Source organism: Gossypium arboreum, chromosome 8, assembly GCF_025698485.1.
Source record: "Gossypium arboreum isolate Shixiya-1 chromosome 8, ASM2569848v2, whole genome shotgun sequence".
In the NCBI taxonomy this organism is placed as follows: domain Eukaryota; kingdom Viridiplantae; phylum Streptophyta; class Magnoliopsida; order Malvales; family Malvaceae; genus Gossypium; species Gossypium arboreum.
The window spans coordinates 50,711,690-50,855,868 of record NC_069077.1 but is presented as its reverse complement, the minus strand read 5'-3'; the positions used below and the strand labels follow the sequence as shown (position 1 = coordinate 50,855,868).

Here is a 144,179-nt window from a genome sequence, read left to right as displayed (position 1 = left end):
TCAAACCTCAAAGTCGACTTATCTCGGCCTTGGCCCAAGATGAAAATCGAATGAAACCCATAGGCCCATAGCGATCTGAACAAATATATCATGAATGCGTAAATCCCAACCCGAGCCATCCATAACACCCCTGCATCAGCCTTACACTATGTGGGAGACTACTCGACCCACCCAACTGCTACACACCAAGAAATTGCAAATGAGGTCGCGGATATTGTGACGAAGTCACCAGATCTGAATATTGTAGCTAGGCCACCAGAACAGATATATATATATATGTGGCGAAGGTTACCAGGATTGCAAATGAGGTGCCGAACTCTTCCTCCATCAATATAAACCCATGTCCCATCAATAAAAATAATATGTCATGGCATACGTATACAGAAACAGAACATCATGCTTTTCAGAAAAAAATAACCCTAGGGGTAAAATCATAATTTGCATGCATAAGGGTATTTCCGTATTTATTACCTATTGCTAAGGTTTCATGCTCATTCTAACATTTACCAAGTAATTAGAAGTACTTACCTCGTCTTTTTACCAAAGTGGGCCCGTTGGTCGATTGGCCCGTTTTGGGCCCATTAAGCCCAAAATTGCACACTCTGTACTCTAATCATCCAAATGCACCATATTCACTAATAACTATCTCACGAGCGCTCGCATGCTCGCGAGTTCACAAAATACCAACATTTCGGTATTTTGGCTTTTACCGATTTGGTCTAAGGGAGGGTGTCATTTACACACCTGGTTGATGACGATTGATGACGATATCTCCCATGCGATAATCCTACAATCGATCACTAACACATTAGACTTAAAAATTAATGATAACTAACATAAATCCACGTCAACTAACCCAATCATCACACAAGTTAGTCATTTACGCACGAGAGGCAAAATAGTCATTTTACCCTCCAGGGGTAAATCGGTAGTCCTACCCTACAAGGGTATTTTAGTAATTCTACAACTTATCCACTTGGGCCTACGGACTCGTTGGGATCACATGGCCAATTTTAGCCCGTCGCGGCCCGAAATAGCCGTCTTACTACTAGAGTAATGAGTAATACACACCTGTTAGGAGACTGCAATTAATTCGCGCTTCAACCCCTCTTAGCTGACGCCCAACCAAAACAAGCATGTCACAAAGCGAAAGGGATCAGCCAAGAAGGGTATGCCTACTCTCCTCATGGTTTGCTCTATTTAAAGCCAACTCTCCATCTACTCTTATGTTAGCTTCCCGATGTGGGATCCCTCCATCACCAGAGTTTAAAACCAACACCAACTCTTGCCGTCCCAACATAGCAAAATAATCAACCTTTACGTGCCAAGGGATTCAAACCAAAGTCCTCTCACATGCTAACTCACGCCGCCACCACTAGGCCATCAATTCATTTGTGTCACAAATCCAACACATTAAACTTTAAAGCGCACCTACTTGCTTCCAGATTTATTGAAACGAAAAACCAAAACATATTGCAAGATCCAAGACTTGAACCTTGGACCCCTTGCTTCTTCTATGGTGTCACTTCCTTGTCCCCTAAGTGGCGCCACCTTGCCACTACACCACACTCCTTTTTATGTCATCTTTTACCCCTTTACTCTTAAAAGCCCAAACGCCAATTGCATCACATATTCATAAAATTAAAATTTCGAAGACTACCACGGATCTAACTTAAGTTTGGGCCTTCCAAAGGCCCATTAACCTACTAAAATATATATTTTAACCAACCAGAACACACAAATTTTAAAAATCACAAAAACATAAAAAACTCGAAAATTGAGGCATTACAGATCCTGGGTTGACCCATTCTTATATCTACATGAAATTGGTGTCTAGTATGAACTTGTCTAGAAAACTCACTAAATTTGTAATTAGAGTGTCGAACCATCTAGGCACGTCTATTCTCGTAGATAAAGTTTATAAAAATTGTCCCTTGATGATTCAAGGCTATTGTTTTTCAGCCAACCTTATGCTCTTGCCTTTTGATGAGTTCGATGTGATTCTTGGCATGGATTGGTTGATCGTCCATAACGTAGTTGTAAATTGTGGTAGCCAGTATATTGAATTGACATGTCCTGATGGTGAGACTCTCTGGGTTGACTCAAGTGAGTTGGATTCATCACTGGTTATGATTTCCTTGATGACGGCCTAAAGGTATTTGAGGAAAGGGTATGAAGCTTACTTAGCCATTGTTTTGAATACCAAAGAATCTGAACTGAGAATGGACTCGGTACCGGTAGAACGAGAATATCCGGATGTGTTCCCTGAAGAGTTACCTAGGTTACCTCTTGTTAGAGAGGTAGAGTTTGGTATTGAGTTAGCACCCGGAATAGCGCCTATTTCGATTGCCCTGTATAGAATAGCACCGACTGAATTGAAAGAGCTAAAAGTACAGTTGCAAGAGTTAACTGACAAGGACTTTGCAAGGCCTAGTTTTTCGCCTGGGGGCACTCCTATTTTGTTTGTGAAAAAGAAGGATGGATCGATGAGGTTATGCATAGATTACAGAAAACTCAATAAAGTGACCATTGCGAACAAGTACCCATTACCAAGGATTGATGACTTTTTCGATTAGTTGAAAGGGGCCACTGTGTTTTCCAAGATAGACTTGAGATCCGGCTACTACTAGTTGTGAGTTAAAGAGTCGGATGTGCCCAAGACTACTTTTAGGTCAAGTTATGGTCACTATGAATTCTTAGTCATGTCGTTTGGTCCCAGCTGTATTCATGGATTTAATGAATAGGTTATTTCGGCCGTACTTGGACAAGTTCATTGTAGTGTTTATTGACGATATCCTGATTTATTCCAAGGATGAGTCAGAGCATGCGGAGCATTTAAGGACTGTATTACAGACTCTTTGGGATAAGTAACTTTACGCTAAGTTCAGAAAGAGTGAGTTTTGGCTCCGTGAGGTAAGGTTTTTGGGTCACATTGTTTCAGGTGATGGTATCTGAGTTGATCTAAACAAGATCTCTGCAATCATCGATTGGAAACCACCGAAGAACGTAACCAAGGTTAGAAGCTTTTTGGGTTTAGCCGGTTAGTATCGACGCTTCGTAAAAGGGTTTTCCATGATTGCAACTCCGTTGACGAGAATGCTAAAAAAGGATGTTAAGTTCGAATGGTCAGAGGAATGTCAGCAGAGTTTTGAAAAATTAAAGATGTTGTTGACCGAGGCTCCAGTTTTGGTATTACTTGAGTTAGGAAAAGAGTTCGTAGTCTATAATGATGGGTCCTTAAATGGACTGGGTTGTGTGCTTATGCAAAAGGGAAAAATGATCGCCTATACTTCGAGGCAACTAAAACCGCACGAGAAGAATTACCCAACACACGACTTAGAGCTTGCCACAATCGTCTTGGCCTTGAAGATTTGGAGATGCTATTTATATGGTAAGACATGCCGTATCTTTACCGGCCGCAAGAGTTTAAAGTATTTGATAACTCAGAAAGAATTGAACCTGAGGCAAAGGAGATTGTTAGAGCTAATTAAATATTATGAACTGATCATCGATTACCACCCGGGGAAGGCGAATGTGGTCGCCAATGCACTGAGTCGGAAGTCCTTGTTCGCTTTGAGAGCTTTGAATATGCAGCTGCCATTGCTTCGAAGAGTGGCCAATCTCACTCCACACGGCTTGGGCACACGCTCGTGTGCTAGTCTATGTACCTCACAGTGCTTGGCACACGCTCAGGTCTCCTGCCCGTTGGGCTCCAATCTTAACTCCATGAGTTATACGACCTGGACATACGCCTATGGGTCTCACCTGTGTGACTCAAATCTTAACTCATTGAGTTATAAGGCCTGGACACACGCTCGTGTATTTCACCTTTGTGACCCCTGCACCTCACTTCTCACACGCGGTCGAACACACGCCAATGTGACGTGGCTATATGACCCCAAATTCAAACTTAGGGAGTTACGTGGTTCACCACACAGGCTCTCGTATGACCGTGTGACCCACATGGCCATGCACACACGCTCGTGTGGTAGTCTGTATGTCATCGACAACCCCATTTCTGACAAAAAATGTAACACCCCGTACCCGAGACCGCTGCCGGAGTCGGACACGAGGGGTTAACGGCTTAAACCATTCATTTTCACAGTCCATTTTAAAAATTTTCCAGGCAGTTGGCTAACTGCGTCACTGTCACTTTAAAAATCATATCTTGAGTTCCAAAACTCTAAAATAAGTTTTGTAATTTTTCCCTGAAACTAGACTCATATAAGAATCTACAATTTTTTTTTTAGAATTTTTCGTCGGGCCAATTAGTACAGTTTATTAGTTAAAGTCTCTCCTATTACAGGGTACGACTACACTGATCATCATGCATTACGACCTGGATATCTCCCTGTACAGGAATTCAATACTGATACCGTTTGTTTCTATAGAAACTATACTCAAAGAGGAATCTATACATATATGGCATGACTCCTAATTATCTCTGGTTAATTTATAATGAATTTCCAAAGTAGAAACAGGGAATCCAGAAACAGTTCTGGCCCTGTTTCACGAAAACCTAAATATCTCTTAACATACAACTCATATGACCGTTTCGTTTCTTCCATATAAAAGTAGATTCATCAAGGTTCATTTAAATAATTTATTCACTATTTAATTCCATTCCTACTATTTTTAGTGATTTTTCACATCCACATCGCTGCTGCTGTTAGCATCTGCCTTTAAGGTAGACTTTACCTATTTCATAGTTTCCATGATTTAATTAGCCCTTTTTGCATACATGGCACAAAGTATAATCATGATTAACCATTCCAATGGCTAATCGTTTCCAAACATTTCCATACCTCTTAGTGATCAACATACAAAACGATTATAGTACTATGCTAAAAATGTATATAAGCCATTTTTGCATGGCTATCCAAATTTACACAAAATCTATGGGTACATGACCAACAACAAAAAGGGTAGTCCTATACATGCCATTTCAAAGTTCAACCAAAATTGTACCAAAAGGGGGCTTTGATAGTGTGGGAGACTTCGACTTCCAAATATCCCGAGTCCGATAGCTGACGAGCCAAAATCTATAAAACAAAGAAACAAAGAAACGGGGTAAGCAATTTATGCTTAGGAAGTTTTGAGCAAGGGATTCCAGCACAACAAAAGCATAGCATTCATATAGCTAAATGGATAATTTCATATGCACAAATTCTCAATATCATACTTACTTCACATTACCAACCCTTATGTTCATACACAAAAGATCAACTTAGCCAAAGGCCGGTAGCTCATTTATCAACTGAGCGAATACTTATTTGTAAGGGCTCGACTAATTCAAAGCACATCTGAAACATACCTCATTGTCGGATTTCACAAGCGTATTAACTGAAATTTTTACAGCAAGTTCATTCATTCCCGAATCACGTACCTTGAGAGTTTAACCAGATATAGCTACTCGTTCAAATACCTTCGGACATAGCCGGTTATAGTAGCTTCGCACAAATGCCTTCGGACTTATCCGGTTTAGTAACTCGCACAAATGCCTTGAATCTTAGTCCGGATTTAGTAACTCGCACAAATGCCTTCGGATCTTAGTCCGGATTTAGTAACTCGCACAAATGCCTTCGGATCTTAGTCCGAATATAGTCACTTAGCACAAAGCCTTTGGGACTTAGCCCGGACATCATTCGAAGAACCATGCACACATATATCAATAAATCATGACACATCCATATTTCATTTTAATTACCAAAGCTCAACACAAGACACTTATCATATTTACAATTTCGGCTCAATAGCCACATACAAAGAGCATGATTTTGATTTACTTAAGACATAATCTAATCGAATCATAATTTAAGTTCCATTACTCAAAACTTACCTCGGATGTTGTCGAGCGGCTTCAACGGACTATTCGATCACTTTTTCCTTTCCCTTATCCAACTGTGGTCCCCTAAGCTCTTGAGCTAATTCAAACAAATTTAACTTATCAAAGTCTCATTTTGCTAGCTTATGGCCGAATATGACAAGGAGTTTGATAGGTCATATGGCCACCTTTTAGCTCAAATACACAATGATCATACGCATTTTTAATCACATCAACAATTTAATACAATTCATTCAAACATCAAAAGAGAAGCTCAAGGTACTTAGCCCATATATATACATTAGACATTAGAGTCACATATGTACGAAATCACGAATCGAATTCAACATACTAGCTAATATTTTCCCTTAGCCAAATTTTCTAAGTCAAGCTAAAGCCATCAATAGGCTACCAATGGCCGAACATACACATCTATGCTAAGGCCGATTGCAACACTTAATACATTCTACAAGTATGGTCACTTGTGTTGACTAAACACCATTTGTTTCAAGTTCAAAACTTGGCTAATACACATATATACACTATTAAAGCATCCTCTCCCTTTACACTAATTCAACACATGCATTACCCATAATATACCAAATTACATTCGGCCTTAGCACACAACTTGCTAGCTGATTCTTCTCTATTTAGCAACCAATGCACATACGAGCTCATTTGTTAGACTCTACTTCATCTAACAACAACCTTATTTCTCTTCTATATCCTACCATGGCCGAATGCATCACAACACCTTACCATTTCAATTTTTTTGTCATGGTTGAACAAGGAACTTAATGTCTCACTCAAGGATGCTAAAAAGGAGATTCAAGAGTTATCAATCCACCATCACATGCATCATTAACAAGCTTCACATTTAGCATGCAATGATATCAACACAAAATACACCTTGGCCGAATACCATCCCCATGACATAGCAAAGATTTGAACCATGGGCTAATAAGAACATCAAGCTAGCAACTAAAAACATGCATGAATCTCATGGCACAACATCAAACATACCTTAATCTTGATACAAGTATGGCCAAACCTCCTCCTAATCCTCTTCTAAACAAAACATGGAGCAAGAATTCCTTCCTTCTTCTTTAGAATTTTCGGCCAAAAGAAAATGAAAAGGATGAACAAATTTTTTTTTCTCTTTTCTTCAACCCACGGCAATGGGGGGGGAGAATCACACACCTTCTTTCCTTTTTTTCATTTCTTTATTACCCATACTCCTTATTTTATTTATTCCAACATAAACCACTTACACAACATGTTTTATGACATGTTTTGCCCATCCCCCTTTGTCATGGCCGGCCACTAGGCTTTAATCTAGGGAAATTTGACATGCAAGCCCATCATTTTCACAAGATGCATTTATAGGCCACTTTACATTTGGCTAGCACATTTCTAAATTTTCTCACATAAGTCTTATTTGATAAAATTCACTTACAATTAACAAAATTCAAACATGAATTTTTCACACATGCATATGTACATATAATGAGCATCAACTATGACGGCTAATTATTTTTGTGACTCGGTTTAGTGGTCCCGAGACCACTTTTCGACTAGGGTCAATTTAGGGCTGTCACAACTCTCCCCCACTTAAGAAATTTTCGTCCCCGAAAATCTTACCGGTAAATAGGTTTGGGTATCGCTCTTTCATAGAGTTCTCGGGTTCCCAAGTAGCTTCTTCTATCCCGTGTTTGAGCCATAACACTTTCACTAGCGGAACCCTTTTGTTTCGCAACTCTTTCACTTCACGTGCTAGGATACGAATCGGTTCTTCTTCATAACTCATATTGGCTTGAATTTCAACTGCTGATGGACTAATTACGTGCGACGGATCAGATCTATAACGTTGAAGCATCGAAACATGAAAGACGTTGTGAATCTTTTCAAGTTCAGGGGGCAAAATCAAACGATACGCAACTGGACCGACTCGTTCGGATATCTCATATGGCCCGATGAATCTCGGACTCAGTTTGCCCTTACGGCCAAATCGAAGTATCTTTCTCCAAGGTGAAACTTTAAGCAACACTTTATCTCCCACCTGATATTCAATGTCTTTTCGTTTCAAATCCGCGGTACGATTTCTGACGATCTGCGGCTGCCTTTAAACTTTCACGAATTACCTTTACTTTCTGTTCAGCATCTTTAATCAAGTCCACTCCGAAAATTTTACTTTCACTGAGTTCGGTCCAAAACAATGGCTTACGGCATTTTCGACCGTACAAAGCCTCGTAAGGTGCCATCTTAATACTTGACTGAAAACTATTGTTGTAAGCGAATTCAATCAAAGGTAAATACCGTTCCCATGAACCACTAAACTCGAGGATGCAACATCTCAACATATCCTCAAGTATCTGAATTATCCGCTCGGATTGACCATCTGTTTGTGGATGAAAAGCAGTACTAAAATACAGTTTGGTACCCAAAGCTTCTTGCAATTTCTTCCAAAATCGCGAGGTGAATCTCGGATCTCTATCCGACACAATAGAAATCGGTACCCCGTGTAATCTCACAATCTGAGAAACATACAATTCAGCTAGTTAATCCAATGAAAAATCCAGACGTCACGGGATAAAGTGAGCCGACTTAGTCACCTATCGACAACGACCCAAATCGCATCTTTCTTACTTGCCGACATTGGCAACCCAGATACAAAATCCATCGTGACTCGTTCCCATTTCCATTTAGGTATCATGATCGGCTGAAGCAAACCCGTAGGCACTTAATGTTCTGCCTTCACTTGCTGACATACTAAGCACTTCGAAACAAAATCGGAAATGTTTCGTTTCATACCATACCACGAAAACTGGCGTCTCAGATCGTTGTACATTTTCGTACTCCCCGGGTGTGTGACAGTCCTAAAACGACCCTAGACGGAATGTGGTTTCGGGACCACAAAACCGAGGCATAAAAATAATTTAAAATTTATTTTGATGCCTATAATATGTGTTAATTCATGTGTGACATTTTTGATGTTTCGATTTAGAGTTATAAATGTAAATTTCACTAGAAAGGACCTAGTAGTAAACTTTGAAAGTATGATGGGGAAATGTGTGATGACTAGTTGATAATGCATGCAAAAATAAGGGATTTGCATGTCAAATTCCCCCCCTAACATGAAGTGGCCGGCCATGACAAGGGAGTATGGGCTAAACATGTCATGAAACATGTTTTGTTGGTGCATTAGGGAGAAATAATAAACAAAGGTGTATGGGTAAGAAAAGAATGAAAAAAAAAATTTGTGTGAAGGCTTCTCTCCTCCCTATTGCCGTGAGTGAAAGGAAAACAAAGAAAAAAAAAATTTTCATCCTTGTTCATCCCTTTTGGCCGAAAATACTAAGAAAAAAAGGAAGGAGTTTTGCTTCATACTTGGTTTAGAAGAGAACTAGAAGGAGATTTGGCTATACTTGCATCAAGATTAAGGTATGTTTGAGGTTGTGTCATGAGATTCATGCATGTTTTAGTTGCTAACTTGATGTTCATGTTAGCCATGGTTCAAATCCTTGTTATGCCATGGAAATGGTATTTGGCCAAGGTTGTTATTGTGTTAAAGCCATTGCATGCTAAATGTGAAGCTTGCTAATGATGCATGTAGTGATGGATTGACTACTCTTGAAATTTCTTTGTAGCAATCTTGAGTAAAACATTGAATTCTTTGTTTAACCATGACCGAAGTTGAAAGGGTATGGTTGTGAGGTATTCGCCATGGTGCATTCAAGAGCATGATTTATGCTTGTTACTTGATTGGTAAAATTTGTGTTTTGGATGGTTATGAACACCTTGAGATTGACCTTGCACCTATATGTGTACATATGTTTGCACATGATGTATTGGTATGACATATATACTATCTCAAAGTATGTATTTTCTTGTGATTATGTTTTGGTTATGAAGTAAATGATAGATGTGTATTGAGCTACAATATGTAAAGCATTAGCTAGTAAAATGTGTGCCATTCATGTGTGGTATTAAACATGTAATTGGCCTCAACATCAACATGCATAATCGGCCCATGAATGAGTACCTAAGGGGTTGTGTTGTTCGGCCACGAGTAAGCATGTTGAAGGCTTTGTGTGTTGAGTTGATTCATGAATTCCGTACTTATGTAACTTTAATGTCTAGTGAACATATGTGGGCTAAGTGCCTTGAGTTCCTCTTTCGATACTCAAATGATTGAATCAATTTATTTGTTAAATCAAGCTCAAGGAGTTAAAGAAGGAGAATCAAGCAAGGGAAAGACGAAGGTCATCGAGTAGTCGACTTGGAAATTCCTTGCCCAACACAAGGTAAGTCATTAAGCATATATTTGATATTGCTTAAATGATTGTAAAATCTATGCAATCGTGTTTAATGAGATGAAAAGATGATATCGTTGAATGTAAAAGAGATAGTGAAATGTGTAGAAAGTTGGCTTTCGGCACTAAGTGTGCGAGAAGTAAATGTGTACGATGACGAGATTGGCACTGAGTGTGCGAGCTTGAAATGTATGGCACTAAGTGTGCGAGTTTGGACTATATGGCACTATGTGTGCAGGCTTAAATCACATGGCACTAAGTGTGCGTGATCGAGTATTAAGCACTATGTGTGCAAACTCTATATATATATTTTCGATTGAATATTTATACGAAAGGGTGACTTTATTGAGTTGAGTACGGACAGCGGAAAAAGTAAGTACCTTGAGTTCATGGCTAATAGATGCTATGTTCATGCTCGGGGTTGAGTTGGTAAGTTTTAAATCTATGTGATGATTTCAATTGCATTCCCGTAAATAAAGTATCGTGGAATAGATGAAAGTTCATTTGATTGCATGATTATTGCGGAAATGAGATGATGTATGGAAATGCCTCTATTATTCTATTGAACAGTATATGAAATGTTATTGGGTGAATTGGTATGAGAAGGAACCGAAAGGTCCGAGGAACTATGGTATATTTTCGATATGGATGGAGTACCTAGCCTCGTACATTATTTCATGTTATGATAATTTTATTGATGGATGATTGTCGAATGCTTAGGACTTACTGAGTTATAAACTCACTCTGTGTTTTCTTGTCACCCATTTTAGGTCTCTTGGATTCGCCTCGTTTGCGTGCTTCGAACCGTCGTTGAAGTCATCACACCGGCTGGAACTCTTTTGGTATTGTCTTCGTAGTTGAACTAGGAGAACATTTGGCATGTATAGGCTATTTTGTTTTGTCGAATTGTGGGTTGTAAACTTTAAGCCATGCGAAAATGGCCTATGTGGTCGGTTGAGTGTGATTCTAAAACCTATAGTCACGAGCCTTAGAAACCTTAATTTTGATAAGGTGGCCATATTTTGTACCATGTATGATGAAATAGTTGGCCATGGAAGAATTATGAAATAGTCATTGTTTGCTTTAGTAATGAGATCTGCCAGCAGCAGTGAGGTGAGATGGAAAAATCACTAAAAATAGCAGAAGTAGAATTAAATAGTGAATAAATTATGAAATCGAACCTTGATGAATCTATTTTCATAAGGACAAAACGAAACGACCATATGAGCTGTATTTTAAGAAATGTTCTCGTTTTCGCGAAACATGGCCAGAACGGTTTCTGGATCCCCTGCTCCAAATTTGAAAATTCACTATAAATTAACCACAGATAATTAGAAGTCATTCTCTATATGTACAGATTCCCTTGTGATTCTAGTTTCTCTTTAAACAAACGGCATAAGTTTTGGAGCCCTGTACAGGAAGATATCTAAGTCGTAGTGCACAAAGGTCAGTGTAGTCGAACCCTAAAATAGGGGAGAATTTAACTATTAAACTGTACTAATTGGCTTGACCAAAAATTCTAGAAAAAAAGATGTAGATGGTATTATAAGTCTAGTTTCATGAAAAATTTACGGAACTGATTTTCGAGTTCTGGAACTCGAGATAGGATTTTTAAGGTGACAGTGACGCAGTTAGCTAGCTTTGCTGGGATGAAATTAAATATTTCCAAGAGAGAAATAAGGGAAGTAAGCCCGGTAACACCACGTGGTCAAATCCGGTGACGGTCACGGGTTTGGGGTGTACATTTTATTGGTATCAGAGCTATGGTTTAGTCGATTCTAGGACTACCATAGCGCGTGTGAGTCTAGCTATACATGCCAAATTGTTAGTGCTTAAAAAATGTGATGACTTCTGACGGTTGAAATTTTTGTTTTGATTAGCGAATGGAACCCGGGATAGAGAGACCCTTGGCGGATGACGTTGAAAGTGTAGCGGCTACTTCCGCGCAAGGGACACCGCCTGTTGAGCCTCAGTCATCCGCGAATAATCAAGCTGAAAGGGTGAAACAAGCCTTCTTCACCATGATGAATGAGTGGGTCGCACAATATGCCCGAACCAATCCGGCTGTCCAGCAATTCCCGAATTTAAATACTCCACCCCAAGAGCCCGTAATGCCTTCAGTTACTGATCCTGTGAGGCTGAGTAAACCACCTGTAGACCTGATCAGGAAGCGCGGGGCTGAGGAGTTCAAGGCCATAGTTACTGATGATGCCGAAAAGGCCGAGTGTTGGCTCGATAACACCATTCGAGTGTTAGATGAACTGTCTTGCACACTCGATGAATGTCTTAAGTGTGCTATATCCTTGTTGCGAGACTCAGCTTACTATTGGTGGAGGACTTTAATTTCCATAGTCCCAAACGAACGAGTTACTTGGGATTTCTTTCAATCAGAATTTCGAAAGAAATACATTAGTCAACGGTTCATCGATCAGAAGCATAAGGAATTCTTGGAACTCAAGCAAGGCCGTATGACCGTATCTGAATACGAACATGAGTTCGTAAGACTTAGTCGGTATGCTCGGGAGTGTGTGGCTGATGAGGTTGCTATGTGCAAAAGATTTGAAGAAGGATTGAACGAAGATTTAAAGCTGCTAGTGGGTATTTTGGAGATAAAAGAGTTCGTAACACTAGTTGAACGAGCCTGCAAGGCGGAAGAACTTGGAAAGGAGAAGAAGAAGGCTGAATTTGAAGCAAGAGATTATCGTAAAAGATCGTGAGTAAAGCTCCATTCTCGGTAAAGAAGTTCGGGGAGGACACTAATAAGTCGAGGCGATCGGGAATTTCCATCGAGCCCGACCATTGATGGACTCGAGCTACTTGATAGCTAGTGTGGGCAATAATCGTCAAGAGAGACCTGAATGCCCCCAATGTGGAAGACGACACCTAGGTGAATGTTGGGGTAAGTCCATTAATCGGCCTGTTATGGATGCGGTTCAAGGACCACTTCATTAGAGATTGCACGAGCTAGATGAGAAGAATAAGATGCAAGGTGCAAGACCTAGTGGAACGAAGGCTAGAGGTAGGCCCCGAGAATTTACGGAGGTAGGGGTGGTAGTCGAGAGGAGCCTCGACACGGCTGTTCGATCCGAGACCCGTGCTCTGCTAGAGCATATGCCATCCACATGCACGAGAGGAGGCATCCTCCCCGACGTTATCATTTGGTACTTTTACTCTCTTTGATACTAGTGTGATTGCATTGATTGACCCGGCTCTACTCATTCATATGTATGTGAAACCTTAGCATCCAAGAAGACTCTACTGTTGAGTCTCTCGAGTTCGTAATCGAGTGTCAAACCCTTTGGGTCAATACGTACTCGTTGATAAAGTGTGCAAGAGATGCCCCTAATAATTCGAGAATCTGTTTTCCTACCGATCGATGCTTCTACCATTTGATGAATTCGATGTTATTCTTGGTATGGATTGGTGACCGTACATGATGCAAGGTGGATTGCAAAGGAAAACCATTGATTTGAGGAGTACAAATAACGAGGTAGTCCGAATCGAGTCTACTGATTTAAAAGGAGTGCCAGTGATAGTATCTTCTATGACCGCTCGGAGGTATGTGAAAAAGGGGTGTGAAACATACCTTGCGTATGTGTTTGAAAGTAAAGAGACGGAAAGGAAACTCGAATCGATACAGTGGTTTGTGAGTATTCGGATGTTTTTCCCGAGGAGTTCTTGGGATTGCCACCGGTTCGAGAAGTGGAATTGACATCGAAGTTGTACCGGTACTACGCCGATCTCAATAGCCCGTGTCGTATGGCATTAACGAATTAAAGGAATTGAAGGTTCAATTGCAAGAATTGACGGATAGAGGTTTCGCTCGACCGAGTTTTTCTCCATGGGCGCACCAAGATTGTTTGTGAAGAAGAAGGATGGAACTATGAGATTGTGCATCGACTATCGTCGCTTGAATAAATTGACGATAAAGAACAAATATCCGTTGCCACGAATTGACGATTTGTTTGATCAATTAAATGGAGCCTCGGTGTTTTCAAAGATATATTTGAGGTCGGGTACTATCGGTTGAGGTCCGAGAATCGGACATAACCAAGACGCTTTTAGAACGAGGTACGGTCACTACTTAATTCTTAGTGATGCCGTTTGGGCTCACTAATGCCCTATGGTATTTATGGATTTAATGAATAGAATTTTCAGGCCATACTTGGATCGGTTCGTAGTTGTATTTATCGATGACATTTTGGTCTATTCGAGAGATGAAACCGAACATCTTTGAACACCGAGGCTAGTGTTGCAAATCTTACGAGATAAGCGTTATACGCAAAGTTCAGTAAATGTGAATTTTTGTTGAGAGAGGTTAGCTTTTTGGGGCACATAGTGTCCGCATCGGGTGTCAGAGTGGACCCGAACAAAATTTCAGCCATAGTTGATTGGAAACCTCCAAGGAATATTACCGTTAGGAGCTTTTGGGGCTTGCGGATACTATCGACGATTTGTGAAAGGTTTTTCGATGATAGCTGCGCCAATGAGGAAACTACTCCAAAAAGATGTTAAGTTCGAGTGGTCGGAACGCTGTCAAGAAAGTTTCGATCGACTAAAAACCTATTTAACCGAGGCCCCGGTACTAGTACAGCCGGAGTCCGATAAAGAGTTTGTCATATACAGTGACGCATCCTTGCTTGGGTTAGGTTGTGTGTTGATGCAAGAAGGTCGAGTTGTGGCTTACGCGTCGAGACAACTAAAGCCACATGAGAGAAACTATCTGACCCATGACCTTGAACTAGCAGCCATAGTGTTCGCCTTGAAAATATGGCGGCATTGCTTTTTTGGAGAAAGGTGTCATATTTATTCGGACCACAAGAGTCTCAAATATTTGATGACTCAAAGAGATTTAAACCTACGACAAAGACGTTGGCTTGAGTTGTTGAAAGACTATGAACTCATCATTGAGTATCACCCGGGAAAGGCCAACGTGGTGGCCGATGCTCTAAGTCGCAAGGCACTGTTTGCCTTGAGAGCGATGGATGCTCACCTATCCGTTTCACCCGATGAGGTGCTAGTAGTTGAACTAGAGGCCAAACCGTTATTGATTCATCAAGTACTTGAATCTCAGAAGGTCGACGCCGAATTGGTCGCTAAGCGAGCCGAATGTGTTTCGAATGAGGAATCAGAGTTTCAGATTGACGACCACGATTGCTTGACGTTCAAGGGTCGACTATGTATTCCAAGGAATTCAGAACTTGTTTCGATGATTTTGAACGAGGCTCACAGTAGTCGAATGTCAATCCACCCGGGTAGTACTAAAATGTACAATGACCTGAAATGCCAATTTTGGTTGCCCGGTATGAACTGAGACATTTCTGAATTTGTTTCAAGGTGTCTGATATGTCAACAAGTGAAAGAGGAACATCAAGTGCCATCGGGATTACTTCAGCCGATCACGATACCCGAGTGGAAATGGGATCGAGTCACCATGGACTTTGTATCCGACCGCCATTGTCGTGAAGTAAGAAGGATGCGATTTGGGTTGTTGTTGATAGATTGACTAAGTCGGCTCATTTTATCCCTGTCCGCACAGATTTTTCGCTCGATAAATTGGCAGAATTATACATCTCCCAAATTGTTCGATTGCATAGGGTGCCTATTTCTATCGTGTCGGATAGAGACCCAAGATTTACGTCGTGATTTTGGAAGAAATTGCAAGAGGCTTTGGGTACCAAGCTGCATTTTAGCACTACTTTTCATCCCCAAACCGATGGTCAATCCGAACAGATAATTCAAATACTCGAGGATATGTTGAGATGTTGCATCCTTGAGTTTAGTGGTTCATGGGAACGGTATTTACCTTTGATTGAATTCGCTTACAACAATAGTTTTCAATTAAGTATTAAGATGGCGCCTTACGAGGCTTTATACGGTCGTAAATGCCGTACCCCATTATTCTGGACTGAACTTAGTGAAAGTAAAATCTTCGGGGTTGATTTGATTAAGGATGCCGAGCAGAAAGTTCGAGTAATTCATGAAAGTTTGAAAGCTGCTTCGGATCGCCAAAAGTCGTATGCGGATTTGAGAAGAAAAGACATTGAATATCAGGTTGGAGACAAGGTATTTCTCAAAGTCTCACCCTGGAAGAAGGTGCTTAGATTTGGCCGTAAGGGCAAATTGAGTCCAAGGTTCATCGGTCCGTATGAAGTATCCGAACGAGTTGGGCCAGTAGCGTACCGATTAATTTTACCCCCTGAGCTTGAAAAGATTCACAACGTTTTCTATGTCTCGATGCTTCGACGATATAGGTCTGACCCGACACACGTAATTACTCCATCTGAGGTCGAGGTTCAGCCTAATTTGAGTTATGAAGAAGAGCCGGTTCGCATTCTGATGCGCTAAGTAAAAGAGTTGCGCAATAAGAAAATCCCATTAGTGAAGGTGTTGTGGCATAAACACTGAATTGAAGACGCCACTTGGGAACTTGAGGACTCTATGAAAGAGCGATACCCGAGCCTATTTACCGGTAAGATTTTCGGGACGAAAATTTCTTAAGTGGGGGAGAGTTGTGACAGCCCTAAAATGACCCTAGACGGAAAGTGGTTTCGGGACCACAAAACTGAGGCATAAAAATAATTTAAAATTTATTTTGATGCCAATAATATGTGTTAATTCATGTGTGACATTTTTGATGTTTCGATTTAGAGTTATAAATGTGAATTTCACTAGAAAGGACCTAGTAGTAAACTTTGAAAGTATGATGGGGAAATGTGTGATGACTAGTTGATAATGCATGCAAAAATAAGGGATTTGCATGTCAAATTCCCCTAACATGAAGTGGCCGCCATGACAAGGAGTATGGGCTAAACATGTCATGAAACATGTTTTGTTGGTGCATTAGGGAGAAATAATAAACAAAGGTGTATGGGTAAGAAAAGAATGAAAAAAAAAATTTGTGTGAAGGCTTCTCTCCTCCCTATTGCCGTGAGTGAAAGGAAAACAAAGAAAAAAAAAATTTTCATCCTTGTTCATCCCTTTTGGCCGAAAATACTAAGAAAAAAAGGAAGGAGTTTTGCTTCATACTTGGTTTAGAAGAGAACTAGAAGGAGATTTGGCTATACTTGCATCAAGATTAAGGTATGTTTGAGGTTGTGTCATGAGATTCATGCATGTTTTAGTTGCTAACTTGATGTTCATGTTAGCCATGGTTCAAATCCTTGTTATGCCATGGAAATGGTATTTGGCCAAGGTTGTTATTGTGTTAAAGCCATTGCATGCTAAATGTGAAGCTTGCTAATGATGCATGTAGTGATGGATTGACTACTCTTGAAATTTCTTTGTAGCAATCTTGAGTAAAACATTGAATTCTTTGTTTAACCATGACCGAAGTTGAAAGGGTATGGTTGTGAGGTATTCGGCCATGGTGCATTCATGAGTATGATTTATGCTTGATACTTGATTGGTAAAAATTTGTGTTTTGGATGGTTATGAACACCTTGAGATTCGGCCTTGCACCTATATGTGTACATATGTTTGCACATGATGTATTGGTATGACATATATACTATCTCAAAGTATGTATTTTCTTGTGATTATGTTTTGCTTATGAAGTAAATGATAGATGTGTATTGAGCTACAATATGTAAAGCATTAGCTAGTAAAATGTGTGCCATTCATTTGTGGTATTAAACATGTAATTGGCCTCAACATCAACATGCATAATCGGCCCATGAATGAGTTCCTAAGGGGTTGTGTTGTTCGGCCACGAGTAAGCATGTTGAAGGCTTTGTGTGTTGAGTTGATTCATGAATTCCGTACTTATGTGACTTTAATGTCTAGTGAACATATGTGGGCTAAGTGCCTTGAGTTCCTCTTTTCGATACTCAAATGATTGAATCAATTTATTTGTTAAATCAAGCTCAAGGAGTTAAAGAAGGAGAATCAAGCAAGGGAAAGACGAAGGTCATCGAGTAGCTGACTTGGAAATTCCTTGCCCAACACAAGGTAAGTCATTAAGCATATATTTGATATTGCTTAAATGATTGTAAAATCTATGCAATTGTGTTTAATGAGATGAAAAGATGATATCGTTGAATGTAAAAGAGATAGTGAAATGTGTAGAAAGTTGGCTTTCGGCACTAAGTGTGCTAGAAGTAAATGTGTACGATGACGAGATTGGCACTGAGTGTGCGAGCTTGAAATGTATGGCACTAAGTGTGCGAGTTTGGACTATATGGCACTATGTGTGCGGGCTTAAATCACATGGCACTAAGTGTGCGTGATCGAGTATTAAGCACTATGTGTGCGAACTCTATATATATATTTCGATTGAATATTTATACGGAAGGGTGACTTTATTGAGTTGAGTACGGACAGCGAGAAAAGTAAGTACCTTGAGTTCATGGCTAATAGATGCTATGTTCATGCTCGGGGTTGAGTTGGTAAGTTTTAAATCTATGTGATGATTTCAATTGCATTCCGTAAATAAAGTATCGTGGAATAGATGAAAGTTCATTTGATTGCATGATTATTGCGGAAATGAGATGATGTATGGAAATGCCTCTATTATTCTATTGAACAAAGATATGAAATGTTATTGGGTGAATTGGTATGAGAAGGAACCGAAAGGTCCGAGGAACTATGGTATATTTTCGATATGGATGGAGTACCTAGCCTCGTACATTATTTCATGTTATGATAATTTTATTGATGGATGATTGTCGAATGCTTAGGACTTACTGAGTTATAAACTCACTCTGTGTTTTCTTGTCACCCATTTTAGGTCTCTTGGATTCGCCTCGTTTGCGTGCTCGGAACCGTCGTTGAAGTCATCACACCGGCTGGAACTCTTTTGGTATTGTCTTCGTAGTTGAACTAGGAGAACATTTGGCATGTATAGGCTATTTTGTTTTGTCGAATTGTGGGTTGTAAACTTTAAGCCATGCGAAAATGGCCTATGTGGTTGGTTGAGTGTGATTCTAAAACCTATAGTCACGAGCCTTAGAAACCTTAATTTTGATAAGGTGGCCATATTTTGTACTATGTATGATGAAATAGTTGGCCATGGAAGAATTATGAAATAGTCATTGTTTGCTTTAGTAACAGATGCTGCCAGCAGCAGTGAGGTGAGATAGAAAAATCACTAAAAATAGCAGAAGTAGAATTAAATAGTGAATAAATTATGAAATCGAACCTTGATGAATCTATTTTCATAAGGATGAAACTAAATGACCATATGAGCTGTAATTTTAAGAAATGTTCAGGTTTTCGCGAAACAGGGCCAGAACAGTTTCTGGATCCCCTGCTCCGAATTTGAAAATTCACTCTAAATTAACCAGAGAGAATTAGAAGTCATGCTCTATATGTACAGATTCCCTTGTTAGTCTAGTTTCTCTAGAAATAAACGGTATAAGTGTTGGAGCCCTGTACAGGAAGATATCTAAGTCGTAGTGCACAAAGGTCAGTGTAGTCGAACCCTGAAATAGGGGAGATTTTAACTAATAAACTGTACTAATTTGCTCGACCAAAAATTCTAGAAAAAAATGTGTAGATGGGATTATGAGTCTAGTTTCAGGGAAAATTTACGGAACTGATTTTCAAGTTCTGGAACTCGAGATAGGATTTTTAAGGTGACAGTGATGCAGTTAGCTAGCCTGCCTGGGACAGAAATTAAATATTTCCAAGAGAGAAATAAGGGAAGTAAGGCCGGTAACACCACGTGGTCAAATCCGGTGACGGTCACGGGTTTGGGGTGTTACAGGGTGAATTGACATTCGGCTACAATGAGCTTCATTCAGAATCATCGAAATGAGTTCTGAATTTCTTAGAACACACAACCGATTTCTATACCTCAAACAATCGTCATCATCAATTTGAAACTCCGATTCCACATTCGAAACACATTCAGCCCTTTTTGCAACCAACTCATCGTCGACTTTCTGAGCTTCACGAATTTGATGAATCAATAATGGTTTGGCCTTTAATTCGGCTACTAACACATTGTCGGGTAGAATAGACTAGTGTACATTCATCGCTCGTAAAGCAAACGGTGATTTCCGGCTTAAGGCATCCGCAACCACATTAGCCTTCCCCGGGTGATAATCAATGACACGCTCATAATCTTTTAACTACTCGAGCCAACGTCTTTGTCGCAGATTCAAGTCTCTTTGAGTCATCAAATATTTGAGACTTTTGTGATCCGAAAATACATGGCACTTCTCACCAAATAAGTAATGTCGCCATATACGATGGCAGCTAATTCGAGATCATAGGTCGGATAATTTTTCTCATGTGGCTTTAATTGTCTCGACGAATAGGCCACAACTTGACCTTCTTACATCAATACGCAACCTAACCCAAGTAGGGAGGCGTCACTATAGATGACAAACTCTTTGCCCGATTCGGGCTGCACTAAAATTGAGCTTAGTCAAATAAGTTTTCGTTGATCAAAACTTTTCGACATTTTCCGTCTATTCGAACTTAACATCTTTTGAAGTAGCCGTCATGGGTGTGGCTATCATCGAGAAACCTTTTACTAATCGCTCGGTAGTAACCGCAAGTCCCAAAAAGCTCGAACCTCAAGAATATTTCTGGAGGCTTCCAGTTAAGTATGGCTGAAATTTTGCTCGGTCGACTCGAATACCCGATCGCAGATACCACATGACCTAAGAAGCTAACCTCTCTTAACCGTAACTCACACTTGTGAACTTAGCATATAACCGCTTATCCCGTAAAATTTGCAACACTAATCTCAGGTGTTCAGCATGTTTGGTCTCATCTCTTGAATAGACCAAGATGTCATCAATGAATACAACTACGAACCGGTCCAAATACTGTCTGAAGATCCGATTCATCAATTCCATAAATACCGCAGGGGCATTAGTGAGCCCAAACGGCATCACTAAGAACTCGTAGTGACCGTACCTCGTTCTGAAAGCAATTTTGGGTACATCCGAATCTCGAATTCGCAACTGGTAATACCCCGATCTCAAATCTATCTTTGAAAACACTGAGGCTCCCTTTAGTTGATCAAACAAATCATCAATACGTGGTAACGGATATTTATTCTTTATCGTCACTTTATTCAGCTGACGATAGTCAATGCACAACCTCATGGTTCCGTCCTTCTTTTCACAAACAATCTTGGTGCACCCCAAGGTGAGAAACTTGGTCGAGCGAAACCTCTATCCGTCAATTCTTGCAACTGAGCTTTCAACTCTTTTAACTCGGTTGGTGCCATACGATACGGAGCTATCGAAATCGGCGTAGTCCCAGGTACAAGCTCAATACCAAACTCTATCTCCCGAACAGGTGGCAAACCCAGTAATTCTTCGGGAAAAACATTCGGGTATTCACAAACCACCGGCACAGATTCGGGTTTTATTTCTAACTCCTTATCATCAAGTACATACGTAAGGTATGCTTCGCACCCCTTTCTTACATATTTACGGGCCAACATTGATGATATTACACCGCAACCCTTTAAGTCCGTAGACTCAACTCGGATCATCTCGTTATTTGCGCACCTCAAATCAATAGTCTTGCTTTTGCAATTCACAACCGCATCATGCACGATCAACCAATCCAAACCAAGAATAACATCAAATTCATCAAACGGCAAAAGCATCAAGTCCGCTGGAAAATAGGAACCTCAAATTACTAGGGGATATTTCTTACACACTTTGTCGACAAGCACGTAACGACCCAAGGGATTTGACACCCGAATTACGAACTCAGTAGACTCAATAGGTAAAGTCTTATTGGATGCTAAGGTTTCGCATATATAAGAATGAGTAGAACCAGGGTCAATCAAAGCAATCACATTAGTATCAAAGAGAGTGAAAGTACCGGTAATAACATCTGGCGAGGAAGCATCCTCGCGTGCGCGTATAGCATAAGCCCTAGCAGGAGCGCGAGCCTCGGATCTGGTCGTAGCATCTCTAGATCCTCTCTGACCACCACTAGCATTGCCCGTATTTCTAGATGGTCTACCTCGAGCAGTGGTAGCACCCGGTTTCCCACTCTGATTTACATTCTGTTCAGGCAACCTCGGGCAATCTTTAATGAAGTGGTCAACTGATCCGCACTTGTAACAGGAGCGGTCATGGAATCTACAACTTCCAGAATGCCATTTGCCACAATATTGGCACTCCATTCTATCTCGACGATCATTTCCAACACTAGCGATCGAAGTGATTCGTGTGCTCACAGGGGGTCGATCGCGATCTCGTCTAGAAAAGCCCAAAGTGTCCCTAAACCGGCCCAAGCCATCTCTAAATTTCTTCGATGATTGTGGGAAGGGCTTCCCCGAAGACCTTTTACGAAACTCCCTTGCTCCCACCTCAGCTTTTCTTTTCTCCATACTGAGCTCCTCGGCCTTGCAAGCTCGCTCAACAAGTACTACAAATTCTCGGATTTCCAAGATGCCAACATACAGCTTTATATCATCATTTAGTCCATCTTCGAAACGTTTACACATTACGGCTTCTGAGGAAATACATTCTCGTGCATCTGGCTAAGCCTCACAAATTTTCGTTCATAGTCGATGAATCGACATGGAACCTTGTTTGAGTTCAAGAAATTCCTTCCGTTTTTGGTCAATGAATCTCTGACTGATATACTTCTTTCAAAACTCGGTTTGGAAGAACTCCCAAGTTACTTGCTCTCTAGGCACAACAGAAGTCAACGTATTCCACCAATAGTAGGCAGAATCACGTAGCAAGGAGATAGTACACTTTAGGCACTCATCGGGTGTGCAAGATAGTTCGTCGAGTACCCGAATAGTGTTGTCCAACCAAACTTCAGCTTGCTCGGCATCATCACTATCCGTAGCCTTAAATTAAGTAGCCCCGTGTTTTCGGATTCTATCAACTGGGGGCTTATTTGACCTTATTTGGTCAGTCACCGGAGGCATTGTAGGTGCGGGGGTTGTGTTTGTTGGGAATGGAGGTTGTGGAACAGCCGTATTAGTTCGAATGTATTGGTTGAACCAATCATTCATCACGCTATAGAAAGCTTGTCTAGCTTCATCATTTGGATTACTAGCATTAGGTTGAGAGTCCGCCGGCTGTCCCTTGTGCTTGGAGCGCACGCTACACTCTCAAGATCATCACTACCGCTTCGGTCGGGATCAGGATCCATTACTATAAATAAACACATTTGCAAATGTCAGAAATCACCACACTATCAAATAATCACAGAAAATGGCATGTATAGCTAGACCCAAACGCATTACGGTAGTCCTAGAATCGACTAAACCACAGCTCTGATACCAATCTAATTGTAACACCCCGTACCCGAGACCGCTGCCGGAGTCGGACACGAGGGGTTAACGGCTTAAACCATTCATTTTCACAGTCCATTTTAAAAATTTTCCAGGCAGTTGGCTAACAGTGTCACTGTCACATTAAAAATCATATCTTGAGTTCCAAAACTAGAAAATCAGTTTCGTAATTTTTTCCTGAAACTAGACTCATATATGAATCTAAAAATTTTTTTCTAGAATTTTTGGTCAGGCCAATTAGTACAGTTTATTAGTTAAAGTCTCTCCTGTTACATGGTGCGACTACACTGACCATCATGCATTACGACCTGGATATATCCCTGTACAGGGCTTCAATGCTGATGCCATTTGTTTCTATAGAAACTAGACTCAAATAGGAATCTATACATATATGGCATGACTCCTAATTATCTCTGGTTAATTTATAATGAATTTCCAAATTCGGAACAGGGAATCCAGAAACCGTTCTGGCCCTATTTCACGAAAACCTAAATATCTCTTAACATACAACTCATATGACAGTTTCGTTTCTTCCATATGAAAGTAGATTCATCAAGGTTCATTTAAATAATTTATTCACTATTTAATTCCATTCCTACTATTTTTAGTGATTTTTCACATCCACATTGCTGCTGCTGTCAGCATCTGCCTTTAAGGTAGACTTTACCTATTTCATAGTTTCCATGATTCAATTAGCCCTTTTTGCATACATAGCACAAAGTATAATCATGATTAACCATTCCAATGGCTAATCGTTTCCAAACATTTCCATACCTCTTAGTGATCAACATACAAAACGATTATAGTACTATGCTAAAACGATATAAGCCATTTTCGCATGGCTATCCAAATTTACAGAATCCATGGGTACATGACCAACAACAAAAAGGGTAGTCCTATACATGCCATTTCAAAGTTCAACCAAAATTGTACCAAAAGGGGCTTTGATAGTGTGGGAGACTTGACTTCCAAATATCCCAAGTCCGATGGTGACGAGCCAAAATCTATAAAACAGAGAAACAAAGAAACGGAGTAAGCAATTTATGCTTAGGAAGTTTTGAGCAAGGATTCAACACAACAAAAGCATAGCATTCATATAGCTAAACGGATAATTTCATATGCACAAATTCTCAATATCATACTTACTTCACATTACCAACCCTTATGTTCATACACAAAGATCAACTTAGCCAAAGGCGGTAACTCATTTATCAACTGAGCGAATACTTATTTGTAAGGGCTCGACTAATTCAAAGCACATACTGAAACATACCTCATTGTCGGGATTTCACAAGCGTATTAACTGAAATTTTTACAGCAAGTTCATTCATTCCCGAATCACGTACCTTCGAGTTTCACGGATATAGCTACTCGTTCAAATACCTTCGGGACATAGCCGGTTATAGTAGCTCGCACAAATGCCTTGGGACTTATCCGGATTTAGTAACTCGCACAAATGTCTTGGATCTTAGTCCGGATTTAGTAACTCGCACAAATGCCTTGGATCTTAGTCCGGATATAGTCACTTAGCACAAAGCCTTGGGACTTAGCCGGACATCATTCAAGAACCATGCACACATATATCAATAAATCATGACACATCCATATTTCATTTTCATTACCAAAGCTCAACACAAGACACTTATCATATTTACAATTTCGGCTCAATAGCCACATACAAAGAGCATGATTTTGATTTACTTAAGACACAATCTAATCGAATCATAATTTAAGTTCCATTACTCAAAACTTACCTCGGATGTTGTCGAACGGCTTCAACGACTATTCGATCACTTTTTCCTTTCCCTTATCCAACTGTGGTCCCCTAAGCTCTTGAGCTAATTCAAACAAATTTAACTTATCAAAGTCTCATTTTGCTAGCTTATGGCGAATATGACAAGGAGTTTGATAGGTCATATGGCCACCTTTTAGCTCAAATACACAATGATCATACGCATTTTAATCACATCAACAATTTAATACAATTCATTCGAACATCAAAAGAGAAGCTCAAGGTACTTAGCCCATATATATACATTAGACATTAGAGTCACATATATACGAAATCACGAATCGAATTCAACATACTAGCTAATATTTTCCCTTAGCGAATTTTCTAAGTCAAGCTAAAGCCATCAATAGGCTACCAATGGCCGAACATACACATCTATGCTAAGGCCGATTGCAACACTTAATACATTCTACAAGTATGGTCACTTGTGTTGACTAAACACCATTTGTTTCAAGTTCAAAACTTGGCTAATACACATATATACACTATTAAAGCATCCTCTCCCTTTACACTAATTCAACACATGCATTACCCATAATATACCAAATTACATTCGGCCTTAGTACACAACTTGCTACCTGATTCTTCTCCATTTAGCAACCAATGCACATACGAGCTCATTTATTAGACTCTACTTCATCTAACAACAACCTTATTTCTCTTCTATATCCTACCATGGCGAATGCATCACAACACCTTACCATTTCAATTTTTTGTCATGGTTGAACAAGGAACTTAATGTCTCACTCAAGGATGCTAAAAGGAGATTCAAGAGTTATCAATCCACCATCACATGCATCATTAACAAGCTTCACATTTAGCATGCAATGATATCAACACAAAATCCACCTTGGCGAATACCATCCCCATGACATAGCAAAGATTTGAACCATGGGCTAATAAGAACATCAAGCTAGCAACTAAAAACATGCATGAATCTCATGGCACAACATCAAACATACCTTAATCTTGATACAAGTATGGCCGAACCTCCTCCTAATCCTCTTCTAAACCAAACATGGAGCAAGAATTCCTTCCTTCTTCCTTAGAATTTTCGGCCAAAAGAAAATGAAAAGGATGAACAAATTTTTTTTTCTCTTTTCTTCAACCCACGGCAAAGGGGGGGGGAGAATCACACACCTTCTTTCCTTTTTTTTCATTTCTTTATTACCCATACTCCTTATTTTATTTATTCCAACATAAACCACTTACACAACATGTTTTATGACATGTTTTGCCCATCCCCCTTTGTCATGGCCGACCACTAGGCTTTAATCTTGTGACAGCCCAAAATTGACCCTAGTCGGAAGGTGGTCTCGGGACCACAAAACCGAGGCATAAAAATAATTAAAAATTTATTTTGATGCCTATAATATGTGTGTGCTCATGTATGACATTTTATGATGATTGATTTAGTGTTATAAGGGTGAATTCCATAAGAAAGGACTTAGTAATGAACTTTGAAAGTATGATAGGGAAATGTGTGATGACTAATTAAAGCATGCATGCAAAATAATGGACTTGCATGTCAAATTCCCCCTTTTATAGGTGGTGGCCGGCCATGACAAGGGAGGATGGGCTAAACATGTCATGGAACATGTTTTGTTGGTGCATTAGGGTGAAATAATAAACAAAGGTGTATGGGTGATAAAAAAATGAAAAAAAATGTGTGTGAGTGTGGTAATCCCCCCCTATTGCCGTGAGTTGTAGAGAAGGAAAGAAAAAAATTTTGTTCATCCTTTCTTTGAGCCAAAACTAAGGAAGAAGGAGGATTTTTGCTTCATGCTTGGTTTGGAAGAGATCTAGAAGGAGATTTGGCTAAGTTTGCATCAAGATTAAGGTATGTATGAGGTTGTGTTAGGAGTTTCATGCATGTTTTGGTTGCTAACTTGATGTGCATGTTAGCCATGGCTCAAATCTTTGTTAAGCCATGGAAATGGTATTTGGCCAAAGTTGTTATGGTGAAAAAGCCATTGCATGCTAAGTGTGAAGCTTGATGATGATGCATGCAATGATGGATTGTCTACTCTTGAGTAAGATTTTGAGCTTTCTTTTGTTTTATCATGATTGAAGTTGAAAAGGAGCATGATTGTCATATTCGCCATGATGCATTCATGAGCATGGTTCATGCTTCTTGCATGTTAGTTAAAATTTGTGTTTTGGATGGCTATGGACACCTTGAAATTCGCCATGCTCATATATGTATATATATGTTTGCACATGATGTTTTGGTTATGAAGGAAGTGATGAATAAGTTTGTTTAAAGAAGAAGATGTTGAAGAATAATTGTGAAATTGTAAGCACATTCGCCTAGCACACATATGAGTGCTTGATGCTATATTGTAAGTTTTGAGCTACAATATGCAAAGCATTAACTAGTAAAATGCATGCTGTTTTGTGTGGTATTAAGTGCATAATTGGCCTCAATATGGACAAGTATATTCGACCTTGGGTAGCCTATTGAAGGCCTTAGCTTTTCCTTGATGCTCGAATAAATTGTATTGAATTGCTTGATGTAGTATAAAATGTGCATGACCATTGTGTATTCAAGCTAAAGGGTGGCCATATGACCATTTAAATTCCTTGTCATATTCGCCATAAGCTAGCACAATGAGGTTTTGATAAATTGAATTTGTTTGAATTAGCTCAAGAGCTAAGAGGGCCACAATTGGACAAGGGAAGGAAAAAGTGATCGAATAGCCGTAAAAGTCGTTCGACAACATCCGAGGTAAGTCCTCAAGAAGTGACCTTACTTGAATTATGTGGAATGAAATATGGATGTATTGATTATTGATTTATGTGTGTATGAGTATTGAATGATACCGGGCTAAGTCCCAAGGCGATTATGTTAGTGATTATAATTGTGTTTGAGCCTTAGTAACGAAAATAAATATGTATGTCCAATGATTATTGATGTATGTGTGCATGAGAAATTGATTGATATCCGGGCTAAGCCCGAAGACAATTATGCTGGAAATTATAACCGGTTAAGACCGAAGGCAATTGTGCTAGTGGCTACATCCGGGCTAAGACCGAAGGCATTCGTGCGAGTCATTCTATCCGGGCTAAGACCGAAGGCATTTGTGCAAATCGTGATATCCGGGTTAAGTCCGTAGGCCTTGGTGCGGGTTACCATAACCGGGCTATGTCCCGGCGATTGATCGAGTAGCGACATCCGGTTAAACTCGAAGGTATGTGATTTGAAAATTATAAGCTTGCTGGAAAATTTCAGCTAATGCACTTGTGAAATTTCCCAATGACAAGGTAAGTGCGGTGTGTGCTTTGCGGGCTAGGAGTAAGAGCGTGTGAATATCCGCTCCTATGATGGAACGAGTTATCGGCCTTAATGAAGCCGTTATTTGTGTATGAACATAAGAGTTGGGATGGTGAAGTAAGTATGATTATGTGAATGTGCATTAATGAAATGATGCATTTAACTATGTGAATGTGTTGCTGTAATTAGAGTTGATTATATTCCTTGAGACTTACTAAGCATAAAAATGCTTACTCCGCTGCTTTGGCTCTCAGTTTTCTAGATTTCGCTCGATAGCAATCCACACTATCAAGCCCCCATTTTGGTATAAATTCTTGGTTGAACTTGAAATGGCATGTATAGGACTACCCCTTGTTGGTTTAAATATGTTATGATGTATATGTGTACGGCCATGCGAAAATGGCTCGTAATAGTGAAGTATCAACTTAAACTATTTGCGGTTTGTATATATATATATGGTGTCATGATGTGACTATGAATTGGAAATGGGAATGTTGGTCACATGATCAGCCATTGGCATGGTTAAACTGATCATATGTGGACCTATGTAAGGCAAGACTAGTTGGTTCATGGAGACTACAAAATAGGTAAGACCTACCTTAAAAACAGATGCTGCCAGCTGCAGTAACGTGAATGTGAAAAATCACCAAAATTTGTAGGAATGGTATTAAATAGTGAATCAGCTATGTAAATGAACATTTATGAGTCTATTTTCATATGGAAGAAACGAAATAGTCATAGGAGTTACATGTTAAGAGATATTAAAGCTATTGTGAGACAGGGCCAGAACGGTTTCTGGGTTCCCTGTCGCAACTTTAAAAATTTACTATAAATTATCCAGAAATAATTAGGAGACATACCTTATATGTACAGATTCCATTTTGAGTCTAGTTTCATTAGAAACAAACGGCACCAGCATTAAAGCCCTGTACAGAGAGATATTCAAGTTATACCGCGCGAAGGTCAGAGCAGTCGATCCCTGTAACATGGGTGACTTTAACTAATAAACTGTACCAATTGGCCCGACCAAAAATTCTAGAAATAAATCCATGGATGGATATATGAGTCTAAATTCATGGAAAATTTACGAAACCAGTTTCCGAGTTTTGAAACTCGAGATATGATTTTTAAGGCGACAGTGACGCAGTTTTTCCAGCCTGACTGGAAATGTCCAATGAATGGGCAAAACAAGTGAACTTGGCTTGCTAACCCCTCGTGTCCGACACCGGCGATGGTCTCGGGTTCGGGGTGTTACAAATCTAGGAAAATTTGACATGCAAGCCCATCATTTTCACAACATGCATTTATAGGCCACTTTACATTTGCCTAGCACATTTCTAAATTTTCTCACATAAGTCCTATTTGTTAAAATTCACTTACAATTAACAAAATTCAAACATGAATTTTTCACACATGCATATGTACATATAATGAGCATCAACTATGACGGCTAATTATTTTTGTGACTCGGTTTAGTGGTCCCGAGACCACTTTCCGACTAGGGTCAATTTAGGGCTGTCACAAAAAAATGTCGAAAAAGAAGAAGGTTTTGATACCCACCTATTACCTGATGCTATAGAAGCACCCAATTGCAAAATCTAAGCCTAAAACAAGCCCCAAACACTCAAATCGATAACACATTCACAAATCACGCAATATCGAAAATTAGGTTCCATAGAAACCTTCGACTTACCACACAAAATGACATAAGTCTACTTACTGCAGATTCCCGATACACGCTCCGTTCCTAAGTAAAACGAGAGGCGTTAGACGTCCCTTGAATCTCCCCTTACACATCGAAACACAACACCATCAAGATTATCAACTTCAAGTTTAAGGAAAAACTCTCAATTAGCAACAAAGCAATATATTGAAAACAATTGACTCAACTTACCTTAAGCACACCGGAACAAACAATTTCACTACTCAACACAACAATCGTACAAAGCGAACAGATTAAAAAGAAAAGTTTTAGGAAGAACGCTAAATAGAAGAAACAATTTTGAGAGAACAAAAAATAAGGAAATAAAATAAAATAAGTAAAAAACAAAAACAAAAACCTTTAAGTAACAGTAAAGGGAAGAAGCATTTAAAATTTCAATTTTTAACAGAAAAGAGCAAAAATTAATCCTTATTGCGTACGTAGAGACTCGAACACGGAACCAGGGAATAGATAAATACTTAACCAGGGAATCAGCAGGCTATTTCTTAATATAAAAATGCACTAAATTCAATTGAAACAAGGAATCATAAGTTAAAGGTTTAAGTAAAGAACTTAACAAAATTCTAAAATTTATGCGACTCAAACCTTAGATCTCAAGTAAGCAAACAAAACACATAGTTATCGAAGCAGACACATAATCATTGACACAACTTAGCAATTAAAACTCAAATTTTAGGGGCATTACATGAAATGTGCTTGGAGTCAGAATCGTAAGCTGGTATCAATACGCTATCACGAGTATTAATACTCGGGCTAATTTTATCGATACTTTTTTCAATTGTATAGATATTTTATTGTGTTTTGATTTTAGACGAGAAACAGTAAGCAATTTTGGTATCAATTTTCCAAGCGGTATCGATACCACTTGAGAGAAATATCGATACCACACATTTGGTATCGATACCTACGTAGTTAGTTTTGAGATCTTGCTAAATGGACTTTATGCATGTTTTATCTTTTTTATAGGACAATTTGATGTATGTTTAGCATGTAATGATAATTAAAGAGTATAACTGATTTAAAACATACACAAATTGTAACACCCCAAACCCGGCCTGGATGTTATGACCGGATCTGATGCGCCACATTGATGCGTTCAAAACACTTAGTTTGGAAAATTTAGTTTGGTGTTGTAAAAGACACTTTTAAAAGTAGGTCAAAGTGAACGGAAGCTGTGCATCAGGTAGGAAACCAGGAAGAAGAGGAGGTGAGTCCGTCGGACTGCTTAAGTACCAAGCTCCCTTCGGATCCAATCCTAGACATGCACACCGCCATTGCCACACTCTAACATCTCGTATAATTTTGAGAAAACCGTGTGATTTTGACCATCTTAAGAAAATGATTAAGGTTGCAAAACGTTTGCTTAAAAATATTTATTTTTCTTGGGAAAACATTTACTTTGCGGAAACTTTGCGCGTCATCGTGATCCTTTTTAAAAACAAGTAGATTTTATAAAACGAACCCTAGTGCTAACCAGTTTAATAATCCCTAAAATAAAAGTAATTAAAAATAGCGGCCTTATTACAACTTTAAGCATAATAAAAATAAAATAATCCAATTAAAGGCTAAACTTCTTTAAAATCGGCAATTAATCTTCATGGCCACTCTGAATCCCTTGACTCCAAGTCCACCAACTAGGGCTCACCGCAAGGATGGAAGAGGAAGGGGTGAGTTTGGGAAAACTCGGTGTATCTGAAACCCATCCAAAGCCCAATTCAGCTCGAGCCCATTGGGCGAGCCCTATTCAGATAACAAGATTACAGAGGTGAAGCCCTTTTGAATCTGATAGCAAGGCCTTAGCCCTTTTTACATAACAATGTGGCCCATAGGCCCGTTCGATAACATGAGTAACATCGGTAATAATGAATGTAAGCCCATCCGGGAGACTACTCAACCCACCAACCGCTACACCGCCTGTACCAACCCTACACACCATGTGGGAATATCTCAACCCACCCAAATTTCACACACCACAGTTGCGACAAACGCAACTCAAATTCAGTCGATTGAGGCAAAGCCTCCAAGACGTGGTTGAACCACTTTCAGTACTTCCTCCATTAATACCCCAACCCCATGCAACAGATATTAATAAAAGTATATCATGTAAAATACAACATTGATCAATCATGCAGTTCAGCCAATTTAAACCCTAGGGGTATATCGGTAATTTTACTCTTTAGGGGTAATTTCGGTAATTTTGCTCTTTAGGGGTAATTTCGTGATCTACGCTACTACACAAGCTAATTCAGTAATTTTTATCAGTTTTATGCAATTTGATTCCACCATCTACCTAACAGGCTAATTTGCCCATCTCTTACCCATATTGGTCCGTAAGCCCATTGGGCCCAATTTTGGCCCATCGAGCCCCTTTTTCCGAAATACGCTAAAACGTCACGCGAACGTGCTTACCACCTTGCGGTGCCAGATCTAACAATTACTCTATGACTTGAGAGCATTCGCATACCCACACGACCATTTCGGCTTTTGCCGAATTGAACTAAGAAAGGGTGTTCGGTACACACCTGATTCGTGACAACCGCTACTGAGACATCTTCCGATGTCCTACAATTGATTAGCACAGTTCTTATTTACAAACTGTAATCACTAAACCCAAAACCTACTTATCCATGACCGAACCATGTCCTTGAAAGCCTTTGAAACCTTACCTTTTTGCCAAAATCGATAGCTAGCTCTGAATCTGATTGCTCCAATGAACCACGCCTTTAATTCAACGCTTAAGAAGACTCTAGTCACTGAAAGAAAACATCAGTTAAAGACCCTTAGAGCCATATGTCCAAATCGACAGCCTCCCTAGATTTTAGGGACTTCGACTTTTTCGAAGTTGTAAAATAAGACTAGATCTGAAGTGATGAGCACTTACCACTTGTTCCTCTTTGATTTCTACGCAGATCTGATGCAGATTTATCCTCTAAACGATGGTAGAACTCGAATCTAGAATATCTGAAGTTTCGGCTATAAGTCCCTAAATCTATGGTATTTCGGCTTTTTAGGTGATGAAGAAGATGATGGTTTGAGGCTATAACCTTGGAGTAACGTTGCCGACGATATTAAGGGTTTAGAGAAGATGAATGTTGATCACAAGGAACAAAAATCTTGAAGGGTTTGGCTTTGGAGAAATCGGCACAAGTAGTGAGTTTTCGAGATTTCGCCTTTTAATGGTGATTGGTGATGAAGGTTTAATGGAAGATGGGATCGACAAAGAAGGTGAATAAGATGGTCGAAGGTTTGACTAGAAGGAGAAGCATAAAGGAAGAGAAAACATGGAGGAAAAGAGAAGAAGAAAGTTCGTCACAATGAGAAATAGACTTGTGTTTTCGGCTTTTGTGAGAATTGAAAAAGATGAAAGAAAGCTTTCGGTGGCTAACCCGATTCTCCAAGATAGAAAAGAAAATAACCTAACCCTAATATTAAATTAGAGCAATCGGCCCATCTCTAAGGCCCTTGTCGAAATTTACTTGTGTGATCACATGCCTAGTACATGCCTAAAAATTAAAAGAAAAACAATATGCCTACCTTACAACTTGAACCTGGACCTCCAATTCCTTCCCAGCGCCACTTTTTTAGGAACTTAGTGGCGTCACCTTGCCACTTCACCAAGGCCTTATTTGTGTCATAACTTACGCAGTTCTTCTTAAAAGCCCACTTAACCAAATCTCCTATTCATTTAAAAATCCCACCTTGATATTTTACCGTGTTTAGCTTAGTCTTGGGCCTTCTAAAGGTCTACTAACACATTTAAACATAATTCCAATATTTAGAACATGAAAATTTCAAGATTCACTAAAAATCACAAAACCCAAAAAATCCGAAAATCAAGGCATTACAACTAATATATATATTTTTTTCCTTTCCGATAATAATAATAATTTTATAAATATATCTAATAATAAAATTTCAAATATCAATAATACAAGAAATAATAATAATTTTCATAAAATTTTCAAACATACATACAGAATATTTTTCTAATAATAATAATACTAATTAAAATTTCATAAAAATTTAAAATATCCGTAATAATAAATACAATAAAAATTTTCTAGTGGTAATTTAATAAAATAAAATTTTTTTCGAAACGATAATATTCAAAACTTCCTAATTATTTAGGCTTTCTTCTATTCGAATCCCAGACTCAAAACCCAACTCTTCTAGGCCCCAAATTCAGGATGTTACACAAATACTAAAATGGAAGTCGTTTCGTTTAGAATGAGCTTTTACTTGTTGCGTATAACATGAGACTGTGGTGTGGCATCCTGATATTTGGGCTTGGAGACCAGGCCGAATATAGGGTGTTACAATTATTGAATATAATTACAATATATTAATTTATCGATTTATATACTAAAATAAATAATTAAAATAATAATTAAAACATTTATAACATATTTAACATATAATATAGTTTTATCTTATGTAATTAATACAAAGTAACATTATTCAAAATAATAACTAATTAATATAATGAACTCTAATTTTAATTAAGTGATAATTAATATGCTTAGATTTCAAGTAAAAACTCTATTTTACATCAATAAAATTAGCACAAATTTTATTTGCATAATTTTTTAACTAATAATGGTATAATAATTATAATTATAATTAGGGATAAATCTTAAAACTATACATTAACTTTAGTCTAATATGCAATTCTATACATGTATTTTGATTTTGTGCAATTTTATACATGAAAATTTGATTTGATCCAATTCTCATAAATTATCAACAAAATTATTGATATAGTATCATTTTATGTTTATATTATATACACATATAATTATATTTATTTAATATAAAAATAAATTGATGTATTTATTTGTTTAAATGTGCATGATTGAATCAAAATTAAAGTTTCATATATACATTTGAACCACAATCAAAGTTTCATTTGTATAATTGTACCAAATTAATGTTTATGTATCAAATTGTACATTGAATCAAAGTTCATGTATGATTTTGGGATTTATTCCTTATAATTATAAGTATCACAACTTTTTCTTATTTCTTATTCTTAGTGTTCTATTCAAGTAATAAATCCATTTTAAAATTAGTACAACTTTTTTAACTAATAGATGTAATTTAAATTCTAATTATTTTTAAATGTGTAATTATTACAACTTCTATTAAATGATAATTATTTTAAAGGTATAACAATCACAACTTCTATTTTATTTCACCTTTTAAACCAATAATTCTAAATTAAATATTAATTTTTTAAAATTTAAATTTAGTAATATAATGAAAAATAAAATGTATTCTCGTTAGCTCAAAAGTTTTCCAAACTTTTGCTTTTATATATACTATCTTATGATGTTACATGTAATGCATGTAAAATTAAGCTTTTAATTAATTTTTGAATAACATATTTTTAATTATTGCTACCTATCATTAATAATGATAATTCTACTAGATTTTTAAATAATATATAAATTTAGAATTATATAAGAAAGAAAACTAAAATATTAATTTGAAAAATAAAATAAAAAGTAGGTAAAATAACATGTAGCAATTATAATAATAGTTCATGATAAATAGGAAATATAATTAAACTAAATTAATAAACATATTTAATAATAGTGATTAAAAAATGTTGAAATTTGATTTTCTTTTCAAGACAAACCCACAAAACATTTTCCACCTACACCAAATAAATAACAAATAAATAAAAGAAGAAATGGTTTTAAAAGCGCTTGCTTCACATAGTATAAACTTATAGAATTTTTTAAAAAATAATATCATAATATCATGATATCATATTAACTCATCATCAATTAATATAATCTTCTATCACTCTCCGATACCATTTTTGTTCGAATATGATTCGATATTACCTCTTCGAATAACCATTACTTTAATTCTTTATTTTTATAATTCTAACTTATTAATAGTAAAAATCTCTATTTTTACCAGTAATTTTCTTAGATGATACTTGATTGAATATGTTTATTTACCGTATGCTATTTATAAGGCTAAACTTAAATTTTAATTGATATATAACTCTAATATCAATTAAATAATAACTAAGATGCTTATAGTTCTATTCAAGTAATAATTTTATTTTTCATCAATAAACACAAAATTTTTAACAAATAATTATAAATTAAATTATAATTATTTTCAAATTTTATTTAATAATATAATGAAAAATAAAAGATATTCTCGTCGATTTAAAAAATTTTCAAACTCGTGTTTTATATATATTATAAATTATAAATAATAATATTTATTATTAAATAACTTATTAGCAAGTTGAATTGGCTTTCATAATAAATATAATAATATAAGGGTGAATATTTGATAAACTAGTAGTGTATTTTTCTATTCTCCAAACATAATTAAAAAATTGACATTTGTATTTTTTTAAAATATTTCTTTATTATTTCACTAAAATTATCTACCTTATCATACTTATGAGATCTAAAAATTCTCTACCAAATAATTTCCAAGTATCCACTGAGTATATCTTTATTTTATAAGAGAACAGTTTAATAACTCACCTCCAATCCTTTTTCATCCTTTCTCCACATTTATTTTCATCTAGCTGGAATACCTTATTGTTAATTGCCTGCATTTTCATCCATTTATTATCACATGCTTCCAACTTAGAATTTTATGCCAATTTATTATGAGGCGATAGATATATACTTATATCCCTTTTTAGAAAAATAGAACCCTATATATCCTATCATTATTATGACTAATATTACCAAGAATATATATATAATATCTAGTTAATTAAACTGCTCCTCTCTTCAAATAGTGATATAGTCAATAGTCAAATGGACCCAAAGTTATTAGTTATTACAGCACTTTGTGTTAAAAATAAATGAGTATCATTGAATGATAAGGAATCGTGGTTTGATTATTACAAATCCATACATAACAATAGGCACTACATAAGAATTACTTGTATACGTTAAAATGATTCATCATCTTTTATTACAGTTGAAAATAAAAATGAGAAATATAAATTTTAAGATTGAAGTGATTGAAAGAAGTCTCATTATATAGAAATTTTTAAAATTTTAAATTTAATTTAAACATTCAAATATTACGTTTTATTCAACAATTATTTAGATTCGAATAAAATTAATTTCATATCATAAAACAAATTATAACAGGAAAGGATCCCAACCATAACATTTTTGGGGTTTACCGACAGAACTTACTCCACACCGAAAGGAATTAATTTGTTTTTTACACAACAGTTTGAGTTTTGTTTGTCAAATTTTCAAATAAAGCACAATATTAGCAATCCTTGCGTTAAATTTGTAAACTACATGCAACTTACCTAAAACTAAACATAGGGTTTTATGTAGAAATAAATTTATTTGTTAATAAAGTGACTTAACATTTAATTAAAAATAAATCCATGCAACATGAAGCTATGGAAGCACGTTAAGGGGGATGGTTGTAGAGGAAATCAAATAGGGTTAGGTGAGGGTAGGGCCATATCATAAGGCAAAATGTAACATCGAGAATGGAATGAAGGGTACCATCTACATACATGGTTTATAATAATCTTTTGATAGATAAGTACGTCTACAAATAAAGAGGGTGTAAGGTTGAGTTGAGAAAGCTAATCCATCGTTTCATCACCATCATCAACATATGGAATCATTTCTTTAATCTAATGTGATTATAAGTTTAAAAAGCCACTACTTTGTCCTTTTCTATGATTTGCTTTTCGGCTTTGTGTACGTTGTATTATATTTTTTTTATTAAAATCTTAACACATTTACATTAACCATATATTCTTAATCATATCTAAATATTTCTTATTACAAGAATACTCTTGTCAAACAAACTCAAAGGGGATTTTGATGCTGGGGACCTACCTGCTTGACTTTGCTCTATATGACAATTTTTTCTTAATTTAGTCCATAAACTTGTATTTCTTAAAAGTGTGATGACATACATTATAATATTATGCCACATTATCACCTAAAAACTAATATATATATATATATATATATATATATATATATAATTTACCTTAATAGAATTCAAATTCAAAGACCAAATTGAAAAAAAGTTATCAAATTCCAAGAATAATGTGAACCAAAACAAAGATTATGTATCAAAGTTCACATGGTTGCCAAGTTCAACAGCCAAAACTTACATTAACCCAATAAGTTAAAATATACTCCAACTCCCTATACTCTTTTTACATTTGAAATTTAATCCCTACTTTTATTTCAAATAATTTAATCTCTACACTTCTCAGATATACAAGTGTAAGTTCAATTGTTACTACAATTAAAATTCTTCTATTCAATTCAATTATTTTTCAAAATGTAATAAAAGAATTTTAATGGTGCTAAGAATTTAACTTGAATTTTGATTTTGAATAAGTAGAGAAGGTAATTTCCAAATATATGAAGAATACAAGGGCTTCAAGCATATTTTAACCTTTAAAATAATATCAAGTTACCAAGAAGCAATATCCATTGGGCCATTAGCCCATTCCTCGGCAATCGTACTGAGGCCATGGGAAAAGACAAATTTTAGCTGAAGAAGATGCAAAGGTGAATCAGGAATTCCAAGTTTGAGATGAAGAAAAAGAATACTAGTAAATCTTTGTATGGAATTCCAAGCTTGAGAAACCATTTCAGGAAAGCTTAGGATCAAGAGAAACACTTTATAGGGTGAAAATAGATCCATATTATAACAACGGGTCCATACCATGAATGGTGTTACATTATCCTCTTCATTCTAGAACAAAGTGGCACAAATATTTTTTACTGCTTTAACCTATTTCAGTTCCCAAGCTCCTTCAATTTTCCATGTAATAATGGTTGAAAACTTCAGGAGAATTCACAGTTAATAAGCTAAAACTACAGAGAGGAAGCCCTCCTAAGAAACAACTATCAAATAGTAATTTCCATGCATTTAGAAAAAAAGACTACAGGAATAAGAGCTAAAATCATAGACCTAAATACCTAATACACTAGTCAACTATAATATATCTATCGGTCTATACTTATATACAGAGCACAAACATGACAAGCAACAAGAGTAAGCCTTAAACTAAAACAGACTTGAATGCTTAGTACCAAGTTAATTTGTTTCCGGAAACCCACACCATGCTAAGGTTTCACGGGATGATAGGGTGTGACAAATTCCAGCTGATTAAACTGATTACCGATCAACATTCACCAGCCCTCTAAATACCCTATGTTTGCAATTGTCCTTCATTAATTGCCCTATGTAAGGCCAATAGCACTTCTACCTCGTTCATGATATGTCCATTTCAAAGCTTACAAATACCATTATCACATTATGAATTCAGTTCAATTCTCGTTATTAACATGATACCTTAGCAACCTATTTTGTTATGCTCCTACAAGTACCAAAAGCAAGCAACTTACCAAAGAATTCCTCAACACATCCTCCTTGCCACACTTTGACAAACACGCCTCAGTTAGTTAAGAAATTAAGATTCAACCATAATATTAGCTTCAAGCCCTCAATTATGATAGTAATAACATTTAAAGTACATTGAGAATCAGCTACATATCATAGTACCCTTGAAAAGAAAAAACACAAAAGATTCCATAACTTTGTCATGGATGATGATAAGCTTGTATAAAGTTTGAAAAATCTTTTCAAGCATCTTCTTGAAGATGATTTTGTATCATTCTTCATTAACCCACTACTAGAAGAATCGAAAAGAAAGATATTTCTAAGGAAGAAAGAGGAGAAAACTAATAGAGGTAATACTCTGTGAAACTTTTGCTTATTTCATATAGTATACATAGTCCTATATATAGAAGAAAATGAGGTCTAACTACTATGTAACAACCCTTCAACAAATACTAACTAACCACTTGACTGATCACTTAACATTCACCCAGCTTCCTCGAGTGGTAACACCCTAAGAAAATTTTGAAAACGATTAAACATAGACACTGATAATGGCTTAGTCAGAACGTCCGCCACTTGGTCACACGCTTGAACTTCTCCAACAATCAAGTCGCCACTAGCCACCTTCTCACGAACAAAAAACAAGTCAAGCTCAACATGTTTGACCTTGGAGTGAAGGACCAGATTAGCTGCAACAGCCACAGTACTGGAATTATCACACCATACTATCGGAAGATCAACGAACTTGACATTTAGTTCTGCTAATAATGAGACGAGCCAAGTAATATCACTAGTGGCCGCAGCAAGACTGCGATATTCGGCTTCAGCAGTGGAGCGAGGAACAACCGACTGCTTTTTAGAACACCAAGAAATAGGGGTATGACCAAAATAGACACAGTACCCCGTATTAGACCTTCGATCATCAAAATCAAGACCCCAATTCATATTACCATAACAGGCCAAGGAGAGGCGATCAGACCGGAGAAAAACTAGCCCATGAGAAAGAGTGCCACGTAGATATCGCAAAATCCATTTTAATGACACCATGTGAGAGGTAGTGGGCGCATGCATGAACTGACACACCCGATTAACAACATAAGTGATGTAAGGTCGAGTTAAAACAATATACTGAAGTGCACCCGCAAGACTGCGATATTTAGTTGGATCAGCCAGAGGTGTACCCTCATTTTTAGACAACATAGATGAACTCACCATAGGTGTAGAAACACTTTTGGCGTTAGACATAGAACCCCGATCAAGAAGCTCGCGAATGTATTTGCGCTGAGACACGTGAAGATTGCCAGAGGAAGACCGACTAACTTTAATGCCCAAAAAGTAATGAAGCTCACCCATATCTTTTAAAGCAAAGGTATTATGTAACTACTGAACAAAACAATTAATTTCGTCAGAAGAACTGCCAGTGATAACAATGTCATCAACATAGACAACCACATAAAACGTAAACTCGAAGGAAGAGCGGACAAACAAAGAAGCATCCGATTTAGATTGAACAAACCCAGCAGACACAAGAAACTGTTTCAACTTGTGAAACGAGGCACGCGGAGTTTGCCGTAGACCATACAAAGCCTTTTTCAGGCAACACACAAGCCTTTCACCACTTGGACCAGACTGAACAAACCCAGGGGGTTGCTGCATGAAAACTTATTCAGTTAGATCTCCATTCAAGAAGGCATTATTTACATCAACTTGTCGTAGAGACCACCCTTTAGTCACAGCAATAGACAGAATGATTTGATTTGTAGCCGATTTCACAACCGGACTGAACGTTTCCTTAAAGTCACAACCAGGAACCTGAGAACAGCCCTTGGCTACTAATCGGGCCTTTCATAGAGAAACAGACCCATCAGGATTAGTCTTCACCTTAAACAACCATTGCAACCAATAGCTTTATGACCAGGAGGAAGTGGACAAAGTTCCCATGTGGAGTTAGCAATTAGAGCATCATATTCAGCTTGCACCACTAAATGCCAGTCTGAATGAGCAAGTGCCTCCTCAACAGAAACTGGCTCAGACTCATTTTTGTCCATAGCCAACACCTTAGGTTTAAACACCCCAGCCTTAGACCGAGTAACCATAGCATGAGTATTGGTAGTTGAAGCAGCAGGAACAGTAGGAACAGAAACTGGGGCAGGGGAAGACGGAGCATTTCTAGATGAGGAAGAATCAGGTCCAGCACTAGACCCTGATGCAGACACTGGGCTGACTGGAGAAGCTGGTGGAGAACCACAAGGAGCACAGGAAGACACCACACGATTCGGACTGGTCAAAGCAACCTCAGTGTCAAGAACTCTCCTAGGCTTTGTAGAAGAAACAGAACACATAATAGGAACATATGTAGTAGTACACGGAGAATGTAGATCACCGGAAGTCGTAGTGACAGGAGATAAAAACCTAGACTCATCAAAAACAACATGTCGAGAGATAATAACCTTACCCTCTGGTGTTAAGCAATAATAGCCTTTATGTTGCGAGCTACACCCAAGAAATGTAGACGGTTGTGATCGAAAATCAAGCTTATGAGTAACAAAAGGTCATAAATACGGAAAAAAACAGCAACCAAATACCCGAAGATGATCATAGGTTAGTGTATGACCAAACAGACGTTGATACAGAGAGTTACCCTTTAGAACAAAGTAGGAAGACGATTAATGAGATGAACCACACTACAGAAAGCATAACCCCAATAAGCCATAGGTAAATTAGCTTGGGCAAGAAGAGTGAGACCAGTCTCCAAAATATGTCGATGTTTACGCTTAGCAACACTATTTTGTTCTAAGGTGTGAGGACAGGTAAGGCGATGAATGATCCTATTATCTGCTACAACAGAAGCAAAGGTACGAAACTCGCCACCCCAATCACTCTGAAATTTCTTTATAGACTTTCCAAACTGAGTAAGTATCATTTTCTGAAATTGTAGAAAATAATCCACGGCTTGTGATTTCCGTTTTAACAAATAAACCCAGGTAAATTGACTACGAATATCAATAAATGAGACATAATACAAGTTACCTTCACAAGAAACAGATGCGGGTCCCCACAAATCAGAAACAACCAATTCAAACAATTCAGTATATTCAGTGTGAGACTATGAAAAGGGCAACTTATGAGATTTGCCTTTTTTACAAGCTACACAAACATGATCAAAGGCATTTTTTATTGAAAGGAATCCGACACTGATCAAGAGCAGTCTTTACAATAACAGAAGAAGGATGACCAAGTCTTTTATGCCACAACGTAAAAACCTCATCACCCGTGGAGTAATCCTGAACTGCAGTGTTGTAAGCGGGCGGACGGAGAGCAACCAACTCGGCTTAAAAATGATAGAGCCCATCATGAACTTGGCCCGGCAGCAAGATTTCCTGTGTCTGGATGTCCTTAACCACACAATAAGATGGATGAAACTCAAAGAAAACATTGTTCTCAATCGCAAATTTAAACATAGACAGTAAATTTTTCCGAATGCGTGGAACACATAAGACATTCGACAAATGAAGCAATTTCTTGTGTGTAGGTATAGTAGTATCCCCAATAAATGAAATCCTAGTAGAATCCCCATTACCCATGAGAAGCGATGAATTACCTGAATACGGAGTAGAGGTATGAAGATTGGAGGCATTTTGACACACATGATGTGTAGCTTCAGAATTTGGACACCACGACGTGCTCCCAACTGACAATGACACATAGGAATCAGTGGTGCTAGAAGAATCAAAAAGAAAGATATTTCTAAGGAAGAAAGAGGAGAAAACTAATAGAGGTAATACTCTATGAAACTTTTGCTTACTTCATACAGTATACACAGTCCTATATATAGAAGAAAATGAAGTCTAACTACTACGTAACAACCCTTCAACAAATACTAACAAACTAACCACCTGACTGATCACTTAACACTCACACAGGTGAAGTCCGTGAAAGCAACTTTGTTTCCATATGGAGAATTTCAACAAGCTTCTGTAACTTGTATCATTATTAATAGATAATCTTATTTACATTGAGCAATCTTTTCAAACATCTGACCTAGAGAATAATTATGTGAACTATTAATCCACACTTCCACAGTAGTAGTAATAGATTTCCAATGGCAATATGACACATAACCCTGTTAAAGATCTTCAAAAGTCTTTTCTTCCAAAGTAGAAACACAGCATTGCTAGAATTACTAAAATTAGCATAGCAAAAACAATTTCATATAAACCAACATAAAGATTAAAATCAAAGGAGATACTCCAAATAAGGTTAAAGCATATACGCATGAAATCAAACACCTCAACATTAATGATTATTAAATATGCCAAAAGTAAACCCCATAATTTATCAGCTACAAATGAGGCAATGCATGAGACCGTACTCATTACACTCAGTACACCTGACCACCACCATCCTCGGCTCCTTCACCGCCACTGCCATCTTGTAGCTCCCGTTACACCGAAAACACGGCAAGAACCTCACATGTCCGCAGCTACTGCAAACCTCCCCTGCTTTTCTCTTAGACAATCCCTTAAGTAAAGCATCAAACCAACATTCGTCCATGATCCTCATCACTCCATCGGCTCCCCCGATGTAACGTCCTTTAATAAAATCTCGGGGCGGCGTCATTTGGCTCGTTGATTCTTTCCCTTTCCCATTCATTAATTCCTCAACTCTTCTTTGAACCCAGGGTCCATAGAAGTGTCCCGTTCACAAATTATAATCCCAAAACTTTCAATCGCTGATTTATCCACATTGCAGTCTTCGAATGTCTTACGGATTCCCCTCAACGTCGTTGTATAAATCACCACTCTATTTTCCCCGTTTGGAGGGCATATTTGGTAGAACTTGTCTGAAATGGGATGGTTCTAAGCCAGTGTCATTTTCGGATTCGAGTTTTTTTAGCAAGGAAGAAGGCTGTTTCAAGAAGGTGCTGTTTCTGTTTAATTTAGGATCAGTGTTTTCCTTTAAGTTAGAGATAAAAATTTCGATGTTGGGAATGGGGGGGAGAGGCGGAAGCCATCAGCTTCCAGGCCGAGGCAGGGGTTACATGACGTGGGGTCGGGAAGGGACGGGTCTAGGTTCGGACCAAAGTGATATAAAATTCAACAAATTAAGCTCCCATTGTTTACAAAATTTATCATATAGTTCTAATTTAAATTAATAATAATAATAAATTTAACCTTAAATATTTATAAAATTTGTAAATTTAAAAAATTCTTTTGGATAAAAATAATTAAAAATTCTAAAAACATAAATAAATAATAAAGAAAAACCAAAGCATATGCATTAAAAATAATTATATTAATACTAAACAAAATAAATTATAAATGATGTAGCTCTCAAAATTGCTTCTTCCCTTGCGGTAATTTGCTTGCCCTTCAATTTCATCCTTTCTTTTATTTATTTTTTCATAGTAATGAACTCCAACCAATTTAAGCAAATTTCAGCTTTGGTTTGAACACGAACCCCAACGATTTAAGGCATTCGATCGGTTTCAGAGTGATTGAGATTGTAAACATTGTTGCACAAATTTAATAAGCGATTCCTCTTCCCCTCCAACCCTACCATCATTTTTATTTATGGTTTTCAAACAATTGAGCTTGCTTAATATATTTAATTACATTGGTTTACTTCAACACTAACAGTATGTTTGGTTCACTGTAATGGAATAGGGATGTAATTGAATAGAGCTGTATTTGAATAGAGCTGTAATTGAATAGAGCTGTAATAAGTAATTCAACTGTTTGGTTGAATGGAATGGAATAGAACTGTAATAATATTCTTGTGTTTGGTTGAATAGAATGATGTTGTAATAGCATAAGGAAAAAAACTAAAATGACTAGAATACCCTTAGCGGATTTTTTTAAGGTAGATGATTATTGTTATTGTTATTAAATTTTAATAAGATTATTATTGAAAATAATTTAATAAAAATAATAAATAGTTTAACCATATTTTAACATAATAATTATTAAATATAATTTAATAAAAAATAATTTAATAACATTCTTAATATAATTATTATTATATGAGTTAAAAATCAAAATATATAATACTATAAAAATATATAATCACTTTATTATTTTTAAACTGCAATACATATTTAATGTGCTAAAATATCATTAGTGAAACAAATAATTTAATTATTCTACAAGAAAAATAATTTAATATTAGAAGTAATAAATAACTTGAGAATTATATTTCACATCCAAACATAACATTCATGTATTAACAAAAGTTACATGATTTCATTAGTTTATATGTCATAATCCATATGTTATAAACTTTTAAATCTCAAAAAGTTTGAGATTCAATTTATTAAACTGAATTTGGTTTATAAACTCATTGTTTAATTGCTATATAATTGTTATTGCTTCGCTTATTTTGTTTATCTATTATATAAGTATTATATTTTGTTTGATTGTTTTATATCTAAAGTAAAAAAGTTTCATTTTTCAAAAATATGCCCCAAAAAATTCATTTAATTTAATTGAATATATTTTACTTTAATAAGCGAATGCGGATACAACTTTTAATTTTTTTAACGAATATATATTAATAACTTGATAAATAAACAAAAAAATGATCAAAAAATTACCTATTCTGTTCAATAATAATCCTCCTCCAATTTGCAACCGTTAACAAACATAATCAGAAATTTACCTGTTCTGTTCAATAATAATCCTCCTCCAATTTGCAACCGTTAACTATTGGGGGTTACGTACCATATATTTGTCCAATTTGATTGGATTCAAGTTGTTGTTTAACCATCAAAAATTAATTTTATTTAATAATATGTTCACAATTCAGAATTAGCTTGCACAGACATGGAAGGGTTTTCTAAAGGATTCATTTACTCTGATTTCTAGACTTAGCCAATCCTTCAACTTTTGATTCAGCAACTGAATAAACAACCACGATTTCATACAAAATAATAGCAAACTCCAATACAACCATGACAAAACAAAAAAATAAGAATAAAAATGATTTGCAAACGATCAGTTTGTTCAACTTTCCAGTTTTATGATCGGACCACAAATTTTGGGTTCCACTAATTGATGCATGTGGTTAGACATAAGAGATTGGGCAAGAAAAATATCATGCCAAATACACTAAGATAAGCAAAGAACCTAAACCTCAAATGGAATAAAACAAAGAAAATTTTAAAATCACATAATTTGATTCACAGCACATACCATCAAACATGTGTTTTGGAACAATGAAGTTTCAGCATCAGCTGCAAAATTTATATAATAAAAAGGACTGATACCTCCAATTTTATTATGGTAAGTGCCAAGCAAAGATTATACTTTTCTAGAATGTAACTCACAAAATGTAGAAAATACTTCAAACAACAATACTCGAATAAAGAAGACTATAATTTGAAACAAGATGAAGGGCATCAAAACCGAAACAAGCACATGATTAACTTCATCCCAAAAAATATCCAGTAATTAAGTGTCAAGCAACAATAGCCTAAGCAGCTACATGAAAATAGAAACTACAAATATTTAAAAGCATCCAATATAATAAATGACATTTCTCATGTAATGTTCCCATAAAACTTTTACTAAAATAGATGGATTCATCAAAACAACCTCATAGCCAACTTAAGCCAAAGTCTGCAACCTTCTTCTTGATTGCTACTTCATTACCTAGTATCATGATCCAACACAAATATTTAACAAAATGAAAGGCGAAAAGCCCTTAAACTAGAAACAAATATGTTTATATAATGAAATTAGCAATTTCGTACTTTCTCTGAGACCAATCTTGAACCTACGAGGAACGTGGCGAAGATACCTCATCCTACCAGTTCCAGTGGTCTTTTTTCAGATTGCCTTAACACTCCAGTTATCTGATTCCCACGATAAACAAGTACCCCTTATATTTACAATCCATTAATATACACATTCTTAAAACTCTCAAACATGATAATAGAGTAGCACATAGCCTAACAATCATTAGAGTTTGAATTAGAAACAAAAATGCATGATATTGTGGTCATTCTAACCCTTTTCGGCATGTCAACTAGAGGTAAATTTTGAACTTTCTATTCAAATTCATTCATCAATGGTTGCCAAACCCAATGTAATCCTACACTACATGGTACTTCAAACTACAAATTTTTAGAGCTAACAGGTCAAAAACTTTAGAAGCAACAACAAAATGAGTACTCCTCTCTAAAGAATGGATGATTACTTTCAAAGGAAAAGAAGGGATTTTTTAATTAAAAATGAAGCTTTTTAATCTCTCTAGTGTTGTTCTTAGCAATGATTGACCATTTAAGTAAGCTATCAAATGAGGAAAAAAAAACCCACAACAAACTCTACTTAAACTGGCAGAGAGGAAAACAAAAGAAATAACGGAAAAGTGAAAAGATTTACCTGAAGAAGACTCCGATGAAGGAGAAGGAAGCAAAATCAACTCAAATGGATAACAAAAAGAGAAGAAAAATTTTAGGCTAAGAAAAATTTGTAGAGAGGAAAATGAAAGGAACAAAAGAATAGAGGAAAATGTTTACCAGAAGGAGATAAGTGAGAGGAGTTTTACTGGTTGGAGTTTAAGGAAGAAAGGAAAGAAGGAAGGTGAGAAATTGGGGAGGGTAAAATTGGGGAGATGAATGATTTTCCAAACAACGAATGACCATTCAGTGGGGAGGAGAGGGAATAGAAATGCTCTCTATTCTCTGCATAAGGCTGTAATGGAATACACCCATCACAGGGTATTCCACTCAACCAAACTGCTGTTTGTGGTGGGCCCACTGAATAGAATTGTAATGGTTTACCTATTACATTGAACCAAACAAGCTGTAATAGTTTCACTGCAAAAGAACTAGAAACACCCATTGCAAAGCTATGAGCCAAAATCAACAATCCCAAAGCTAAATTACATAAAAGAAAACTTTAAAAACCTTGAAGTCTTCATACAAAAGAGGCCATCTTTGTTTGTATAAGGGCTCCCATAACTCCCTCCACACCCAAGAACAATGGCTCAAGGAGGAAAGACCAGACACCTAACAATCCGACAACCCAGAAGTCATGTTTAGATTCCACCGATATCCAGAAAGATGAAAAGAACAAAAAAATTTGGAACCTTGTGAGAAAAAAAATATATAATATATATATATATATATATATATATATAAACAAATAAAAGAAAGGATGAAAATGAAGAGCTAGTAAATTACCGCAAGGGAAGAAGCAATTTTGAGAGCTACATCGTTTATAATTTATTTTGTTTAATATTAGTATATTTATTTTAATACATACGTTTTATTATTTATTTATAATTTATTTATGCTTTCTAGATTTTTAAATCATTTTGTCAAAATAATTATTTTTAAATATTTTTCCTCTTTTAAAACTTTTAGATTTAGAATAAAATTGACAAATTTTGTAAATATTGAGAACAAAATTTGTTGAATATTAGATTTAGGATCAAGTTGATAAAATGTGTAAATACTGAAGAGCTAAATTAATTATTAGGCCAATAAAGATAGACCTACATCAACTTTCCATTAAGAATTTAATCGTGGGTGGCTGAAATTTTAAAGTTTGAAAACATTGGTGATGAAATTGAAAGTTTTTGAAGTTATGTGACCAAAATAAAACCTGAAAGTTAGATGAACATTCAGGTGGTTATACCTAAATTTAAAAACCCAATCCAATCATTATTGTCTTTGATAGTTTCTATCAAAATTTGTCAAGTTAGCATGTTTATTTTATGTCAATTTTATGTCATGTCATATGAGGGCCACCTAATCAAAATTAGAACTTGATAAATTTTCATAAAAATAATAAAATTTTAATAAATGGACCGAGATTTTTAAATAAATAAAGAGGAACTTAATTTTTTCACTTTTTTAAGTACATAACTTAAATCTTGAATTTTGTTAAAGTGTGGGGACTAAAAACATATTTTGTAAAAAAAGCTCATTTTATCAACTTGGTTTAATTTAATTTAATTCAAATCAAAATCTGAGTAAATCAACTTTTGAATAGTCCTCAGCGAAGTTAGCAAGCTATCATGACGTGGTAGATGAGAATCTAAAGAGTTAGACACAAAAATTTAAAAACATGGAGTCACCACTAACCAATTTGAGCAATGTCGATCAACCACCCATCACCTAAAGTTTTAAGACTAATCTAAGGAAAAACTTAAAAACTAAGACTATGTCTTATTACCAAAATTTGAGTTTAAGAGTACTATCACACCCCAAAAGCGATGGATCCAAAAAGGTGAGTAAGGTATGTATGTAAACTATTTTGGCATTTTAATAGTATAATCTACCACCCTGTTGATTTGCTGGTGACTTAGAGTATTAGCACATACTAGCGTTAAAGTATCTGCCCATTGGCGATACTTACGGATTTAGTTACAGGGTATCTTCAAGTGAAAAAAGAGTATGCCCCAGAGTTTTGGCTGAGCACTAAGAGCCAATCAAGTGTATGAGGAAGATGTAGGAGATTTGATTGTCTTTAAGACCATGCCATATGTCAGTCACCACCAAGGTATAGTACACCTGGTTTACACAAGCATTTTCTAGTTGGTGTTTGTAACGGGATTAGTTGGGAGTCAACTAGATTGATTAGACTCTCTCTATGACTGGTCAAACAGTAACAAATTTCTTCACCGAATTCTCTTTACTTTTCCCTAGATTTTTGCAGGAAAATCAAGATATTTGGGTTAGGTAAGCATCATCACTTGTCAAAGTCCACAGTAAAAGGGACAGGGAGTTTATATCCATTAAGGGAGAAGGCATTTTACATGACTTTACTTTTTACTTTACATTCTAGTTCTTCTTTCTAACCAAAATGTTCTCTTCTTCTTTGTTAAAATAAAGCTAAGACCTCATTTAATCAATTGATAGTTTAACCCTCTGGTAAGTCTTATAGCCCTGTATGTTATGATTGTTGATGAGTATGATGTTAAAAGGTGTAAGAACAGCAGGGTGTGAGTGAAAGGCCTTGCATGGAGGTCGTATGTAGTTGAAACATTAGTAAACTATTTGTAAATAAGGATTCTAATGGAAATTTCATGATCTTGTAAGTAGTTTTTGATGCTAGATTAGGAAGGAAAATTGAAATAGAAACTCCAAATCGAGGTAAAGGTAGGTCTCTAGTAAGTGTCTAGACTCGAGTTCTGCATGATATATTATAATGATTCCTTGTACAGTCGATGTTCATATAGCTGTGCATATCTTCTTGAGAAGTTGTATGTATGTATGGTTGTGTGTGTTCTCTGTGAAACATTCGTATGTATGTATGTATGTATGTATGTATGTATTGAAGTATACGATGCACTGCATGGATATTACGATGTGTGGTAAGCATGCATGAGAAATTATGTGTTAAAAAGTATGATTCTATTAAGATTATAAGAAAAATCTATGTAGATATGTCCATTATGTTATTTGAGTGATGTATGACTAAGTATGGTTGGTGATAAGGGGGTTCAGGCGGAGTGTTGGGAAAGTATGTGATACAGTGACGGACCTTGTGGTGGTGCTTTGATGACATCCGCTGGGACAGTAAACATGAAGTCCAGTATGGTGAAATGTAGTCCATTGGGACCATAAACACGAGAATAGCTGAGACAATAAAAATGAGAAATGTTATTGTGACAGATATGTGAAAAAACCATGACCATGGTACATTCTGGGAATGGCAGATGAGCCGTTCTTGTCTACTAGGGATTATGTGTGTCTCGAGGGCAATGGTGGGCAAACCTTAGCCAATTTTGAGTTTAGGCAAATCCATATCATTAAACATGATAGTTTACATGGTGCCTTTGTGGCGATTCATTTGGGAAGCCTTTGTTGTAACATCCCAAAATAGGGCCTAAACAGAATAGTGGTTGCAAAACCACGAATTCGAGGTCAAAAAAATTATTTCAATTAAATTTAAGTTTTATTCATTGATTGAATAATTGTGTGAAAATTTCGTGAAGAAATTTTATATAAATGCCTAATTTGATAATTAGGACTAAATTGTAAAATTAGCAAAATGTGTGTTCCAGATAATAAAGGGGATTTAATTGAAATGGGTTCTTAAAGTGGAGGTCCTTATTTAGTAATTAGACCATTATATTTAAGTTTGGACAAAAAATGGGCAAGAATAGGATAAATTTGAAAGAAAAGCCTTTAAGGGCATTTTGGTCATTTAGTAATTAAAAGAATTAAAAAGGGAAAATAAGGCCAAAATTGGTCCATCTTCTTCACGGAGGCCAAATATAGCATGGGGGAAGCCATGGTTAGGGTTTCCAAGCTTTTCAAGCTCAATAGTAAGTCCGTTTTAGCCTCATTTTTAATATTCTTTACGTTTTTGGAGTCTCGGTAACTTGATTTAACTTATTCTAGCAATAATTCATGCTAGGGTTCATATTTGGAAAAATACAAATAGGTTAAATGTGTTTATTTTCATGTTTTATGGTAGAATATGAAGCTTGAAATTATGTTAAACAACTTTTGCTAAGTGATTTTAAGTGAAAACAAGTAAAACGACATAATCGGTAAAATACCTAATGTTCATAAGTACATGATAGAGTGAGAATTTGATGTTTCCATAGGAGGGAAAAATGTTCAGCGTGTCATAAAACATAAGAAAAATGGATAAATTTTAATTTCTGAGCCTGGGGGCAAAATTGCAATTCTGCAAAGGTTTAGGGGTAAAATTGTAATTTTGCCAAAGTTTGAGTTGGGGAATGTTTTGAATAGTACATTAATTAAATAAGTGAAATATTATGTTTTAGATCCCGAAAAGTGAGAGTTGGACCTAGAACAGGAGAAAAATTGAAAATCGAGAAAGTTGGTAAAATGGTCGTTTTGGTATCAAGGTAAGTTCATATGTTTAATAAGCATTTAATTATGCATATTTGAATGATAAATTGATATTTTGGCCCTAAATAATTTAGTATTGAGTTTCAGATATAATGATTAATGTTCGATAATAATTTGATATTGGAAAGAGAACTTATATAATTTATATGTAAGACCATATTTTGTATTATGGCTTTGTATGATAACAAGAAAGTATTGACTAGCATAGTTTGATGAGAATAAGTTAAGTTGATGATATGATGAGATTGAGAATGTAAGTATGTAAGTTGAGTAACATTTTATTATTATGCAATTATTGTTATTAGTATTGTTATTATTAAGTTATGCGACTAACCTTGAGAAATTTGAGCAAGTAAGTTTCAGCTATGACTTAACAAGGCATTGATATCTCAAAGTCCATGGTTGTACCATGGCAATTAAAGAAGAATTGATGGAAAAGCTCATGTTCATAACATGGCATTTAAGGAGGAATTGACGGTTAAGGATACCATGTAAGACCATGTCAAGAAATGGCATTGGTAAGGCAAGGATCCCGTGTAAGACCATGTCAAGACATGGCATCGGCATTGGTTAAGGACTCCATGTAAGACCAAATCAAGATGTGGCATTGGCACTAAGTCAAAGATACCATGTAAGACCATGTTTGGAACATGTCATTTGGTAAGATAAGTATATCTGTAAGACCATGCCAAGGCATGGCATTGATAAGTTCTATAAGGCAAGGAAATCATGTAAGACTATGTCAAGACATGGCATTGATAAGTTACTATAAGGAAAAGGTCCCATGTAATATCATGCCAAGGCATGGCATTAATGAGTTCATAAGACAAGGATACCATGTAAGACCATGTTTGGAACATGGCATTTGGAAAGATAAGGATATCATGTAAGACCATGCCAAGGCATGGCATTGATAAATTCTATAAGGCAAAGAAATCATGTAAGACCATGTCAAGACATGACATTGATGAGTTACTATAAGGCAAAGGTCCCATGTAAGACCACGGCAAGACATGGCATTGGTGAGTTCATAAGGCAAGGATACCACATAAGACCATGTCAAGACATGGCAATGGTAAGTTCAAAAAGGAAAAAGGTTCCCGAATAATCCAAAGAGTAAGTCAAAGAAACGATAAGGTGAGAACATGAAGAAAAAGTACAGGTAAGAATTTAAGGCTTATTTAATATTGAGATTGTAAGTAATTGAGATTATCAAGTATTAAGTAAGTGATGAGTTTTCAGTTATGCTTGTGACACTTTATGACATGATTGACAATATGCCTATATTATGAAAGAGTACTCATGTGTTAAGTGAGATGTTGCAGGTATGTAAACAACCTATTAAGCAAGGTGCCTTTTGTATTCTAAGACTTTGGTAAGGTTACTGATGAGTAAGATGGGAAAGTAAGAACTAAACATTATTGAAGCAAATTATGACAGCATAGTAGTAAGCTAAATTGATTGCTAATGCTTATTATTTTACATGTGAACTTACTAACCTTTATAAGCTTACTTCTTTCACTTTCCCAAGTTTCAGAGTACTTAAAAGCAAGCTCAGGTTGGAGGTCGTCGGAGATCACTTCACACTATCGACTATCAAGTTGCCAAATGGGTATATTCATTTACAAACGTTCTAGTTTATGGCATGTATAGGGACTTAGCCATTTTGTGTGTATGTCCTTATGATATGGATAAAGAATGGTATTTAAATATTTGATAATGATTAGCTATTGAAATGGCTAATGAAGAACATGTTTCAGTGTTATGTATGCCTAAATGGTAGTTAATACAAAGAAATCATGAAAAAAGTGAAATTAGCATTAAAGCAGTATTGAATAGCAGCAGTGATGTGATCTTGAAAAATCACCAAGAATAGTAGAAATGGAATTAGGTGATGAATGAGATATATAATTAAAGATAATTGAGTCTATTTTCATATGAAAGAAACATAGTAAGCAAAAGAAGTGTATATTAAGAGATATTTGAATTTTAGTGAGGTAGGGTAAGAGCAATTTCTGAATCCCTTGTTTTGAATTATAAATTCACTAAAAATTGTACAAAAAGAATTAGGAGTTATAGTTTATATTTCTAGATTATTAGTGAATCTACTTTCAATAGAAACAAATGGCATGGTTATTTGAATTCTTTACAGGGAGAAAATTGATTCGTAGTGAGGAGAGGTCAGAGTAGTCGAACAGTGCAACAGGGGAAACTTTAACTAATACAATGTACTAATTGGCTAGACCAAAAATTCTGGAAAAAAATTAGTAAGAAGATATATGAGTCTAGTTTCAGGGAAAATTCATGAATTTAAATTTTGAGTTTTGTGACTCGAGTTATGATTTATTTAGTGACTATGACGCAAGTGGGAAATTTTATAAGGAATAATAAAATAAATTGTTTTGATTTTCAAAGTAATTGAAAAATTTTTAATGTTCCCGGTTTGGTCCCGAACCGTTTCAATTGCATGTTTTAGGGTCTCGTGGGCATTTTTTAGGGACATATTGAATGAATGTAAATAAATGAATTTTAAAATCAAATTTTATGCCTCGAATTAGTAAGTTAAGTCAGGTAACGCCTCGTGCTCGACTCCGGCAACGGTCTTGGGTAAGGGGTGTTAAATTTGTGGCGAGTCACCTTTAAAGCCTTCATGGTGAGTCACCTATAAACCCTTTGTAACACCCTTTACTCATCCCGGTTGTCGAACTCGGGTAATGAGATGTTATGTAACACCCCTAACCCATATCTATCGCCGTAACAGGGTTAAGGAGCATTACCTGAGTTTACAGAACAATTTCAATTAATTTATGTCAATTACTATTTATATCAGAAACCAATCATATTTAATCATAATGTCCCTTGAATGGACCCTCGAGACCTAATTTATGCTTTAGGAACAAGTCGGGACTAAATTGGGAGCTCAGAGAATTTTTCACAAAATCTCAAAATTTTTCTTATGTGCAGGGGACACATGCCCATGTAGTTCATGCGGCCAAGTGACACGCCCGTGTCCCAGGCCGTATGGGCATTCAATGTGGGGCACATAGCTGTGTCCGAGTCCATGTCCATGCTTGTGTAACTCTCTAACTTGGGTTACACAGCCAGCCACACATCTGTGTGCCAAGCCGTGTGGAAAATTTTAATTTTCAAAAATTAGGTGTAGGGGTCACACAGCCAAGTCACACACCCATGTGCTAGGTCATGTGACACACATGGCTGAGACACACGCCCGTGTCTCTACCTGTGTGAGAAATTAGAAGCCTTCTGTTTCTCAAATTTTAAGATGCAGGGGACACATGACCAAACCACACGCGCATGTCTCTGGCCGTGTGGGCAAAATAATGCCATTTCCGAGCCTTATTTCTCACCCAAATTTGCCTTGCACCTACATTAACATTTTAACACATTTCCAAACCAATTCAAAACATTTAAATCAAGTCAAAACCAATTCTTATGCATATCATCACATATTTTTAAATGACCAACTTACCAAATTGGTCGAATATTCATTTAAGCATATTTATACCTAATATGTATATCAATTCAAGCACACAACACATATCAACATAATATGGTCTCATACACATATTTATCAAAACATACCATCACTAGCCATTCCAATGGCTAATTACAACCAAATATTAATATGCCATTATTTGGTCAATTTAACTTATACATGCCATTATACTAAGGGAAATTTTACTAATTATACCAAAATGAGCTAAAGGATAGTGTGATCTTGCTCCGACCTGCTTCCAACTTTTATAAGCTTTTGAGTACTATAAAACAGAGGAAATAAAGTAGAATAAACATATTATGCTTTGTAAATTCGTATAACGGAAAATCAAATTACCAGACATTTATATTTAAGATAAGCATACAAAATTTATCCAAAGAAATTTGACAAATTTCCTAAACACATATAATCTCAAGAAACTTGTTAGTCAGATATTACATTTAAACATCAAGAATCAATAATGAGCTCATCATGTAATAACTTTCATAAACATGTGCTTTTCATATCATATTTCCATATAACATTTGCATTTTCATAACAAATCATCTTAAGTTCAGTTTAACCATGTCAAAACTTTACCCGTTGAATTTATTTGAAATATCGATGGATACACATGTAGTACACTCGAAGTGTACAAAACTGTAGCCTGTCAACTCATATTCAGGGGTACCCATTAGGGTACATAATTAGGAAGCACTCTATCGAGCCATAAAACAGGATGCTCATATGAGCCATGTAACAGGAAGCCTATAACAGGAAACTCATAAGAGTTTAAAACAGGAAGATCATTGATCTTAACAGGTAACTTCGAAGAGTTATTATTAGGGAGCTCCAGATAGCCATATAACAAGAAGTTCAAGCGAGCCATATCAGGAAGCTTATAAAGAGCTGCGGTATGTCCGCATTATATGCAGGATCCATACTGATCATATAACAGGACACTCACAAAGAGCTGCAGTATGATCGCAACACATGTAGGGTCAATACCGATCAGGATGCTTATAGGAAACATGTAACAAGAAGCTCGAAAGGGCTTATAACAGGATGCTTGTAAGAGCTATGGTGTGTCCGCAACATATTCAGGACCATAACCAATACGGGAAATCTGTATCCATCAAATTTCATTTATTCAGACGAGACTTATTGCTTTTCGGGCATTATTGAACATGTGATTAATTTCATATTTTCATAGCATTTATACAATTCACAAATACACAACATTTAATGCAAACATATAAATATACACAAATTAGATCCACAAACTTACCTCGTCACTTGCTCGTATACGGAGATATACTAATTTGATACTTTTTCTTTTTCTCGTTCTAACTTTTTATTTGATCTTTTCATATCTATATAAATGAATTTATCATCGATTTAACACATTTCATATTCAATTCAATCCAACTTACATCTTAGGCAAAATAACCATTTTTCCCCTATACTTTTAATTAATTCAAATTTCATCCATAGGCTCCGAAAATAAAATTCATACAATTTAATCCTTATTCCAAGCCTAGCCAAATTTTTCATATAACATTTACAGCCCATGTAATTCATAAAATTTAGAAATTTTCCATGAATTTTACACCTTTACAATTTTGTCCCTAAATCATAATTTCATGAAAATTTCCTTTACAATAATTGTTTATCTATCAACAACATTTCATTTTCTACCATAAATTTCAAAATTTCAGCATACTCATCCATGGCAAAAATTTATACTTTGATAACTTTGCAATTTGATCCCCAAAATAGATAGATTAGGTTATTATGATCTCGAAAATATAAAAATTACTAAAAATAAGACAAGAATTCATACATAATTGAGCCAAAACAATTTGCTTAAACTCACTTTCTCTTAGCTAGGGTTTTCATGTATTTTTAATTTGTAGTCCTGAAACCACTATTCCGATTTCACTGAAAATGGGTTGTTACATGTTACGAACAGTTATCAAACAATTGCATACAATTTATTAATAAAAGTCTCAAATAAATAATAAATAAATACATACGAGCATGCATAAATACATTATTCAATCTATTTCAAGTAAATATTGAGTGTACAGAAGCTTAAAAACAATTCCGAAATGAACAGGGATCGATTTGAATTAAAAAAGAAAAGTTGGGAAAATTTTGGGAACAAAGGACACACGACTGTGTGGAAGAGTTGAGGACGTATGAATGGATCACATGGTCGTGTGAGCAAACCGTGTAACAACCTGATGCCGTGTGGAATTGGGGTCACACAGTTGTGTGGGTCGACTGTGTGACATAGCTTAGCCCGTGTGACTCTGGAACATGGTTGTAGCAACCCATTTTCAGTGAAATCGAAACAGTGGTTTCGGAACCACAAACCTGAGTTAGAAAGAAAATTTATTTTAATATTATTGAATGGTCCATATTATGATAGGAATGTTATATCAAAATTCTGATAAGAAAATTTTATCGATTATGTGCTTAATTATGGAAAGGACCAAATTGCATAGAATGCAAAAGTTGAATTCTAGTAGCTAGAAGGATCAAATAGCAATGGAATTCAAAAATTGATGTCCTTATATGATAATTACACCATTAAAGAAAAGTTAGTAGATATTTTTGGTGATTCATTCATGGAAAAATTAGAAAAGGCTAAGGACTAAATTAGAAACTAAAATAATTAAAAGATGATAATGGAAAAATCTCATCATTTTATATCATCTTCCCCAAAATTTGCATGGAAACCCTAGGAGAGAGAAAGGAAGTTAATCAAACTTAATTAGGTATGCTTTCTTGTCCTGTTTTTAGTAATTTTTATATTTTTAAGATCGGGATAATCTAATCTATCTATTTTAGCGATTAATTTGTAAAGATATCAAAGTATAGAAATTTTTCCATGGATTAATATGCTTAAAAATTGAAATTTATGGTAGAAAATGAAAGGTGTTGATAGATAAACAACTTTTACAAAGAGAATTTTGATGAAATCATGATTTAGGGACTAAATTGAAAAGTGGTAAAACCCATGGAAAGATTCTGAATTTTGTAAAATACAACTGCTGTAAATGTTATATGAAATTTTGGTTAGGCTTGGAATAAGGATTAAATTGCATGAATTTCATTTTCTGAACCTAGGGACGAAATTATCATTTATGAAAAGTATAGAGGCAAAATGGTAATTTTTCCTAAGATGTAAATTGAATCCAATTGAATATAAAATGTGATAAATTGATGATTCAATTCATTTATATAGATCTGGATAACTCAAATTCGAATCTAGATCGAGGAAAAGAAAAAGTTTCGGATTAGTAGATTTTCATACACAAACAAGTATCGAGGTAAGTTCGTGTAACTGAATTGTGTTTATTTATATGCTTGAATTGAATATGGTATGTGATTGTATGAATTACATGAATGTTAAAAATAAATGAAGTAATCATATGTTCAAACATATCCGGAAAATAATAAATTCCGTTTGAATAATGAAATTCGATGGATAAATTTCCCATATTACATGTGGTCCTACATATGTTGCAGACAGAATATAGCTCAGATGAGCAATCCTGTTGTAACACCCCTTACCCGTATTCGATGCCGGAATTGGGTACGATGCATTACTGAACTTAAACATAAGCAAACATACAAAACCGTGATGTAAGTTTCCATCCAAATTTAAAACTTTTCATTTACGTTCACATCGTCCCAAAAATGAGTCTACGAGGCCCAAAACATGCATTGGAAGTGGTTTGGGACTAAACCGAGAACTTTGGAAAATTTCACAACACTTAGAAAATTTTTCATGATTTAAGAGCCACACGCCTGTATGGCTTGGGACACGTACGTGTGGGCAGGTCGTGTGATAACACACGCCCGTATCCCTAACCCGTGCAACTCCCTGTTTGTCACCCATAAACAAATTGAAGTCACATGGCCAAGGCACACGCCCATGTGCTTAGGCCGTGTGGTCAATTTAATTTTCACAATTTTTTCATAAAATAGGTGCAGACTTCACACTCCCAGAGCACACGCCCTTACCTGAGGCCGTGTCATCCACACGACTGAGACACACGTCCGTGTGCTCAATTCTGAGCATTCTGTTTTACAACAATTAAGGTACGGGGACACACGGTCGGAACACACACTCATGGGGCAAGCCGTGTGTCACACATGGCCTAGACACATGCCCGTGTGTCTACTCGTATGGAGAAAAGCAAGGCTATTTACCAAGCCATATTGTCACCCTTCTATGCACAAACCTACACAACAAAACATAGCACCATTCCAAGTATATACATTCAACCAACTCAGCCACAACCAATGCATCAATACCTCATTCACATGCTATCATTGATCATACATAAATATCACATATATTTCAACTCAAATCATGCAATTTCCCACATCCATGAAAACATCATCATATGCATATATACTTAAACCAATATTAGCCAATTTCATATGGCCATACACAAAATAAATTATCAACCAATATAGGCCAACACGTTATCTCATTTCAATTATGACACATAACAAAATAATCAAGTCCCTATACATGCCATAACTAAAAATATTGAAATCAATTGTACCCAAAATATTAAGTTGATAGTGTGACTAGATCTCTGATAATCTCTGATCCCCGAGCTGGCTTGGTAACACTATAAGACAAGGGAAAACAAAGAGGAGTAAGCTTTAAAGCTTAGTAAGTTCCCATGCAAATAATATGCATCATGAACACACATTTAACATACAAATAACATGATGATAATTGGCATAAATATTATTAAGATCTCACAATCATAACTAACTCAATCATAACCTTATTGAGGTTTCATCACATATCGAGCTCATTACGTATGAGTTTTACATACGTACCTGAATCATCTTGAATTAGATTTACACACAATTTGTCTTTGACATATCCGTTAAATTTACCCGTTGAACTACTTGGAATACTAAAGGATACTCGGGAGTCCCGTACACTTGGTACCATACTAATGCTATATCCCAGATATGGTCTTACATGTAATCTCATATCGATGCCAATAACCTAACTATGGTCTTACACAAAATCTCATATCGATGCCATATCCTAGATATGGCCTTACACGAAATCTCATATGATGCCATATCCCAGATATGATCTTACACGTAATTTTAGTAACCCCAATGTCATGACATTTGTATCCTATCTATTCCTAAGGTTCAAATGGGATTTCACGCCAGTCGTAACTTTGTCTAACATGCTCAATGGTCAATCATAATTCATACAATAGTAAAACATTTAAAACATAATTATAACAATGCATTATTTACATAAGAACTTACCTCGGTACATAAATAGTACGAAATGGACCTAATCGTCAAATACTTTGTTTTTCCCCCGATCTACATCTGAACCTCATTTCTCTTGATCTATAATAGCAAATTTAACTCATTTCAATATTTTTGCCCCTAAACTTCGATATATTTACATTTTATTCCCTGACTTGTAAAATGAAATCTATTCAATTTCATCAAGACCCAAGCCTAGTCGAACCTCTTTCATGCTTATAACAGCTCACATTTTCTACTTAATCACACTTTTATACACATTTTGAAATCCTTTTACAAATAGGTCCTTTTGACATTTTCATCAAAAATCACCTAGCAAAAGTTGTTTATCTAACATTAAACTTGCATAATCTACCATTAGACATCAAAATACACAAATATCTAACATGGTTCAAACCCTAGACCACAATCATCTCTTAAATTAATGATATAAATAGATAGATCGAGTGATAATGACTTCAAAAATGTAAAGAGCATTAAAAATAGGGTAAGAACGAACTTATAATCGAGCTTGAAAAGTGGCAAAACCCTAGCTTTGTCCTGCTTGCAAATTTTGGCCAAGCATGAAGAAGATGGACTAAATTTTGGCTTGATTTTTGGTTTATAATTCATGTAATTACTAAATGACCAAAATGCCCTTTTCTTCAGACACTAAAATTCTCTTGCCTTATGTCTATTTTTGTCCAACTTAAATTAAAATCGCCTAATTACCATCTAAGGATCTTCAATTTAAAATTTCATAACAATTAGACATATCTAGGATGTAGAACTCAACTTTTGCACTTTTTTTAATTTAGTCTTTTTTGCTAAATTGAGTGCGCAAACGTCAAAATTTTTTAACGAAATTTTCACGAAATAATTAAATAAAATTTTATACCATGAAAATGTAATAAAAATAAGTTTTTCTATGTTGGATTCATTGTCCTGAACCACTGTTCTGACTAGGCCCAAAATCGGGTTGTTACACCTATTATAGCCCTCTCGAGCATCTTGTTATATAGTTCCTACGAGCATCCTAATCGGTAGTGATTTTGCATGTGTTGCACTCTATTGCAGCTCTTTGTGAGTGTCCTATTACATGATTCGATCGGTTGTGATTCAATATATAATGTGGACACAAACGCAGCTCTACGTGAGCGTCCTGATATAAGCTCTTATAGGCTTCTTGACATGGCTTGCTTGAACTCCCTATTACCTTATCCGGTGCTCCCTGATATTGACTCTTCAGAGTTATCTGTTAAGCTCTATGAGCTCCCTGGTTAAAACTCTTATGAGTTTCCTATTTAGCCCAGAAAAGTGTCCTGTTACATGGCTCATCTGAGCATCTTGATATGTGGCTCGAGAGTGTTCTCCTTGATTATGTACCCTAATGGGTACCGTTGATTATAAATTGACAGTTTGTAGTTTTGCACACCTTGTGTGTACTACCTGAGTATCCATCGATATTTCAATAATTCAATGGACACAACTTCTGACATGAGAAATTATGAGATTAAAAGAGTTATGTCTCGAATACTTTTGAAATACCTGAAAAGAGTGTAGCATGATGAGCTCATCCATGTTTATTTGATGTACATGTGATTTATGTGACTAACTCGCTCATTTGAGTGTATGTAATTAGGCAAATTACTAATTTGTTGGAAAGCATGTTATTATATACTTATTTTATTGAATGCGATTGGTAGGTTTAATTCCTATTATACGAACTTACTAAGCATTAAATGCTTTCTTGGTTTTATTTTATTTTTTCTTTATAGTTTTAGAAGCTCATTAAGGTTGGACAACAGCCAGAGAATCATCACACTATCCTCCAGCTTGTTTTGGTATAAAAAGTAATCTTATTTTGATATAATGGCATGTATAGGTTAACTTGGCCAATGTTGGCAAGTACATGGTTGTTTGTAATTTAGCCATTAGAATGGCTAATAATGGTTTGTTTTGGTATATTGATATGAGATTATATATATCATGTTTAACATATATGTATGTAGTTGGTTGGATTGAATTAGGGTAAAATATAAGTCTTTACTAAAAGGTAAGTTTGATCATAAGAATGTATATATACTATTTAATACCTAGTATTGACGTTTGCTTGATTTATATGACTTAAATTGGTTGGAAAATGGGCAGATATTATTGTAGGTTGAAGGTTAATTTTGGGTGAGAAATAAGGCGAGGAAATGACCTTATTTTTTCCACACAGACATGTGTCTTGATCATGTGTGTCACATGGCCTAGCTCATGGGCATGTGGTTTGGCCGTGTCTCCCCTGCATATAAAATTTGAGAAATAGAATTCTGAATTTGGCACATGGGCAGAGACACGGGTGTGTGTCTCGACCCTGTGTGATACACAGCCTAAAACATGAGCGTGTGTCTTGGCCGTGTGAAACCTGCACCTAATTTGTGAAAATTAAATTGACCACACGGTCTAGCACATGGGCATGTGGCAGGCCGTGTGGCACAAGTCAGAGAGTTACACGAGTAAGGACACGGGCTGGGACTGTAACACCCCGTACCCGAGACCGTTACCAGAGTCGGACACAAGGGGTTCACAGACTAAATTCACTTATTTTCACAGTCCATTTAAAAATTTCCAGACAAGCTGGTTACTGCGTCACTGTCGCCTTAAAAATCATATCTTGAGTTTCAAAACTCGAAAACCAGTTTCGTAAATTTTTCTTGAAACTAGACTCATATATCCATCTACAAATTGTTTTTCTAGAATTTTTTGTTGAGCCGATTAGTACAGTTTATTAGTTAAAGTCTCCCCTGTTTCAGGGTTCGACTACTCTGACCTTCACGCACTACAACTTGGATATCTCCCTGTACAGGGCTTCAATACTGATGCCGTTTATTTCTGTAGAAAATATACTCGAAAAGGAATCTATACATATATGGCATGACTTCTAATTATCTCTGGTTAATTTATAATGAATTTCCAAAGTCAGATCAGGGGATCTAGAAATCGCTCTAGCACTGTTCCACGAAAACTTAAATCTCTCTTAAAATCCGACTCATATGACCGTTTTGTTTCTTCCATATGAAAGTAGATTCATCAAGGTTCGATTAAATAATTTATTCACTATTTAATTCCATTCCTACTAATTTTAGTGATTTTCAAATTTACATCACTGCTGCTGTCAGCATCTGCCCTTAAGGTAGACTTTACCTATTTCATAGTTTCCATGATTCAACTAGCCCTTTTAGCATATATAGCACAAAATATGATTATGATTAACCATTTCAATGGCTAATCGTTTCCAAATATTTCCATACCTCTTAATGAAAAACATACAAAACGATTATAATACTACGCTCAAAGTGTATATAAGCCATTTTCGCATGGCTATCCAAATTTATACAAAACCAAAGGGTACATGACCCACAACAAAAAGGGTAGTCCTATACATGCCATTTCAAAGTTCAACCAAAAGTGTACCAAAGGGGCTTTGATAGTGTGGGCGACTTCGACTTCAATAATCCCGAGTCTGATAGCTGACGAACCAAAATCTATAAAACAGAGATTCAAGGAACGGAGTAAGCATTTAATGCTTAGTAAGTTTGAGCCATAAAATTTGACACAACTAAAGTGTAGCATTCTTATGGCTAAACAGATAATTTCATATGCACAAATTCTCAATATCATACTTACTTCACATTACCAACCCTTATATTCATACACAAAAGATCAACTTAGCCAAAGGCCTAGAGCTCATTTATCGATCGACGAATACTAATTGTAAGGGATCAACTAAATCAATGCATATACTGAGACATACCTCATTGTTGGATTTTACAAGCATATTAGTTGAAACTATTATAGCAAGGTCGCTCATTCCCAAGCCAAGTACCTTCGATTTAACCGGATATAGCTACTCGCTCAATGCCTTCGGGACATAGCCCGAATATAATAACTCGCACCAATGCCTTCGGGACTTAGCCCGGATATAGTAGCTCGCACAAATGCCTTCGGGACTTAGCCCGGATGTAATAACTCGCACAAATGCCTTCGGGACTTAGCCCGGTTATCATCCGAATATTCATGCACATATCAATAAATCATGACACATTTATATCTCATTTTCATAATTAGAGTTCAAACACAAGTCACGTATTAAGCACTCCCATTTTCGGCTCACTAGCCACATACAAACAGCATGGTTTAGTTTGCTTTATGACACGATCTCTATGCACATACGGCTACCCGTCATACGTATAGACTAATTAACTCATCATATAATTCAAGTAGAATCATCATATCACCGTATATTTTTTATGCTCATACATCATGACTTAATCAAATCATAAACTAAGTCTCATTGCTCGAAAACTTACCTCGGATGTTGTCGAATGATTTCGACGGCTATTCGATCACTTTTTCCTTTCCCTTATCCAACTTTGGTCCTCTAAGCTCTTGAGCTAATTCAAACAAATTTAACTTATTAAAGTCTCATTATGCTAGCTTATGGCCGAATATGACAATGAATTTGATAGGTCATATGGCCACCTTTAGCTCAAATACAATATGGTCATATGCATTTTTAATCACATTAAGCAATTTAATACCATTAATCTAACATTTCCTCATGTGCAACTTTATGGCCGAATACACATATCATTAACTCAATATCAATTAACTAAGCACTTAAACAAATTCTCTTTAACTATACACACATTCGGCAATGACAAAGACAATTTAGTAAATCTTAAATTCAACTTATAACAATATATATATTCAATATTCAAAGCATTTAACATCACTCCACCATAATTTTTACATCATGGCCGAATGTTCCTTTGAACCATTTACCCTTACAAGGCATAACTTTCACCATCAAAACTAACAAGCTTATAATCCCATGACCGAAACCTCTAGCAACACCAATTGAGAATACTTCATGGGTTTGAGGTAAAACCAAGAAAGAAACTCATAAATATCGAGATATAAGCACTAACATTGTTCATCTAGATTTAGCATGAAACAACATCCATCACCCTTATAATTACCATAGCCGAAAACCTTACTCATTCCAAAATCCAAATCTCAACTTGGGTCACAAAAATAACTTGATATCTCATCAACACAACATCAACACCAAGCAAGAATGATACATCCATGGCCGAGTGTCATCTCCATCACATAGAAAAATTTAGACCATGGGCTAGGTAGAACTCAAGCTAACAACTAAAACATGCATGCATCTCATGGAACATTATCAAACATACCTTAGTCTAGCAAACCACCATAGCCGATTTCCTCAAAGCTCTTTTTCCTTCTTTTTCTTTCTTCTATTCGGCCAAGAACAACATGAGAGCTTTTTTTCTTTTTTTTTTCTTCTTTTTCTTTCTTCTATTCGGCCAAAAACAACATGAGAGCTTTTTTTCTTTTTTTTTTCTTCTTTTTCTTTCTTCTATTCGGCCAAGAACAACATGAGAGCTTTTTTTTTCTTTCTTTTCCTTTTTTCATCATCATTTACCTTCCCATTATTATTTTATTGCCCATACTCCTTATTTTATTTTTTTCTAACATAAACCATTATCACAACATGTTTTATGACATGTTTTGCCCATCACCCTTTGTCATGGCCGGCCACTAGTAATTAAATGGGGGAAATTGACATGCAAGTCCACCCCTTTGACTACATGCACTAATAGATCCTTATAGATTAACCTATCACATTTCAAAAGTGTCACACATAAGTCCTATTGACTAATTTCACATGCAATTTACTAAATCGAAGCTTAGAACTTTCACACATTCATAATCACATATTTTAGACAATAAATATCATATTCAAGTAATTTGGTGACTCGGTTTAGCGGTCCCGAAACCGCTTTCTGACTAGGGTCACTTTAGGGCTGTCACAACTCTCCCCCACTTAAGAAATTTTCGTCCCCGAAAATCTTACCGGTAAATAGGTTTGGGTATCGCTCTTTCATAGAGTTCTCGGGTTCCCAAGTAGCTTCTTCTATCCCGTGTTTGAGCCATAACACTTTTACTAAAGGAACCTTTTTGTTTCATAACTCTTTCACTTCACGAGCTAGGATACGAATTGGCTCTTCTTCATAACTCATGTCGGATTGAATTTCAACCTCTGATGGATTAATTACGTGTGATGGATCAGATCTATAACGTCGAAGCATCGAAACATGAAGACGTCGTGAATCTTTTCAAGTTCAGGGGGCAAAATCAATCTATACGCAAATCGACCAACTCGTTCGGAGATTTCAGACGCCCAATGAATCTCGGACTCAATTTGCCCTTACACCAAATCGAGTATCTTCTTCCAAGGTGAAACCTTAAAAACGCTTTGTCTCCCACGATACTCAATATTTCTTCGCTTTTAAATCCGATACGACTTCGACGATCCGATGTCGCCTTCGGACTTTCACGAATTATTTTTACTTTCATTCAGATCTTTAATCAAATCCACTCCAAAATTTTGCTTTCACCGAGCTCGGTCCAAAACAATGGCGTCGGCATTTACGCCGCACAAAGCCTCATAAGGTGCCATCTTAATACTTGATTGAAAACTATTGTTGTAAGCGAATTCAATCAAAGGTAAATACCGTTCCCATGAACCACTAAACTCGAGGATGCAACATCTCAACATATCCTCAAGTATCTGAATTATCTGCTCGGATTGACCATCGGTTTGTGGATGAAAAGCGGTGCTAAAATGCAGCTTGGTACCCAAAGCTTCTTGTAATTTCTTCCAAAATCGCGAGGTGAATCTCGGATCTCTATCCGACACAATAGAAATCGGTACCTCGTGTAATCTTACAATCTGAGAAACATACAATTCAGCTAGTTTATCCAATGAAAAATCCGTACGTACGGGGATAAAATGAGCCGACTTAGTCAGTCTATCGACAACAACACAAATCGCATCTTTCTTACTTGTCGACAATGGCAACCCAGACACAAAATCCATCGTGACTCGATCCCATTTCCATTTAGGTATCATGATCGGCTGAAGTAAACCAGTAGGCACTTGATGTTCCGCCTTCACTTGCTGACATACTAAGCACTTCGAGACAAAATCGGAAATGTCTCGTTTCATACCATGCCACCAAAACTGACGTCTCAGATCGTTGTACATTTTCATACTCCCCGGGTGAATTGACATTCGGCTACAATGAGCTTCGTTCAGAATCATCGAAATGAGTTCTGAATTTCTTGGAACACACAACCGACTTCTGAACCTCAAACAATCGTCATCATCAATTTGAAACTCGATTCCATATTCGAACACATTCAGCCCGTTTTGCAACCAATTCATCATCGACTTTCTGACCTTCACGAATTTGATGAATCAACAATGGTTTGGCCTTTAATTTCGCCACTAACACATTGTCGGATAGAACAGACAAGTGTACATTCATCGCTCGTAAAGCAAACAGTGATTTACGACTTAAGCCATCCGCAACCACATTAGCCTTTCTCGGGTGATAGTCAATGACAACCTCATAATCTTTTAACAACTCGAGCCAACGTCTTTGTCGTAAATTTAAGTCTCTTTGAGTCATCAAATATTTGAGACTTTTGTGATCCGAAAATACATGGCACTTCTCACCAAATAAGTAATGTCGCCATAATTTCAGAGCGAATACGATGGCAGCTAATTCGAGATCATGGGTCGGATAATTTTTCTCATGTGGCTTTAATTGTCTCGACGCATAGGCCACAACTCGACCTTCTTGCATCAATACGCAACCCAACCGAAGTAGGGAGGCATCACTATAAATGACAAACTCTTTGCCCGATTCGGGTTGCACTAGAATTGAGCTTCACCAAATAAGTTTTAGTTGATCAAAACTTTTCGACATTTTTTCGTCCATTCGAACTTAACATCTTTTGAAGTAGCCGTCATTGGTGTGGCTATCATCGAGAAACCTTTACAAACCGTCGGTAGTAACCAAGTCCCCAAAAAGCTCCAAACCTCAGTAATATTTCTCAGAGGCTTCCAGTTAAGTATGGCTGAAATTTTGCTCGGATCAACTCGAATACCCGATGTGGATACCACATGACCCAAGAAGCTAACCTTTCTTAACCAGAACTCACATTTACTGAACTTAGCATATAACTGCTTATCCCGTAAAATTTGCAACACTAATCCCACGTGTTCAGCATGATCGGTTTCATTTCTCGAATAAACCAAAATATCATCGATAAACACGACTACAAACCGATCCAAATACGGTCTGAAGATCCGATTCATCAAATCCATAAATACCGCAGGGGCATTAGTGAGCCCAAACAGCATCACTAAGAACTCATGGTGACCGTATCTCGTTCTGAAAGCAGTTTTGGGTATATCCGAATCTCGAATTCGCAACTAGTAATAACCCGATCTCAAATCTATCTTTGAAAACACTGAGGCTCCCTTTAGTTGATCAAACAAATCGTCAATATGTGGCATCGGATATTTATTCTTTATTGTCACCTTATTCAGCTGACGATATGCGATGCACAACCTCATGGTTCCGTCCTTCTTTTTCACAAACAATACTGGTGCACCCCAGGTGAGAAACTTGGTCGAGCGAAACCTCTATCCGTCAATTCTTGCAACTGAGCTTTCAACTCTTTTAACTCGGTTGGTGCCATACGATACGGAGCTATCGAAATCGGCGTAGTCCCAGGTACAAGCTCAATACCAAACTCTACCTTCCGAACAGGTGGTAAACCCGGTAATTCCTCGGGAAAAACATCCGGGTATTCACAAACCACTAGCACAGCTTCGGGTTTCTTTTCTAACTCTTTGTCATCAAGTACATACGCAAGGTATGCTTCGCACCCTTTTCTTACATATTTCTGAGCCAACATTGATGATATTACAGCTGGCAACCTATTCAAGTCAGTAGACTCAACTCGGATTATCTCGTTATTTGCGCACCTCAAATCAGTAGTCTTGCTTTTGCAATTCACAACCGCATCATGCACGGTCAACCAATCTAAACCGAGGAACACATCAAATTCATCAAACGGCAAAAGCATCAAATCTGCCGGAAAACAAGAACCTCGGATTACTAGGGGACATTTCTTGCACACTTTGTCGACAAGCACGTAACGACCCAAAGGATTTGACACCCAAATTACAAACTCAGTAGACTCAACAGGTAGAGTCTTACTGGATGCTAAGGTTTCACATATATAAGAATGAGTAGAACCAGGGTCAATCAAAGCAATCGCATTAGTATCAAAGAGAGTAAAAGTACCGGTAATAACATCTGGCGAGGAAGCATCCTCGCGTGCGTGTATAGCATAAGCTCTAGCAGGAGCGTGAGCCTCAGATCTGGTTGTAGCATCTCTAGATCCTCTCTGACCGCCACTAGCATTGCCCGCATTCCTAGATGGTATACCCCGAGCAGTAGTAGCACTAGGCTTCCCACTCTGATTTACGTTGTGTTCAGACAATCTCGGGCAATCTCTAATAAAGTGGTCACCGACCAAGACTTGTAACAGAGCGGTCATGGAATCTACAACTCCCGAAAGTGCCATTTACCACAATCTCGACACTCGCTTCGTCTCGACGGACATTTCCAACATTAGCGATCAAGTGACTCGTGCACTCACGGGGGTCGATCACGGTCTCGTCTAGAAAAACCCGAAGTGTCTTTAGATCGGCCCAAATCATCTCTAAACTTTTTCGATGATTGTTGAAAGGGCCTCCCAAGACCTCTTCTGAACCGCTTTGCTCCCACAAGAGCTTTTCTTTTCTCCATCTTGAGCTCCTCGGCTTTGCAAGCTCGCTCGACAAGTACCACAAATTCTCGGATTTCCAAGATGCCAACATACGCCTTTATATCATCATTCATCCATCCTCAAACGTTACACATTACGGCTTCGAGGGAATGCATTCTCGTCGCGTGACGGCTAAGCCTCACAAATTTTCGTTCATAGTCGAACTGCTCCGCTTTTGATCCATAAATCTCGACGATATACTTTTTCCAAACTCGGTTTGGAAAAACTCCCAAGTTACTTGCTCTCTGGGCACAACAAGTCAACGATTCCACCAATAGTAGGCGTAATCACGTAGCAAGGAGATAGTACACTTTAGGCACTCATCGGGTGTGCAAGATAGCTCATCGAGTACACGAATAGTGTTGTCCAACCAAAATTTAGCTTGCTCGGCATCATCGCTATCCGTAGCCTTAAATTCAGTAGCCCCTTTTTTTCGGATTTTGTCAACTGGGGGCTTATTTAACCTTATTTGGTCAGTTGTCGGAGGTATTGTAGGTGCGGGGGTGGCATTAGTTGGGAATGGAGGTTGTGGAACAGCCGTATTAGTTCGAATGTATTGGTTGAACCAATCATTCATCACGCTATAAAAAGCTTGCCTAGCCTCATCATTCGGATTACTAGCAATAGGTGAGAGTCCGCCGAGTCAGTCCTTGTGCGGGAGCAAAGCTACACTCTCAAGATCATCAGCTACCGCTTCGGTCGGATCGGGATCCATTACTATAAATAAACACATTTTCAATTGTCAGAAATCACCACACTATCACATAACCACAAAATGGCATGTATAGCTAGACCCAAACGTATTACGGTAGTCCTAGAATTGACTAAACCGTAGCTCTGATACCAATTTAATTATAACACCCCGTACCCAAGACCGTTACCGGAGTCGGACACGAGGGGTTCACAGACTAAATTCACTTATTTTCACAGTCCATTTAAAAATTTCCAGACAAGCTGGTTACTGCATCACTGTCGCCTTAAAAACCATATCTTGAGTTTCAAAATTCAAAAACCAGTTTCGTAAATTTTTCCTGAAACTACACTCATATATCCATCTACAAATTTTTTTCTAGAATTTTTGGTCAAGCCAATTAGTACAGTTTATTAGTTAAAGTCTCCCCTATTTCAGGGTTTGACTACTCTGACCTTCACGCACTACGACTTGGATATCTCCCTGTACAAGGCTTAAATACTGATGTCGTTTGTTTCTGTAGAAACTAGACTCGAAAAGGAATCTATACATATATAGCATGACTTCTAATTATCTCTGGTTAATTTATAATGAATTTCTAAAGTCAGATCAGGGGATCCAGAAATCGCTCTGGCCCTGTTCCACGAAAACTTAAATATCTCTTAAAATCCGACTCATATGACCGTTTCGTTTCTTCCATATGAAAATAGATTCATCAAGGTTCGATTACATAATTTATTCACTATTTAATTTCATTCCTACTAATTTTAGTGATTTTCAAATTTACATCACTGCTGCTGTCAGCATCTGCCCTTAAGGTAGACTTTACCTATTTCATAGTTTCCATGATTCAACTAGCCCTTTTAGCATATATAGCACAAAATATGATTATGATTAACCATTCCAATGGCTAATCGTTTCCAAACATTTCCATACCTCTTAATGAACAACATACAAAACGATTATAATACTATGCTCAAAGTGTATATAAGCCATTTTCGCATGGCTATCCAAATTTATACAAAACCAAAGGGTACATGACCCACAACAAAAAGGGTAGTCCTATACATGCCATTTCAAAGTTCAACCAAAAGTGTACCAAAGGGGCTTTGATAGTGTGGGCGACTTGACTTCAATAATCCCGAGTCCGATAGTGACGAACCAAAATCTATAAAACAAAGATTCAAAGAACGGAGTAAGCATTTAATGCTTAGTAAGTTTGAGCCATAAAATTTGACACAACTAAAGTGTAGCATTCATATGGCTAAACAGATAATTTCATATGCACAAATTCTCAATATCATACTTACTTCACATTACCAACCCTTATATTCATACACAAAAGATCAACTTAGCCAAAGGTGGTAGCTCATTTATCGATCGAGCGAATACTAATTGTAAGGATCAACTAAATCAATGCATATACGAGACATACCTCATTGCTGGGATTTTACGAGCATATTAATTGAAACTATTACAGCAAGGTCGCTCATTCCCAAGCCAAGTACCTTCGGGATTTAACCGGATATAGCTACTCACTCAATGCCTTCGGGACATAGCCCGGATATAATAACTCACACCAATGCCTTCGGGACTTCGCCCGGATATAGTAGCTCGCACAAATGCCTTCGGGACTTAGCCCGGATGCAATAACTCGCACAAATGCCTTCGGGAATTAGCCTGGATGTAATAACTCGCACAAATGCCTTCGGGACTTAGCCCAGAACTAGTCACTAGCGCAAATGCCTTCGGGACTTAGCCCGATTATCATCCGAATATTCATGCACATATCAATAAATCATGACACATTTATATCTCATTTTCATAATTAGAGTTCAAACACAAGTCACGTATTAAGCACTCCCATTTTCGGCTCGCTAGCCACATACAAACAGCATGGTTTAATTTGCTTTATGACACAATCTCTATGCACATACGGCTACCCGTCATACGTATAGACTAATTAACTCATCATATAATTCAAGTAGAATCATCATATCACCGTATATTTGTTATGCTCATACATCATGACTTAATCAAATCATAAACTAAGTCTCATTGCTCGAAGACTTACCTCGGATGTTGTCGAACGATTTCGACGGCTATTCGATCACTTTTTCCTTTCCCTTATCCAACTTTGGTCCTCTAAGCTCTTGAGCTAATTCTAACAAATTTAACTTATTAAAGTCTCATTATGCTAGCTTATGGCCGAATATGACAATGAATTTGATAGGTCATATGGCCACCTTTAGCTCAAATACAAAATGGTCATATGCATTTTTAATCACATTAAGCAATTTAATACCATTAATCTAACATTTCCTCATATGCAACTTTATGACCGAATACACATATCATTAACTCAATATCAATTAACTAAGCACTTAAACAAATTCTCTTTAACCATACACAGATTCGGCAATGACAAAGACAATTTAGCAAATCTTAAATTCAACTTATAACAATATATATATATTCAATATTCAAAGCATTTAACATCACTCCACCATAATTTTTACATCATGGCCGAATGTTCCTTTGAACCATTTACCCTTACAAGGCATAACTTTCACCATCAAAACTAACAAGCTTATAATCCCATGACTGAAACCTCTAACAACACTAATTGAGAATACTTCATGGGTTTGAGGTAAAACCAAGAAAGAAACTCATAAATATCGAGATATAAGCACTAACATTGTTCATCTAGATTTAGCATGAAACAACATCCATCACCCTTATAATTACCATAGCCGAAAACCTTACTCATTCCAAAATCCAAATCTCAACTTGGGTCACAAAAATAACTTGATATCTCATCAACACAACATCAACACCAAGCAAGAATGATACATCCATGGCCGAGTGTCATCTCCATCACATAGCAAGATTTAGACCATGGGCTAGGTAGAACTCAAGCTAACAACTAAAACATGCATGCATCTCATGGAACATCATCAAACATACCTTAGTCTAGCAAACCACCATAGCCGATTTCCTCAAAGCTCTTTTTCCTTCTTTTTCTTTCTTCTATTCGGCCAAGAACAACATGAGAGCTTTTTTTCTTTTTTTTTTCTTCTTTTTCTTTCTTCTATTCGGCCAAGAACAACATAAGAGCTTTTTCTCTTTTTTTTTTTCTTCTTTTTCTTTCTTCTATTCGGCCAAGAACAACATGAGAGCTTTTTTTTTTCTTTCTTTTCCTTTTTTCATCATCATTTACCTTCCCATTATTATTTTATTGCCCATACTCCTTATTTTATTTTTTTCTAACATAAACCATTATCACAACATGTTTTATGACATGTTTTGCCCATCACCCTTTGTCATGGCTGGCCACTAGTAATTAAATGGGGGAAATTGACATGCAAGTCCACCCCTTTGACTACATGCACTAATAGATCCTTATAGATTAACCTATCACATTTCAAAAGTGTCACACATAAGTCCTATTGACTAATTTCACATGCAATTTACTAAATCGAAGCTTAAAACTTTCACACATTCATAATCACATATTTTAGACAATAAATATCATATTCAAGTAATTTGGTGACTCGGTTTAGCGGTCCCAAAATCGCTTTCCGACTAAGGTCACTTTAGGGCTGTCACAGGGACACGGTCATGTGCCTCACATCGAATTACCACACGGCCTGAGACATGGGCATGCCATTTGGTTATGTGAGTCGCACAGCCTATGTAACAGCCTGATTTTGGGCCTAGTCGAAATAGTGGTATTAGGACTACAAATCTGATGAGGAAAATTTTATCTTCATTATATTTTTATAGACTACGATTTCACGGGATGATTTCATGAAAATTTTGACGTTTGGGCACTCAATTTAGTCAAAAGGACTAAATTATAAAAAGTACAAAAGTTGAGTTCTACATGCTAGAGGTGTCCAATTGTTATGAAATTTTAAATTGGAGGTCCTTATATGGTAACTAGACCATTGGATAATTTTTTGGACAAAAATGGACATGAAATAGGTGAAATAGAATATTTTTAAGTTAGGGGCAATTTGGTCATTTAGAATTAAAAGAATTAAAATGGCAAAATAAGCCAAAATTTCATGTCATCTTCTTCCCATGGCTGAATGTACCATGAAGAAACCATGGCTAGGGTTTTTCAAGCTTCCAAGCTCCATAGTAAGTCCGTTCTAGCCCTATTTTTAATGATTTTCACATTTTTGATATCCTTGAAGCATGATCTACCTATTTCTAGCCTTATTTTGAGTTAGGGTTCATGTTTAAAAATTTATCCATGTGTGACATGTGTTTATTTTGATGTTTAATGGAGGAATATGTAAGTTTGATGTTAGACAAATGACATTTACTAAGTGATTTTCGGTGAAAATGCATAAAAGGACCTATTTGTAAAAGTTATAAAATTTGTCATAAAAGTGTAATTTAATGGAAATTGTGGGTTGTTATAGTTATGAAAATGGTTTGGCTAGGATTAAAGTACAAAGAAATTGAATGAAAATCATTTTACGAGGCTAGGGGCAAAAGTGTAAATATGTGAAACTTTAGGGGCAAAAATGTAATTTTTCCATAATGTGATTTTTGGATCTCATTGAATAATGTGACTAATAAATAGGCTAAATTTGATGTTATAGATCAAAGAAAACGAGATTCGGGCCTAGAATGGGTAAGGGTGTTACATTTAGTGGTATCAGAGTTATGGTTTAGTCGATTCTCGGACTAACCTAGCATATGTGAGTCTATATATACATGCCATATTACCACTCGTGATAGTGCAATATATCCTGGCTCTAACAAAATTGTTCTATTAAGATAGAGATGACTTCCAACCGAGTTGTTTTTTGATAATACTGAAAATGATATTGAGATGATTGAAATGTGCTTATGATGTGTCAAAATTTGGAAACATATGAATAGAAATTCATTATATGTATGTGTTAGTATATGAAATGAGATAACCATAAGTTGAGAAATGTGGAAAAGTGAAATGAAACGAATGTTTATGTTGTGATAAGCTCATCTATGTATGTTGGCATTCATATGATGTTATGTACCCAACCTATTTGATTAAGCGAATATGATAAGTAAAATTACCCAATGGACGGAATGTGTGTATATACACTTGCTTGAATAGTGCATAATCAGTATGTCTATATAGTTGAATCTCATGTTTAATTGTTAAATAAGAGAATATATAAAGTTTCGTCTTACGACTTTGTTATTGAACCATGAATATTACAATGAAGATCAAATTGAGTAGAACGCAAGAAATGAGTAACGGATAAGACCATGGTTGGACCATGGCAGTATGTGTGAGTACGTCTAAGACCATAGCTGGGCTATGGCATTGTAATGACATGTAAGACCATAGCTGGGCTATGGCATTGTGATCCTATGTAAGACCATGTCTGGGACATGGCGTTGGCATCAATATGTGATCCCATGTAAGACCATGTCTGGGACATGGCATAGGCATCGATATGTGATCACATGTAAAACCATGTCTGGGACATGGCATTGGCATCGATATGTGATCTCATGTAAGACAATGTTTGGGACATGGCATCGATATGAGACTTTGTGTAAGACCATAGTTAGACTATGGCATCAAGTAAACGACGTACTCAACCTGTAAGACGTTCTATAATTTGACAAATGTTGGTAAGTAAAATTGAAGCTAAGTATTAGAATTTAATTAGATATTAATATTGAGCTTGAGTAAGTAAATTCACTGTTTGAAATTATGGATGACAGGAAACATTTGTAAAATGAATAAGTGTGATAATTTGCTTGATGTGAACTATGTGATTATGATGGTATGACGTTAATGATGAATACTAAGTCATGTGTGTGTAATTATGATAGTCAAGTTAGAGGCTTTACGACCTCACCTCCTTACCAGTGTTGCTTTATGATAAAGATGCACGAGTATTATGTTGAATAAGTTCACAAGTGTGAAACCAAAAAGTACAGTCGTGGAATAATTAGTAATGCATACAGAGATGAGAATAGAGTGGAAGGTGAAAATAGTTTTGAAAGAAATATCAAAACGTTTTAAAGATTATACCGATTATGCATTGTCACTGGTAAAGAAAAAGTTAGTCTAGGCTAATCGACTCAATTAGGTATGGAGTCTAAAGTATGTGTTTGAAGAAATCCCTCCCGAATTGATTTTCATTAGTGAATAGAATAATACAGGGTTCACGATGACAAAATTAGTTAGAAAAATGGTAATTGAGTTGTAAAAGTGTCTATGTGTAACAGTTATGGTTGAATAAATTATGATGACCTCTTTTGGATACTCTATATATTCCTTATTCTCAGAGATATGTGTTTGATTGTTCATTTTCTAATAAAGTTATTATGTTGCACGAATGTTAGCTAACTCTAATGTTAGTTGAAAGCACTATTGGCCTGGTTGGTTTATGATCAGTATTATTTTATCTTTCTCTTTGAGACTCTATTCTAGTATGTTCGGAATAAAAATTGATGGTGAAAACTTATGTAAGACTATTCTTTTGTATCTATTGGATGATTTTTTGTCTTATATGCATATTTAGAAAGTGTGTTATCTTTGCTACGATGGAAATTTCAGAGCTAGTAAGTTTGATTAAAGTCGATGAATTCAATCAAGATATTTGTTTCCTCGAGCTAGTACGGTTGAAAAGAGTATTTTGATATGTTATTATTATTCGATAGTTGAAACCAACTAAGTTGTTTTTATTAAAGTAAGCTTATTTGTTGAGATGTGGTTTGAGTTATATGTATTTAAACATGTCCTCGGCTAAAGGAATAAAGTCTGAGCATTTATGAGTATATGTATATAGATGGATAGTCTGAATGAAGAAATTACATTCTAGGAAGTATGATATAGAGATATGCCTATTGGGTTATTCTAATCAAATGATGTTGTTATTAATTAGAGCTGTTCTAAGTGATAAAGTCATCACATTAATGAAAGATTGAATGGTCTGTGCATGTTAACAAAGTTGGAAACAATAGAAGGTATCATTAATTGAAGGTTCTAGTTCTGAGTCTAGTTTGAATTGAGTAAGTAATTTATGATTTTTCAGCGATGCGCTATTGAACGAATTAGTATGTGCCTTGGTACAAGAGTGTAAAAAGGTAGTTTGTACTTTTAGACGGTTAAAGTTACATCAGAAAGAACCGTTCGACTGATGATTTAGAGACGACCACTTTTATGTCGGCATTGTGAATTTGATGATATAGTGTGTTCAACGGAAATGTCATATGTCTCTTGATTCTAATGGTATAAAGTATCTAATGTTACAGAAAAAGATTACAAGTTTAAGACATTGTTAATGGATCTAGACATTGAAAGATTTCGAGAAATTATCGATTTACCTTCTGGAAATCAAGTATGGTTATAGATGCTTGAATGGAAAAAATTTTGTTTATTTGGTGAAGGTTGGATACATTATTAACTTTATTTGATGATGGTCTAATTCTAGCTATATTAAATGCTAAATACGTAGTTTTCTTTGAGAAATTGAGAAGCTCAGAAATGTGATAGTGAATGATAATCTAAATGAGTTTAGAGCGAGTTCACTTCTGATGTTGAATTTCAGGTCAGACATGATCCCTGTTATTATTGTTATTTCGAGATAGAAACTGCGTATTGATGAATCTATAACTTATGTAGAAGTTTTTGTATGAGGCTCAGTAGTAACATATCTGTTCATCCAAGAGCAATAAAATGTGCAGTTATATAAAACAGATGTGCTAATTATTGCATATGTTACATGATATTTTTGGATTTGTATTCAGATGACGATATGTTAACAGATAAAAGTAAAAAATCAAGTGTATTCAGGACTAATACAGTTAGTGATAATACTAGTGTGTTATGAGATAGAATTGCTATAGATTCCGTATCGAGATTACTACATCTCTAAAAAGGAAGGTGCAAAATTGAATTGTGGTTAATCATTTGACAAGAAAAGATTAGTATGATCATTTTAGTATGTACAGAGTTCCTATTTGACAGATTATCTGAGGATATGTGTTCCTGAGAGAATAACTGAGAACTTTTACAATATGCTCCTACATTGTGTTAAAGTTCAAAGGTTATTGGAAAGAGATAAACGAATTTAAATTGATTCGTGAATTGGAGAAGTTAGTGAAAGTGATTCATGAAAGTTGAAAGCAACTTCAGACTGGCATAAGTAATATACAGATTTGAAAGATTAAGATTTTGGATATTAGATCCAAAGATATAGTGTTTCAAGAAGTATTATCCTCGAATGAGATTCTTCGATGTGGTAGAAGAAAATATGAGAATGATACTTTTATCTCTTTTCTGGTAAGATTTTCAGGGACGAAAATCCCTAAAAGGGGGAGAGTTGTAATAGCCCGATTTTAGGCCTAGTCAGAACTGTGGTATCGGGACCACAAATGCAATGAGGAAAATTTTATCTCATTATATTTTTATAGTCTATGATTTCACGGGATGATTTCGTGAAAATTTTGTTCAAAAATTTTGACGTTTGGGCACTCAATTTAGTCAAAAAGATTAAATTGTAAAAAGTGCAAAAGTTGAGTTCTACATGCTAGAGGTGTCCAATTGTTATGAAATTTTAAATTGGAGGTCCGTATATGGCAATTAGACCATTGGATACTGTTTTTGACAAAAATGAACATGAGATAGGTGAAATATAATATTTTTAAGTTAGGGGCAAGTTGGTCATTTAGAATTAAAAGAATTAAAATGGCAAAATAAGCCAAAATTTCTTGTCATTGTCTTCCCATGGCCGAATGTACCATGAAGAAACCATGGCTAGGGTTTTTCAGGCTTCCAAACTCCATAGTAAGTCCGTTCTAGCCCTATTTTTAATGATTTTCACGTTTTTGATATCCTTGAAGCATGAACTACCTATTTCTAGCCTTATTTTGAGTTAGGGTTCATGTTTAAAAATTTACCCATGTGTGACATGTTTTATTTTGATATTTAATGGAAGAATATGTAAGTTTGATGTTATAGAAATGACATTTACTAAGTGATTTTCGGTGAAATTGCATAAAAGGACCTATTTGTAAAAGTTATAAAATTTGTCATAAAAGTGTGATTTAGTGGAAATTGTGGGTTGTTATAGTTATGAAAATGGTTCGTCTAGGCTTAAAGTACAAAGAAATTGAATGAAAATAATTTTAAGAGCCTAGGAGCAAAAGTGTAAATATGTGAAACTTTAGGGGCAAAAATGTAACTTTTCCATAATGTGATTTTTGGATCACATTGAATAATTTGACTAATAAATAGGCTAAATGTGATGTTATAGATTGAAGAAAACGAGATTCGGGCCTAGAACGGTGAAAAATGTAAAATTGACGGTTAGGTCATTTTTTGCCATTTCGGTATCGATCGAGATAAGTTCATGCGTAAATAATGCAACCTTACGTTATGTATTTAATATTTCAATATTGCATGAATTGTATATATATTTGTTTCTATGAAATTGATTAATGACGTTTTTGAGAAAGTTTCGAGAAATGAGAAATCTCGATTTAACCTCAAGGGTAGAATACAAATGTCATGATATTAGGGTTACCGAGATTCTGTATAAGACCATATATGGAATATGGCATCGGTATGTGATTTCGTATAAGATCATATCAGGGACATTGCGTCGACATGATATTTCATGAAAGACCATATCCGGGATATGGCGTTGATACTGTGTTATGTCTATAAGATCCCCGAGCATCCTTAGTATTCCAATGTGTTCAACGAGTATGCCAAAGATGAAAAAGTAAGCGGTTATGCTACGAGATTGTACAAGTATGTACGTAAAGGTTATAAGTATTAACTTCACGATATTGTGAGTTAGGATCACTATGAAAGTGACTGTGATAGCCCTATGATTATGTATTTATGGTTATGATGTATAAACGCATGGAAATCCGGTTGATGACTATATGTTAGGCCTTGGAGGCCCAATTAATCGGTGAGATAATAAATGTTGTTCATCTAAATTGTGATTTATCGGTTATGAGTGAAAGGAAATATTGGCACAATTGCCCATTAAAGGTTAAGAAAGTATGGAAGGAAAGATTTATAAATTTTAAATATGTTGAGCTATATGCATGAAAACATGAATATACATAAGTAATGTGTATTTTTTTTAAGATATTTGAAATGATTTGCTAATTATGAATCATATTACAACAAAGAGATTATGGCTGCTAGAATAAAGCCAAGTAAAGTTAAGTTATGTTTATAAAACAAAAGAGAGTAAACATGTGAATAGGTTATATTACAACCTTGAGATTTATAAACTTGTGCTTATATTGTAAAGCATGGTGAATTTATTGCTTACTCCCCTTCCTTTCCTATCTCTTATTGGTTAATTTAGCTAGCTCGGGTTGGAGATCACTAAAGATTCTATCACACTATCAAGCTATCATCGTGGGGTAAAAGTGAATACAGACCTCTTAAGTTTATGGCATGTATAGGGATTAAGTCACTTTGTGTATGTATCATTATGATTTAGCCAAAAGTATTGGCTTGTAAATGTTAAAGGTTTAATGTAATGTGTAGTCATGCGAATTGGCTTATATTGGCTAAATGGTTGTAAGCCCACATAAGTATGTATGCGCATATGTCAATTTTTTGTGATGTGGTTTATATTTGCTTAATATATGAAGATTATGATTTTACCCATATGTTAATGCCCCTTGAGTGTGAAATTTAAAATGAAATGATTTGGCAAGGCCTAATGTTATAATGCATGATAGATGCTGGTATAAAAAGGATTCGTTGTTGCTTGTTGTAGTTATTTTTGAAGGCAATTATATCTCATGATTTGTGCCATGTGATGTTGTGTGAATGTGTGCAAGTAAGGGTGACAAAATGGCTTGGAAAATAGCTTTATACTTGTCCACACGGGTAGACACACATGTGTGTGTCTAGGCCATGTGTGACATACGGACTGCCCTATAGGCGTGTGATCTGGCCGTGTGTCCTCTGCACCCTAATTAATGCAAAACAGAATGCCCAGTAGTAAATACACGAGCAGAGACACGTCCATGTGTCTCAGCCATGTGGAGGACATGGCCTAAGCACACGGGCGTGTGACTTGGCCGTGTGACCTCAAATTAGTTGATGACGTCATAAACAAAGAGTTACACGGGCTGAGGACACGGGCGTGTCCCAAGCCACATAGGCGTGTGTGACCACACGACCTACCCACACGGGTGTGCGACCTTCCAAAATAGGAAAATTTTCTAAGTATTGTATAAGTTCCTAGAGTTCTCGGTCTAGTCCCGAATCACAATCAATGTATGTTTTGGGCCTCGAAGGCCCATATAAGGGACAATACGCATGCGAATGAAAAGTTTTAAATTTGGACGTAAATTCAGGTATCGGTTTTGTATGATTGTCTGAGTTTATATCCGGTAACGCTTCGTACCCTGTTCTGGCGTTGAATACGGGTAAGGGGTGTTGCAGCCTACTCACATGGGCGTGTGACCCCTGTATTAAAGAAAAAATTTTAAAGTTCGTAAAAAATTCTCTGAGATCTCGATTTAGTCCCAACTTGATTCTAATGTTTAAATTGGGCCTCGAGGATCCATTCAAGGGACAATATGATTAGTTTCGGATATGAAAAGTAAATGACATGAATTATATGAAATTACTCTATAAACTTTGATAATGTTCCATGAACTTGTTCTGGCGACAAATACATGTTAGGGGTGTTACATTTATTAGTATCAGAGCTACGGTTTAGCCAATTCTCGGACTAACGTAGCAAGTATGAGTTTAACTATACATGCCATTATATAATTTTTGATAGTGTGATATCTCCTGAAAATTTTTAAATGTGTTTTTCATATAGTACTGTCATCCAACCAAGCTAGGGCTGAATTTGTGGAAGCTGGGAGCAGTGCTCAAGCTTCCGTTGAATGAGCTATATCTAGTAGTAGTAGAAGGACCGTATTTAAGGGCAAGGGTGAAGAGGCAAAAGAAGCCTTTTTTCAAATACTGAACGAGTGGTTTATTGAATATTTGAGAACAAATCCTGCTGTACAACAACCTCCCCCACCTGCTCTTCAACCGGTTCCAGAGATGCCACAGGATGCTGAACATGTTAGAATTGGTAAGCCTCTGGTGGATTAAATCCATAAGTATGGGTCAAAGGAATTTAGAGCTACTGCTGATGATCCACAGAGGGCCGAGTTTTGGTTGGAAAATACTATTAGAGTTTTAGATGAATTATCATGTACACTCGCTGAGTGTTTGAAATGTGTAGTTTCTTTATTAAAAGGCACAACCTACCATTGGTGGAATACCTTGATTTCAGTTGTACTGAAAGAAAGTGTTACATGGGAATTCTTCCAGACTGAATTCAGAAAGAATTACATTAGTTAGAGATTTCTAGATCAAGAAAATAAAGAATTTTTAGAACCTAAACAAGGAAACATGACTGTATCTAAATATGAGCAGGAATTTGTTTGGTTAAGTAAGTTTGCCAGTGAATGGGTTTTGACTTAGTCTGATTGGAATTCTTGAATTAAGAGAATTTGTGGTTTTGGTTGATCGAGTACAGAAAGCCAAGGAATTAAGTAAAGAAAAGAAACAAGCAAAGAGAGAAGCCAAGGTTTCTGGTAAAAGATTTATAGGCAAATCACAATCAGCTGTTTCAAAGAAATCAAAGAAGTATCATGATCATTTTACCACATCAGTGGGGTATTTTGGAAAAGATTGGGGTTCTCAACACTCTAATTTGAGATCTTTGTCCCCATCTTAACAAGTGTGGGAAGTGTCGGTAACCCCAAATCGAGGTGTAAACATTGTAATAAATTTCATTTTGGGGAGTTTCGTTTGAGAAGTGGAGCCTGTTACCGATGTGGTTCTTTTAATCATTTCCTCAAAGATTTCCCGAAAAGGATTAAAAAGATATTGATCAAACTTCGAAGCCAAGTAATCCTGCCTTGAGAGGAATCCACCCGTCACCCTGGCAATGTTAGTGGTAGCCAAGTACTACAAGGGATTCAATAGTTAAATCTGAAGCACGAGCACCGGGAAGGACATATACTATTTGTGCTAGAGAAGATGCTTTTGCACCAAACGTCATTACTAGTACATTTTCTCTTCTTGATACTAATATTACTGCTTTGATTGATCTTGGTTCCACACATTCATACATATGCACAAATTTAGTGTATGTTAAAAATTTACTTGTTGAGTTTACTGAATTTCTGGTTAAAGTTTCAAACCCCTTAGGCCAGTATGTTATGGTGGACAAAATTTGTAAAAACTATCTATTGATGGTAAAGGGTTATTGCTTTTCAACTGATCTAATGTTGTTGCTCTTTGATGAATTTGATGTGATTTGGGGAATGGATTGGCTAACCCAACATGATGCAATGGTGAATTGTAAACAAAAATACATTGTGTTGAAATGTCAGAATGGTGAGTTACTCGATATTGAATCTGATAAACTAGATGGGTTATCTAATGTGATTTCAGCATGAAAATATATCAGAAAGGTATATGATGCTTACCTTGCATATGTGTTAGATACTAAAGTATCAGAGTCAAAAATTCAATCAGTGCCGGTTGTCTGCGAATTTCCTAATGTATTTATGAAAGAATTACCTGGTTTACCACCGATTAGAGAAGTGCAGTTCTCTATAGATCTTGTTCCAGGGACAACACTGATATCCATAGTACCCTACAGAATGGATCCTATCAAATTGAAAGAGTTGAAAGTACAATTGCAAGAATTGATTGACAGAGGCTTTGCTCGACCCAGTTTTTCACCTTGGCGTGCACAGGTTTTGTTAGTAAAGAAGAAAGATGGATCATTGAGATTATGTATTGATTATAGGAAACTCAATAAAGTCACAATAAAGAAAAAGTATCCACTGCCCCGAATTAAGGAATCAAAGATTGATCTTCATTCTAGCTATTATCAGCTACGGATAAAGGAATCAGATGTTATAAATACAACTTTCAGAACTAGGTATAGGCATTATGAGTTTCTTGTGATGCCATTTGGTTTGAGAAATGCACCTGAGGTATTTATAGATCTAATGAACAAAATCTTCAAATCGTATCTAGATAGGTTTGTAGTGGTATTTATTGATGATATTATAGTATATTCCCAAGATGAAAATGAACATGTTGATCATTTGAGTATAGTGCTGCAAACACTGTGTAAGAAACAATTGTATGCCAAATTTAGTAAATTTTGGCTATGAGAAGTTGGTTTCCTTGGATATATAGTATCTGCAGAAGGTATTTGAGTGGATCCGAAATAAAATTTCAGTTATTGTTAATTGGAAACCACCAAAGAATGTGTCTAAATGTAACACCCCAAACCCGGCCTAGACGTTACGACCGAATCTGGCGTGTCATATTGAAGCGTTATTAGAGAAGTCATGTTTTATCTAAAATCTTTCTTAGTGTTTAAATAATATTTTTGTTTTAAATTAAAGTGAATGGAAGCTGCGCACCAGGTAAGATTAAAGAAAAGAGGAGGTGAGTCAATTAGACTGCTTAAGTACCTAGCTCTTCCATGATCCAATCTTAGACATGTACACATCCATTGCCACACTTTAAGCTTATTACTTGTCCATGAACAACAAATTAAGTTTAAGTCTATTTAAAATATTTATTTCCTTTGAAAACATTTACGTTGCGGAACCTTTGCTCGGTTATCGTGATATTTTGAAAATAAGTAACTTTTATAAAACGCACCTTAGAGCTAACCAATTTTAAGGAACCAATTTAAGTGATGTGAATCTCAAGTTGAGAACGATTTAAGTAACTTAAAAATCCAAAATAAAAATAATAAAGCGGCCTTATTACAACTTTAACCAAAATAGAAATAATCAAAAATAAATGTGAAATTTAAAAGGAAGCTAATTGAAACTTATTTAAAAACCAGAAATTTAATCTTCGAGGCCACTTTGAATCCCGCCCAACTCCAAGTCCACCAACTAGGGCTCACCTGCAAGGATGGAAGAGAAAGGGGGTGAGTTTGGAAAACTCAGTGTGTATGGAAAACCCATTCAAAGCCCAAGTCAGCTCAAGCCCATTGGGCCTAAGCCCTATTCAGATAACGGTGGTCTTGGGCCAAAGCCCTTTTCGAATCATTTATAAACCGGGCCTTAGCCCTTTTCAGATAACAAGATGGCCGTAGGCCTATTCCGAACGTAACGAGACATATTCATGTATGCAAGACCAACCCACCTATAACCAACCGCTACACTCCACCCGTGCCACCCTCCACTCCATGTGGGAATAGCTCAACCCACCCAAATTTCTACACTCCACAGATTGCAAAGATAGTGTCAGATATCGATAAGTAGTGGCAAAGCCTCTAGTACGTAGTCAAGCCACTTTCAAGACTTCCTCCATCAATAACCCAGGTCCATGCATCGATAATAATAACATGACATGCAAGAAATAGTAATATCAAACATGCATTCAGTCAACCTTAACCCTAGGGGTATATCGGTAATTTTGCTCCTAGGGTAAATCAAACTTTCCACCTATACGGTATTTCAGTACTTTTATCAATTTTAAGGGTTCTCATGAATGTTACAGTCCTTACTAGCCCATTTGTCATCGCAGTAATTTATTTATCTCAATTTCACAATCTTAGCCTTTGGGCCCTAAAATCCCTAATGGGCCCTACAGTGTCTATTAGCCATTTAAGCCCATTTAACTCAAGTTTTATGACCAGTTTACCGGTTTAAGCAGTTTCAATTCTACAGTCTAACAGAACATACTTATTGCCTATTTTTTTATATTATAAATTTTTTATTAAATTTTTTTATTTATTAACCAGTATGAGCCCATAAGCCCATTGGGCCCAGTTTTACCCTATCGAGGCCCAATTACCGAAGTGCACGAAATTTCACAGACGACTAACTTACCACTTTGTGATTTCAGATATAATGATTTCTAAACATCTTGTGAGCACTTGCACACTCACAAGCCCACGAAATGCCAGAATTTCGGCATTTCAGCTTTTGCCGAATTGAACTATGAGAGGGTGTTCGATACACACCTATTTCGTGATGACTGCTACTGAGATCCCTTATGATGTCCTACAATTGGATTACTAACATGTCAACCTAAATATCAAAAATGAACTACGTATTTAACCCCTTACCATATTCGGCCAACACAGCCTTAGATCCTAGAGTTCTTTACCTTTTGCCAAAATATGGGTTAGATCTGATGAGCCAACCGAATTAGTCTTCAAGCCCTTTGCTATATGTCCCCTTGTCCATGCTACCACTTACACAACCAAACAGAAAGAGGCACAAAACCCTTAGTCCAAAGCACTAGCCACCCATAAGGGTTTCGGCTTTTCTTAACTCCCGAAATAAAGAAATAGCTTCGAAAACTTACCACCGTTCCTTCAGCCAACGATTCCACTTTAGTTCTCATTTGATTCTGATGTAGATCTAACCTTCAAAACCTAGCAGAATTCGATCCTTTTCTGGTCTAAAGATTCGGCTATGCCCCTAAACTATGGGGTTTTTGAATTTTTGGAACAGTGAAGAAGATGAGATATGAGAGTTTTGTAGTGGCTTTGTCGATAGAACTTTAGGGTTTAGAAGAAGAAAGAATCGGCCACAAGATGGAGAAGAATAAGAGGGTTTAGCTAGGAGAAATCGGCACAAAAGAAATATAGGCTTTCGGGATTTCGACTTTTGTGTATAAAGCTTAGGAACAAATGATTAGAAAGTAAAGATGAGTAAAATAGTAGAAGGATTCGACTATGGGGGAAAAGAAGAAGAGAAAGTAGATGAAGAGAAAAGAAAAGAAAAGAAAAGAAAAAGAAAAAACTAAATCCTAAAGGCCAAAATATACGGCACTTATTAGCTATGGCCGTGTGAGTGTATTTCGGCATAGGAATTCCAATTCCCCGAATTGCTCCTTGTTTCTTGGCCACATTAAATGTTTGAATTCCATTCAAACTCTTGACCGATCAGCCCACTGTTTGCACCACCTCAGCATGTTTCCAAGAGTCCTGATCAGACCCCAACTCCTTCCCCACACATGTAGCAAAAATCCCAACCTTACGTGCGGGAGATGAAGCTCGAGCCCTAGACCTCCGTCCGCCTTGCGCCCTTGCGCCTTCGCCCGAGCTGCTGGCCACTGCACCACGTTTTCTCCTTTACTAATATATGATTACAATTAATTATAAACCTTACCTACCGAAGCTTTGGTCCGCTTAAAAATAAAAGGGGAATTTCGCCTTTCACGCAATTCGAACCAGTGCCCTTGTGGAACTCCTAGCACCCTACCGCCACTGCGCCACAAGCGTCCTTGTAGCATAACTCGGTCCTAACTATTCTTAAACCTTACTTTAGTACGACCTGGCTTCTAAAATAAAAATAAACCTTTGCATGCGCCAACCCTCGAACCTTGGCACTATACCATACTCCCAGCGCCTCTACCACTGGACCGAGCTTCCCTTTGTGTTACCTTTTAACCCCTAACTATATATAAGGCTTCCCTACATCGTTCCCTGATATAAAGAAAAAATAAAAAACTTTTGTACATGCTGGGAGTTGAACCCCAGCTCTCCTTCTCACTACCTAGCATGCTAACCACCGGGCCAGGTACGCTTCTTCATGCCCAGTCTTGCCCAATTTATTTTATAAGCCTTATGCCCAGATTCCCTCTATGAGGCAAAAATTAAAACAATTTTTTTCCCTAGAGTTTAAACACCAAAAAACAATACTTTTATAAATATATATATATATATATTTTTCCTATCTAATAATAAAAATATAAAATATTCGTAATAATAAATACAGTAAAAATTTTCTAGTAGTAATTTAATTCAAATTTTTTTTTCTTAAACGATAATATTTAAAACTTCTTAATTATCCTGGTTTTCTTCTATCCGAATCCGAGACTCAAAACCCAACTCTTCTAAGCCCAAAATTCAGGGTGTTACACAGAAGTTAGAAGTTTTCTAGGATTAGCTGGGTATTATTGAAGGTTTGTTAAGGGATTTTCAATGATAGCTTCTCTGATGACTCGTCTGTTGCAAAAAAATGTGAAATTCGAGTGGTCTGATAAATATCAGTAAGGAAATTATAATTTACAGTGATGCATCGTTAAATAGTTTAGGCTGTGTATTGATGCAATAAGGTAAAGTAATAACCTATGCTTCAAGACAATTAAAACCACATGAGAAGAATTACCTGATACATGATCTTGAATTGGCAACCATTGTGTTTGCACTGAAAATTTGGCATCATTATCTGTTTGGTGAAAAATGTCACATCTTTATTGATCATAAAAGTTTAAAGTATTTGATGTCTCAAAAGGATTTGAATCTGAGACAGCGCAGGTGGCTTGAATTATTAAAAGATTATGATCTTGTTATTGACTACCATCCGAGAAAAGCCAATGTGGTTGCAGATGCTTTGAGCAGAAAATCCCTGTTTACTTTGCTAGCAATGAATACCCAATTGTCATTATTTGATGATGATTCAATCACATCTGAGTTAAAAGCTAGACCAATGTTTTTGCAGCAGATTTCTAAAGCTAAAATAATTATGAAGAATTGCAAACTAAACAAGAATAGTGTGAGTTGAATCCTGATTCAGAATTTCAGATTGGGTCTGATGTTTGTCTGTTATTCAAAGGCAGAATATGTGTATCGAAGAACTCAGAACTTGTACAAAATATACTACTTGAAGCTCATAAGGGTAACATGTCTATTCATCCTGGTAGTAAAAAAATGTATAATGATTTGAAAAAGATGTATTGGTGGCCGAGAATGAAAAGAGATATTTCAGAATTTGTATCTAAATGTTTGATATGTCAGCAAATAAAAGCTGAACATCAGGTGCCTTCAGAATTATTACAACCAGTTATGATTTCGGAATGGAAATGGGAAAAAATTACCATGGACTTTGTATTGGGATTACCCCTGTCTTCGAAGAAGAAAGATGCTATTTAGGTAATTTTCGATCTGTTGACAAAGTCTGCATACTTTTTTCTAGTACGTATGGATTATTTCTTGGAAAGATTGGCTAAATTATATGTTTCTGAGATTGTTAGATTGCATGGAGTGCCTGTCTCCATTATTTCAGGCAGAGATCATTGATTTACATCTCGATTCTGGAATAAGTTGCAAGAAGCATTGGGTACTCAATTACATTTTAGTACCACATTTCATCCTCAGACTGATGTACAATTCAAACGTGTTATACAGATTTTAGAAGATATGCTTCGGTGTTGTGTGCTTGAATTTGAAGGTAATTGGGAAAAATATCTGCCTTTAGTTGAATTTGCTTATAATAATAGCTATCAATCTAGCATTAAAATGGCAGTGTATAAGGCTTTGTATGGTCATAAATGTAGAAATCCATTGTATTGGACAAAGCTCAGTAAGAAAAAGATACATAGAGTTGACTTAGCCCGTGAAACTAAAAAAATAGAGTTTCAAGTCGACTTAAAAGTATTACCTTGGAAGAAAGTTCTCTGGTTTGGCCGTAAAGGAAAACTGAGTCCATGGTTCATTAGGCCATATGAAATAACAAAAAGAATCGGACCTGTTGCGTACCGATTAGCATTACCACCAGAGCTTGACAAAATTTATAATGTTTTTCATATGTCTATGTTGCGACAGTATCAGTTGGATCCTTCACATGTTATTTCTCCGACCACATGTTATTTCTTCGACAGAAGTTGAGATTCAACCTAATATGACTTGTAGTGAGGAGCTGATCAAAATCTTTGCACGTGAAACAAAAGAGTTAAAAAACAAAACGTGGCTTTAGTAAAAGTTCTTTGGAAACGACATGGTATAGAAGAGGCTACTTGGGAACTGGAGGATACTATGAGAAAGCAATATCCCAACCTCTTTTCTGGTAAGATTTTCGAGGACGAAAATTTTTAATGGGGAGTGTTGTAACAACCCATTTTTAGTGAAATTAGAATAGTGGTTTTGGAACCACAAATCCGAGTCAGAAAGAAAAATCATTTTAATATTATAGCATGGTCCGTATTATGATAGGACTGCTATATGAAAATTCTGATAAGAAAATTTTATGGATTATGTGCTTAATTATGGAAAGGACGAAAATTGCATAAAATGAAAAACTTGAATTCTAGTAGCTAGAAGGATCAAATAGCTATAGAATTCAAAACTTGAGATCCTTATATGGTAATTAGACCATTAAAGAAAAGTTAGTAGATATTTTTGGTGATTCATCCATAGAAAAAAAAAAGAAAAAGCTAAGGACTAAATTGGAAACTAAAATAATTAAAAGATGATAATAGAAAAATCTCATCATTTTATATCATCTTCCCCAAAATTTGCATGGAAACCCTAGGAGAGAGAAAGGAAACTAATCAAGCTTAATTAGGTATGTTTTCTTGTCCTGTTTTTAGTAATTTTTATATTTTTGAGATCGAGATAGTTTAATCTATCTATTTTGGGGATTAATTTGTAAAAATATCAAAGAATAGAAAATTTTCCATGGATGAATATACTGAAAATTTGAAATTTATGGTAAAAAATGAAAGGTTGTTGATAGATAAACAACTTTTACAAAGAGAATTTTGATGAAATCATGACTTAGGGACTAAATTGAAAAGTGATAAAACCCATGGAAAGATTTTGAATTTTGTGAATTGCAAGTGCTGTAAATGTTATATGAAATTTTGGTTAGGCAAGAATAAGGATTAAATTGCATGAATTTCATTTTCCGAGCCTAGGGACGAAATTGTCATTTATGAAAAGTATAGGGGCAAAATGGTAATTTTGCCTAGGATTTAAATTGAATCCAATTGAATATAAAATGTGATAAATTTATGATTCAATTCATTTATATAGATCCGGATAAGTCAAATTCAAAGCTAGATCAAGGAAAAGGAAAAGGCTCGAATTAGTAGATTTTCATACACAAACAAGTATCGAGGTAAGTTTGTGTAACCGAATTATGTTTATTTATATGCTTGAATTGAATGCGGTATGTGATTGTGTTAATTCATAAATGTGAAAAATAAATGAAGTAATCATATGTTCAAACATATCCGAAAAATATTAAAATTTCGTTTGAATAATGAAATTCGATGGATATATATGTGATTTCCCATATTACATGTGGTCCTGCATATGCTGCAGACAGGATATAGCTCGGACAAGCAATCCTGTTATAAACCTCTCGAGCATCCTACTATATAGTTCATACAAGCATCTAGATCGGTAGTGATTTTGCATGTGTTGCACTCTACCTTAGCCCTTTGTGAGCTTCCTGTTACATGATTTGATCGGTTGTGATCCAGCATATAATGCGGACACAAATGTAACTCTATGTGAGCGTCCTGATATAAGCTCTTATGGGCTTCCTGACATGGCTTTCTTGAACTCCCTGTTACCATATCTCGTGCTCCTTGATATTAACTCTTCGGAGTTATCTATTAAGCTCTATGAGCTTCCTGATTAAAACTCTTATGAGTTTCTTGTTTAGACCGAAAAAGTGTCCTATTACACAGCTCATCTGAGCATCTTGATATGTGGCTCGAGAGTTTGGTCCCTGATTATGTACCTTAATGGGTACCCTTGATTATAAATTGACGGTTTACAGTTTTGTACACCTTATGTGTACTACCTGAGTATCCATTGATATTTCAATAATTCAACAAACACAACTTTTGACATGAGAAATTATGAGATTAAAAAGAGTTATGTCCCGAATACTTCTGAAATACCTGAAAAGAGTGTAGCATGATGAGCTCATCCATGTTTATTTGATGCACATGTGATTAATGTGAGTAACTTGCTTATTTGAGTGTATGTAATTAGGCAAATTGCCAATTTGTTAGAAAGCATGTTCTTATATACTTATTTTATTGAATGCGATTGGTAAGTTTAATTCCTGTTATACGAACTTACCAAGCATTAAATGCTTACTTGGTTTTATTTTCTTTTTTCTTTATAGTTTCAGAAGCTCATTAAGGTTGGACAGCAGTCGGAGAATCATCACACTATCCTCCAGCTTGGTTTGGTATAAAAAGTAATCTTATTTTGATATAATGGCATGGATAGGTTAACTTGGCCAATGTTGGCAAGTACATGGTTGTTTGTAATTTACCCATTGGAATGGATAATAATGGGTTGTTTTGATATATTGATATGAGATTATATATATCATGTTTAACATATATGTATATAGTTGGTTAGATTAAATTAGGGTAAACTATAAGTCTTTACTAAAAGGTAAGTTTGATCATAAGAATGTATATGATACTATTTCATACCTGTTATGGGTGTTTGCTTGATTTATATGAATTAAATTGGTTGGAAAATAAAGCTAGGAAATGGCCTTATTTTTTCCACTCGAGTAGACACACGAGCGTGTTTCTTGATCGTATGTGACACACAGCCATACACATGGGTATGTGGTTTGACCATGTGTCCCTTGCATCTTAAATTTGAGAAACAAAATGCTCAGAATTTGGCACATGGGAAGAGACACGGGCGTGTGTCTCAACCGTGTGTGATACACAGCCTAGGACATGAGGGTGTGTCTTGGCCGTGTGAAACCTGCACCTAATTTGTGAAAATTAAATTGACCACACGATCTGGCACACGGGCGTGTGGCAAGACGTGTGGCACAAGTCAGAGAGTTACATAGGTAAGGCCATGGGCTAGGACACGGCTATGTCCCTTTCATTGAATGCCCACACGAACTGAGACATGGGCATGTCACTTGGCTGTGTAAGCCACACGGCCTACTCACATGGGCGTGTGACCCCTATATTAAAGAAAATTTTTTAAAGTTAGCGAAAAATTCTCTAAAATCCCGATTTAGTCTCGACTTGAGTCTGATGTTTAAATTGGGCCTCAACGGTCCAGTCAAGGGACAATATGATTAGTTTTAGATATGAAAGTTAAATAACATGAATTATATGAAATTACTCTATAAACTCCAGTAATGCTCTGTAACCCTGTTCCGACAACGGATATGGGTTAGGGGTGTTACAATGGTTGTGTGGCCAGACCGTGTAACTCTCTCAGACCATATACAAAAAAATTACCAAAATGCTTAGGCTACACGACCGTGTCTCCAATCCATGTCGGGCACACGGTCGTGTGCTAGGCCTTGTGTACCCGTAATTACCTTTCAAAACATGTTTTTTAATATGCTTCACTCTGGCTACAAGTCATTCATTTTAAACCATAACCAACCATTCCAAAAGCAATCAAAACAAGCTAATTTTATCAATTATAATCATCATCCTAAGTGACTAACAAATATTATACAATTGACACCTTGATCAACAATTCAAAGCTAATCAAATGGATATATACAAATGCACAAATATGCCTTCAAGGCACCTCAATAATTTCCATCATTCTAACACAACCAAAAGAGCATACAAATACCATCTTTTAAATATTTTGCTTTAACTTTTAGGTTAAAGCTTTGGAGATTTGATTGAATGGTTAATGGTGTGTCCTCTTCCTTTTTATTTTGCTTTGAAATATTGTGGATGAAAAAAGAATAATGTTTCTCCCTCAATTCACTAATATCATCTTTTAAATTTCTTTTAATTTCATTTTTTATTTTATCATTATTTTTAATTTAACTAAAATTTATAATAGAAAATATATATAACATAATATTTTAACTGCCACACATATATTCTTATATAATGGTTTATTTATTTTACAAATCCTATATATTAAATTCTAATTGTAATTTCTTAATAATTCTTCCTTTAATCACTTACGCGATTTAGTCCCTAGATGTTCAGTTCACAAAAACGGAGTCCCAAAACCACACTTTTCAATAACACTAACTTTCAGGTCGTTACAACATTTGTAGCAAGTCACCTGTAAAGCTTTTTTGGCGAATCACATGTAAAGCCTTTGTGGTGAGTCACCTTTAAATCCTTTGTGGCGATTCATTTGGAAAGCCTGCTAGGGTAATTCTGTAACACTTAAGTGGCAAATTGTTAGCCTGCCTTTGCAGAGAGATTTGGGTATGGTTTTGTAACACCCCTTACCCGTACTGGAGACCGGGACAAGGTACGGGGCAATACTGTACACAAACAATGCATTTTTGAAAAATACGGGCTATAAAATTTCATTTCAATTTAAAAACCGATCAAGCAAATATTGTCTCCATTATGGAACTACGAGGTCCAAATCATACATTAAAAATGATCCCGGACAGAACCAAGAACTGAAGAAAACTTTATAAAAAATCCTAGGGTTAAGCCTCACACGCCCTGTGGAGGCATTGCACATGCTCGTGTGCTTGGGAGCACTCCCGTATCCCTTACCCTTGTAGAATTATTAGAATTTATTTTTCATTTCAAACCTATAGGGATTTGTACACAGCCGAGCACAAGCCTGTGTCCTTCACACGGCCTAGACACCCCCGTGTCATCGCCCGTGTCCAAAAACCTAGACATTCTATTTATGACATCATCATCCATCTAGAGGCACACAGCCAAGACACACGCCCATGTACTAGACCGTGTCTTCCACACGGTTGGAACACATGGCCGTATCTCTGCCCGTGTGTTTACTATCATGCAACTGACCTAAAAATTCTAGGTCCAGGGGACACATGGCTGAGCGACACCCCTAAGGGGCTGGTTGTGTGTGACCTAGACACATGCCCGTGTGTCTACCCATGTGGACCTTTTTGGAGGCTATTTTCCAAGCCAAGGGTCACCCTCAACATCCATACACATTTATAAACTTCAATGGTATTTAGCATGGTCTAAATATGTCCATAACCTACCTTGGTATAGTCTTTTGCATGTTAACCTCATCTCATTGGTTTAGCACATGCTAGGTTATCCTTTTTGTATTAAGGATTACCACTTCAATAATCACATTTTATACTTGGCTCATTTTATAACTCATTGCCAATTATGACCTAACCATCTCCTAGTGATTCAACCATATTACACATATCCATCCATGGTATATCACAGTAACCATCTAATGAAGTATTCAAGCATGACATGCACAATTAGTAGGTTTACAACCTTCATCAAAACGAGCCATATCCTATGGCCATATACAAAATGAATAAGTATATCATTCAAGCCCTTACTTTGGCTAGCCAAATGACACATATAACAAAATAACCAAGAATCCTACATGCTATCATAACAAAGTAAAAGTTTCTATATACCAAGGCGAAATAAGTCGATAGTGTTGACAATACTTCAACTGTTTTCCAATCTTTACGAGTCCGCGAGCTCTGTAAGACAAGGGAAAAGAGAGGGGGTAAGCATTTACATGCTAAGTCTGGATAATTGGAAAGTAAACTTATCGGTAAATTTGCATGCAACCATATTAGGAAATAATTCCAACAAGTATGAAATAGTTTCCCTATCACATGAACTCAATCATTAAGTTAGTCTCATATCAATACATCATGTCATTAGTTTTAGATGAGCTCATCAATTCAATATTTCCATTCTCTATTTTTCATGTTAATTCCGTTGAATTCCTCAAAAATCTCGATGGGTAGCCCATTTACCATCAAGTCATACAAGTAATCATCCTAAGTATGCACTGCCGCGAACCTTACATCTTATGGCGGGATTACCAGTCCAGGCTAAATCCCTTTTAACGACAAATGCTCTCATGAGCTTGGATCTGAATTGCCAGTCTAGGTTAAATTCAGTCCTCAATCGGATTACCCGTCCGGGCTAAATCCTTATTGCACTCATTCGAGAGGCTCGATCACTCAAGGAACACCCGTCCAGGCTAGATCCTTTCTATATTAAGATCAATAGATTACCTGCCCGGGCTAAATCCTTCTCTGCAACACATGCAGGATCTCAAGTTATGTAAGCCATAATTTAACCATCAGATTTCCCTTTTTATTTCAACTGGGACATTTATCATCTATTCATTTACACTAGCATGTCTTATGGATTATCATGCAATGAATATCTAGTTATCATACATTCAAGAACATGCATTTTTAAGTATATTAAGAGCTTACTTTGGGTTATACGAACTTACCTCATAGTCGTTTCGAATTCATGTCTCGGTTATTCTGAAACCTTTTGTTTTCCACGGTTGACCTCCGAAATTGGTTCCTTGGGGTCTATATCAATAAAATTAGATATTAATACATCACATTTTTCATTTTATGATTAAAACTCAAACCTGGACAAAATAACTATTTTGCCCATAACCTTTCACAATATTTACAATTTAGTCCTAAGGCTTGTATAATAAAATGCATGTAATTCCTTGGCTACCCAAGCCTAGCCGAATGTTATTCACACTTATAGCAGCCCATGTTTTTCCTTCATTATTTATTTTTCTACCCATTCTCACAACTTTTACAATTTAGTCCTTCAAGCCATTTCTATGAAAAACCACTTAGTAAAAGTTGTTTACCATCCTTTAAACTCTCAAATTCCTTCATAAATCATCAAAACACAAACATCTCATGCGTGGGTAATTTTCTAATCATGAACCCTAGCATGAGATATGGGTAGAAATAAAAAGAGCATGTTACGAGGATCTCAAAAATACGAAGAATATTAAAAATGGGGCTAGGATTGACTTACTATCAAGCTTGAAATGTTGGAAAACCCTAGCTATGGAGACCCCTAGAATTTTGGCTGCATGGAGAAGAAAATGAGCTGATTTTAACTTGATTTTTCCCTTTTTATTTAGTTTATTACCAAATGACCAAAATGCCCTTCCTTACTAAACTTCCAAAATTTTCCATGCATGCCCATTTTTGTCCAAAAACTTAGAAATTGGGTAAATTACTCTTTAAGGACCTCTATTTAATATTCCAAAGCAATTTCATACAAATTGCTTCTAAAACCCAAGTTTTGCAATTTATTCAAATTGTTCCCTAATTTCCAATTAGACACCTTGCACATAGAATTTCTTCATGAAACTTTAACACATGCTTATTCTCATATCCTAGACCTCATAATGATCATAAAATAATTATTTTAACATTGGATTTGTGGTCCTAAAACCACTATTCTGACTAGGCCCTAATCCGGGATGTTACAGCCTTTGAGGCATTTTTTGAAAGAGTCCTCGGCAGTGTACTCGACTGATAAATCTACCATAGTAACTCAGTAGGTCAGAAAAAGAGCTTGGCGTATATGAAATTATGGGTGATGTAAGTGTCCGTCAAATCTGAAAGTTTTCCATTTTGTATTGAAGTTATTTCTATTGGGTGATTTAAAATATTTCCTTATCGATCCAAGTTCGTTGTTTGGGTTGATGTGAAGTTACGACGTGATTAGTATTCTGACAACCATCAGAGCCAGTATATGAATCCATCGAGAGTAGTGTCCGGAGGAATATCATTCTGAGAAATGTATCCAATTTCTATATTTAAGCGATTGCTAAATAAAATTCATTGTAAAGTGGGAATTCTGTAATCCACCAGTCGAGCAGGAAGTGTACAAGGTGGTCAAGTTAGAGGTCGACGTATTGCAACACCCTTAACCCTCTTTGTCACCTGATTAGGGTTACGAAGCATTATGGAACATATCAAAACAATTAACATCTTTAATTCATTTGTTACTTAATCTACAATCAAATATTCAAATCTCACGACATTCATAATGTATATACATTTATGAGCTTTATAACGAACTTATGGAACCTAAAAATTAGTTTTAAAACAATCAGGGATCAATTTGAAATAAAAATGAAAAATATAGAAAAATTGGAAATAGAGGTCACAAGGACGTGTGGCTCATGGACATGGCCACATGGAAAAACCATGTACAGCCCAAAATAAGTGTCACATGGTTGTGTCTTTAGGCCGTGTAACAAACTATGCCCGTGTGACAAATCCTGTCCCAAAAATCAAGCAACCACATGGCCATGTGTCTAATACCCTGAAATTTTTTACTGTAAGATATTATCCTTGATATAGTAAAATAAGGAAATAAAGTGACAAAAAGGGAAATTTTGAGTTATGTCAATATGGAGAAGTATATTATGATATATTAATTCAAGAAAGGACTAAATTATAAAAGTGAGAAAAGTTTTATTGCACAAGAGTAAATACTCAAAATTTGAGGGGTTAAAGTGTAATTATGAAAACGTTTAAGGATCAATAGTGTAAATATTTTAAGAGTGGAATGAACTAGAAACTAAGAAAAGTGGATGAATTAGGAGCAAATTGAATAGGTGAAGAACCATGGGGGACTAAATTGTAATTTTACCAAATTAAATAATGACTCAAGGATGGGATTTTAAAAGATAATAAAGGGCAAAATGGTCAATTGGAAGAGAGAGAAATCTAGAAAGTAATGATGATGTTGATGATATTTTATGATTATTTAATTAGATATATATTATTTTAATGAGATATTTATTATTTTATTATTATTTTATTATTAATTATTTAGTATAAAAGGAAGGAAAGATGAAGAATTTTCATCAACTTTCCATGCATGCAACCAACCTTAGAAGAGAAGGAAAAGAAAAAAAATTTCTTTTCTTTACAATTTGGTCCTTCCACAAAAAATTCACCATTTTCACCTAGAAATCAAAAGAATTTCCATAGCTACTAAGAGAGAAAAATGTTAAGGAGACCATGGGGAGTTAGAATATCAAGTTGGATTCAAGAAATAGAAGCTGGAGGAGAGAGAAAATCAAGTTAAAGATTAGTATCAATAGAACAAGGTAAGTATATCAAGATTTCAATATCTTTTTAAGTTTGTTATTATTGAAAAAGCATGAAAATAATATTATAGTAGAGTTTTCTTACATAAGGTCCTATGTTCTTGATATGTTAGTGAAGAGAAAATAAGAGAAAGTGATGAGAAATGGTGTAGAAAAAGAAAATAAGGGTGTTATAACACGGTAATTAATATCTTGTACTAAAACAGTTTTGGACAGCAGCAGTAGTCTAACTTTGAAAAATCATAAAAAAATGTAGAAATCTAATTATAGGATTAATAAATCATGAAATTCAAGATTATTAAGTCTAGTTCCTTATAGAAGAAATTATGTAAGCAATAGAATTGTAAATCCTGAGATATGATGAATTTTGTTAGACAAGGTTAGAATGATTTCGGGTTCCCCTGTTTTGACTTTGAAAAATCATAAAAAATTGGATAAAAATAATTATGGACTTAAATTTATATTTTTAGAATCCTGAATGAGTCTATTTTCAATAGAAACAAATAGAAACATCATTCAAATTCTGTATGAGGAGATAAATAATTTTTAGTAAAGAAGGGCCAGAACTATTAGACAGCAAAACAAGGGTAAATTTAAAGAATAAACTGTACTTATTGGCTAAACCAAAAATTCTTAAAATTTTATGACAAGAATATATATGAGTCTAGTTTCAGGGAAAATTAGCGAATCTTAATTTGGTGTTCTATAGCTCCAGATATAAATAATTTAGTGACTATGGCACAGATAGACAGCTTGGATATTCATAAAAGTAAATAATAAAAATTATGGATAATGTTACTTACAAGTGTGTTATCTACATTAAGGATGTGGAATGGAGAGGAGGAGGAGGAAAAATATGTATGAATATTCATCTAGTATGGCTAATTTGTATATTTTAGGCTTAGGGACTAAATTGAATAAAAGTAAAACTTTATGGGAAATTTTGTAAAAATGTCAGAAATGACCAAATTGCATGAAATGGATTATTTTATTATTTAAATTACAAAATTGAATGAAATTATTAATTTAGTTCAAGATCGGGGGAAAACGTGTTTTAGGGATTAAATTGAAAAGTGTTGAAATTATGGAAAATTCTGATATTTTATAGAATTCATGGATTGTTATCAATACATATGAGAATAATAGCTGGAAATAAGGATTAAATTGTAAGAATTTTATTTTCCTGACCCTAAGGATGAAATCGTCATTAATTAAAAGTTTAGGGGAAAAATGGTAATTTTGCCTATAGCATTAATTAAATGCATTAGAATATGAAATGAATGAAAATGACGTTCAAATTTATTTATAACGATCCAGACGACTCAAATATGAGACTTGATCGTGGAAAAGAAAAGATATCGGATTAATGAAATTATAAACACAAACAAGCAATGAGGTAAGTTCCTGTAACTTGAATTATATTCTTAAATGCTTGAGATTGCATGTTATTGATGTGAATATGATTTGAATGTTCATTGTATGAAAATTAATGAAACATTGATATATTGATAAAAAGGGGAAGAAATCCCGGTTGAATGAAAGAAAAATTCGATGGATCTCTGAAAAGGAATTGACGGTAAAAAGGATCTAGCCCAGATGGGTGATCCTATCCTAATAGGCCTCCCGAAGAATACGTGTAAATGGATTTAGCCCAGACGGGTAATCTGAATCAGGGTCTGAATTTAGCCTAGACTGGTAATTCAGATCCAAGCTCATTAGAGTAATTGTCGTTGCAGGGGATATAGCCTGGACTGGTAATCCCACTGTAAGGATGAGGTTCGCGGGAGTGTGCTCTCTGATATGAAATGTGTAAGACCATGGTTGAAAGATACCATGGCAACCTAATATGAAATGTGTAATAGCATGGTTGAAAGATACCATGACAACCTGATATGAAATGTGTAAGACCATGGTTGAAAGATGCCATGACAACGTGATATGAAATGAACAAGACCATGCTTGAAAGATACCATGGCAACATGACAGAAAATGAGTAAGACCATAGTTGAAAGACACCATGGCATCATGTCAAAGATAAATAGGGCCGTGGATGGGAGACGCTATGACATCTGTTGAACAATTGATATTCAGGTAATATGTGTCAAATGACGAATGATTATATGAAATGGTTGTGTGAAATGTTTACAAGAACTAGTCATATGGAAATATATGTACAAAATAGTTGTATGAAATAATTATGAAGATAGATAAACGAAATAAGTATAAGTACATGGAATATAATTTATGTTAACATATAAGGTATTACCGAAATAAATATACATAAAATATATGGAAATGATAGAGCATGAAATATTGATATAATGAAATGAATGATATATGCTTATGAAGAAACGGTAAGAGCATGATATGTTTCATGACATGTACATATATGATTATCTTTGATATGCTGATACAAGGAAATTATGTAAGTTGTGACTATTACTAATCTCAAGTGCGATATGTCGAGAAAATAGATATATTAATGTTGAATTTATATGAGATATGTGCAAGTATACTAACAATGTTGCTGTTTATACAAGTGCCAAACTGTTGATTGAATGGTAATATATCTATTTATATGATGCATTGAATCGGTAAGTATTTAATTTTTTTTAAGTGATCTGCAAATGGTAGTAATGCTCCGAAACCCTATTCTGGCAACGGATACGGGTTAGGGGTGTTACATTTAGTTGTATCAGAGCTACGATTTAGTCGATTCTCGGACCAAACGTAGTATATTTGAAGTCTAAAAACACATGTCATTATAATATGTGATAGTATGATATCTCCTGACTCTGATGAGATTTGTTTTACTTATAAAATGAGACGCTTTCTAACCTAAGATAATTCTGATAATGCTAAAAACGATACTCAAGTATATGAGTAAAAAGTTGATTAGAATGAATCGGAATTCATAAAGGTATGAATAAATACATATCGATGATGAATGTTATGTGTATTATTAGAAGTAAATTATATTGTTACACGAAATATTGTGCTGATGACTAAATTACAAAATATATAAAAGTGGTATATGAAGTACATGATAAGGATTATTAGTAAATTATGGATGAATAGTGAATTTTGAAAAATATTACATGTATTAAAGGTAGAGAAGACATAAATAAACAGATTATTGGTACAAGGATTAAATTGTAAAGCATGTAAAAGCATTATGCGAAAGGTGTAAAAGTGATATGTGTGCATGAAATAATTTGCTCAAGTAGACAAGATTAGAACTACTAGGATATTAAGGGAACTCAGAATGCTCTCTGATTACTAGCACATTAGTGCTCTCTGATTACTAGCACATTAGTGCTCTCTAATTACTAGCACATTAGTACTCTCTGATTATTAGCACATTCAGCACATTCGTACTCTCTGTATAGCACTTCAGTGTTCTCTGTTTAATAGTGCATAATAATGCACCTCTGTATAAGTCCCGTATATCTGAAGTGTTCTATCTAGTCTACTGGGCCTCTACTAAGTAAAAAGTAAACAATTTTTGTTACGAGGAAAAGAATTATCTCTGAGTAAAAATGTTAGTTATGATGAAGCAGAACTCGTAAAAGTACGGATAAATGTTTTATAGTACTTGAGAATGATAAATGTTATATGAGTAAATACATGAAAACTAAATTATGAGGCTTTACGATCTATACCCCTTTACTAATACAGTTATATGCAATGAAATTCATGAGATTTATATTGATTAAGTTCAGAAGCGGAAAGTGAAAAGCTCAATGGTTGAACAATTGATAATGCAGTCGGAACTGAGAATGAGTTAATAAGTAAAGATGAGTTCTGAATAGAGATATCAGATTTTTCTTAAACTAGTTGAGATATACAGTATCACTGTTAAAGAAAGAAGTTATTTATGGGAAAATCGATTTTTTTAAATATGGTATTTACAGAATAGTTAACTGAAAATTTCTTCCGAATTAGTTTTTTTTTAGTGAAGTAAATGATGTGAAATTATTGATGACTATACTAGTCAATAGATTGGTGAATAAATTGCAAAAATATTTGAATATAGCCGTTATAACTGGGTATATTATAGTAAATTTTTTGGATTTTATATGGGCATCTTATATATACTGATATTTTCAGAGGCATATGGAACTGTTCATGTTTGAATGCTATAATCAATATATGGAAAGGTTGGATAAATATGCTAATAGACAGAAATTATCGCAAGTCTGATTAATTAACAAGTGGTACTACTCTATCTTTCTTTGGTTTTCCAAGCCAATATATGTGATAGAACACTTGATAATAAGATTCATGTGATATTATTTTCTATTTCTGTTGGTAGAAGCTTTGAAAGGCAAATGTGAAATATTGTATTGAAAATAAATTGTGAAATGAAAGGATAGAGAATGGATATAAATGATAAACTGGGTAAATATGTACAGAAAGAAACTATAGAACTATAGAAATAATTAAATTCATGATCAAAAGAAAACAAGGAAATTTCGAGGACGAAATTTATTTTAAGGGGGAGAGAAATGTAATACCCTGAAAATTTTTACAGTAAGATATTATCCTTGATATAGTAAAATAAGGAAATAAAGTGACAAAAAGGGAAATTTTGAGTTATGTCAATATTGAGAAGTATATTATGATATATTAATTCAAGAAAGGACTAAATTATAAAAGTGAGAAAAGTTTTGTTGCACAAGAGTAAATACTCAAAATTTGAGGGGTTAAAGTGTAACTATGAAAAAGTTGAAGCACTAATAGTGTAAATATTTTAAGAGTGGAATGATCTAGAAACTAAGAAAAATGGATGAATTATGACCAAATTGAATAGGTGAAGAACTATGAGGGACTAAATTGTAATTTTACCAAATTAAATAATGACTCAAGGTTAGGATTTTAAAAGATAATAAAGGGCAAAATGGTCAATTGGAAGAGAGAGAAATCTAGAAAGTAATGATGATGTTGATGATATTTTATGATTATTTAATTAGATATATATTATTTTAATGAGATATTTTATTATTTTATTATTATTTCATTATTATTTTATTATTAATTATTTAGTATAAAAGGAAGGAAAGATGAAGAATTTTCATCAAATTTCCATGCATGCAACCAACGTTAGAAGAGAAGGAAAAGAAAAATATTTTCTTTTCTTTACAATTTGGTCCTTCCACCAAAACTCACCATTTTCACCTAGAAATCAAAAGAATTTCCATAGCTACTAGGAGAGAAAAAGGTTAAGGAGACCATGGGGAGTTAGAATATCAAGTTGGATTCAAGAAATAGAAGCTGGAGGAGAGAGAAAATCAAGTTAAAGATTAGTATCAATAGAACAAGGTAAGTATATCAAGATTTCAATATGTTTTTAAGTTTGTTATTATTGACAAAGCATGGAAATAATATTATAGTAGAGTTTTCTTACATAAGGTCCTATGTTCTTGATATGTTAGTGAAGAGAAAATAAGAGAAAGTGATGAGAAATGGTGTAGAAAAAGAAAATAAGGGTGTTATAACACGGTAATTAATATCTTGTACTAAAACAGTTTTGGACAGCAGCAGTAGTCTAACTTTGAAAAATCATCAAAAATTGTAGAAATCTAATTATAGGAATAATAAAATTTGAAATTAAATTTTATTAAGTCTAGTTTCTTATAGAAGAAATTATGTAAGCAATAGAATTCTAAATCATGAGATATGATGAATTTTGTGAGACAAGGTTAGAATGATTTCGGGTTCCCCTATTCTAACTTTGTAAAATCATAACAAATTGGATAAAAAGAATTAGGGGCTTAAATTTATATTTTTAGAATCCTGAATGAGTCTATTTTCAATAGAAACAAACAAAAACATCATTCAAATTCTGTATGAGGAGATAAATAATTTTTAGTGAAGAAGAGCCAGAACTGTCAGACAGCAGAACAGGGGTAAATTTAAAGAATAAACTGTACTTATTGGCTAAACCAAAAATTCTTAAAATTTTATGATAAGAATATATATGAGTATAGTTTCAGGAAAAATTAGCGGATCTTAATTTGGTGTTCTATAGCTCCAGATATAAATAATTTAGTGACTATGATGCAGATAGACAGCTTGAATATTCATCAAAGTAAATAATAAAAATTATCGATAATGTTATTTACAAGTGTGTTATCTACATTGAGGATGTGGAATGGAGAGGAGGAGGAGGAAAAATATGTATGAATATTCATCTAGCATGGCTAATTTGTATATTTTAGGCTCAGGGACTAAATTGAAGAAAAGTAAAACTTTATGGGCAATTTTGTAAAAATTTTAGAAATGACCAAATTGCATGAAATGGATTATTTTATTATTTAAATTACAAAATTGAATGAAATTATTAATTTAGTTCAAGATCGGGGGAAAACATGGTTTAGGGATTAAATTGAAAAGTGTTGAAATTATGGAAAATTCTGATATTTTATAGAATTCATGGACAGTTATCAATACATATGAGAATAATAGCTGTAAATAAGGATTAAATTGCAAGAATTTTATTTTCCTGACCTTAAGGATGAAATCGTCATTAATTAAAAGTTTAGGGGCAAAATGGTAATTTTGCCTAGAGCATTAATTAAATGCATTAGAATATGAAATGAATGAAAATGATGTTCAAATTTATTTATAAAGATCCGAACGACTCAAATATGAGACTTGATCGTGGAAAAGAAAAGATATCAGATTAATGAAATTATAAACACAAACAAGCAATAAGGTAAGTTCGTGTAGCTTGAATTATATTCTTAAATGCTTGAGATTGCATGTTATTGATGTGAATATGATTTGAATGTTCATTGTATGAAAATTAATGAAACATTGATATATTGATAAAAAGGGGAAGAAATCCCAGTTGAATGAAAGGAAAATTCAATGGATCTCTGAAAAGGAATTGACGGTAAAAAGGATCTAGCCCAGACGGGTGATCTTATCCCGATATAGGCCTCCCGAAGAATACGTGTAAATGGATTTAGCCCGGACGGTTAATCCGAATCAGGGTCTGAATTTAGCCTGGACTAGTAATTTAGATCCAAGCTCATTAGAGTAATTGTCGTTGCAGGGGATTTAGCCTAGACTGGTAATCCCACTGTAAGGATGAGGTTCGCGGGAGTGTGCTCTCTGATATGAAATGTGTAAGACCATGGTTGAAAGATACCATAGCAGCCTAATATGAAATGTGTAAGACCATGGCTAAAAGATACCATGGCAACCTGATATGAAATGTGTAAGACCATGGTTGAAAGATGCCATGACAACATGATATGAAATGAACAAGACCATGGTTGAAAGATACCACGGCAACATGACAGAAAATGAGTAAGACCATAGTTGAAAGACACTATGTGTGACAGCCCTAATGTGACCCTAGTCGAGAAAAAGATACTCAGATTTGGCCGTAAGGGCAAATTGAGTCCGAGATTCATTGGGCCGTATGAAATCTCCAAACGAGTTGGTCCAGTTGTGTATAGATTGATTTTGCCCCCTGAACTTGAAAAGATTCACGACATCTTTCATGTTTCGATGCTTCGACGTTATAGATCTGATCCATCACACGTAATTAATCCATCAGAGATTGAAATTCAATCCGATATGAGTTATGAAGAAGAACCGATTCGTATCCTAGCTCGTGAAGTGAAAGAGTTGCGAAACAAAAGGGTTCCGTTAGTAAAAGTGTTATGGCTCAAACACGAGATGGAAGAAGCTACTTGGGAACCCGAGAACTCTATGAAAGAGCGATACCCAAACCTATTTACCGGTAAGATTTTCGGGGACGAAAATTTCTTAAGTGGGGGAGAGTTGTGACAGCCCTAAGTGACCCTAGTCGGGAAGTGGTTTCGGGGCCACAAAACCGAGTCATAAAAATAATTAACCGTCATAGTTGATGCTCATTATATGTATATATGCATGTGTGAAAATTTCATGTTTGAATTTTGTTAATTGTAAGTGAATTTTTTCAAATAGGACTTATGTGAGAAAATTTAGAAATGTGCTAGGCAAATGTAAAGAGGCCTAATAATGCATGTTGTGAAATGGTGGGTTTGCATGTTAAATTGCCCAATATTTGAGCTAGTGGCCGGCCATGCTATGGGGCATAGCATATTTTAAGCATGGTGTGCTAATGTGGTATGTAGGAAACAATAAAATAAAAAGCTAGTAATAAAGAAATGGAAAAAGGAAAATGATGAAAACAAAGAAAAAAAAATGTCCATCCTTTTTCATTCTTCTTGACCGAAATTCAAAAGGAAAGAAAGGAGGAAATGTTGAAGAGATTCGGCCATGCTTGTAGCTAGGTTAAGGTAAGTTTGATGTTGTTCCATGAGATTCATGCATATTTTTGATGTTAGTTTGAGTTCTACCTAGCCCATGGTTTAAATCTTGCTATGTGATGAAGATGATACTCGTCCATGGGTGTTGTGTTCTTGGTTGGTGTTTGTTTCATGCTAATCTAGATGAACAATGGGGGTTGTCATTTAGGTTAAGATCAAAGAAATTAATCTTGTTAAAACTTTGAACTAATAATGCCCATATGTGTGATAGCCGAACATAGACTTTGTTTAAAGTCTTGGTCAAAGGCCGGTTAAGTGTTTTGGAAATGATTAAGCTAGGTGTTTGATCTTTTGGTTCGGCATAGTACATAAAATGTTGCTAGATGGAGAAAAGTTCGGCCAGCAAGATGTGTGCTAAAGCCGAATATAATTTTGTATATCGATGAGTAATGCATGTGTTGAATTGATGGAAAGGGAGAGGATGCTTTAATAGTGTATATATGTGTATTAGCCAAGTTTTGAACTTGAAATAAAATGGTGTTTAGTCAATACAAGTGACCATAGTTGTAGAATGTATTAAGTGTTGCAATCGGCCTCAACATAGACATGTATGTTCGGCCACATGAATGAGTACATAAATTGATGTGTATGTTCGGCCATAGGTAAGCATATTGATGGCTTTATCTTGACTTAGAAAATTCGGCTAAGGGGAATATTAGCTAATATGTTGAATTCGATTTGTGATTTTGTACAATATGTGACTTTAATGTCTAATGTATATATATGGGCTAAGTACCTTGAGTTCCTCTTTTCGATGCTCAAATGATTAAATCAATTTATTTGTTAAATTAAGCTCAAGAGCAAAGGGGAACTAAATCCGATAAAGGGAAGGAAAAAGTGGTCGAATAGCCATCGAAATCGTTCGACAACATCCGAGGTAAGTTTTCAAGCAATGAGACTTAGTTTATGATTTGATTAAGTCATGATGTATGAGCATAACAAATATACGGTGATATGATGAGTTAATTAGTCTATACGTACGACGGTAGCCGTATGTGCATAGAGATCGTGTCATAAAGCAAACTAAACCATGCTGTTTGTATGTGGCTAGTGAGCCGAAAATGGGATCGCTTAACACGTGATGTGTGTTTGAACTCCAATTATGAAAATGAAATATAGATGTGTCATGATTTATTGATATGTGTATGAATATTTGGATGATAACCGGGCTAAGTCCCGAAGGCATCTGCGCTAGTGACTAGTTCCGGGCAAGTCCTGAAGGCATTTGTGCGAGTTATTAAATCCGGGCTAAGTCCCGAAGGCAATTGTGCGAGTTACTCTAACCGGGCTATGTCCCGAAGGCATTTGAGCGAGTAGCTATATCCGGTTAAATTCCGAAGGTACGTGATTTGGGAATGAGCGATCTGTTGTAATAATTTCAATTAATACGCTCGTAAAAACTCAACAACGAGGTATGTGTTGTACATGCATTGGATTAATTGATTCCTCTTAAATAGTATTCGCTCAGTCGATTAAGGAGCTTCCAGTTTTGGTTAAGTTGATCCCTTATGTATGAATATAAGGGTTGGAAATGTGAAGTAGGACTGATTTTTGAGAATATATGTGTATATGAAATTATCCGTTTAGTTATATGAATGCTATACTTCAGTTGATCCTAATTCCGTTGCTTAAAACTTACTAAGCATTAAATGCTTACTCCGTTCTTTGAATCCCTATTTTATAGATTTTGGTTCGTCAGCTATCGGACTCGAGATTATTGAAGTCGAAGTCTTCCACACTATCAAAGCCCCTTTTGGTACACTTTTGGTTGAACTTTGAAATGGCATGTATAGGACTACGCTTTTTGTTGTTGGTCATGGACCCTTTGGTTTTGTATAAATTTGGATAGCCATGCGAAAATGGCTTATATACACTTTGAGCTTAATATTATAATCGTCTTGTATGATGTTCATTAAGAGGTATGGAAATGTTTGGGAACGATTAGCCATTGGAATGGTTAATCATGATCATATTTTGTGCTATATATGCAAAAGGGCTAGTTGAATCATGGAAACTATGTAATAGGTAAAGTCTACCTTAAAAATAGATGCTGATAGCAGCAGTGACGTGAATGTGAAAAATCACTAAAAATAGTAAGAATGGAATTAAATAGTGAATAAATTATTTAATCGAACCTTGATGAATATATTTTCATAGGAAAGTAACGAAACGATCATATGAATAGTATGTTAAGAGATATTTAAGTTTTCGTGAGACAGGGCTAGAACAGTTTCTGGATTCCCTATTCCAACTTTGGAAATTCATTATAAATTAACAAGAGATAATTAGAAGTCATGTCATATATGTATAGATTCTTTTTCGAGTCTAATTTCTATAGAAACAAACGGCATCAGTATTGAAGCCCTGTACAGGGTGATATCCAAGTCGCAATTCATGAAGGTCAGAATAGTCAAACCCTGTAACAGGGGAGACTTTAACTAATAAAATGTACTAATTGGCTCGACCAAAAATTCTAGAAAACAATTTTTAGATGGATATATGGGTCTAGTTTCAGGAAAAATTTACGGAACTGGTTTTCGAGTTTTGGAACTCGAGGTATGATTTTTAAGGTGACAGTGATGCAGTTAGCCAGCTCGTCTGGAAATTTAAAATGGACTGTGCAAATAAGTGATTTAAGTCTGCGAACCCCTCGTGTCTGACTCCGGCAACGGTCTCGGGTACGGGGTGTTACACTATGGCATCATGTCAAAGATAAATAAGGCCGTAGATGGGAGAAGCTATGACATCTGTTGAACAATTGATATTCAAGTAATATGTAACAGATGACGAATGATTATATGAAATGGTTGTGTGAAATGTTTACAAGAACTGGTCATATGGAAATATATGTACAAAATAGTTGTATGAAATCATTATGAAGATAGATAAACGAAATAAGTCTAAGTACATAGAATATAATTTATGTTAAGATATAAGCTATTACCGGAATAAATATACATAAAATATATGGAAATGATGGAGGATGAAATATTGATATAATGAAATGGATGATATATGCTTATGAAGAAACGGTAAGAGCATGATATGTTTAATGACATGTACATATATGATTATCTTTGATATGCTGACACAAGGAAATTATGTAAGTTGAGACTATTATTAAACTCAAGTGCGACATGTCGAGAAAATAGATATATCAATGTTGAATTTATGTGAGATATATGCAAGTATACTAACAATGTTGCTGTTTATACAAGTGCCAAACTGTTGATTGAATGGTAATATATTTATTTATATGATGCATTGAATCGGTAAGTATTTAATTTTTTTTAAGTGATCTGCAAATGGTAGTAATGCTTCGAAACACTGTTCTGGCAACGGATACGGGTTAGGGGTGTTACAGTGTGGGTGACCATGTGTGGCACACGGCCATGTGACAACCCGTGTCCCAGGCTGTGTGCACTTAAAATGACTTCCAAAAGAAGCCAAAACAATACTCTTTCCTTAGGTGCCAAGCCAACACAAATTCAACCACTTACATGCCTTAAAGCACATTTGACACCACATTTCATAAACCAAATTAATCCACATCTAATGTTACAAGTTCTTTCCTTAAACATAAACCAACCATACAAGTTTATCCATTCCATTCACATTCCATTCTACCAAAGCTTATTCACTTTCAAGAAGAACAACAAAGTGACCAAAACACACATATATAGAAATTTACAAGCCAAAACCAAGGTCATATATACAAGTAAGTTAGAAGTATGCTTAAACAACATCATAATGACAACATAGCTTAAAAGCTCCTAGTACATGCCATTTATAACCAACATCAAAAGACCAAAAAATCTATCGAGATGAGGGGCAGATAATGTGAGCTCCAACTTAAACTTCCAACTATATGAGCTTTTAAAGATCCACAAGAGAAAAGTGCAAATAACATAAGAAATTAGTTTGAATAAAAATATAAACATAACTCACAGGATAAAAGTTAATTTATTTTAAACATCCATTATTCCAATTATCATCTATATGTTCATTCAATTCCTATTTACATAGCAAACCTCAAACCATTAATAATACATCTATTCAATTTGTGTACCCTTTTGAATAATTCACTGTTCAAAGGATGTTTTGGTATCTTTCAAGCATGGTTTTACACATTTTTTATGGGGTGCCACAATATCTTTCAACTATGGTCTTGATTTTTAACCCGATGTATCGCCATAGTATTTGTCAACTATGGTCTTATTCATTTCGGATTTAATATCATAGTATCTTTCAACTATGGTCTTGTTCATTTCCAATATAGTGCCATAATATATTTCAACTATGGTCTTATTTATTCTGGTTTAATGCCATAGTGTTTTTCAACTATGATCTTTCTTGTTTCAAGTATAATGCAATGGTATCTTTCAACCATGGTTTTTCTTGTTTCTAAAGTCAATGAATCCAATCACCAAATATATGGATAACATCAAATTATAATCATCAACTAAATAATTACTTTAATTAACTTACGAACACGAAACTGATAACTATTTTACTACTTTGGCTTTTTCACGATTAACGTCTGATTGATTTGTCTTTTGATCTAAATAATAATTTCCACTCAATTAATACATTCAAACATCTCAATTAATTAATCCTAAGCTAATAAGCCCATTCATTGATATTTAGATAACTACCCTAACAATTTACCCTTTAAGCAATTTAATCCTTAAATTCAAAACTTATAAATTATCCAAATTCAGACAAAATCCAAGGTAATTGAATTTCATAGGACCTCAATACAACCCATATCTAACACAATTTCACAAAAATTACCATGCAACTTTACTAATTTCACAATTTGATCCTTGAACATCAAAATTATCAAAACTATTTTACAAAATACTTCTATTTGACTATCAAGCTTAATAATCTATCCTCTAACTTCACAAACACTTCAAAGTCATCTAAGGCACAATCTAAAACATTAAAAAAAATTTACAATTTAACCCCCGGGTTAACTAGATTAAGCTAATACGAGATCAAAAACATAAATATAATGAAAAATGGTGAAATAAAACACACCATGCATGTGAAAATACTATGCCCGAAAGCTTCTTATTTCATACAATAGTGTTTTGGTTTTGGGTAGAACAAATAGAGAAGATTGATAAACCGTAATATATATATATCTTTACCCCATGCTTGGCATATTTATGGATGATTTTTTCCTTGATTTTATTGAATTCGATACTCCTAATCCTTTAAATTCATGTGTTATACTTAGGAAAGCTTAGGATAACAAAAAGAGTGAGAAACGGGCCAAAAATAGACAAATTGGGCCTAAATCAATGTTTCACACGGCCTAGGTAGTTTCACACGGGTAATCCATACGCCCGTGTGTGACACAGGGGTAGACCACACGCCCGCGTGTCATGGCCGTGTCGACATTAATCCAAGTCAGAATTGCATACGGCCTGAGCATCTTCACACGAGCGTGGCACACGGTCGTGTCCCTGTCAAGCCCAAGTCTAGTTCTACTCAAAAAAATCTTATATTGGGCTAATTTGGGCATTCCAAGGTCTATATAAAGACCCTAGAAGAGTATGAGGGGGACACACAGAATTGGAAGCTGAAAATACTGGCGACTAGCCATCAGAATCACCTCGGAGTCAGGACCTACATCAAGATTGAAGATTTCCATCCAATTTCCTAGAAGTTCTTAGGTTTCTTTATGTTTTGTTGTTTTCTAAACTTTGAGATGTTTTCTATTATTATTATGAACTAAACTCCCTAAATACCTAAGGGAGATGAACCCTATGACAAATCTTATTATGCTTTGATTTATATGATAAATACTTGTTCTTATTCTTAATTATGAGTTTTAATTCTTGCTTTAATATTTCAGGATATTAATCCAGGTTTTTGATGTGCTTATTCAGTGGAGCAAAAGTCCCCAAACTAGCCACCCTTTTCTTCTCTATTTTTCTTTCTTTTCTTTCCCCTTTCTCCTCTCTTTCTCTTTTCTTTTCTTCCTTTCTCTCCCATTTTCTTCCTCTTTTCTCCCCTCTTCTTTTTTCCCTCCCCTCTACTTTCCCCTTTTCCTCCGTCACCCCAACCCCGCCGCACACCGACGCTGCACCCCTTCTTTGTCAAGCACCATTATCATTCATCAGTCGCACACTATGACAAACACTAGAGGCAAGAAAACTTCTATCCCCGCCTTGAAAAAGCAAAAAGGAGAAACATCCTCCTTAGGTCCTACCAAAGAGATACAGCACCCATTCCTCCAATTTCCACCGGGACCACAAAAGGAACAATTCTAGATACTATGGGCCCGACCCCTAGATATGGGCCGTTGCATTGATTGGACCATACTAAAGTAGCTCCATCTAGCTGATTCGGTTCGAGCCCTTTTAGCCACCGCTCCATGGGACCGATTCTTTGACATCGTCGACCCGACGTACCTAGAGCTCACTTTTGAACTATTTTTGACATTTCAGATGCAAAAGTTATGGTGGAGCATGATGACTCAGGAACAATCCAATTCCGCCTTGGCGGTCTAGTACAACAGTTGAGTGCCCTAAAATTCGGCGTTGCCTTGGGACTATATACGAACGAGTTCATAGAGGCCGAAAATTTTCCTCACCTCCACCGCCACATTCACTATGTGCCTTCATCATGTTGGAACGCCATGATGCCTACTACAAGCATCTATGACCCCAGCCGTTCCAAGGCATCTATGACCCCAGCCATTCCAAGGCATCAGCGCTAGCTCCAGCTCTGTGATATCTCCATGCTCTTTTGGCACACACTTTAATGGGGAGAAGAGAGAGCACTGGCGTAGTGAACACTCACGACGCATGCTTTCTATAGAGCATGAGGCAGGGGCACATTTTTGACCTCGCTTACTTTATTGCCCTTGCTTTCACCATCAAACCGAGTGACACCAGAAGGGAGTCATCAGCCTAGACCCATATGTGACTCATCTAGCGCGCTACTTCGGGCTCCTGAATACAGTGGCACAGTCTTCATCGCTCACTCTCATTGGCCAGATTTCTCCACAGAGCATCTAAAGTGTGCTCCATATGCGGGTGATTGAGCGTTGTCGTGGGTTCCACCCTCCTCAATACCGACTTGGATGAGCTACCGATGAGTATGATGTCGAGGATATTCCTGATGATATCCCTGCATTTCAGAAGGACCTACCATCACAGCCACCACCGAGCCAACGACCAGTTCATACGGCTGCTTCAATATCTGAAGTTTCTGACCACCTTTATCGCTTTGAGCAGTATTACACTCAGTGATTTGACAGCATCGAGGTGACACTACAACAAATCTGCCATCATTTTCACATCTTTCCTCCAACACCACCACCTCAGGATCCAACTGTCGATGAAGACTATTAAGTCCATCTAATTTTTAAATTGCTTTTCTTTTTATTTTATTTTTATTTTGACATTTCTTTGCACTTTAATTATCGATTACTTACAAGACCTTTATTGTATAATTTGAGTTTTATTTTATCTAGTTATTTCATTATTACTAACCTTAATAACCATTTACATATAAATCCCTTAAATATTATCGATGGCATCACAGTTTCAAAAGGGTCAGTTGATGGGTACTACTAAGGCATACACATTCAATCATCCATGACTACCATGTCCTACTCGACCACGACCATAGCCACCACGACACCGGCCACCACGATAACCTCTTCGTTGGACACTATGATTATGGAACCCAACCTCTACCACCACCTTCACCTCTATCTACACATTACTTTCAAATGCCTCTAAACCCATTTCCGCTCTTTTAAGGATTACATCCAAAAATTCATGGCAGTTTTGTTTCTCTCCCTCTCTTCTGATATTATACTTATACTGATATTATCTATCTTTGTACATTGAGGACAATGTACATCTTAAGTGTGGGGAGATTATTTATGTGATTATCGGAAAATCCCTGATTTTTTATCTTGTTCTCAAATATTTTTCTCATATCATTATTAGAGTGAATTCTAACTGACTTATGACTTTTATTGATATGTTTTGAATTAAATAATAGGTAATTATGCATTGATTGTTTAAACTTTAAGACACTAGAAGATCAAGCATGATAAATTGACTTTTGAGAATTAAAATTGCTAGGTTGTTTCCCTAAATTGAGGTATTATCCTGAAGTTTTGAATTTACAGGATTGACATCAAAGACCCATAATTTTCATGAGATTTTGAGCCTTTTAGAGCATGCATCTTTCTTACTCACTGATTTTATTGATTATGAGTGTGTCAACATTGATTTGTTATTCTAGAACTTGCGTCGATTATGCATGTCAAGACCACACCTTTGATTTGATATGCGAAAATGATAAAGGCACTTAGGTTCTAACCTATTTACCCCATAAAAGCCTAGCCACAATTGACCACTAGTGAACCCTTTGAGCCTTGACTATTATTTCTTGATTTTTCCCTTAATATTAACCCACAACTTAACCATTTTTGATTCGCTAAGAATTTCTTCATTTTTATTGATTCCCTTTTTGTTGAGATTTGATTTGATTAGTTACCTAATTATGTTTGTTCATTCTAGTTGCTGAATTTATCCGTATGATGTATTCTCCATTACTTGTTCTTATTCTTAAAAAAAAAACCGTATATTTATTCATTCAGTTACATATTGTTCTAAAGAGCTTGGATAATTTAAAGTTGTTATATTGAGAAAAAGTGATAAACTGTAATTTATACATATTTTTACCCCATGTTTAACGCATTTAATGGATGATTTTCCATTAGAATTGGTGAATCCGATGCTCTTAATGCTTTAATTTCATGTTTTATACTCAGGAGAGCATAGGAGAGAGAATGGAACAAGAAACAGACCAAAAACAGAGAAAATGGGCCAAAGTACGAACTGAACACGGCCTGGGCTTCCTCACACGGGCAGACCACATGGCTGTGTCAATCTGACAGAATAGAAGCACGACTCACACGGGTATAGCACACACTCGTGCCATTCTAATAGGCTCGAACACGGCCTAAAGTAATCGCACACGGGCGTGTCCCTGCCGAGCCCAAGTTAAGTCCAATTCTGAAAAGGTCACCTTTGAGGGCTTATAGGCATTCCAAAGCCTATAAATACACCTTAGAATAGGAGAAAAGGGGACACATGAAATAGGGAGTAAGGAATTACTCCAAGGAAGCCGATTGATTCATCTCAGAAGCCGGATTCATCATCAAGACTGAAGATCCCTCCTCAATTCCCCTTCAGGAGTTTTGAGTTTTCTTTATGTTTTGTATTCTTTATTTTTTGAGATGTTTTCTTATTCAGTTATGAACTAAATCCCCTAAATACCTAAGGGGAATGAAACCTAAGACGAATCTTGTTATTATTTTCTGAATCGTATGATAAATATTTAACTTGTTCTTAATTATGTGTTCTTTATTCTTGTTTTGATATCCTATGATACTAATTCAAGATAAGCTCTTATTCAGAGGAGGAATAGACCCTGGCTAAGAGTACATTTATCATAATTAAGCGGAGTTGATTGCGCGCCTAGACATAGGGTGACAAGATTTTGCCGGATTAGGGTGAAACCTAATAAGGGGATCCATAGATCGAGTTAATGCAACCCTAAAATGTTAATTAGAGAAAAGTCTTGGTTATTCAATCTAGGGATTAGACGTTATTAGTCTTGAATAGGGATAGTAACATAACTTAGGGATCTCTACAGAACAAGTTGAATGAATAAATCGTCCGATTCAGAGCCTTGAATAACAAGTAAAGTCTAGGTGGATTTGTCCTTAGGTATTGTCTTAAGTCAATCGATTTTTCCCAACAGCAATTCCCCAATTCTTTTCTCTGTGAGTTCTTAGTTTAGATAATTAGTTAATTAAAACAAAACCCCATTATTCTTAGGCTAGATAATAAAAAGACAGTCATTACTAGTACTTTTGGTTCCTTTGGGTTCGACAATCCGATCTTGCTAAAACTATACTACTGTTCGATAGGTACACTTACCTATATCGCGATAATAGTTAGTTTCAAGAATGATTAATTATAAATATTTAAAACCTATCACAAAATAACGCGATCAAAAAGCTCATATCATTTACTTTAGATAGTTTGAATTTTGGCACCTTCTTGTAATTCAGCAATGAGCTTTATTTTTCTAAGTTTGGTAATTTATTTAAATTAATCTCGAGTCTATCCCTCTTTTTTAGCCTTTATCCACACCTTTAACCCAAGACCCTTTAGAACCCTACTAAAGAACTTTTGATTTGTGTATCATCTCATTTATAGTGGTGGAGATTTGATTTTCATGCAAGCTTGTGGTAATAACTTTTCATGTTTGACTATTGAGTGCTTAATTGTTAAACCTTAAACACTTTGAGTGATTTGAGTGAATCCTTAGTGAGGATGTCAACCCTTTTCAAATTGGAATTAAAGATAACTACTTAGATAAAGGGGGATGCCTATGATTTTAGGATTAAAATGCTCAATTTGGATTGTTTGAAACTTTGATGTTCTAATGGTTAAGCTCTTAATGTATGATTACTTATGGATTATTTTGAACATTATTGATGAGAATTATAAGTTGAGAAGGATTTAGTTTAATTGTGAGTTGAGGATTTTGCTTGAGGACAAGCAAATACTTAAGTGTGGGGATGTTTGATAAACCGTAATATATATATTTTTACCCCATTCTTGGCATATTTATGGATGCTTTTTCCTTGATTTTATTGAATTCGATACTCCTAATCCTTTAAATTCATGTGTTATACTCAGGCAAGCTTAGGATAACAAAAAGAGCGAGAAACGGGCCAAAAATGGACAAATTAGGCCTAAATCAATGTTTCACATGGCCTAGGTAGTTCCACATGGGTAATCCACACGTCCGTGTGTGACACACGGGTAGACCACAAGCCCGTGTGTCATGGCCATGTCGACATTAATCCAAGTCAGAATTACACACGGCCTGAGCATCTTCACATGGGCGTGGCACACGGTTGTGTCCCTGTCGAGCCCAAGTCTAGTTCTATTCAGAAAAGACTTATTTTGGTCTAATTTGGGCATTCAAAAGTATATATAAAGACTAGAAGAGGATGAGGGGGACACACAGAGTTGGAGGCAGAAAATACACACGACTAGCCATTGGAATCACCTCAAAGCCAGGATCTATATCACGACTGAAGATTTCCATCCAATTTCCTAGAAGTTCTTGGGTTTCTTTATGTTTTGTTGCTTTCTAAACTTTGAGATGTTTTCCACTATTATGATGAACTAAACTCCCTAAATACCTATGGGAGATGAACCCTATGACGAGTCTTATTATGCTTTGATTTATATGATTAATACTTGTTCTTATTCTTAATTATGAGTTTTAATTCTTGCTTTAATATTTTAGGATATTAATCCAGGTTTTTGATGTACTTATTCAAAGGAACAAAAGTCCCTGTTTAAGAGTAGATCATTCATAATTAAGCGGAGTTGAATGCAATTCTAGAGATAGGATGACATAAATCTGCCGGATTAGAGTCAAATCTAATAAGGGAATCTATAGATTGAGTTAATGTAACAATAGGGGTTTTACTTAGAAAGAGATTTCAATGAATCAACCTAGAGTCAGTTGTTCTTAGTCTCGAGAGAGATATTAACATAAATTAGGGATTTCTACGGAATAAGTCAAGTGAATAAATCGTCTAAGTCAAAGGCAATAAGTGAAGTCTAGGTGGTTTCTTTCTTGGGTATTGTCTTCTCAATTGGTTTTCCTAAAAGTATTTTCCAACTATCGCCTCTATCGTGATCTTAGATAAATTAAAAAATTAGTTTAGTTTAAAAACACCCTTAAATTCTTAGGCTAGATAATAAAAAGAGAGTAACTACTAGTACTTTTAGTCCTCGTGGATACGATATTCCATTCTCACCATAACAATACTACTTTTCGATAGGGGCACTTGCCTTAAGTTGAATTATTAGTTAGTTTCATGACCATCAAGTTTTTGGAGGCAAAAAATACTCGCGACTAGCCATCGGAATCACCTCGGAGCCAGGATCTACATCAAGATTGAAAATTTCCATCCAATTTCCTAGAAGTTCTTGGGTTTCTTTATGTTTTGTTGTTTTATATACTTTGTGATGTTTTCCATTATTATTATGATCTAAACTCCCTAAATACCTAAGGGAGATGAACCCTATGATGAATCTTATTATGCTTTGACGTATATGATAAATAGTTGTTCTTATTCTTAATTATGAGTTTTAATTCTTGCTTTAAAATTTCAGGATATTAATCCAGGTTTGTGATGTGCTTATTCAGTGGAGCAATAGTCCCTGTTTAAGAGTAGATCATTCATAATTACACGAAGTTGAATGCAATCCTAGAGATAGGATGACATAAATCTGCCGGATTAGAGTCAAATCTAGTAAGGGAATCTATAGATTGAGTTAATATGACAATAGGGGTTTTAATTAGAAAGGGATTTCAATTAATGAACCTAGAGTCAGTTGTTCTTAGTTTCGAGAGAGATATTAACATAAATTAGGGATTTCTATGGAATAAGTCAATTGAATAAATCGTCTAAGTCAAAGGTAATAAGTGAAGTCTAGGTGGATTCTTTCTTGGGTATTGTCTTCTCAATTGGTTTTCCTAAAAGTATTTTCCAACTTTCGCCTCTGTCGTGATCATAGATAAATTCAAAAATTAGTTTAGTTTGAAAACACTCTTAAATTCTTAGGCTAGATAATGAAAAGAGAGTAACTACTAGTACTTTTAGTCCTCGTGGATACAATATTTCGGCCTCACCATAACAATACTATTGTTCGATAGGTGCGCTTGCCTTAAGTTGAATTATTAGTTAGTTTCACAACCATCAAGTTTTTGATGCCGTTGCCAGGGACTAAAATATTAGGAACGCTTAATTTTTATTACGTTAGCCATTTATTTTATTAATATTAAATTTAAATTTAATTTTGTTTATATCACTTAAATTTCTTTTATTTACTTCTGGCAGTTTTTATAGTTTTTGACTAGAAGAAACTCATCAGGACCTTTATTTTTTGATAGTGAGATCAAAAGCACAGCTCGCAGAAACCGAAGAGAAATAAGGCAAAGCCTACGATACATAGAGGAAGGGAAAGAGGACGACAGTCAACACACAACCAAGGAGATGGCTGATAATCATAATAATCAGTTACCTCCTATGGCTATTGCTGACCGAGTAAATCAGAATCCTGCTTCTCGTACTATGTATGATTAAGCTAAACCTAGTTTAAGAGGAGCTAAATTGAGTATAGTTAGACCTGTTATTGCTGCAAATAATTTTGAACTAAAACCTAACACGATTCAATTGATACAACAGTTTGTTCAGTTTGATGGTTTGCAGGACGAGGATCCAAACATTCAATTAGCAAACTTTCTGGAATTCTGTGACAGCTTGAAGATCAATGGCGTTTCAAATAATACCATTCGCCTTCGGTTATTTCCTTTTTCATTAAGGAAAAAGGCTAAACAGTGGTTGAACTCGTTACCACGAGGATCAATAACCACTTGGGAACAAATGACCGAAAAGTTTTTGCTTAAATATTTCCAGCCGGCTAAAACAGCTAAACTAAGGAGTGATATTTCTTCTTTTGTGCAAATGGACTTAGAAACACTCTGTCATGCATGGAAGAGATACAAGGATCTATTGAGAATGTGCCCTCACCATGGGCTACCACTTTGGCTACAGGTTCAATCTTTACACAACGACCTAAATCCTTCGACTACACAGATGACTGACACAGCTGCTGGTGGAACTATTAATAATAAGACACCGACGAGCCCTATGAATTTATAGAAGAGATGTCATTAAATAATTATCATTGGCAAGTCGTGAGGACAAAGCCGACAAAAGTAGCCGGCGTGTTTAACGTTGATTTGGTTACTATGCTCTCTGATCAGGTAGAACTTTTGAATAGAAAATTGATGGTTTACTTGGTTCTTCACAGGTTCATCCAGTAATGCAGTGCTATGCAAGTGGAGGTGGAACGAACAATTCAGAATACCCACCCTATGGCCATAACATGGAGAATGAACAAATGAATTATATGGGTAATAATTCTCAACCTCAAAATAATCCTTATAGTAATACTTACAATACTGGTAGGAGGAACCATCCAAATTTCTCATGGGGAGGCCAAGGGAATCAGAGACCACCTCCCCCTCCAGGCTTCCAACAACAACCCTACCAGCAAGAGAAAAAGTCAAACCTTGAGGAGATGATGATAAAATTTATTTTAGTAGCAGAAAACTATTTTTAGAACACTGAAACTACACTTAAAAATCATCAAGTATCGATCCAAGGGCTCGAGAATGAAATTGGACAGTTGGCTAAGATGATTTCAGAGAGACTACCAGGATGTTAACCTAGTAACGCCGAACCGAATCCAAAAGAACATGTGAAAGCAGCTATAATAAAGAGTGGGAAAGTGTTAGCTGAATTTAAAAAGAATACACCACAAGAAGCTGACAGAATCGAAGGAGAGGAGTGAAAACCCAAAAACAGTGACAATCCAATGCCAAAGGAGTACAAACCACCAAACCCATATCCAGGAAAGTTGAAGAAAGACCGCATGGATGCATAATTCAGTAAATTTCTTGAACTTTTTAAACAACTGCATATTAACTTACCTTTTTTTAAAGCTATATTGTAGATGCCTACATATGCAAAATTTTTAAAGGAGCTTCTAACGAATAAATGTAAGTTTGAAGACTTATCTACAGTAGAACTTAATGAGGGGTGCTAGGCCATACTCTAAAATAAACTACCAACCAAACTGAAATATCCAGGAAGTTTTACTATTCCCTACTTAAATGGTCATTTCAATGTTGATAAGGCACTAGCTGATTTAGGCGCTAGTATTAATTTGATGCCATATAAAATGTTTAAACAACTTGGTCTTGGGGAACCAAAATCCACTAGGATAAGTATTCAACTAGCTGATAGATCTGTTAAATATTGTAGGGGTATTATAGAGGACATACTTGTAAAAGTAGATAAATTTATATTCCCTATTGATTTCTTTGTGCTTGACATGGATGAAGATGTTGAAGTGCCTTTAATCTTAGGTCGTCCATTTTTAGCCATTGCTAGGGCTGTTATTGACATGGGTGATGGTAAAATTGTGCTTAGAGTAGGTGAAGAAGAGATTATTTTTAAAATTTATGATGCCATGAGATTTTCTAGGGAACAGGATGACTCATGTTATTTTATTGACTTTCTTGATCATGCTTTTCAGGAAATCATACATAAGGACACGTTGGAACTGTATCTTGCTCAAGGAGAGGAGGTAGATTCTGATGATTCTGAGATAGGAAAGATAAAAGCTGAATTAAATTCCAATAAGCCCTTCCCAAGACAAGCAGAATATGAGAGTATTAAGGCAAACGATGAACTTAGGCAAAAACCCTCTATTAAAGAACCTCCTAAATTGGAACTTAAGCAATTGTCAAATCACTTGGAATACGCATTCCTTAGAAATAATTCTACATTACCAGTGATTATTGCTTCTAACATGCAACCCAAGGAGAAAGAGAAATTACTCGAAGTATTAAGAGAGCATAAAAGGGCCATAGCTTGGAAAATTTTTAACATTAAAGGGATCATCCCTTCTTTTTGCACCTACAAAATTTTAATGAAAGATGAATATAAGCCATGTGTGCAAGCTCAAAAATGATTGAACCCCAACATGAAAGAAGTTGTTAAAGCTGAGGTAATTAAACTCCAAGATGCTGGAATTATTTATCCTATTTCTGACAGTTCTTGGGTAAGTCTAGTGTAGGTTGTTCCTAAGAAAGGAGGCGTGACTGTTGTAGCCAATGAGAAGAATGAATTAATCCCAGCAAGGATAGCCACAGGTTGGAGAGTCTGCATTGACCATAGAAAGACGAATGATGCCACGAGAAAAGATCACTTTCCCCTGCCATTCATTGACCAAATGTTGGAAAGGTTATCAGGGCATATGTACTACAGCTTTTTAGAAGGACTCTCTGGTTATTTTCAAATCCCAATAGCTCCTAAAGATAAAAAAAAGATGACATTTACATTTCCGTACGGTATGTTTTCTTATCGTAGAATGCCTTTTGGATTATGCAATGCTTCTGCTACTTTTCAGCGCTGCATGATGCCCATTTTTGAGGGACTCGTAGAAGACACCATGGAGGTTTTTATGGATGACTTCTTGGTATTCAGTAAATCTTTCCATCTTTTCTTTAAAAATTTAAAATGAGTTCTAATAAGATATGAGGAAACAAACCTTGTACTTAACTGGGAAAAATGTCACTTTATGGTTTATGAAGGTGCTGTGTTAGGACATAAAATTTCTAGTAAAGGGATTGAGGTTGATAAATCTAAAATTGAAACCATTTAAAAACTACCTCCCCCTAGTTCGGTTAAGGCTACTAGAAGCATTTTAGGACATGCTTGGTTTTATAAAAGATTTATTAAAGACTTTTCTAAAATAGCTAAGGCTTTGACTAAATTACTAGAAAAAGATGTGCCCTTTAATTTCGATCAGGAATGTTTAGAAGCGTTTAATACTTTAAAGCATAAACTGATTAATGCTCCAATTATAATCGAACTTGATTGGAATTTACCTTTCGAACTAATGTGCGATGTGAGTGACTTTGCAGTAGGTGTAGTTTTGGGATAGCGAAGAGAAAAGCATTTCCAACCTATCTATTATGCTAGCAAAACTTTGACAGCCGCACAAGAAAACTACACCACCACGGAGAAAGAGTTGCTAGCTGTGGTTTTTGCATTCGATAAATTTAGGCCATATCTAATGTTGTCTAAAGTTGTCGTTTATATTGACCATTCTACTCTTTGCTACCTTTTAACTAAGACTGATTGAAAACCTCGACTCATTCGATGGATTCTGTTATTACAGGAATTTGACTTGGAGATTCAGGATAAGAAAGGAGCTGGAAATCTCGCAGCTGATCATCTTTCCAGGCTTGAAAATTCAAGTACCAAAGAGCTAGATGAAGTTGAAATAAATGATTCATTCCCTGAAGAACAATTATTTGCTATATCTAATTCTGAAGTAACTTGGTTTTCAGACATTGAGAATTTTTTAGCCACTAACGTTATCCCAAAAGGGTTGCCACATCAACAAAAGAAGTCATTCTTCACTGATATGAAAAACTACTTTTGGGAAGATCCTTTTCTTTTCCGTATATGTGCAGACCAAGTCATTAGAAGATGCGTTACAAGGTCAAAAGCATTTAAAATATTGGAGCATTGCCACTCAGGACCGATTGGAGGACATTATAGTGGAAATAAGACCGCACATAAAACACTCAAATCAGGTTTTTATTGGCCTACACTATTCAAAGATGCCAACAGGTATGTTGCTATTAGCGATAAATGCCAACGAGCAGGTAATATCTCTAAACATGACAAAATTCCCCAAATGTACATGCTTTAATGTGAAATATTTAACGTTTGGGGTATCGACTTTATGGGTCTATTCCCTAGTTCATATGGGAATAAATACATCTTAGTAACCATCGATTATATGTCCAAATGGGTGGAAGCCCAAGCTTTACCTACTTATGATGCTCGAGTGGTAGTACGATTCCTTAAGAAACTCTTCTCTCGATTTGGAACACCTAGACCAATTATCGGTGATAGGGGTACTTATTTTTGTAACGCCCAATTTGATAAGACCCTTAAGAAATACGGAGTTCACCACAGAATAACTACCCCTTACCATCCTCAATCTAGTGGGTAAGCCAAAATATTAAACCGAGAGCTTAAATGTATCCTAGAAAAGACAATAGAATCAAAGAGGAAGGATTGGGCGATGAAAGTAGATGATGCTTTATGGGATTATAGAACAACTTTTAAAACCCCCATAGGAACATCCCTTTACAGACTTGTTTATGGAAAAAGTTGCCATCTACCATTTGAGTTAGAACACAAGGCATTCTGGGCTATAAAGTTTCTAAACTTCGATCTCAAACTTGCAGGTGAAAAAAGGTTGATGCAGTTGAACAAGTTAGATAAGTGGCGAACTAATGCATATGAGAATTCACGCCTATACAAGGAAGCCACGAAACACCGCCATGATGCTCGTTTAAAGCAACATAAGCAATTTGAAGCTGGAGATCTAGTCTTGTTATACAACTCAAGGCTCAAATTGTTTCCTGGGAAGCTAAAATCACGATGGTAAATAGGCATCATCTTAAACATTATAATTGTGAGGTAATCATCCAACTCATGACACCTTTCAGGTAAATAGACATCATCTTAAACTTTATAACGGTGAGGACTTTAAGGTTAAATGAGAGGAGCTTCGGCTCTATGAACCTTCTTAAATATGTCATATGGTAAAGTCAAGCTTAGACTCTAAATAAGCGCTTCTTGGGAGGCAACCCAAGCACTAACCTCACTAAGTATGGTTTAATTTTTCGTTAATTGTTCATAGTTCAACTGTAGGTAAATTTTGACATTTGACAGGGGCGAACATGGCCTGGAGCCACGGGCATGTCCTAGACCGTGTGACAACCACGGGCAGGAGACACGGGTGTGGCCATGGCCGTGCTAAAATAGGACAAATTTTTTTCCAAGATAGGATGGAACACGGGCTGCGATAAATAGTCACGGCCGTGTGACACAACCGTGTGAGACACACGGTTACGAGACACACGGTTACGAGACACGGGCGTGTCCCTAACCGTGGCAAAATTGCACCTTAATTTCCAAAAATATCAGCAGAGACATGGCCTACGATACATCCACACAGCCGTTCGAAGCGGCTATGGGAAACACATGACCTTCAACACTGGCGGGCTCGAGACCTTGCGGGAAATTGGACAAAGATCAAAACATCTAATGAAGTAAGAATAGAGCACGGGCTTATGCCACGGCCGTGATTTAGGCCATGTGCAATACTGATTGACTAACACGAGCTTGGAAGAAACGAAGGGAGCACCACATGGCCCTGCGATGCAGCCGTGTAAGCCACATGGCCTGGACACACGGGCGTGTCTGTAGGCCATGTGCGATACTGACTTGAAACATCAACTCATAAACATAAGCCATGAACACGGGCATGGAGAATCCCATACAGGCGTGGGAGAAATGAATGAATGTGCACATGGCTCGGACACACAAGCGTGTCAAAGAGCCTATGTGTGAACCTGACCACGATTTCACAAAAAACACGAGCTTAGTGACTATCCCACGGGTGTGGGGCACGCCCTGTGGCCCAAAACTGGGCTTACATGACTGTGGCCCCTCTTTTAATTCCCCCAACCCTAATTTTTTTATTTCATTCACTATTCACATTCTTCTCGAAACCAACCACCCTTTTCTTCTCCATTTTTCTTTCTTCTCTTTCCCTTTTCTCCTGTCTTTCTATTTTCTTTTCTTCCTTTCTCTCCCATTTTCTTTCTCTTTTCTCCTTTATTCCTTTATTACTCCCCTCTACTTTCCCCTTTTCCTCCGCTGCCCAAACCCTACTGCACACCGACACCGCACCCTTCCTTCGTCAAGCACCACCATCATTCATCAGTTGAACACAATGACTAACACTAGAGGCAAGAAAACTTCTGTACCCACTTCGAAGAAGTGAAAAGGAGCAACATCCTCCTCAGGTCCTACCACCGAGATATGGCACCCATTCCTCTAATTTCCACCGGGACCTCAAGAGGAACTATTCCAGTAATACGGGCCCGACTCTTATGTGTGGGCCGTTACATTTGATTGGACTATACTAGAGCAGGTCTATCTGGCTAATTTGGTTCGAGCCCTCTTAGCCACCACTCTATGGGACCAATTATTTGAAAATGTTGAGCTGATGTACCTAGAGCTCACTTTGTAACTATGCTCGACATTTCAGATGCAAACAGTTATGGCGGAGCATGAAGACCTAGGAACAATCCAATTCCGCCTTGGCGGTCTAGTACGGCAGCTGAGTGCCCCAGAATTTGGCGTTGCCTTGGGACCATATACGAACGAGTTCATAGAGGCCGAAAATTTTCTCACCTCCACCGCCACATCCACTATGTGCCGTCATCATGTTGGAATGCTATGATGCCTTCTACAGGCATCTATGACCCCAGCTGTTCCAAGGCATCAGCGCTAGCTCCAGCTCTGCGATATCTCCACGCTCTTTTGGAATACACTTTAACAGGGAGAAGAGAGGGCATTGGCATAGTGAACACTCACGACGTATACTTCCTGTGGAGCATGAGGCAGGGGCACATTTTTTACCTTGCCTACTTCATTGCCCTAGCTTTTCGCTATAAAACCGAGAGACACAAGAAGTGAGTCATCAGCCTAGGCCCATATGTGACTCTTCTAGCGCACTAATTCGGGCTCCTGAATACAGTGGCTCAGTCTTTATCACTCACTCTCACTGGTCGGATTTCCCCATAGGGCATCCTAAGTGTGCTCCATATGCGGATGATTAAGCGTCGTCATGGGTTCCACCCTCCTCAGTACCAACTTGTACGAGTTAGCGATGAGGATGACGATAAGGATATTCCTGACGATATCCCTGCATTTTAGGAGGACCCACCATCACAGCCACCACCGAGCCACCGACCACTTCATGCGGCTGCTTTAATATCTGAAGTTTCTGACCACCTTCATCGCTTTGAGCAGTATTGCACTCAATGATTTGACAGCATCGAAGCGACACTACAACAAATCTGCCAACATTTACACATCTTGCCTCCAGCACCACCACCTCACGATCCAGCTATCGACGAGGACTATTAAGTCCATCTAATTTTTAAATTGCTTTTCTTTTTATTTTATTTTTATTTTGACATTTCTTTTGCACTTTCATTATTTATTACTTACAATACTTTTATTTGTATAATTTCAAATTTATTTTATCTAGTTATTTCATTATTACTAACCTTAATAACCATTTACATATAAATCCCTTAAATATTATCAATGGCATCGCAGTTTCAAAAGGTTCAGTCGATAGGTACTACTAAGGCATACACATTCAATCATCCACGACTGCCATGTCCTACTCGACCATGACCATAGCCACCACGACACCGACCACCACGATAACCTCTTCATTGGACACTACGATTGTTGAACCGAACCTCTACCACCACCTTCACCTCTATCTACACATTACTTTCAAATGCCTCTAAACCCGTTTTCGCTCTTTCAAGGATTACATCAAAAAATTTAGGGTTCTTTCGTTTCTCTCCCTCTCTTCTGATATTATACTTATACTGATATTATCTATCTTTGTACATTGAGGAAATTGTACATATTAAGTGTGGGGAGATTATTTATGTGATTATCGAAAATTCCCTGAATTTTTATCTTGTTCTCAAATAATTTTCTCATATTGCTATTGGAGTGAATTCTAACTGATTTATGAATTTTATTAATATGTTTTGAACTAAATCATAGGTAATTGAGCATGATAATTTGACTTTTGAGAATTAAAATTGCTAAGTTGTTTCCCTGAATTAAGGTATTATCTTGAAGTTTTGAATTTAAAGGATTAACATCAAATACCCATAATTTTCGTGAGATTTTGAGCCTTTTAGAGCATACATCTTTCTTGCTCACTGATTTTATTGATTATGAGTGTGTCAACATTAATTTGTTATTCTAGAACTTGCATCGATTATGCATGTCAAGACCACACCTTTGATTTGATATGCAAAAATGACAAAGGGACTTAGGTTCTAACACATTTACCCCATAAAAGCCTACCCACACAATTGGCCACTAGTGAACCCCTTTGAGCCTTAACTATTATTTCTTGATTTTTCCCTTAATATTAACCCACAACTTAACCCTTTTCGATTCGCTAAGAATTTCTTCCTTTTTATTGATTCCCTTTTTGTCGAGATTTAATTTGATTAGTTACCTAATTATGTTCATTCATTCTAGTTGCTGAATTTATCCTTATGATGTATTCTCCATTACTTGTTCTTATTCATAAAAAAAATAGTATATTTATTCATTTAGTTACATATTGTTCTAAAGAGCTTGGATAAGTTAAAGTTGTTATATTGAGAAAAAGCTCACATCATTTGCTTCAGATAGTTTTGAATTCTAGCACCTTCTTGTAATTCAGCAATAAGTTTCATTTTTCGAAGTTTGGTAATTTATTTAAATTAATCTCGAGTCTAACCCTCTTTTTCAGCTTTTATCCACACCTTTAACCCAAGCCTCATTACAACCTTGCTAAAGACCTTTTGATTTGTGTATCATCTCATTTATAACAGTGGAGATTTGATTTTCATGCAAGCTTATGGTAATAACTTTTCATGTTTGACTATTGAGTGCTTAATTGTTAAACCTTAAACACTTTGAGTGATTTGAGTGAACCTTTAGTGAGGATGTCAACCCTTTTCAAATTGGAATTAAAGATAACTACATAGATAAAGGGGGATGCCTATGATTTTAGGATTAAAATGCTCAATTTGGATTGTTTGAAACTTTGATGTTCTTATGGTTAAGCTCTTAATGTATGATTACTTATGGATTATTTCGAACATTATTGATGAGAATTATAAGTTGAGAAGGATATAGTTTAATTGTGACTTGAGGATTTTGTTTGAGGATAAGCAAATGCTTAAGTGTGGGGATTTTATAAACCGTAATATATATATATTTTACCCCATGCTTAGCATATTTATGGATGATTTTTTCCTTAATTTTATTGAATTCGATACTCCTAATCCTTTAAATTCATGTGTTATACTCAGGAAAGCATAGAATAACAAAAAGAGCAAGAAATGAACAAAAAACGAACAAATTAGGCCTAAATCAATGTTTCACATGGCCTAGGCAATTCCACACGGGTAATCCACACGTCTGTGTGTGACACATGGGTAGACCACATGCCCATGTGTCATGGTCGTGTCGAAATTAATCCAAGTCAGAATTACACACCACTTGAGCATCTTCACATGGGCGTGGCACACGCCCATGTCCCTATCGAGCCCAAGTCTAGTTCTACTCGAAAAAGGCATATTTTGGGCTAATTTGGGCATTCAAAAGTCTATATAAAGACCCTAGAAGAGGATGAGGGTTACACATAGAGTTGGAGGCAAAAAATACTCGCGACTAGCCATCGGAATCACCTCAAAGCCAGGATCGACATCAAGACTGAAGATTTCTATCCAATTTCCTAGAAGTTCTTGGGTTTCTTTAAGTTTTGTTGTTTTCTAAATTTTGAGATGTTTTCCATTATTATTATGAACTAAACTCCCTAAATACCTAAAGGAGATGAACCATATGACAAATCTTATTATACTTTGATTTATATGATAAATACTTGTTCTTATTCTTAATTATGAGTTTTAATTCTTGCTTTAATATTTCAGAATATTAATCCAGGTTTTTGATCTGCTTATTCAGTGGAGCAAAAGTCCTTGTTTAAGAGTAGATCATTCATAATTAAGCGGAGTTGAATGCAATCCTAGAGATAGGACGACATAAATCTGTCGGATTAGAGTCAAATCTAACAAGGGAATCCATAGATCGAGTTAATGCGACAATAGGGGTTTTAATTAGAAAGAGATTTCAATTAATCAACCTAAAGTCAATTGTTCTTAGTCTCAAAAGAGATATTAATATAAATTAGGGATTTCTACGGAATAAGTCAAGTGAATAAAGCGTCTAAGTCAAAGGTAATAAGTGAAGTCTAGTTGGATTCTTTCTTGGGTATTGTCTCTCAATTGGTTTTCCTAAAAGTATTTTCCAACTTTCGCCTCTGTCGTGATCTTAGATAAATTAGAAAATTAGTTTAGTTTTAAAACACCCTTAAATTCTTAGGCTAGATAATAAAAAGAGAGTAACTACTAGTAGTTTTAGTCCTCGTGGATACCATATTCCGGTCTCACCATAACTATACTACTGTTTGATAGGTGCCTTGCCTTAAGTCGAATTATTAGTTAGATTCACGACCATCAAGTTTTTGGCACCGTTGACGGGGACTAAAATATTAGGAACGTTTAATTTTTATTACTTTAGCCAATTATTTTATTGCAATTTAATTTAATTTTTATTTTGTTTATATCACTTAATTTTCTTTTATTTATTTCTAGCAGGTTTTCATAGTTTATGACTAGAAGAAACCCGTCAGGACCTCTACTTTTTGATAGTGAGATCGAAAGCACAGCTCATAGAAATCGAAGAGAAATAAGGCAAAGCCTACGATACATAGGGGAAGGGCAAGAGCATGACATTCAACACACAACTGAGGAGATGGCTGATAATCATAATAATCAGTTACCTCCTGTGGCTATTGTAGACCCAATAAATCAGAATTCTACTCCTTGTACTATCTATGATTACGCTAAACCTAGTTTAAGAGGAGCTAAATCGAGTATAGTTGACCTGCTATTGCTACAAATAGTTTTGAACTAAAACCTAACACGATTGAAATGATAAACAGTTTGTTCAGTTTGATGGTTTGCAAGACGAGGATCCAAACACTCATTTAGCAAACTTTTTGGAATTCTACTACACCTTTAAGATCAATGGCATTTCTGACGATGCCATTTGCCTTCGGTTATTTCCTTTTTCATTAAGGACTAAGGCTAAACAATGGTTGAACTCGTTACCATGAGTATCAATACCAGTTGGGAACAAATGACCAAAAAGTTTTTGCTTAAATATTTTCTGCCGGCAAAAATAGTTAAACTAAGGAATGATATTTCTTCTTTTGTCCAGATGGATTTAGAAAGACACTATGATGCATGGGAGAGATACAAGGATCTATTAAGAAGGTGCCCTCACCATGGGCTACCACTTTGGCTACAGGTTTAATCTTTTCACAACGGTTTGAATCCTTTGACTAGACAGATGATTGATGCAACTACTGGTGGTACTATTAACAATAAGACACATGAAGAGCCCTATGAATTTATAGAAGAGATGTCATTGAATAATTATCAGTGGCAAGTCATGATAACAAAGCCGACGAAAGCAGTCGGCGTGTTTAACGTTGATTCGGTTACTATGCTTTCTAATCAGGTAGATCTTTTGAATAGAAAAATTTATGGTTTACTTGGTTCTTCATAGGTTTATCCTGTAATGCAGTGCGATGCAAGTGGAGGAGGAACGAACAATTCAGAATACCCACCCTATGTCCATAACATGGAGAACGAACAAATGAATTATATGGGTAATAATTCTCGACCTCAAAATAATCCTTATAGTAATACTTACAATGCAGGTAGCAGGAACCACCCAAATTTCTCATGGGGAGGCTAAGGGAATCAGAGACCACCACCCCCTCTAGGCTTCCAACAACAACCCTACCAGCAAGAGAAAAAGCCGAACCTTGAGGAGATGATTAGATAATTTATTTTAGTAGCAGAAAATCATTTTCAGAACACTGAAACTGCACTTAAAATTACCAAGCATCGATCCAAGGGCTGAGAATCAAATTGGACATTTGGCTAAGATGATTTCAGAGAGACCACCAGGAAGTCTACATAGTAACACTGAACCCAATCCAAAGAACATGTGAAAGTAGTTACACTAATGAGTGGGAAAGTGTTAGCTAAATCTGAAAAGAAGCCACCACAAGAAGCTGACAGAACCGAATGAGAGGAGGGAAAACCCGAAAAAAATGACAATCTAATGCCAAAGGAATACAAACCACCAACCCTATATCCAAAAAAGTTAAAGAAAGACAGCATGGGTACACAATTCGGTAAATTTCGTGAACTTTTTAAACAAATGCATATTAACCTACCTTTTGTTGAAGTTATATCGCAGATACCTACATATGCAAAATTTTTAAAGGAGATTCTAATGAATAAAGGAAGTTTGAAAACTTATCTACAGTGGAACTTAACGAGGAGTGCTCAGCCATACTCCAAAATAAATTTCCAACCAATTTGAAAAATCCAGGAAGTTTTACTATTCCCTGCTTAATTGGTAGTTTGAACGTTGATAAGACACTAGCTAATTTAGGCGCTAGCATTAATCTGATGCCATATAAAATGTTTAAAAAACTTGGTCTTGGGGAACCTAAACCCACTAGGATGAGTATTCAACTAGCTAATAGATCTGTTAAATATCCTAGGGGTATTATAGAGGACGTACTTTTGAAAGTAGATAAATTTATATTCACTGTTGATTTCTTTGTGCTTGACATGGATAAAGATGTTAAAGTGCCTTTAATCTTATGTCGTCCATTTTTAGCCACTGCAAGAGCTATTATTGACGTGGGGGATGGTAAACTTATGCTTTGAGTAGGTGATGAAGAGATTATTTTTTAAATTTATGATGCCATAAGATTTTCTAGGGAACAGGAAGAATCATGTTATTTTATTGACTCTCTTGATCATGCTATTGAAGATTCTTTTCAGGAAATCGTACATAAGGACACGTTGGAACTGTGTCTTGCTCAAAGAGAAGAGGTAGATGATGATGATTCTGAGATAGGAAAGATAAAAGCTAAACTAAATTCCAATAAGCCCTTCCCAAGACAAGCGGAATATGAGGGTATTAAGGAAAACAATGAACTTAAGCAAAAACCCTATGTTGAAGAACCTCCTAAACTGGAACTTAAACAATTGCCAAATCACTTGAAATGCGCATTCCTTGGAAATAATTCTACATTACCAGTGATTATTACTTCTAACTTGCAACCCAAGGAGAAAGAGGAATTACTCCAAGTATTAAGAGAGCATAAAAGGGCCATAGCTTGGAAAATTTCTGACATTAAAGGGACTAGCCCTTCTTTTTGCACCCAAAACATTTTAATGGAAGATGAATATAAGCCATGTGTACAAGCTCAAAGACAACTGAACCCCAAAATGAAAGAAGTTGTTAAAGCTGAGGTAATTAAACTCCTAGATGGTGGAATTATTTATCCTATTTCTGACAGTTCTTGGGTAAGTCCAGTGCAGGTTGTTCCTAAGAAAGGAGGCATGACTGGTGTAGCCAATGAGAAGAATGAATTAATCCCAACAAGGACAGTCACAGGTTGGAGAGTTTGCATTGACTACTAAGGCATACACATTCAATCATCCACGACTGCCATGTCCTGCTCAACCACGACCATAGCCACCACGACATAGACCACCACGATAACCTCTTCATTGGACACTATGATTGTGGAACCCAACCTCTACCACCACATTCACCTCTATCTACACATTACTTTCAAATGCCTCTAAACCCGTTTCCGCTCTTTCAAGGATTACATCCAAAAATTTAGTGCAATTCTGTTTCTCTCCCTCTCTACTGATATTATACTTATACTGATATTATCTATCTTTGTACATAGAGGACAATGTACATCTTAAGTGTGGGGAGATTATTTATGTGATTATCAAGGAGTCCTTAAATTTTTATCTTGTTCTCAAATAATTTTCTCATATCATTATTAGAGTGAATTCTAAATGATTTATGACTTTTATTGATATGTTTTGAATTAAATCATAGGTAATTGTGCAAAACTTTAAGACACTAGAGGATCAAGCATAATAAGTTGAATTTTGAGAATTAAAATTGCTAGGTTGTTTCCCTGAATTGAGGTATTATCTTAAAGTTTCGAATTTACAGGATTGACGTCACATACCCATAATTTTTGTGAGATTTTGAGCCTTTTAGAGCATACATCTTTCTTGCTCACTGATTTTATTGATTATGAGTGTGTCAACATTGATTTGTTATTCTAGAACTTTCGTCGATTATGCATGCATGACTACACCTTTGATTTGATATGCAAAAATGATAAAGGCATTTAGGTTCTAACCCATTTACCCCATAAAAGCCTACCCAGACAATTGACCACTAGTGAACCCCTTTGAGCATTAACTATTATTTCTTGTTTTTTCCCTTAATATTAATCCACAACTTAACACTTTTTGATTGGCTAAGAATTTTTTCCTTTCTATTGATTCCCTTTTTATCGAGATTTAATTTGATTAGTTACCTAATTATGTTCGTTCATTCTAGTTGTTGAATTTATCCGTATGATGTATTCTTCATTACTTGTTCTTATTCTTAAAAAAAATCATATATTTATTCATTCAGTTACATATTGTTCTAAAGAGATTGGATAAGTAAAAGTTGTCATATTGAGAAAAAGCTCACATCATTTGCTTTAGATAGTTTGAACTCTAGCACCTTCTTGTAATTCAGCAATGAGCTTTATTTTTCTAAGTTTGGTAATTTATTTAAATTAATCTCGAGTCTAACCCTCTTTTTCAGCCTTTATCCACACCTTTAACCCAAGCCCCATTACAACCCTGCTAAAGACCTTTTGATTTGTGTATCATCTCATTTATAATGGTGGAGATTTGATTTTCTTGCAAGCTTATGGTAATAACTTTTCATGTTTGTCTATTGAGTGCTTAATTGTTAAACCTTAAACACTTTGAGTAATTTGAGTGAACCTTTAGTGAGGATGTCAACCCTTGTCAAATTGGAATTAAAGATAACTACTTAGATAAAGGGGGATGCCTATGATTTTAGGATTAAAATGCTCAATTTGGATTGTTTGAAACTTTGATGTTCTTATGGTTAAGCTCTTAATGTATGATTACTTATGGATTATTTCGAACATTATTGATGAAAATTATAAGTTGAGAAAGATTTAGTTTAATTGTGAGTTGAGGATTTTGCTTGAGGACAAGCAAATCTTAAGTGTGGGAATATTTGATAAACCGTAATATATATTTTTACCCCATGCTTGACATATTTATGGATGATTTTTTCCTTGATTTTATTGAATTCGATACTCCTAATCCTTTAAATTCATGTGTTATACTTAGGCAAGCTAAGGATAATAAAAAAGGAGAAACGAGCCAAAAACAGACAAATTAGGCCTAAATTAATGTTTCACATGGCTGAGGTAGTTCCATATGGGTAATCCACATGCCCATGTGTGAGACACGGGTAGACCACACGCCCCTGTGTCATGGCCGTTTCGACATTAATCCAAGTCTAAGTGGAAATTTCCTTGGGTATTGTCTTAATCAATCAGTTTTCTCAAAAGGTTTTCCCAATTTTCTTTCTCTGCATTCTTAGTTTACTAATTATTTAGATAAACAAAACCTTTAATCTTTTAGGCTAGATAATAAAAAGAAAGTTAATACTAGTACTTTTAGTTTCTTTGGGATTCAACAATCTAGTCTTCCTAAAGCTATAATACTGTTTGACAAGTACGCTTTTAGTTTCTTTGGGATTCAACAATCTAGTCTTCCTAAAGCTATAATACTGTTTGACAAGTACGCTTGCCTTTATCGTGATAGTTAGTTTTCAAGAGCGATCCATTATAAATTATAAAACTTATTGAACGTATCATATATCATATCATATCACGATCAAATCACATACCATACATTGAGCATGCATTTCATGAATTTCATGTAAGTACCTGTATCACTCACATCATGGCCATAACCTCTCTTATCCTGACATAAACTGTAAATTTCTCGTTGAACCATTTAGAGTACTACAGGATATTCAATAAGCCTCAAGCATAGGGTACAGTGCCAATGCCATGTCCCGGACATGGTCTTACACTGGCCGCACATCAAAGTGATGCCATGTCCCAGACATGGTTTGACACTGACTCTCATTTATCGAGGCTGATGCCATGTCCTAGACATGGTCTTAAACTACCTCTCATCTATCGGTGCTGATGCCATGTCCTAGACATGGTCTTACACTGACACATATCAAGCCGATGCCATGTCCCAAACATGGTCTTCCACTAGCTCTCATATCTCGAGGCCGATGCCATGTCCCAAACATGGTCTTACACTAGCTCTCATATCTCGAGGTCGATGCCATGTCCTAGACATGGTCTTACACTATCTCTCATATCTCGAGGCCGATGCCATGTCCCAGACATGGTCTTACACTAGCTTTCATATCTCCCTAGCATCATGGCATGAATATCCGATCTATTCCTAAGATTCAACAGCGAGTTTCCCGTATTAATCTCATCACACATTACTCATAGCCTTATTCAAACATTTTATGCAAAATCAATAATTAAATGCATAATAATGAAAAATTTGTAATATTTACGCACATCTTACTCGTTTTGATAGAATATCATATTCCATCAAATTTCCAATGTATCCAATCATCACATAAATGTTATTAACATTTGGCATAACTTTCTTATACTCAATATCATCAACATATAATTCAATACAATCATAGCAAGATAGATTTCAATTATATTAACAATAACATGGATAATATGCTTATTTAGTCACACGGACTTACCTCGAATGCAAAAACGGCTAATTATTCCCTTTTCGTCCTAAACCACGTATTTTATGGCTAATTATTCCCTTTTTGTCCTAAGCCACATACTTTCTCGATTTAAGCCCGAATCTCGATTTTATTGATCTAAAATAATAAAATATACTCATCTAATCACCACATTAAATTAATCGTTCCACAATTCATACTTTGGCAAAATGACCATTTTGCCCCTAGACTTTCACAAAAATTATGATTTTTCCCCTATGCTCGTAAAACGCTTTTTATCAAATTTACTCATTAGCCAGGCCTAGCCCAACCTTTATTACACTTGTAGCAACTCAAAATTCCAATTATTTCACACAATTCTGATCCATTTAACAAACTTTATGAAATGGTCCATATTAGGTGTTTTCATGAAAATCCTTTCACAAAAGTTGTTTATTTAACAACCAAGATTCATTTTGTTCCATAAAAATTCAGCATAAAACATGAATACTCTCATGGAAAAACCCTATACTTTCAACCATTTTGCAAAATAGTCCCCTCTTTAGCTACATTATGCTACAAAGGTCCCAAAAGTACAAAAATTATCAAGAAAGGCCATCAAAATCACTTACTTGTAAGGGATATAAGTTGTTGCTATTTTTGAGCTTTCAAAACCCTCTCTTTGCTGGTATTTTTGATAGGGAAGAAGGAAGATGAAAGATGATACATTTTTTTTGTTTATTTTATTATATTACTAGTTAAATTAGTCACCAACATTTCACCTAACTTTGACCCTACAATGTTTTTGTCTCCTTGATCAGCCACTAACATATTTATGGTCTATTTACTCAATAAAGACCCTTAATTTAATATTCTATAGCTATTTGACACCTTTAGCTAGTAGAATAAAACTTTCATACTTTATGCGATTTGGTTCTTTTTCAAAATTAAGTAAGCAATCGCTAAAATTATTTCACCAAAATTTTCATGCACTCATATAATCATGCTATAACACATAAAATAACATTAAAAATAATTTCTCTGATCTCGAAATAGTGGTTCTGAAACCATTGTTCTGACTTGGCCCAGAATCAGGCTGTTACAGATAAGCAACTATTTGCTAAATTTAGCAAATGCGAGTTTTGGCTCCGAGAAGATGAATTTTTGGGACACATTGTTTAAATGGAAGGCATCCGAGTTGATCTGAATAACATTTCAGCAGTTGTTAACTGGAAACCACCAAGAAACGTATTTGAGGTCAGAAGTTTTCTAGGATTAGTTAGCTATTATCAGCATTTTGTAAAAGGATTTTTGATGATTGCTACACTGATGACTCGAGTATTACAGAAAGCTGTGAAGTTTGAGTGGTCTGAGAAATGCCAACAGAGTTTTGAACAGTTGAAAGCACTGTTAACTGAAGGCCCAATATTAGTTCAGCCTGAGTTGGGTAAAGAGTTTGTGATTTTCAGTGATGCTTCGCTGAACGGGTTGGGATGTGTTTTATTGTAAGAAGGAAAAGTGATAGCTTATGCTTCTAGACAGTTAAAACTGCATGAAAAGAATTATCCAATGCACGACTTAGAGTTGGTTACTATTGTATTCGCATTGAAGATTTGGCGACATTATTTGTTCAGTGAAAAATGCCATATTTTTACCGACCACAAGAGCTTGAAGTATCTAATGTTTCAGAAATATTTGAATTTGTGACAACGAAGATGGCTCGAGTTGTTAAAAAACTATAATAGCCTAATTTTGGTGAAATTGGAGCAATGGTCTTGGGACTACAAATCTGAGCCGAAAATAAAATTTATTTTTATTTTATTATATGGTCCATATTATGATAGACAAGTCATGTTAAAATTTTGATAAGAAAATTTTACCGATTATGTGCTTAATTACGAGAAGAACCAAATCGCATAAAATGCAAAAGTTGAATTCTAATAGCTATAAGGATTAAATAGCTATGGAATTCAAAACTTGAGGTCCTTATATGGTAATTAGACCATTAAATAAAATATGTAGATATTTTGGTATGACTCATCCATGGAAAAATAAAAAAAGTTAATTAAATGAAAAAGAAAAAACTTTCCTATCAACTTTCCCAAATATTTCCATGGAAACCCTAGGAGAGAGGAAGAAGACTTACCAAGCTTATTTGAGTAAGTAACCAAGCCCCGTTTTTAGTAAGTTTTATATTTTTGAAAAAAAGTTAATTAAATGAAAAAGAAAAAACTTTCATATCAACTTTCCCAAATATTTCCATGGAAACCCTAGGAGAGAGGAAGAAGACTTATCAAGCTTATTTGAGTAAGTAACCAAGCCCTGTTTTTAGTAAGTTTTATATTTTTGAAATTGGGATAGTTTAATCTATCTATTTAGGGGATCAATTTGAGAAGTTATCAAAATATGTAAAATGGGTCATAGATGTATATGCTGAAAATTAGAAATTTATGGTAGAAAATGAAATATTGTTGATAGATAAACCTTTATAAAGTGATTTTTGATGAAAACATGATTTAGGGACTAAAATGTAATGTTGTGAAATTGAAGAAAAATGCTGAAATTTTATGAATATATGTGCTGTAAATTTTGTAATGGGATTTTGGTTAGGCTTGGAATAGGGAGTAAATTGCAAAAATTTTATTTTTCGAGCCTAGAGCCAAAATGGGAATTTATGTAAAAATTAGGGTCAAAATGGTAATTTTGCATAGGATGTAAATTGAGTACAAATGTATATGAGATGTGCGAATTTGATGTTAAATTTACTCGTATAGATCTGGATAGACCAAATTAGGAGCTAGAATGAGAAAAATGTCGTATTAGTAGATTTTTGTACACGAACATTTGCCGAGGTAAGTTCGTGTAACTAAATTGTGTTTATGTACATGCCTGTATTGATTGTGTTTATGTAAATTGTATAAATGTTGTAAATATGTAAAATGATTATATATATGATCAAGCTCGATAAATAAAAATGTTTAAATTAAATGATAATGCCTGATATATGACGAAGGATAAACGATGAAAATGTTACTTATATGCTTGAAATGAATGTGGAATGTGTTTATTTGAATTACATGAATGTTGTGGATGTATGAAATAACCACATGCTCGATAATGCTTGAGAAAAATGTTTAAATCACGGTTGAATAAAATGGAAAATCGATGGATATGTGATTTACCGAAATGAATGAGGTCCTGCATTTGTTTCTGACGAGATTTAGCTTGGACGAGTAATCCTATTAACCTCATTACAAAAAAGGATTTAGCCTGGACGAGAAATCATGATATAAGTCCTCTCGAGCATATGTTATAGATTGGATTTAGCCTGGACAGGTAATCCAGATCAAGCTCTTTAGAGCATATGACATAAAAGGATTTAGCCTGGACCGGTAATCCTATTGTATACATGTGTGACCGTACTCTCTAATATAGCACCTTATGGGTACCATTGGACATGAATTGACGAATCCTGATTCGTTCACCTCTAATGTATTACCTGCGTATCTATTGATATTCAGAATGAATTCAATAAGAGACAATTCCAAACATGAGAAGATATTAATGATAAAATGAGTTATTACACGTATTTGTCTAAAATATAAGAAAATGATGATACTTGACAAATGATATATGAAAACATGAGATGATGATATTTGTACATGGACTTTATTTGATGAATATATGTTCATTCTTGATTATAGACTTGTACACCTTGAGTGTGTTAATAGTAACCTTGATGTTCCGAGTAATATGAGTAAAATTCTTATACTAAATGATTTGAACTCGAAATGAACTATTATGAAATTGTACTTGTAATATAAAGAGATGATTTATACATGTTAAATGAATACATGTTGTGAAAAGCATATTGTAAACCTAAAAATATATAGGATTTTTCCTATATAATTAAATCACCTTTTACTTAAATTTGTTATTAAAACCAAGTAATTGCTTAAGAAATTAATGAAATATATGAAAATATGAATTTGGGACATAGAAATTATTAAAATGTGATTTTATGCTTTATTATATAGTTTTCATGCGAAAATGGCTTCTTTTATATTAATTTGAGCATATTATATTTTCAAGCTATAAAGTGGGCCATACATGATTAAATTAAATAATAAAATATAAATTTATATTTAATAATTTATTTTAATATGTTTCATTAATAAATTCGGTTTTAATTAATTAAGTAAATTGATTAATTAAAGTGGTTAAATTGTATTTTTTGGTCCTCTAAATTATCTACAATTACTGGACAGGTCTGAGAGCTTTATGTTGATTACAAAACCATCCAAATAGAGGACCAAGTCAACCCAAAATTTGGCTACATGTGGATGTTCATAAATCAAATTTTAGTTTAATTACACAAGGTCCTTGAAGAGTTGAAGAAATCGAAGATTTACCCGGAGATTTACAATTGGCTGAGTCTTGATCCTGATGATGTTATGGCACTTAAATAAAAAAAAAATCAGCCACATTTCCAAAAATCATGCTCGGCAACCCTTGGATGAATTTGCAAAAGATGGATACTCCTATTTTTAGCAAACTAGCACCCTTGCCTAACCTATAAATAAGACCCCATTTCTCACTTTTCTAATCATCCCTCATCCCTCACTCATTCATCATTCTCTCCTCTCTCAACTCTCTTAGCCCTCACTCCTATCATCATCTTTGCATAAAGATTTTTAGCGAATTAGCCTCTTAAAGAGCCCTTGGTCAGCCACCTCGGTGAGCTATCAGCAAAGGAGCGAAGCAAAGGAACGAAGGAGCCCTCGTCAGTTAGAGTCTTGGGTGACAACCACTTTGATTTGGGTTTAATATTTCTTTTCTTTAACTTAATTCAAGAATGTTTGCTATGTGTTTACTGTTCTTGTTTACAACAATGATAGCTTAATTTTATATAAGCTAGGATATTATTTTGATTGAATAATATTTATTTGATTCATGCTTATAATGTTTGTGCCTCATTCGATCATGTTTTCAATTAAAATCAAGTCTATATTTCGTTCATACGTGATTGAAACGCACTAGAATTAGCTAAGCGATCCTAACAAGATGACAGCTAATGGACGCATAATTGAAATGTGCATACTCAATTTAGATCCTAACCCGATTAAATTGCAGGTTCAATAACAACCCTAACTAGGCTCTGTTATCTGCATAGTTTTTAGATTTGTGTGATTAAACTATTTCCAATCTAACACGTTTCTGTTACCTCGAACGAATACTAAGAAACCCTTAGTAATAAGGATCGGTAAAATGTGTATTTACTAAGTAAATGATTCCAAAATGACCTAATGTGGTTTCCAAACTCATGAAAGATCGAGTTGCCATGGAATGTTTTTCCGAATATTGATAAGCATGTTGATAATAATTTGAGTTTA

At 35.6% G+C, this 144,179-nt stretch overlaps 2 non-coding genes and 1 pseudogene across 2 annotated transcripts; all 3 read right to left on the bottom strand.

Annotated features, from left to right (window-relative positions):
• Positions 1–43,876: 43,876 nt before the first annotated feature.
• LOC108478255 (uncharacterized protein At5g39865-like) lies at positions 43,877–116,131 on the bottom strand (annotated as a pseudogene).
• A 6,047-nt stretch (positions 116,132–122,178) lies between these two features.
• Positions 122,179–122,285, bottom strand: LOC128280190 (small nucleolar RNA R71). Its single transcript, XR_008270370.1, has one exon. It is a non-coding gene; the product is annotated as a small nucleolar RNA R71 (small nucleolar RNA).
• Positions 122,286–133,254: 10,969 nt separating this feature from the next.
• Positions 133,255–133,361, bottom strand: LOC128280151 (small nucleolar RNA R71). The gene has a single exon (XR_008270331.1). It is a non-coding gene; the product is annotated as a small nucleolar RNA R71 (small nucleolar RNA).
• Between the last annotated feature and the right edge of the window lie 10,818 nt (positions 133,362–144,179).